The sequence below is a fragment of the Malaya genurostris genome, chromosome 3, assembly GCF_030247185.1.
Source record: "Malaya genurostris strain Urasoe2022 chromosome 3, Malgen_1.1, whole genome shotgun sequence".
Classification (NCBI taxonomy): domain Eukaryota; kingdom Metazoa; phylum Arthropoda; class Insecta; order Diptera; family Culicidae; genus Malaya; species Malaya genurostris.
The window spans coordinates 130,434,853-130,579,031 of NC_080572.1; the positions used below are offsets into that span (position 1 = coordinate 130,434,853).

A 144,179-nucleotide genomic window follows, 5' to 3' on the forward strand; every position below is an offset into this window, starting at 1 on the left:
GTTCACTTCTGTTGTGGTTATTTGATCTCGCAAAAACTCTTGATCATGTTCTAGACATTTTAAATTCACCTCAGCTGAATTTTTGTTTTGTCGAAGTAGTTCATCCGCTTCGTCTAGCGGATACTCCAGCATAACATTAGCACCCAACCATAAGCAAACTGTTTTCGATGGTGGTATACGAGTTTTTACAAAGACGCCTTCGCTTAAAAGAAATTGCGTTTCCTGGTCATCGGTCTGACTTTTTAGAATGGTAACCATTTCGATACTTTTGGCCAGATCTGGAATTTGCTGTCGAAGACGCCGTTTTCGAGAAATAATGTTAAACTCCATAAACTTGTACTTGCTATGCTGCTCGTCGAGGTTCTTCAGAACTTTTTCTACATTTTCATCGCTACCAGATAACTTCATGAAAGATTCCACATCCTCCTGCAAGACAGATATAGTATTCTTCGATGTGATGTTATATTGATAAAACATATTTTACCACAAATATTGCTTCTGGAATGCCAGCATACGACTTTTGGTGACTATCAAGTTTAGGGAGTATAATGTTTTCCATTTCAATATTTCTCACAGAATTCTTAATTTTTAATTGCTTTTTCACATACGCACAGCTTTAGGGATCTTTCAAGAACAGAGATGCCAGGTAAACATTTCAAATTTCGCCAGACAGTGTTGCTAAAGTCTGTATATCCGAAAACAAATCTGCAGTTATATAACATATCCCACTTGTACGCGGCGGGCAGATTCCCCTAGAAGAAGTAGTAGAAGTCTGGCAGCATTGCAACAACCGTTTCCGGCAGAGAATATCGGTTATTATCGGTTCTGTTTCTGTCGGATTCATGCCATACAAGATTGCTGAACCGTTTTGAATCGGTTCTACATTTTTAGCGTCTTGGTTTTATTTTTTCAATAAAAAGTACATATGAAAGACAATCAGTTATTGCGCTTCATATATACTAATTCATTGCCAATAACATTACTTTCTCACTACCAAACATACCCATATTTCAATCTCATTTACCTCGTCTCAAGATTCGTTTTTTGTACGTACATGCGGGATTGACGAATATCAAATGAAGCCGAAAAAAAAAGAAAAAAGAAAGAGGAGGGAAATAAACAAGACACGTACGGCGAGATAATGATGCAATTTCGCCTAGACAATTTTGACAGCAGCCGGAATGCAGCCAGCCTTCTGACGGTTGCCAGAATTCCTCACAAGTGGGATGTAGCGTTTACACTATTGCTGGTTGCCAGGATGCTGGTGCCAGTGTACTGCCCTCTTAGGACAAAAACGTTCAACGTCGGTCCTTCGTTGGTCTAATACTTTGGATCATTGGACCACAGTTTTTTTCAAAAGAGGGTAGTACACTGGCACCAGCATGCTGGCAGCCAGCAGAAGTGTAAACGGGGCATTAGCAAGTATATGTCTCTAAGACTATGTCTTGCTGGCAGCAATTTCCCTATGAAGTATACACATTAAAATAAAAATTCACGTTCGATTTACTTGAAAAATCACGTAAAACTGTTTCAATTGTCAAATTGAATATTTTACGTGACGAATATGAATGTTATACGAACGTTCTCTAAAAGGAATAGAGTAATAACTTAAGATTTAAGTGAATTGACCAAACGTCAAATAATCTACGTGAATTTCCGGTGTAAAAAAATCGATTTTGAAAATGGTGAGCAGTGGCCCTCAAAGTGTAAGTAGTGTAAATTAGAGTGACTATAATCAGAGTGGCGACAGCTGTTCGTTTGGAATGACAGCTACCAGTTCCAAACGAGCAAACGACCTGTCAAATCAATGTAAAGCTAATGGAATGTTTTTAATTGTTGCCAGCATTACGGATGAGATGTCGTCACTCTGGTTATAGGCACTCTAGTGTAAATATTTGCGAGAAATGTTAGTTAATTACAATTTTTGCTATATCGACCGAACCATTCCAGTATGAAAGTTTTGTTCCCAGTGCCTGCGTTAGTCCGGAAGTGTGCCCACTCCTGCCGAATGCTTCAAACAGGCCGTTGGTGCACCGAAAAACGGGTTCAAAATCGGTATGAAGCTAGGCACTGGACCCATGTAATGCGACCTCAACATGCATCGGTTGTGTTGTGGGAGTTCTCGGATCTCGACTATGGCTTCGGTTGGATGACAGTGACAACAAAAACGATTTCTGGCAGCTTGTCGATTCGAACTCCCAGGACATTATCAGTTGTTTTGTATTTTTAACCATTGCCATTCCATGCTAATTTTCTGAAATAAGTGTTTTATTTTTCATAGTATTTTTCATTTCATGGAATAATAGAAAAATCTGAAGTATTTCCCTTTTGACTTCAACCAATATAAAAAATTTAATTCTCTGGTATCTAAATTTGATATGAACTGATAGGTAAATAAGATATGAACAGTACATTATATCTTATCTATTAAACACATAACTCTTACTGGATTATGCATTAAACAGTTTTCAAATGCCAGTTCATTAAAACCTACATGATAAGTAGAGTTGAAAATATTCACATAACTTTAACATGATTATTATTTTGAGTGCTTTATACGCGGCGGGCAGATTTCCCCCCAGACGGCTGGCAAAAGTCTGGCAACAATGCAACAACCCACATTATCGAAATGGCGGAATGCGCAATGCATTCTGCATGAAATGTTCAAAACGACGTATGTGACAATTCAGCTGAACCGAGAAAAGCGATGTTGAAAAATAATCGCACAATTTTAAATCCTATTTAAAAATGAGTAATTGAAAAAACTTCATCTATTCACTAAATCGTAGAATTTGTATGCATGCAAAGTATCATAGTGACTAATTCACAATTTTCAACTACAAAGATAACTTTTAGGCAAAAACGACACTTGCGTCGTTTTGTAATTTGATCATGTACATTGGACAGTATGATAGGTCGTTTTTTCCTGGTTGACTTGACACATAAGCAGGGCTTGCAAAATGAAACAACGAATATGAACAAAAGGGTTTCACCATCTGTGCTATTCACACACATTCGTATGTCAGTATGTGTAAACTGTCAAGAAACAAATTGATCGTTTTGGAAATGGGCTCAAATGCAAAATTTCTGATATAAAATATTTAAAGTATGTTTGAAATGTGATCAAATTTGGTCTTGGAATGCGAACATTATGTTAAAAATGATTTCTGTAAACTTACACTTTAAAAATAAACCGTAAACATTGCCTATATGAGTTTGCTTCGCGTCTTGTAGCACGCCGTGAGGCAAGGTCTTCTTTCTCGTACAATACTAACGAGAGCGAACCCTTCATTTCATTACATTGTCATGGATTGCTTAGCTCATGTTTAACTGAGACTGAGAGCACAGACAATTTACTTGGCAAGGGGAATTGGTCTGCTCAGTAGCATATACTCTCACGCATCCAGTTTCTCTCTAATATAGGTCTCTCATTCAGCTATGTCAAGCAAAGTGTTCACAGCAGATGTTTTTGTTGCTTCGTTCGTTTGAGGATTCGCAATACAAGCCCTGCACATAAGTCGTTTTGCTTCTGTTAGTTACGTCGTTTTGCGAAAGTCACAGTGTTCATTCGTCGTTTTGTTACTCGCACTTGTGTGAAAGCCAGTTTTGTTCGAAAATATTAGTAAGAGCTAGTTTTGCATATCAAGTAAAAAAAATGACAGTCGACTCGTTTTTTGTGTGTTTTGATAATTTTCGCTTTTGTTAGACGAAGGATTCACAACGGTTTCTACGATTGGAAACAAAACAGTTTCTTTCCAAATTAATCAGCGTATTTTTCAACAAGCTTAATAGCAACTCGATCCCATTAAATATCTCCAACTCCACAGCAAGTCTCACTTTCATAATATCACACTAGATCTGCTTTTTCGTGGAACAATATGTTGTCGTAAGTCCGCGCATACACTTTTGTTTATGCTTTGGTACATTGGTCAAAACATTGCCAATTGACGAAAGTACCCAAGTAACCATATGCATTATAATTCAGCATTATTTTGGCTCCAAAAAATCGTGAAAAGAAATTGATTAAATGCTACTGAATTGTAAACATAATTATAATGGTGTTATAAAGCTGAAAAGGGCGATTATTAGACTCTTCTAGGATATGACAGATGAAGCAGGAATTATACATTATTAATGCAGATATAACGTGAATATCTACTTTATCGATGGAAACAATTTCAACTGTAGATATAACAAATACAAATAATAATACCCCTAAGTCCCATACAAACGAACCCCCAATGTTTGGTTCACAGCCTGAACAAGTAAGCCTAGCAAATTACTCCCTTTCATTGCGATAGTTTGAAAATGTGGAAGGAGATCGTTTCTGGTAACGCTTTATGCTAGTTGCTACGGTCAGAGTTGCCAGGTTATTTTTTCAAAAATCTGTCAAAACTCAAAAATTTATCTGGATTTGTCTGGGTTTACTATATTACTATATACAAGGAAATTTTTGCCGGGCTTCATTTTCAGTGAGCAAAAAAAAGGTCTTCCCACCTATCGTATAGAGGCCAAAACCGTAAAGATCTAGTAAGATCTGACTAAGGAAAAAATGAAAAGTCTGGGAAAATTTGGAAAATCTGGCAAAAGATCTGGTTAGTTTGAGTGTCTGGCGAAACGAGTAAAATCTGACATTTGCCAGACAAATCTGGCAACCTGGCAACGCTGGCTACGGTGCAAAACAAACTTGTTTGCTTATCACTAATAGTACTGTTGTTGTACCGTTGAATTCCACTATGTTACTAACAGCTCACTATTCCACTATGTTACTAACAGCTCAAACAGAAATTTAGTGACAATGGTTACCAAGCCAAGTAAGCCTAATAATAACATAGTGGAATTCAACGGTACAACAACAGTACTATTAGTGAGAACATTCTACTAACAGCTCAAACAGAAATTTGTTTGTTTATGTTTATCGTTGCTGTATTAAACTGCAACAATCAGTCTAAATATCACCGGCACTAGCACAAAAGATGAAAAATGAACACAAACACCCACGAATCTACAAATATCAATACAGCTAGTAGTATATTCATGGTGGCTTAACCATTCTAGATTATTGTTTAACTTACATTTCGCTTGTGATCTTGATTATCAGATAAAAACTGTTTGTTTATTTATTTTTCACTATAATAAACAGTAACTATTGAGCAATTTAACGTCTCTGTTACTCACACCGATGCAGAGTGAGCAGATCTATTCATATACGAAATTAGAATGTATGCGAGCCGAAATCAAAGTTTGTTGTGGGTTCAATTTTACACTGAGGTGAAACAATTTTGACTCATAAACATACACTACGAAAAATGCATATAGAATTTCTTAAGCTATGAACTAATGAACCAAGTAGAAGACAGTTCCATTATGTGATATAGAGTTTCATGAACGATTTTATGTCTTTCTCAACTGTTCTCTTGGCATTGCAGTGTTTTTTATTGCATATATGTCTTAATTAATTGGCACGATGCGGCTCGACAAAATTCACTGGGTTATTTCGACATACTCACACTAGCATTAACCCGACGACACGACCAGACACTCCGAAGAAAAATCGGAATAAAAAGTGTTCGTGAGCGATTTACCACCAGTTACCATAAATGTAGCGACCCCTTGAAAATGACAAAAACTAACTATTCGAGCAACACTGTTTAAGTTGCTATGAACTAGTTACCAAGGAGCACCAGAATAAATAAACAGTTTGAAACAGTTGTGTAATAATTCCACATCTCATGGTTATTAAAAATCTTTTACAAAAAACTGCAAAAAATAACAATAATTCATTCGAGGGCTGAATTGTATATAAAGTTTGTCAAACGCCGATGCTTGATGAGTGTAAATGATATTCTAATTCGTATAAATGGATTTCTAATCGCTTTGTGTTTTTAGTTCGATCTAGAAAAAAGTTCTCTGGAACCAAATACTTAGGAAGCGAAGCTAAAAACTTTAAATGAGTTGATTGAAAAGTCCCGATTGAGTACGCAAATGCAGGAAATTCTTGGTACATATTTACTTTTAGAGCGTTATTTCATGGAAGAAAGCGTCCTGAAACTCGTCCTGAAAGCGATAATTTTGTACAGCATTGAAACGGGGCAGCAATGCTCCAGCATGTTGGATGATGTATTTTTCATTATTCGGAAGTGCATTCGACGTTCAAATGGAACGCAATCGCTAGACGGAGTGTGTGCTGTTGTTAATAACGCTGCTAGTTGCTTGGAACCAGACTTCATAAATGCTTTGAAATCACTTCTGAAATCTGGTTACCCTACCGGTTACATAGGTTACAATCGGCACTTCAAAGTTCAATCCAGCAAGGGCGATTACAAACTAGTGACGTTGAACAGGCCCGTGGAAAATTTTTTTAAACCTCGTTTGCATCCGTGGGTTGACCAATTTATCAATCACAATCACAACCTCGCTGAGGAAGAGTTGGCATCGTATGAAGCTAGGGAAACATTTATACAATTCCTGATAGTGCAAGTCGACGCCTTATTAACGGCGTTCAAAACTGCCCTCACACCAAGAAATTATGATGGATTATGATTATTCGGTTAGTATCATTACTAGTGAAGTAACAAGTCGCCTGGAGCGAGTTATCAAAAAATCAACATTCAATCGGCTTGGTGGACTAGTTTTAGTTTTTTTGCTTAGTTAGATGAATATATTCCTCCTGAAAATAGCTCAAGAGAAGTTTTTTATTGCCTTAAACAACCGAAATCAAATTTTTGGTAGTGAATAATTTGCGGTACGCCACTACGAATTACATATTCGTTATGAGACAAGTACTCCAAAAGTGTCGAGAATACAATGCGCCATTGACTTCAAAGCGGCATACGACACAATCGCTATGGCAGATTATGCAGCTATGGCAAATCTCTGAAAGAATAAATTTAATACCTGCCAGCGGGCCAACTACACTCAGTGGTTTCGTTTTAAGTGAGAATCTCTTGTTTTTGTTTACATTCCTTTTGTGGTTACCAAGGCTACTGGTAACTGTTTTTCAAAATCAATCATTTACCAACTTGTGTTGCCTGTTCCAACATTTTTTCAAGCTATTCCATTTTGACATTACCAGTTACTGAGGGGTAGTTAAATTTGCGATACAGTTTTGATAGTTGAGTGGCAGGTCGTGTCGTCGATTAACCTTTCAACTGCTGAGAATAGCCACACCAACACATTCGCACGTGGATTGGACTATGGTGAACTTGTTCTTACCCTTCAGTGTTGCTAGTTTTATAGAAAACTCGTTAAAGTACATTGTCACTCTGACAGTGTATCATGACAGTGTACCGCACGATGCAAAATGTGTCCTTGAAAATTTGTCAAAGTATTCCGTATTATAATTTGTATTTGGATTTAATATGCCATGATGCAATAAGAGTGCCTAAATAATGCTTTGTAAACCAATTCAAATGTTGAAAAAATCTTTTTAATGTTCAACATAAACACATGGATATTAGAAGCTATATGTATAGTTTTATATTTTCATTGTACGTTGTAATAACTCGTCTGAATAAATTTTTTCCATTGACTGGGCTCGAACCAATAAACGACCGTGACTTTCTGGCTTCTTAACTGGCACCTTTCACATGGAACTGTAAATTAACTTGATACTTTGCACTGTTTGTTCAGAAATAAGAATCGAGCTATTTTGGCTCCAGATCATTACATTGTTTTTACATGTTACTTATGTATTACTGTTCTGAAAAAAAATATCAATAAAATAATCTTGGAAAACTGTAGCATGTTAACAGTGTGATTGAATTCCGAGATGCCAGGTCCTCCGACCATTTTGTATATCATAAATTTCCAATGCGTTGTACAGATTTTCAAAATAACAGATTTTTCCAAGAAATTCAAACAGACATAGATTCCTTAAATCCTCTAAGATTGCTTGGTAAAACGTACAAAAAATGTTTTTCCATTCCATTTCATATTAGTAATAAACACAAATTTTTGAGAAATGTCCTGGCATCCCTGATTAAATTGAACTACACTGAGCTAAATTTTCATTTTCACATTATATGATATTCTAATGATTTTTCACTATTAGCAATTCCAATGATAGCTACAAAGTATATTAAACATCATGTCAAAAATATATGATAATCTTATGAAACATAAAACTCTTCGTAACGTTATTTTAACAAGATTTTCATATACCGAATGAAATTTTCAGTCTGAGTAAAATTATTGGCACACCCTATTACCATTACTACACTGAGCAAAATGCCATAGTAACTGTAGCCTGTTTTCCATTGTCATTTCAACTATACGCTTAAATAGTAGCAACAATCATGATATATGACCAAATACAAATTATAATACGGAGTACTCCGACAAATTTTCAAGGACACATTTTGCATCGTGCGGTACATTGTCATGATACACTGTCAGAGTGACAATGTACTTTAACGAATTTTCTATAAAACTAGCAACACTGAAGGGTAAGAACAAATTCACTATAGTTACTGTTTTTATTATGAAAATATGTAAACATATTACTTACATATTTTGATCCTTAGGAAAACTACCGAGCGAAATTACGGACGACCCTGTTCGTGTGTCACATCCCTCTACTAAGCAACTTCTCACCATTTCTAAAGCTTCTCGGTTTATTAGCCGGCGATATTTAGACTGATTGTTGCAGTTTAATACAGCAACGATAAACAAACAAGTTTGTTTTGCACCGTAGCAACTAGCATAAAGCGTTGCCAGAAACGATCTCCTTTCACATTTTCACACTATCGCAACGAAAGGGCGATATTTGCTAGGCTTACTTGTTCATGCTGTGAACCAAACATTGGCGATTCGTTTATATGGGACTTAGGGGTATTATTATTTGTATTTGATATGACTATTCACCATCTGTATTGTATAAATTACTAGACAACAAAGACTACGACTTGACTAAACTATTTGTATTTATGACTTTTCTGGCATGGTCATTCTGACAATGGTAGTCATCTCAAATATAAGAACAAATAGTTAAAATCACAATTTCTAGTAAGGTGAAATTGCTCTCGAGCCTTGGTATATATGAGGAGCTAAATAGTTATCGCTACCATGTAAATATGTCCGCAGTATAATAATGTTACCATAAATAGATACATGGTTTAAAAGAAATTATGAAGTTTGAAAAGTTTGACTATACAAATTGTCAATAAACGGATGTACCTTGTTATTGTCACATAAAGTTACAATACAGCAGACAATTTCGTAACACATCAGTGATTGATTTGAAAAAAATCTATATTGTGACTTATATTGTGCAATTTGGAAGGTCTTGGAGGTGAGTAAATTTTGTAGCCTTACTAGTTTCCGTCGTTGAAATTGCATTTTTCAACAATTTTGCCGGTAACGGCTGTTTTCAAGTGAAATCGACGTCCTGTATAATTTTTATTATTCGTTATCGGTCGCTGTAGAAACAACATCACGCGATTGATGAAAACGACGAACATCATTCGATTCCCGGATTCAAATCGCTCAAATCCGACGGAAAAAATAACAATATATGACAGGTGGGTATTGAGGTTTGCATCTGGACTTGGCAATTAATTTCTTCCATGCTGCCCATTCCTGCTTCAGGAAAAACTTCACCGAACAGAGCCTGGGATCAACAGTTGCAACCAAGCAACGCTGCTCCGTGTCTACGATGATAATCAATATTTCACCAGGCACATCATTATTTGATTTGATGCAAAAATAAAATAGAATTCAATGAAACTATTTTGTTGTTCTTGTTCTTATAGAATTCAAATTGAGATTTCTATGCCCGGTGAAAAATGAACGGCGACCCTACTGAAAACTGGGTGGCCAACACGTTTCCTGATGAAAACAAAACAATATGTAAAAGCGATTCACACGCAGCATAAAGTGACTATCACCTGCATGGAACGATTACGGAACAACAACATTAATTGTAAGCAATTCATATGAAAGGATACTACGTCAAGTTCACGGAACATTTTAACGTCGGATACGTGAGCAATATTCGGCTAAAAAAATTTATAAAAATAATCTGGACGTCGACGGAAGTTGATTGATCGTCTGAACCGCGTTTAATGCATGCGTTTCCTGATGAAAACAAACCAATCTCATTTGCATTTGTGGTTGTAAGTGAGCTGTCAGAGAGCCTAATTCATAAAACTTTTTAACATTAGCTCATGTTTTGCTGAGCTTCAGCATTGTTGAATCAACCACTGCCGGATGGTACTCGGAAGGCAAAGTATCGATACCTAGGGTATCAGGATACCGAAATTTTGAGTATCGATACAAGGTATCAAAAGGCAATAAAGTATCGATACCTGTAAGTATCAATTGATACTTGCGCAGCAATCATTTCGGAATAAAATAAAATTGTCGACTGCGGCGTTATTTTATGATGTACAGAAAGATTTTTCCATAAATTTGTTGTATCACCAGTATACATATCTTTCTTGCCACATAGATCGCACTTCGCCTTTCACGACTTTTGGGTTCACGTCAAAGAATTTCCGCAATCCACTTTGTGTTGGAACCACGATGATTTCACATTTCACCTATTTTCTCAAAATTTTTCTTGTCATAACATTTATGTCGACACACGGATACTACACTAAAAGCCAACTCCTATTGAATATTTAGGGATTTTGTTGGTTTGTGCTAAAGCACATATTTTTTTTCTATTTCTTCTCGTTTCGCCTTCAGATAATCAGTGCTAAGCTAGCGGTTTAAATTGAACTGCTGGACGCGAAATGGCAGTTCAATTTGAACTGCTTTAAGCACTGATGAGTCGAAGGCGAAACACGAAGAAATAGAAACAATTCCTGTTTCTATTACGAAGGAACCGGGGACGGACGGACGGACGGGAGGACCAGGCTCGCGCATGTATTGGTATGACGTAGACTAGCCGTCGTTGATATTCGTTCTCGACAATCTCGCGTCGTCGAAAGTGTTATGAGTGTGAAAAATGATATTATTGAGTCCTCTGAGAGTATGGCCTTTATGTGCGTATTTTGTTGATGGTTTTCTCTCATTGAACTCTCTTTCAGAGCACTCGTGGGGCGAAGCGAAATTGTCGAGAACGAGTTTCAACGACGGCTAGTACACGTCATTGCAATCCATACACGAGCCTGGCGATTCGTCGAAGCCACCAAAAGTTCCATTGGGGACGGGTATAATTTAATCTGTTGCGATACTGTAAGTATCGAAACCAAAAGTATCGATACTAACAGTATCGCTTTGATGTGATATCGATACCAAAAATACCCGATTCTTAATAGAAAGTATCGATACCTCAAAGTATCGACTCGGTATCGGACATCCCTACCACTGCCTTTAGTTTCGAAATAACTAGAAGTGAAATGTCAAAAATACCATGGCTCTGGTTATAGCGAAAACTACAATGTAAATAATGATTCGGTCATGGTTAGCCTAACCATCTCAATCGTATTAGTTATTCATACAATATACTGTTCAATATTACTATTCTAGAGCCGACACCATTTATAGTAAACATGAACTTGACTATTGTTGAAATCATCTGATTTAATAGGCGGCTGAAAACCACTATACTCGCATGGTCAGGTTGGCCCTCTATATAGTAACTGTTACCATAATATTTTTCTGAGTGTAGATATACACAGAAAATAAAACTTACCTATTATTTGACTTCTTTTTACTTAAATTTAAGTTCTTTTGAATTTTTCCTTTCATTCGCTCCTTCAATTGTTGTCAGAATATAAAGAGCAAAACCGACGACACGACCAGGCACTCCGAAGAACAATCAGAATAAAAAGTGATCGTGAGCGATTTACCGTCAGTTACCAGAAATATTGCGGCCCCATGATAATGATAAAAATAATGTTCGCAACACTGCTTAAGTTGCTACGAACTAGTTACCTAGGAGTCCCACAATCAGAGATGCCAGGTCTGCAGATTTGTCTGTAAATCTGCAGATTTGGGGTATAGTGTTGCAGACATTTTTTGTTGTGCAGACTTTTACAGACTTTTGAAATTCTCGCTGACTTTTGCAGACATTTGAAATTCTCGCAGACTTTCGTCTATATTTACAGACTTTTGAAATTTCCGCGACCTTTTTTTTTTTTTTGCTCGCCATGACAGTTTTGCATGACATACTTTATAGAGAAATTGCTGCCAGCATGACATACTTGCTGACTGCATTTTTTTTAGATTTACAGACCCTGCCTGCAGATATTTGAAATTTTTACCTTGCTTCTCTGCCCACAATTAATAAACAAACCATCTGAAGAAGTTCTATTATAAATTTCATTTTGATTTTCATCAGCGCAAAAGTTAATAAAAACTCACTAATTATTCTGAAGAAATACTCAATTTAAGGGCAATAAAGCGACGAAAAATGCTATTGGTGGTAGAGAAAAAATATTTCAACTGAAAAAAAACGAAATAGTATGAAGAAAAGGATTGATAATCAAGATAGATTGATTGTGAAAGTTGTACATTAACAATGACGTTAACAAATACGAAGGAACTTGTTATATTGGTCTTCTACAGATATTGATTTAGAATCTTTTACCACCTACAAGTATACCTATGCCGGTCTGCACGAAACGAAGATGACATTTTATTGTTGAAATGTATCCGACACCCTTGTCATTAGACTACTTCAACAGATTCCAGCCGCCTTACGGAAGACCGTAGTTACTACTTATTTTCTGCTTGGGAAACAAATAATGAAATTATTTGAAGTAGATCAGTTTTTACGGGTGGCTTTTGATGTGTATTTCAAAACTTCAAAACATATAATTTTTATCATATTCCATATCTTAAGAACCTTGATTTCAGCGCTTTTCAAGTGTTTTTCATGTTATACAAATTTTACATGCACTTTACGAAGGCCTCCAAGGCACTGAGAGTACACTCAGAAAAATAAAATGGTAACTGTTACTATATAGAGGGCTGATTTCAACAATGCCCACTTAGAAAAAAACGTTCAACGGTGGTCCTTCATTGGTCCAATACGTTGGATCATTGGTCCAATGAAAGTCCAATCAATCGTTCAACGGGAGGCCAACACGGGACCTTCGTTTGCCGATTTTGAAACAGACCGTTGAACCGAATGCCATTTTTTTCGTTCAACAAATCCGGCAGACAGAGGTCCATTGTTGAGCCATTTTTAACATGAGGAGTTGGAGCCCCGTTGGACTAGTTTTACTGCAGAATTTCTGAAGTTTTATCCACTTATTTGTTCAAACTAACAATACATACCTGCACAATACTTCTACTTCACGTAGAATAACAACAAATTTTCTTTCTATGGAAAGGTAACACTTAATTTTCACACTATTTTGGCAAGAGAAAAAACAACAACAAACCGTTCCAGCAAATTGAACGAATATTTCGTGCAATATATCGTTCAACAAGCGCTCAAAAATCAACAAAGTTGAACGGCCTGCTGAGAGGGTGGTCAAGTTCATGTTTACTATGAATGGTATCGGTTTTAGAATAGTAATATTGAACAGTGTATTGTATGAATAACTAATACGATTGAGATGGTTAGCCTAACCATGACCGAATATTTTTTTTACATTGTAGTTCTTGCTATAACCAGAGTCATGGTATTTTTGACATTTCACTTCTAGTTATTTCGAAACTAAAGGCAGTGGTTGATTCAACAATGCTGAAGATCAGCAAAACATGAGCTAATGTTAAAAAGTTTTATGAATTTAAATTCTAAAATAAGAACAACAAAATAATTTCATTAAACTCTATTTTATTTTCGCATCAAATAGCATTGCTTGATAGCATCAGTTGATTCAAGGTTCTGTCCGGTGGAGTTTTTCCTGAAGCAGGAATTGGCAGCAGGAAAGAAATTATTAGCCAAGTCCAGATGCAAACCTCGATACTCATCTGCGACTTTCCTTGTGATACGAGCGAATTGAATAAGGGAATCAAATGATAATCTTCCTTTTCATCAATCGCTTGATGTTGTTTCTACAGCGACCGATAATGAATAATAAACCGTATGTTGATTTCACTGGAAAACATAACAGTTGCCGGAAAAACTGTTGAAAAATTGAATTTCAACCTCGGAAACTAGTAAGGCTACAAACTTTACCTACCTGCAAGACCTACCAAAGTACACAGTCACAGTATAGAATATTTTGTTCAAATCCATCACTGATGTGTTACCCAGGTACGAAATTTTCTGCTAAATTAGATTAACTTTATGTGACAACAACAGTACACCCGTTCATTGACAATTTGTATAGTCAGCACAAATGTAATACATAGTAGGTTGAAAAACACTATGCGATAATGTGCTTACTACATAAATTCTGTTGATATGGACTACATGAATAGTGTTTTCAAACTTCATAATCGTCTTTTAAACCATGTATCTAATTATGGTAACATTATTAAACTGTGGACATATTTACATGGTAGCGATAACTATTTAGCTCCTCATATATACAAGGCTCGAGAGCAATTTCACCTTACTAGAAATTGTGATTTTAACTATCTGTTCTTATATTTGAGATGACTACCATTGTCAGGATGACCATGCCAGAAAAGTCATAAATACAAATAGTTTAGTCAAGTCGTAGTCTTTGTTGTCTAGTAATTTATACAATACAGATGGTGAATAGTCATATATCATGGTTGTTGCTACTATTTAAGCGTATAGTTGAAATGACAATGGAAAACAGTTTACGGTTACTAAGGTATTTTGCTCAGTGTAGAAGTGGAGGAGAAACCACAGACTAACAGACATGACAATATGGGTAAATTCTTATAAAAATAATTTTTCGTGATGCACTAGTTCCACCTATATTGTACTGCGCGAACTATTTACTATCTGTACACCCCTTGTGTTATGTAAAAGTTTTTTTACTAGTTGGTTTCCCCTCGTTTGTCAACACCGATCAGCTGCTTGCAGGGATGCCTGATTTCATCGAAATATTTGAAAATGAATCGTCACAATAAATTATTGGATTTTTTTTCATAAATACCTACGTTTATTTCATAGGCATGTATATTATACATAATTTTTTCTTCGCCGTGGCATCCACAATACGTAGTACTTTAAACCTAATACATTTCGAATATCATATTAGTATGTTGGTATTCATTAGTTAATCTAAACACTGTTTTTATCAAGCGAATTGCTATTGTAAATTACATTAAAAAAATACATTTATTTTGTACATTATCTTATAACTATTTCAGGTTTGTTTGTATCAGTTCATCACTTTTATTTAATATAATATAGCTGGCTATTGGTTGAACTCATGGATGAGAAAACAGTCTAACATAATTAATTCTAACATTTAAATTGGAACTCCAATGGACTTATTGAAATAATAAGGAAGTTTCATGTAAGGAACGTCACGACAAGTCGCGAAAATTATTGGATTACGTTGATAATATATTTGACTTTTTCGCGATGTTGGAAGGTAACCATTTATTTGACTCAACGTTGTTTATCTAGACTATTTTTTATTGTGTTGGTAGTTTTCACCCGGCGGCAGACCAGAAGCAAGTAAATATTGTAACAAAACGGGTTCGATTTTGTATTGTGTTGGAGGATGAGAAGTAGGCACAATTATGTATATAGTTTTGGCAATATGTATTAAATCTGTATCCTGCATGAAATTCGTATGGACGTATACAAATCAATACATTACAGGTAATTCTGTATAAATGGCAACTCTGTTGGTAAATGAAAAAAATAAACACAGTCTAGATGACAGACAGGATGTTTTTGATAGGGTAACGTGGCGCCATCATGACACATGTGAGTACTGTCCCAAATAAAGGAATATTCGAAATGACCGTTAAAATGATTGAAGAATCTAATTTGAGTGTCCTGTCTGTTAGTCTGTGCGTCTTATAACCATTACTAGATATCCGCACAACATACATTGGAACAATTTATGAAGCGCATATTATATTCGCTTCGATTTTATTTAGATAGGTTCATATATACCATATCACTAGTTTTATAAAATGTATATATATATATATATATATATATATATATATATATATATATATATATATATATATATATATATATATATATATATATATATATATATATATATATATATATATATATATATATGTATATATATATATATATATATATATATATATATATATATATATATATATATATATATATATATATATATAACTTTCAATGAAGTTCATACGAATAAAATTACATTGAGATGCGGAACTTCCTGAAAAAAAATGGTCTGGAGCAGTTGATGAATATCAGAGACACAACTATTTCTTCAGCTTCAAGCAGTACGATTCACGAGTTCCATCGGATTTCCATATAAATTATATGGGATATTTTTATAACTTTCATTGTGATAACGTCCATTTAGATTTGACGTACACATTAAATAAAGATTATAAGTTTCCATATAATTTCTATGAATTATATTCTGCATATGATTCATATGACAAATCTAATGAATATAAATAAGATTTTCATTTCAGTGTAGATGAACTACGTTGAGTCAAATAAATGGTTACCTTACAACATCGCGAAAAAGTTAAATATATTATCAACGTAATCCAAAAATTTATTGTGACGATTCATTTTCAAAATTTTTGATGAAATCAGGCATCCCTGCAAGCAGCTGATCGGTGTTGACAAACGGGGGGAAACCAACTAGTAAAAAAACTTTTACGTAACACAAGGGGTGTACCGATAGTAAATAGTTCACGCAGTACAATATAGGTGGAACTAGTGCATCACGAAAAATTATTTTTATAAGAATTTACTCATACCAAATACAAATAATAATACCCCTAAGTCCCATACAAACGAACCGCCAATGTTTGGTTCACAGCCTGAACAAGTAAGCCTAGCAAATTACTCCCTTTCGTTGCGATAGTTTGAAAATGTGGAAGGAGATCGTTTCTGGCAACGCTTTATGCTAGTTGCTACGGCGCAAAACAAGTTTGTTTGTTTATGTTTTCCGTTGTTGTATTGCAACAAATTCAAAGATACACTCCAGCTAATCGATGAATGAAGAATTGCGATATTTTTTGGCAGTGATGGGACTTTATTTCATAGACGGGCCTTGGTGTGGAACATGGGTACGATTCGTATTCGTATTCGTACCACGAAAACAGCGATTAGCGCTCTACACGATAAAATAAAAGTTAAAAGAGAAACAAATGCAAGCTGTGTATACGTTTTCCCAATAGTCACTCATATATGCGTGACCCAGACAAATTGATTATAGCCCGAACAGTGGCAGACACAACAGTTTTTCTTTCATGATGGATAAACTTATTAATTGAATTATTTTCTATTAGTATTATGACGTAAAGGTTCCCCGCATTTAGCAGATGTTGGAAAAATTCCTACTCCTCTGACGGGAGTGATTTGCAATGTGAAGAACGGATGGCTACCATAACGATTCGGTGAACAGTGCCGAGACATTCTAACATATAATACTGAGCAATTTCCGAAAAGCCAAGGAGCAAATATCTGAAAAGCCAAGGAGGACAAAAAACAAAATCCGATATGGAATAACCATATTTCATACACAACAACATAGCTCAAGTTTATTTTTCACTACAATAAACAGTAACTATGGTGAACTTGTTCTTACCCTTCAGTGTTGCTAGTTTTATAGAAAACTCGTTAAAGTACATTGTCACTCTGACAGTGTATCATGACAGTGTACCGCACGATGCAAAATGTGTCCTTGAAAATTTGTCGAAGTACTCCGTATTATAATTTGTATTTGCTCATACTGTCATGTCTGTTAGTCTGTGATAAGACGCGCCAATCAATTTGACTCAGACCGGAAATTTCATTCGTTATATGGAAATCCTGTAAAAATAACGTTAAGAAGAGTTTTATGTTTCATAAGATTATCTCATATATTTGACATGATGTTGAACACATCTTGTAACTATTATTGGAAATGCTAAGAGCAAATTCAGCAGCTGCAACATTCATATGGGTGGTCTATAATGTAAATGAAACTGAAACAAACGTATCTCCAGCAATCCGTTTTAGTTTTATTTATTCGACCAGTTCTACTGTCAAATTTAAAACTGGTATACATTGCCGTTCTATTTTTTCTATATTTGAAACACAGATAAAACGCTGCTGGGGCTGCCAGTTTATTTCGTTATAATTTCTAGATTTAAATTTTAAAACTGACATAAATTATGCATTTAGAACTAGAACACTCCTGAATATGCCCTAATAGTGCAAAATCATTAGAATATCATATAATGTGAAAAAGAAAATTTAGCTCAGTGTAGACTATTTTTTATTAGGTTTTTTACCGTCACTGCTAACCTCAATCGGATGAACACTTTTTGACAGTCCAGCAGTACTGTTTGTAAACAGAAATTTCTTTTGTTTGTTTATTGACAAATTGGATCAGACCATTTACGGTCCGTATCGCCTAAATAAAGTTTTAAAACATTTGTTCACGATTGAATACGGTTCGTTTTTGATATTTATTAAATAAAAGTGACTAGTTGCAAAGTGTAAAGATGATTGTTTTAGATGTGCTCTTCCATTTTTGTTTAAGCTTGTTTGTAAACAGTACCGCTGAACTGTCAAGGATGAATACTTGTTCATTTGTGTCGTCACGATAAAAAACCTAATTGTGTTGGTAGTTTTCACCCGAAATTAAGTGGCGGCAGACCAGAAGCAAGTAAATATTGTAACAAAACGGGTTCGATTTTGTATTGCGTTGGAGGATGAGAAGTAGGCATAATTCTGTATATAGTTTTGGCAATATGTATTAAATTTGTATCCTGCATGAAATTCGCATGGACGTATACAAATCAATACATTACAGGTAATTCTGCATGAACGGCAACTCTGTTGGTAAATGAAAAAAATAAACACAGTATAGATGACAGACAGGATGTTTTTGATAGGGTAACGTGGCGCCATCATGACACATGTGAGTACTGTCCCAAATAAAGGAATATTCGAAATGACCGTTAAAATGATTGAAGAATCTAATTTGAGTGTCCTGTCTGTTAGTCTGTGCTTCTACTTCACGTACACTGAAATGAAAATCTTATTTATATTCATTAGATTTGTCATATGAATCATATGCCGAATATAATTCATAGAATTTATATAGAAACTTATAATTTTTATTTAATGTGTACGTCAAATCTAAATGGACATTATCATAATGAAAGTTATAAAAATATTCCATATAATTTATATGGAAATCCGATGAAAGTCGTGAATCTTACTGCTTGAAGCTGAAGGAATAGTTGTGTCATCAATATTCGTCAACTTCTCCAGACCATTTTTTTCAGGAAGTTCCGCATCTCAATGTAATTTTAAATCGCTGAAAAAACAGCTTATCCAACTTCGTTCAAGGATATGCGTTAACGGACCATGAAATATATATCCGGTACGTTTCATTACTCTATCTGTCTAGTAAGATTCATTTTTTTTTATTTTCAGTCTCGGGATCTCACTTCTCTTTCGCAAATATCATGAGGTGCTCCCTTACCGAACGGAATACTAGTATAGCTTGAATCCTCAAAGAAAAGTAGTAGTTTGCAATTATCTACTATTCGTATGACCTCCATTGAGTGTTATATATATATATATATATATATATATATATATATATATATATATATATATATATATATATATATATATATATATATATATATATATATATATATATATATATATATATATATATATATATATATATATATATATATATATATATATATTATACTTAACTAGTCATATGGTATATATGAACCTATCTAAATAAATTCGAAGTGAATATAATATGCGCTTCATAAATTGTTCCAATGTATGTTGTGCGGATATCTAGTAATGGTTATAAGACGCGCCAATAAATTTGACTTAGACTAGAAATTTCATTCGTTATATGGAAATCCTGTAAAAATAATGTTAAGAAGAGTTTTATGTTTCATAAGATTATCTCATATATTTGACATGATGTTGAACACATCTTGTAACTATTATTGGAAATGCTAATAGTGCAAAATCATTAGAATATCATATAATGTGAAAAAGAAAATTTAGCTCAGTGTAGAATAACAACAAATTTTCTTTCTATGGAAAGGTAACACTTAATTTTCACACAATTTTTGCAAGAGAAAAAACAACAACAAACCGTTCCAGCAAATTGAACGAATATTTCGTGCAATATATCGTTCAACAAGCGCTCAAAAATCAACAAAGTTGAACGGCCTGCTGAGAGGGTTACTAGTGCCGGATGAGGAGTTCTTTCTCGCTTTTTACTCACGAAATACCAGCAATGATGTATCGCAAAATATGTTTTAATGACTGAATAGGAGTCGTTTAATATTTTTAATACTTCAATGCACGAAAAATCAAATGAGCAAACAGAGAATTAACTAATTTTACTTGAGTTAAAAAGTACCCTGCTTTGTTTACATTCACTTCACACACAGATTAAACTTTCATATGGCGTTTTTCATTGATAAACACTGGTGGCGTGGATTGCTCTGGTTTTGCACTTTTGAGCAGAAATGGCAATGAAACACCGACGACACGACCAGGCACTTCGAAGAAAAATCGCAATAAAAAGTGTTCATGCGCGATCACTATCAGTTACCGAAGTATTGAAAGACCCCTAGGTAATAATGAAAATATATTTTACAAGCATCACTGCTGTGGTTGCTACGAAATAGTCACCATGCACAGCATAATAAACAAACAGGTGATACTTTAAAAGATGTATTATAAGTAAAACAGTTTATTTCAAGTTAGGCTAATTATATTGATTGCAGGAATAAACCAGTTTTCATGGCGCTAACAATATGGCGATGTAATGGTGCTCTAGCAAAATGGAACATATCCGTATATATATTGCCACTGAATTTTTCGTTTGCTATCTACGTATCTATCAAAAATATTTGAATGACAACAGGAATGATAATGTCGTTTCGGGATTTTGGTTTTTTCCTTAACGTGCAGAACCGCGATTTTGCATTTCATTCTAATAATCAAAATACCCTGTCAAGTCGTTCCCACTGATTGTCTCGTCTTCTACTGGCGTTTAAAAAGAGTTTCAGGCCCTAATAACCGTTTTCACTTCCACTTTCACTTCACACTTATATCACTTCACTTGATTTTCCCTGTTACTGAACTGTTACGCACACTGAAGTAGTCACTGTAGTGAAAAAAATCATTTTTCCAAAAAAATTATGTGATGTTGGTAATAACCACAAGCTCATAAAAGTAATTACTTTTTCCTCTGAAGCGACTTTCGTGATAAATACCTACATTCACTTCACTTGATTTTCACCGTGAAGTGATACCTATAATAAGGGTTTTCACCGTGTAGTGATACTGGTAATAAGGGCCTCATTATATGAATTCGATATAAGGGAAGAATTAAAAAGGGACACTCCGTTTCCGCATTTTAGCGTAGGCCACTCGACCTACGGTTGAGTAGTTACGTACATATATCATTAAATGCAATTCATATCAGCGAAGCGCAGATCACAGTTGATTTAAATTGTAATCGCAGCATATTTCACCGGTAACTAAACATTTATTTTGTGTAGGACTTTTATATAATTGAAATATTGGTGAAAAAGTCATATAAAATTTGTGAATGCTGATTAGTACATTTGAAAGTATATAAATAATTGCAATCACGATCGAAATGATTCTAACAAGTAGCAACATCATCAAAATTGCAGCATAATACCAACATTCGCGGTCATACTGTTCATCTGAGTACTACAATGCAATTGGTTGAAGATCATTCTGGTCTCACGGTGAGATTTTCTTCACCCTCTGAGCATCACGCCGTAGATAAACGCAAAATGGTTAGTTTCGGGTCTTTACGCACTTTGAAGAGAGGCTACAAGAATACATATTATTAGTGAACAGAATATATAATTAAATACAAAATTAGCAAGCCATAAAAACTCTCAATTCCTCAATTCAATTCAATTCTTCTGAGATGCTCTAGATTGGGCATATGCAATAATGAAACCGAGAACGATTACCTTGAAAAGATAAACAATGGTAACTAGGGTTACTGTAACTGTTATTTTGAAAACAATTTCTCTGACCGCGTTCCCAATTTTAAACATTTTTCATTAGATATCATTTTGACATTACCAGTTACTGAGGGGTAGCTCGATTTGCGATACAGTTTTAAAAGCGAGTGGCAGGTCGTGTCGTCGGAAACACCGTCATAATGTTGCATTTCTGCTCGAAAGTGCAAAACCAGAGCAATCCACACCACCAGTGTTTCTCAATGAAAAACGGTAATAGACAGCAGCACCGTTCTTTCTAGGTCGCGAATAGAAATTTGTCATTGTAACAGTCAATTTAAAAAATTTGTTTTCTGGGCTTGTGGTCTCTCGGGATGTCGGAAATTTCGAATTACTCGAATATTTAATAATCGAGTATAATTTTGAAACTAATCGATTGTAATTTATTCGATTATCTGGGTTATTAATCGATTACTCGATCATTCATTCAATTATTACTATTAGGCTCTCTGACAGCTCACTTACAACCACAAATGCATATGAGATTGGTTTGTTTTCATCAGGAAACGAATGCATTAAACACAGTTCAGACGATCAATCAACTTCGGTCGACGTCCAGATTGGTTTATTAATTTTATTTGGCCGAATATTGCTCACGTATCCGACATTAAAAAGTTCCGTGAACTTGACGTAGTGTCCTTTTATATGAATTGCTTACAATTAATGTTGTTGTTCCGTAATCGATCAAATCAGGTGATAGCCGCTTGATGCTGCGTGTGAATCGCTTTTACATATTGTTTTGTTTTCATCAGGAAACGTGTTGGCCACCCATTTTTCAGTAGAGCCACCAATCATTTTTCACCGGGCATAGAAACCTCAATAGTCCAATCCACGATGTAAAATACCTGGTGATCACGTTTTTCTATGTGTTAGTGCGTTTGTCATTTTATTTTGGAATAACAGAGAGGCGTGAAGAAAAAACATAAACAAATGACGTTCCGGGAGTTGCTTTTATGGAAATATTTAGAGTTGGTTCTGTTTGCGAAAATATTGACAGTGAAACGCGGTGTTTTGTTCCGGGATGTTTCAATCGTTTTCATCACCTGCATTTGAAATGCCACCCACAGCACAATCACTCCATTATCCATAATAACTGAAATAGATACCACAGTGCGATCCGTCAAATCCTTCCTCCAACTAAATGAACAGAATCGGATGTGTGTACAATTTTCTATATTTCGCGTTACCTTGCAAGCCCTTGAAGAAAAAAATGTCCAGATTTTCAATTAGTGCCAAAGATTCGCCAGGCTGCGCGACAACTGGAGTAACTTAGAAGTGAAATCCAGATCTGAAATGGTCGTTTGTTGATGTTTACATGCTTGAATCCCGGCGCGCCATACTTATTTTCGTGAGAAAAGTACCAACACAACCAAAACTGTCTTACCACGCCACCAGTGTATTTTACGTCGTGAGTCCAATCCACGTGCGAATATGTTGGTGTGGCTATTCTCAGCAGTTGAAAGGTTAATGCTAGTGTGAGTGTGTCGAAACAACCCAGTGAATTTTGTCGAGCCGCATCGTGCCAATTATTGAAGACATATATGCAATAAACAACACTGCAATGCCAAGAGAACAGTTGAGAAAGACATAAAATCGTTCATGAAACTCTATACCACGTAATGGTACTGTCTTCTACGTGGTTCATTAGCCCATAGCTTACGAAATTCTATATGCATTTTTCGCAGTGTATGATTATGAGTCAAAAATGTTTTTCCTCAGTGTAAAATTGAACCCACAACAAACTTTGACTTCGGCTCGCACACATTCCAATTTCGTATATGAATAGATCTGCGCACTCTGCATCGGTGTGAGTAACTGAGACGTCAAATTGCTCAATGGGAATTTTTTAATTATTCGATTAGCTCAATAATCGAATATTAGTTTTAAGCTAATCGATTGAATATTACTCGATTATCTGGGTTATTAATCGATTACTCGATTAATCGATCGATATTACGACATCCCTAGTTGTCTCGAACAGGGTTGTCAGGTTCATAGATTAATCTGTGTTTCACAGATTTTGAATTTTCTGCACAGATTTTAAAAATGACACAGATTTTCACAGATTTCTGAAAATGATCACAGATTCTTGAAAAAATCACAGTTTAGTACCAAAAAAGTACAGAGCGGTTGAGGAAAAAGGTACAGAAGCGTGTTGGTAGTGAGACCTTTTTTTTGCTCACCAAATTGATTTTGAACTGCTATTGGGGTACGGAAAACGGTCACAGATATTCACAGACAGGTTTTGGGTTTGATCACAGATTTTTGAAAAAATGACCTGGCATCCCTGCGAAGGGGTTGAATCATGCGAATGACAGTTTCGTTCGCTATCTTTGCAGCATTTTGTCGCTATTTTATGGCATCGCAATCTTTTCTAACTGTCAGTTAAAATTACAACATAATTGAAAATAAGAAGCATCAATATGTTTAAGGCTATCTCTTCTATATATTGTAATGTCTCAAAAGTAACTAACATTCGACAATATGGAAAACACAACAAGAAGTATTTGTACAAGGATGGTGCCAAAGTTCAAAATATTATGTACTATCCCGGGTAAGATATACATATACATACGTTATATAAGTGCGAGTCCTTTTGATCAAACAATTAGTAATTGAAGCTCGCTACAGCTGCATGTTAGTATTAAAATATGTAACATTGCACAGTTTATGCAAAAGCCAATCGCCCCATAACTATATTGCGTACACATGGCTCTGGAAAGCTAGGCGTTGAATAGTGTTTTTATCACCTTGCTAACGTTTTTCGTTAATTTAGTTCCAATGATTCATTTAATTTCTGTATGCGCATTTGATGTCTGTCCGCAGTTGATTTAAGAAACAGGATCGAGGTGCGATGATAGAGATCAGTGTCAACCATTTTCGACCACTCATTAAAAATAATTGATATTCATTCATACGCTGCGCAAGTATATTCAGTTATCTAAAATTCAATTTAATTTGAAAAAGTCGTAAAATTATGCCCCCGTTATCTAAATATTCATATTCGTTGACATGCATGGTTGACTGAATATTATAACTGAATATCATCATTTTAATAAAATTAATATACTTTTATGTTTAATCTAGGGTAGGAAAAAAAAGTTCTATTATCGATAACGCGTTTATTTGAACCCAATGTTCGAATTAAGATGAAAACGTGAATTAGTTGAAAAAATTAAAGGGTTGTATGACACGACCGATTACATTAGAAATGAATTCATAGGTTCATATAATAACTACGAAATAAAAATGATGGTGGATGCACTAAACTGTGACAAATTACAAATTTACTCTACTTTAAGCGTTTAGATTTGTTGGGAATGATAAAAATGGAAAATGAGATTCTTTCAGAATAATTGATTCTATTCTATTTTGATGCCTTCCACATTTTTTTACATTCTGAAGATTTTAAAAAATATCCCTAAATTGGAAGCCAATTATAATGATTCCGAAAGTTACTTAGTCTTAAAAATACCTTAAAATAACTCAAAAACATTCAGAACTCTTAAACGCCTTAACGTATCAACATACTTCCTTCAGCAAAATAATAGTATCAAGTTAGCCCTACAAGTGTTCCATACATTGTCCATTCGAGAAATGAGACACACAAAAATTACAGCCGAAAATAGATTTTTTGCTGAACAATTTTAATTAATTTATTACCAAAATAACTGATTCAGTTGAGCTTAAGCAACAGAGACACTGTGTAATATGGTTATTCCGAAGTGGAGGCCATGATAAATATATCAACAGAAATTTTCATTATCTTGACAACCAAAGCTCAAACAAGCTGGTGCAAGTTAGTGAAACGCAAATATTTTTATCCAAATCGTACCGAGAAGCCTTTTTTCTCATCCAATTGTGTACCGAATAGCCTGTGACAACCGGAAAACGACGCACAATGAGTTTTGGTTAGAATAAATACAATCTACTAATTTTAACAAACTAATGATTTACTTGGGTTTCAGGAAGTGCTTTGTCTTACAAAAAGCTAACGGATTTAATGATTGCTGGTAGAAGTAATAAGGATATTTTACAGTATATCATTCAAGAATTGCGTATGAAAACCCCCACCTGGTGTGTTAGCAAACTGAACAAGATCGTGAAGGGAAGGGATACAAATATAAAAACTGCGTTTAGAGAACATTTGGGCCTACGTATCGGTGAGCCATTGCCATCGGGAGGTAATTCCAACGACGGAAACACGGCCCGGAAATTTTTCAAGTGGAAAGAAACAGCAGATATAACACTGTTGGAAGGATTTCACGTTGTTCTCAGTGTAATCAATAGCCGATAAAATAAAAGTCGACGAACTCCAAAGTCACACTGAGAAAATACGAGCGTTGTATTTATCGTTGTATGTCTGGTATCCACTATCACCAACTGCTCATAAATTGTTGATATATGGAGCCACGATAATTAGACACGCAATTTTACCTATTGGTATGCTTAGTGAAGAAGCTCAGGAGACTCGAAATAAAAGTATCCGGAACTTCAGAGAGCATTATGCTAAAAAATTCAGCAGAATCGCGAACATTGAAGATGTTTTTAAAAGGCTGCTGTTATCTTCAGACCCTATCTTGGCATTGTCGAACAAACAAAATAAGAGAAGTTCAGAAGACTAACCCGAACAAGCAAAATGTTTAGTTTTAGATAATAATTAGAATAATTCATTGCTTAATTTATTCAATACATACCAAACGGTAATCAACTGTTGTCTTATGTTTTATTTTGAATGTTAGCGATACGATCATTACGATAACGGAATCAAAATCAATTGAATCAGTTATTTTGGTAATAAATTAATTAAAATTATTCAGCAAAAAATCTATTTTCGGCTATAGTTTTTGTGTGTCTCATTTCTCGAATGGACAATGTATGGAACACTTGTAGGGCTAACTTGATACTATTATTTTGCTGAAGGAAGTATGTTAATACGTTAAGGCGTTTAAAAGTTATGCAATGTTTTTGAGTTATTTCAAGGTATTTTTAAGACTAATTTAAATGAGTTAAATAAAAAACACCCTCCCAATTTTCTCTTAAATGTTTATATATATATTATGAACTTTCAGTAGCCGCATAGGATACATTTTTATCGATCTGGCATCTAATGAATTTTGATATTTGAAGGTTGACTAGTTTTTGATGAAAAAACAATCATAACATTTTACTGGTAGCTCATATGAAAAAGCTTTACTCAGCAAAATTAGGCGCAATATTTATTTCAACAACTCTTCTGAAGACAACTTTTCCATAGAACGTTTCACAAAAAAGTTAGAACAAAAAAATCGATTTTTCGGGAGCCACCCTACTCTTACCCGGGACAATTGATGTAACTCGGTCAAATGAAAAGCTAGAGAGGTGCTTTTTTCAGCAAAGTTGCTCAAAATAAAATTCCCTACAACTTTATTGTACAATAAAATCATTTTGAGCTCAATTAAGAAGGTTAGATTTCATATTTAAATCTAAATAAGGACCACCCTAGTAATATTTTATATCAAAAGGAGCGCCATTTGATAACAAACAACTTTTGTGAAGACACCAACTACAAAAAACTAATATTTAATAGTGAAAATATTTTTGTCACGCTAATTTCCCTTTTCAAACCATAGTGCAGTGTCCAGAGAGACAGACTTTGAGTGCGTGCTTGTGTTGAAAGAAGCTGGTGCGAGAGAATAACATTCTCTTCGCACGAATCGCTCTCACGTGCTAAATACACCCAAGTGATCACTGGCGCGTGATGGTGAGCGAACACTTCTGTGAACTTTAATTAATAGAGAGTAGATCTGGCCTTGCTATGAAAAATTTGCAAGGAAAACCGAAAATTTAACGATAAATTGTTTTATTTTGCTGATTTTGCGTGCCCTCGCTTCTTCTACGAAAACCTTACACCAGAGTGCTCACCGGCGTGTACACCTCTGTGAAAGCATCCACCTCAGAGAATTTATTAGCTAATGCTCTAAAACTTTGGTGCGATTCAGTGGAGGAGGTAAAAGGAAATAAACAAACGCACTCATGATGCGTGCACACTTTATACAACAGTGGTGTATATATGTGAAAGAGAAGAGCTCTCGTTGAAGTTGTCAGTGCGAGGGAGAAATTTTGTTTCAGCTTAGGACTAACGATCGACCAATAGAAGAGATAAAAATTAGGTAACGCTACCCCCATTCATCTCAAATCGATTAGTCATGTCATATACGAAAACCATTAGTTAGAGTGAGATCTGTTATCTCTGTTTGATAGATTAATTTCAAGAGTAACATGAAATTTAGAGCATTTTACGTCGCTAAAACAGCAATATTGAACAATTTCCGAACAACTTTTATGCGCTATTGCTTCTTAGAGACGAGGCAAAGATTTTGTATTTGTTTTTATCCCAATTCATTTATTGAAAGTTGAGTAATCGGTAAAATAACATGGTGACTCTACTAATGAGATGACTATTGGCACACTAATTTTAGTTAGAAACTTTTAGAATAGAAAAAGTAACTCAATGTTATGATACTTGCTTGTGGAATACATGTAGGTATGTATGTATGTGTATGCGTGTGTCTGTGAGTATGTATGTATGTGTTTTTGTGTGTATGTATAATATACATTATACCGTGCCCTTGGGTGCGTTGTATCAAATTTGTCGAAATACATTTTGATTGTGAGCCAGTGTATACCAGATGTTCAAAATTGCCTGAACGGATGGTATGCAACACTGTCAAGGATTAATCGAAGATAACGATAGTAATAATTTATTACATATATAGAAATACTAATATAATATATCCGGAATTGTTATCTTGGTAGCCAAATAGATTCGGTACAAACAGCTAGTAATCTGGAAGAAGTTCAGCCTCCAAATTATAAATGGGTTTTCGGACTAGATCACTCTAGAAAACTTCTAACAGGTTTAAGTTTTGAAAATCAACTGAACAACTCGGCTCAGCCCAGTTGCCAGTTCTTATATTTTTAATCGATCATATTTTGTACTCTTATTTCAACATATTCATAATGTAGTTTTTCGATTATACTTTAGAACATAACAGTCCCTCTCACTTAAGAGGAAAATTATATCATTAAAAAATTCAAATAATTTATAAAAATTCAACATTTTTTTACTTAAATTCGAAAGAATAACATTCTTTTAAACTTATGAATTATATAAGATATAATCTTCGAAACGTTTGGTTCTCTTATTTCTCTTTGATCGACGCGGACATTCAATGGTCATTTCGTCGACTTTTCTCTTTCTCCTTGTCCTCGTATCCATGTTAACCTCCGGGAAACCCCGAAATTCTTCTTCCATTTCGCCAGATAAACGCTTATCCGTTGATTTGTTCGATACGGATATACTGTAGGGTTGATTTATTCCTGGATTCTCCTCAGCTGGTGTCAACTTTATATTCTTCATTTTATCCTTCTGATGGCTGACATTTATCAAAATATTTGGCCGAACCATTATGTTCGCATGTTTGATTGTTTTGAGCTGAGTTCGATGCGCCAGAATGGGAACGTTTTCAATTGGTATCTGAAATATATTTACAAAAATACTTTTAAGTAGTTGTTTCTATCTATCTAGAGTACATGAATTTTAATTGTGAGAAAATTACTGAGCCTTCAATTGTTATTAAGTAAGCTGTTTTATCTTTGCCATTTTCTATTTTGTTAGCAATAAAAAAATATTTCAACCTTTCGGCCCAACTTTTGAAGCAAGTACCTGTGTGATACGGCTCAATATTAACGAAAACGTTCACCATGTTGTATAATTTTATAATAATTGTATACATATTAGTAACAGTCCTAGTTATTAAAATTTTCCAAAATTAGAAAAAAAACCGCAGCAAATATTCCTACCGGCTTTTATTAGTTTAGAAAGTAATTTGCTTACTTGCAGAGCACACTAAGCTTGCCTCACCGCGAGAAAGAGAGTTCCACCAGATGTAGAGAGTTCCAACCAGGATTTCTATGAACAACTCACGCCACCGAATTTCCTCGTCGCCAGTTATTATATATCCGGAATCGTTGTCTTGGTAGCCAAATAGATTCGGTACAAACAGCTAGTAATCTGGAAGAAGTTCAGCCTCCAAATTATAAATGGGTTTTCGGACTAGATCGCTCTAGAAAACTTCTAACAGGTTTAAGTCTTGAAAATCAACTGAACAACTCTGCTCAGCCCAGTTGCCAGTTCTTATATTTTTAATCGATCATATTTTGTACTCTTATTTCAACTTATTCATAATGTAGTTTTTCGATTATACTTAAATTTAGTACATAACAACTAACATAATATTGAAAAATATTAACCCAAGTGTTAATTTCCGTTAAATAAAAACGCGTCCTCAGTTCATATCCGTCAAATGAGTCATGATGAGCGGCCTTACAAAGATGTCATTAAAAAACCACTTATCCTGTTTTGGTCCCCTTTTCTTTTTTTGGAAATGGATGACTGAGCACACAAAACATGATAAACAAACAGTATACAAAAAGTATTACAAACAACCAGGAACAAGAATATAGTAACAAGAATTACAATATTAACAAAAACAATACGAAAATATGATGGATTTAATTAAAAAATTAAATCGAAACACTACGACACGGAATGGAATATTGGTAAGAACAAAAACACCACAGCATTCAACTAACTCTTACATTTAAGGAAACAAAATAACATGTCAGCAAAAGTACGGAGTGGAAATAAAGTAGAATGACATCAAAAGTTACTTACGAAACACAGTTGAATAGAACCATTGGAATTAAGGTAAAACAAGATATAAACCATAACCAAAGGTAAGAAAACCAACATAAATAAATAATAAAAACTTGGGTAACAATATAATTTCTTCATATTGAAAGAGGCCTTTATATGGCGCACATGAGCCAATTCGGCCTGATACAAACTAACGGGGAGGGAATACATTTTGGACAGGGCTGTAAAGCTGATTGGAACCTTTTCCTCATCAAAATGTAATATAAGAAAACTATAAAGAATATATATATATATATATATATATATATATATATATATATATATATATATATATATATATATATATATATATATATATATATATATATATATATATATATATATATATATATATATATATATATATATATATATATATATATATATATATATATATATATATATATATATATATATATATATATATATATATATATATTCTATATTTGAAACACAGATAACACTCTGCTGGGGCTGCCAGTTTGTTTTGTTATAATTTCTAAATTTAAATTTTAAAACTGACATAAATTATGCATCTAGAACTAGAACACACCTGAACGTGCCCTTACAGTGTTCGTCTTGGGACTTTCAGTATCATCTTGTTGAAAAACAAAATTTATCTAGACCACTATTATTTTATTTTATTTTCACTTAAAATTTCACATTTGAGCAGTTCGATAGTTATTTTCCAACATTGGAAAAAAATATCGCAAAACAATTTTAAATTTAGATCTTGAATAAAAATTACTTCTGTGTAATATCATTTATACTTACAGTTAAAGAAAATAGTCCAGTAAGAAGTTTCAACACATTGTTAAAAAAGTTTCAAATTTTGGTCTACGAGGTTTATGAACGATTCCATTGTCTACGGGGGGGGAGGTTTTGTTTAAAGTGTACATGGGTGGGGGGGGGGGGGGCGGTAACTGGGGGGATAAAAAAGGTCCAAATTTTGGTCTTCGTGGTTAATGAACGGTCCCTAAACTGTTCAATTTTATTTGAATGAAGGTTTTGCTGTAACGGGGACATGTATTTTAACAGCTCTTAACAAGCCATAGCAATACGCAATGAAAATTCCATGAAAAAATATTCCATGCTGAATATTAATCATTACAGACTTATTTTTCATCCAGCTGGTTGATATACTCTCATGCACCATTTCTATTAAATCCAATTAAAAGTTATTTAGCAGGAATTTGATTTTACAGAAGTAACAGGAGTGCAGGGGTTAGTTTCTCTCGAGCAGCTAGCAGACAAAGCGTTAGTTTGTTCGCAGAATTTTCTTAGATCGCCATCGTTAATTCTGCGCTTTTGCTAGTTTTGTTCATAATATTCAAGTATAACTAAGAATTCTTACTCTGTATTAACTTGACACGAGTTAAATAAGTGATAAGCAACAGTTTATATGGCCTAAAGTCGTCATTAACAGCAGTTAGCATTCGAAACTCGCAGAAACATTTGACCGTTAAAAGCCAATCATCAGTCTGTTGGTGTAATATTTAATCTTCAGCACTATCCAGCTTCGTGACGACAGTTTCTTGGAATGAATTATTTTGTGAGAGGAAGGACGTTCAGACCACGAGAATTATACTCAGGGCATCTTGCTTCATGAAGACTCTAATACCAGCACGCTGTACCATCCCAAGTAACAATTCGAATGCCTTATGGTTCTGATAAGAGTTTTGTAATTGATTTTTCAATCACTACCTGTTTTATGACAACTATAATAAGTGTCTCTTTTGGCAAGTAATATCATAGTTTTTAAAGCTTCTATAAAACTCCTTACCCAAACTAACAACTGGACTAAAAAGAAAACAACTTGTACCATGCATGCACTCTTAATATTACTTTGAAACATTTTCCTTAAAACATTATTGTCACTTCAATTCATTCAGGAACAATTTTATTCAAGTCGGTAAATGAAATTTTCAAATTAAACTTCGTGCAAAGTAAAAAAAGCAGTCCGATCAGTAGTATATGCGAAAAATATGTTGCATTTTTCTTGCAATTTTGTCATGTTTTCGATAGTCTTCATATTTATTACATTGGTAAAATCATGCATATAATATAAAATAAAGCATGTTTGCCCATAGCGTATTTTCCATAAAGTACCTAATAGATGTAAAATTTGATGCGTAAAAACTTGGAACCGCGCATATATTCGAAGGTTCGCCAGAAAAAAACAGCATTTTACTATACTGCTATGCTTTCTAAATGTTTTCTGCAAAACATAAATTTATGATTTGATTACAAATCACCTTTAGATTCGAAAATAAATTTGTTGGCAATCGCTTAAACTTTTTTCAATGTTTTCGAACGATTGATTCGCAACATAAAACTGACGAATCGAAACCACGTCATTTCGTCTATTCGTCCGTAAACATAAAAACGTAAAAATTTGCATAATTGTTGTAAAATGAAGTTCATGTACCGAAATATCGGTGATTTCTAATGATTACCGAAAGTTTTCGTCAAAAAAATTACCGAACAACGGAATCGAATCTTAGTGTGTGAGTTAAAATTATTAAGATTCAAACTAGGTGTTCAGCCACAAGCGGTGACTTTTCAGTCCTATTATAACTACATGATTTGGTTATTACCATGAAGACATCATTTGCTTCCGGAATTCTGTGATTTTTGTGTAGGGAAAATTGTAAACCTACTTGTATTGTGTAATGGGGGAAAGGAACATATATACTAAATTACTAACTAATACAGAGAGCGAATCGATTTTTGTCGGAATTTGCTTTTTGTCGTGAATACGACTTACTTTACTATGAGGTGCCTTTTCAAAATTAGCCATATGGAAGAATGGGCAGAACTTAACCGTGAATATCTTGATTTGTTATAATGACAGCAACATAATTCTTTCCCTTTTTCATCAAAAATATGATCAGAAATTTACGATAATATTTTGAATAGTGTGAGATAACCACAAACAACTAAAAAATAAAGTTTTCTCGAAATTTGAAATCAACGCGGAAAACTCTTTAATTTCGCTTGGGTTTTTCGCACAAGGACGACGATTTTGAGGTAGTCAGGCACATATCTTCAACTGACTACCTATAAAAGGAGAACCGTGGTCGAAAACCATTTATTGTCCTAGCTTCGGCTGGACATATACTAAAATTGGAACGATACAGAGAAGATTAGCATGGCCCCTGCGCAAGGGTGACACGCAAAATCGTGAAGCGTTCCACATTTTTATTTCTGAATACCCTTTAATTAGTTCACTGTTTTAATTTTTGTTGTAGTTTTAGTTTGTAGTTTAGTTTTATAAATTAAACTGTCTGACAGTTAAACCGTTAAAAAGAAATTTAATAAAAAATTATTAACTAGTAAATTACCGTAAATTAAAAGATGAAAAGTAACATTGCTACATCATTTGACATGTAACATCATACAGAAATGTAACCAAAAGAAACAATAAATATTTAATGTAAAAAAATGAAAATCGTTTATTCGTCATCTAACACTCGATGTGGATAGACGAATAACCTACTACGACTAATTTCGATTTTGTTTTATCTTTTATTCGCAGCTTTCTACCTACCATAGATCCGAGAAGGATCCAAAAGATGCTAAGCGTCTGAAGCCAAGTTATGTACAGGTAAACGACCGTTTGCTGAGTAACAATCAATACGCTGATCTGCCAGTTGATGTCGAAGAGGAACTGCAGGAACCGTTTCTCTACCTGAAGGGATTCCCACCAACTCTACGATCGGATTTCAACACACTGATCAGTAAAGGACTACAGGCAACAATCCGTTTATGTACTGAAGGCTACAAAATAACTGTTCCGTTTGTTTGAACCACTACAAAGAAGTGGAATTGTACATAAAGCAGACGAAAGCGGAATACTTCACACACGATATTGCCGCCAATAAACCTATGAAGGTTGTACTTCGAGGAACACCCGACATGATGGGAATCGAATTAAAGCAGGCACTGTGGGAGGTTGGAATAAAGCCTTTGATGGTGTTTAAAATGAAGCGACATCACACGGACAAAAAGTATCGAGATCAACTCTACTTGGTTCATCTGGAGAAGGGCTCCATCACCATGAGTTAACTGAAAACCATAAAATCATTATTTCATATAATCATTGAATGGCAAAAGTATAAACCGGTACATCGGGATGTAACACAGTGCACGAACTGTTTGAACTACGGCCATGGAGCGAGGAATTGCCACATGAAAAGTCGGTGCGGGAAATGTGCCGATTCACACAATACCAACGATTGCCCACTAGATGACATCGCTGTAAAATGTGTGAACTGTGATGGCGACCATCCATCTACTAGCAAATCGTGTCCCAAACGTGCTGAGTTCACAAAAATTCGACAACAGGCGTCTCGTAAACAATCAACGCGCAAGAATGTTCCACAGAAGAATGAAATTAATTTCCCACGGCTCCCACCGATGAGGGATATTCCAAAAATGAGTTGGTTGTAGTAAATTGGAATGCTTGCTCACTCAGGAGCAAAACTGCTGAGTTATCCGACTTTCTCCAAGAGAAGAATGCCGATATTGCTATTTTAACTGAAACTCATCTTAAACCTGAAATTTCTATTTTTATTTCCAATTACAGGATTCACAGGCTCGACAGGACAAGTACCAGAGGAGGGGGAGTTGCCATTGCCATTAAACGATCCATTCAGCACAGGCTTCTGTCAGCCTTAAAATTGCAACTTATAGAAGCCATCGGAATTGAGATTACAACGACGATGGGACCCATCATCATCATTGCAGCGCACTGCCCCAAACAAACCAATCTTCGAGATGGTACGTGTGCGTCATTGAAGCGAGATCTAGCTATGCTCACTCGACGACAGAACAAATTCATCATTGCTGGGGACCTGAACGCACGGCATGAGCTGTGGGGAAACAAAAGGCAGAATCGAAACGGATTCGTACTTGCCGAAGATTACGCAGCTGAATAGTACAACATCCTCGCTCCGGATCAACCAACGCGACTTTCCAGATCAGGAGTTCATTCCATTTTGGATATATTTATCAGCAACATCGCCATAGACAGCTCTCCGGTTGTCTTCAACGAGCTATCTTCCGACCACTTTCCAGTAATATTGACGTTGGGTCCAACTTCAACAAATCGCCGACCAACTTATTATTTGCCAATAGATTCCCCGATGGAAATCAATGCGGCCCTATCTTCCTTCCAGCATTCAATCACAGTCGCTCGTGATAGGACGGTTCAAGTACAACAAATTCGCAAATTCCTCATATGATGTCATCCCAGGACGCAGCTGAAGGAATACCTTTAATCACACCAGTAGAGAAGGCAAATGCGCTAGGCCAGCAATTTGTGTGTTCTCACAATTTAGGACTCAACATTGTTAGTCCACATGAAAGAGCCGTTGCTGATAGCGTAGCTGAGGTTGACCAATCAGACAGCTTGGTTCCGGAGGAAAGTAGAGTCACTGCGAATGAGCTGATGGCTATTGTGAAAAAATCCAAAAATATGAAGGCCCCCGGTTTCGACAACACATTCAACATTGAGCTGAAACATTTGAGTATTCGCTCATTTGTCTTCTTAGCTAAACTTTTTAACAGGTGCTGGGAGCTTGCTTACTCCCCGTCAATGTGGAAGTTAGCTAAAGTTATCCCAGTTTTGAAACCGGGGAAAGATCCTTCCTTTTCCAAGAGCTATCGGCCCATCAGCTTACTCTCTGCCCTATCCAAGCTGTTTGAAAAGTCAATACAAAGGCGAATTCTTGCTTTCGCAGATGAACAGGATATATTACTGGAAGAACAGTTTGGGTTCCGGAAAGGAAGATCCACCATCCACCAACTCACAAGGGTTAACAACGTCATCCAGCAAAACAAATCAGTGTCCAAAACGACTGCCATGGCGATATTGGATATTGAAAAGGCATTCGATAATGTGTGGCACGATGGCCTGGTGTTTAAACTGCATCGGTATAATTTTCCCATGTATCTCATTAAAATTATCAAAAATTATCTTGCAGATAGAGCATTCCAGATTTCTCTGAATAATGCACTTTCAGAAAGATTTACTATTCCTGCTGGTGTACCTCAGGGAAGTATCCTAGGTGCCATTCTATACAACATTTTTACATCAGACATCCCATCTCTTCCGGGTGGTGGTGTTCTGTCACAATTTGCTGATGATACTGCCATTCTTTACAAAGGTCGTGTCATTAATGCTCTGAAGAATAAACTACAGACAGGTCTGGACGCTCTAACTGAATATTTTACAAGCTGGAAAATTGTGATCAATGCAGCAAAAACTCAGGTTATCTTGTTTCCACATTCAAGATCTCCAGAACTTGTTCCATCAGACGAATGCCGAATACGATTCGGTGATGAGGTCATTCAATGGTCCGATGAAGTTATCTATCTAGGACTCACCTTTGACAGACATCTGATATTCAGGTCACATGTTGACAAAATCGTTCAAAAATGCAGCATACTCATCAGGTCCTTGTATCCGCTGATTTGTAGAACATCTAAACTGTGCCTGAAGAATCAGATGGCTGTCTATAAACAAATCATCTACCCCGCAATTGAATACGCAGGGAGGCTGTGCCCCGCCAAACAGGGAGGCTGTGCACGAACACACAAACTTAGGCTTCAGCGCATTCAAAGTAAGATCTTAAAGATGATTCTAAATCTACCCCCTTGGCCAAGGACTAGTGAAGTACATGAGATAGCCTCCCTGGATGTACTAGAACAAAAATTCGAACAATACTGCACGAAATTTGAAGAGAGTTGCTCAATCTCTGAAACACAAATAATTCAAAATTTGTACGTATTAGGTTAGGGATAGTTATAAGTAGGTAGATATTTTATAAATAATTAAAATAAATATTATGATTAAACATTAGTATGTAAAACAAGAGTAACTAATAACGAATCGTATGAACAACAAAGATGAAAGGCCAAAGGGTCAAAACACTTGTACTGAAAAATGTTGATGTAATACACAAAAATAAGATTAATAAACAGATATTTATGCAAAAAAATGCGAAAATCGTTTATTTCTTTTTGTGCGTTGGATGGAAGCGGACGTCGTGGGAAGGATTTAATCAACCAGTAGCTTCGGAGAGTGCACCTTCTGCGTGGTTAAAAACCTTAAACGCTCAGGTCGCAACTCTGATTCTGTGTTTTGTTTTCAACGAGTACACAGTTAAACCTTCGATACATACGAGTGAATTGGAGAAGATGCCGCCTAAAGCGACCGATTGTGAGAGAGACAGTTCGGGACGGTCCGTGAAGTGGAAGAAAACTACAAATTCCAGAGAATCATCTGTCAGCCTTGTTTCAGTGGCTACAATGAACACCTATGCTTCACTGAATATTGATACCAATCCGGATGCCGATCCGGATACAATGAATAATGCCGCACCAACATTCAAGTTATGCAGCTTTGGGACCAAGCTGCTTTGCAACTCACAGCACGAGTATGATCTGGTAATGAAACATCTCCAGGAAACGAAAGCTGAATTTTTCACTTATGACAAGCCGAATGAAAAACCATGCAAAGTTGTACTCAGAGGACTTCCTTTAGTCAGCGAAGAGTCACTAGTGGACACCTTATCAAAACTTAAAAAACCGGCTCTGGCAATTCCTCGAATGAAACGTCGAGAAGAGGATAAACGCACGTACAGAGACGTATTGTACCTAATTCACTTCAAGAGAGGTACGACCATGTTGAAGCAGCTTAAGGGACGTGAAATGGGAACCCTAACACAACAAACGCAGAGATCTAACTCACTGCATGGAATGTCTACACATCAGGTATGGTGCTCGAAATTTCCATATGATTAGCCGTTGCAACCGCTGCGGATCGAATCATGCTACCAACGTGTGAGCCATGGATGGAGAATCTACCCCCGCTGTGCAAACTGTGCTGGGCTCCACGAAACAACCGAACGAGCTTGCCCGAAACGTGCTGAGTTCCTGAAAATAAGGAAACAAACTACACCTCAGCGACAACCATCGAAGAATAAGGTTCCACCTGTACCGCCATTGGACCCAGTGAATTTTCCCAGGGTGAATAATCTACCGGATCCAATTCTCCCGCCACCTGGTTTCAAAACTACTGATGATGATCCAACTGTAAACTGCACTCCGCTATTTACTTCTGCGGAGTTGATGAAAATTTTCGTCGATTTTGTGCTCTGCGCTCCGTGGTTGCAAGACGAAAATGGAGCAATACGATGTGTGAAACATTAAAAGTGATGAATTGGAATGCCTGCTCAGTGCGTCCAAAGCAAGTATCGGACTTCGTAAGATGTGTGTGTTATCACGGAAACACATTTGTCACCGAAGATGTCCTTCTCAATACCGAACTACGTCATCATTCGCCTGGATCGAACCCACTCTAGGGGCGGTGGTGTTGCGATTGCAGTCAGAAGCGGTGTGAAATTTGCTGTACTTCCGAGCTTTGGTACGAAATTCATCGACAGAACCAAGAAACTCAATCACAACTAAAAAATGATCTGCAGAAGCTGACAAGAGGATGAACTAAATTCATCATCGCCGGTGATGTCAATGCCAGACATCAAGCCTGGGGAAATTCCAGAAATAATCGGAATGGAGCAGTGCTGAACGACGACCTTCAAAACAACTACTACAATATCCTGAGTCCGGATAGTTCAACGTATGTTACCAGATCAGGGACCTACTCTATCATCGACCTGTTTGTCACCAATCTTGCTGAGAACATCTCTCATCCTGTCATCATTGAAGATCTCAGTTCCGACCACTATTCTGTTTTGGTGGAAGTTGGGTCCGGTTTTGAAACCCAGCAACGTACTCGACGTGATTATCATCATGCCGACTGGTCAGCATTCAGCAGTAACTTGATCGCCATCCAGAATCAGCAGAGAACATCGACAGACAACTAAATGAAGTTGAACGTGCCATCGCCAGAGCTCGTGAACTAAACAAGAGAAATACAAATATTCCATAAATCTATGTCTATGTCAAAAAATCAAATCAAATCTCAGCTTTGTCGTAGAAATAATGCGTAGTATGTAAGTGAACATTGTAAACAATTTATATGTAGTCTACATTTGCTTGAGGAAATAAATAAATAAAATATATCTTCACTGTCCAAAATGTTCGAAAAAACAATCCTGTCCCGTTTGTTAGATTTTGCAGACACCAATAAAACTTTTCCGGAAGAACAATTTGGGTTTAGAAGCGGTCGTTCTATTATTCACCAGTTGGTCAGAGTCAATAACACTCTCTCAAGAAATAAAGCTGTTTCGAAAACATCTGGCATGATTTTGTTAGACGTTGAAAAAGCGTTTGACAATGTCTGGCACGATGGCCTAATTCATAAAATGCTTCATCTCAACTTCCCAACCTATCTAGTCCAAATAGTAAAAAACTATCTGTCAAACAGAAGTTTTAAAGTCTTTGTTAACAACTTATCATCGGATAAATTTCATGTTCCCGCTGGTGTTCCTCAAGGTAGTATCCTTGGCCCAATATTATTCCATATTTTCACGTCCGATATTTCGGCACTTCCGGGTGATGGCGTACTCTCGCTGTTTGCCGATGACACCTCCGTCATCTACAAGGACCGCGTAATTCGTTCATAAAAATAAGCTCCAAGTCGTTCAAAATATTTTTTTAAGATTCTGAATCTACCTCCATGGACTAGAACTTCTTATGTACATACAATTGCTGAATAAGAAACAATCGAGCAGAAATTTGAAAACACACAATAAATTCAAAACTAAATGTTCAATTTCTGAACGAGCCATTATTAGAGCGCTTTACAGCTAGAGTTAGGTTAGGTTAGTTTAGGTTAAGTAGACAAAAAAATATACAATTTCAAGGATATATATCCAAACATGAAATAAAAGTCACTAACAATTTAGGACTGAAACAATAAGAAATAAAAAATTAAAATATAGACTAAGCAGATAATACCATACATGTAGAGTTATAAACTGTATCATAAAATATTGTAGCCACTGTATATAAATGTTGACAAACAAAAGGATAATAAATAAAATATTTGATGTAAAACAAACATGGTCGCAACTATCATTTGGACTTCAGTCGTCCGGTGGAGCAGTTGGCAATGAAAGCAGACCTTTTGCGTGGTATAAAGCCTCAAACGCTTAGGTCGTGCTTTCATTTGGACTTCAATCGTCAGGTGCAGCAGTCGTCAATAATAAGAGTAGGAAACTCCAACAGAACACATATCAGTTTCACATTCACGGACAACAGGTCATCCTGGAAATAGAAGACGGAAGTCAGCGGTATCCATCGGAAGTCAATTATATCTATCGGAATTTGAACTCAACTCGTCACTCTCCATCACGAACGCCTTCATAAAAGGTTCTTTTCAGAACCACCATTATTTTATCACAGGGAACTATACTGGTTAATTCGTAATATTTGTGTCAGAATGTTTAATGTAACTAATCTGTACTGTAGTTTAGGTGTATCGTTTCAAATTCTAGTAGTGTAAAAGGGCAAAACTTGCACAATTCACACTATCGATCAATTAATTTATATTCGGAAGTATAAAGTAAAAGTGTCAGTTTTATTAGTATTCACGACATCCAGTTATGTCTCTGACATTACACACCTGTACTTTTTTTGCATACATATCTATTTATTATTCTTATTTTTGTGTACTACATCAACGTTTTACAATACAAGTGTTTTGACCCTTTGGCCTTTCACCTTTGTTGTTCATACCATTCGTTATTAATAATAGGTGTTTTAGTTACTCTTGTTTTACATACTAATGTTTACTCGTAATATTTATTGTAATTATTAATAAAATATCTACCTATTTATAACTATCCCTAACCTAATACGTACAAGTTTTGAATTATTTGTATGACAGAGATTTAGCACCTCTCTTCAAATTTCGTGCAGTATTGTTCGAATTTTTGCTCTGGAATGCCAATATTGCCATGGCAGTCGTTGCTGGCCTAGCGCATTTGCCTTCTCTACTATTATGAATAAAGGTATTCCTTCAGCTGCGTCCTGGGATGACATCAGAGGAGGAATATGCTTAGGGTTTTTCTTAAGCACCTTCGTTACGGACCAGTTCCAGTTTTGCTGGATGGTCTTGTTGCAAAGATCCGATATCCTTTCCTGGATTATCCTAGTTAAGTTGTTATAAGAGGTCTTCTTATCTAGGATGCCAGTTCGTTGACACTGCCTTCGTAAGATATTTCGTAGTCGGATGAGTTTCTTGATGACACTGTCAATTTGAAGAGAGGAACTCGGTATATGTTGTACTGGAACCGTCCTATCACGAGCGACTGTGATTGAATGCTGGAAGGAAGTTAGGGTCGCATCGATTTCCATCGGGGAATCAAGTGGTGAATCGACATTAATTAGTTGGTCGGCGATTTGTTGAAATTGAACCCAATCGGTGCGATAATAGTTCCTCCGAGGTTGAATAGGTACTGTTTCTGGTGAAGATCCTAACGTCAATATTACTGGAAAGTGGTCGGAAGAGGGCTCGTTGAAGACAACCGGAGAGCTGTCTATGGCGATGTTGCTGATGAATATATCCAAAATGGAATGAACCCCCGATCTGGAAAATCGCGTTGATTGATCCGGAGCGAGGATGTTGTACTGTTCAGTTTCGTAATCTTCGGAAAGTACCAATCCATTTCGATCCTGTCTTTTGTTTCCCCACAGCTCATGCCGTGCGTTCAGGTCCCCAGAAATGATGAATTTGTTCTGTCGTCTAGTGAGCATAGCCAAATCTCGCTTCAATGATGCACACGTACCATCTCGAAAATTTGTTTGTTTGGGACAGTATGCTGCAATGATGATGATGGGTCCCATCGTCATTGTAATCTGAATTCCGATGGCTTCTATAAGTTGCCATTCAAACGCAGGCAGAAGCCTGTGCTGAATGGATCGTTTAATGGCAATGGCAACTCCCCCTCCTCTGGTAGTTGTCCTGTCGAGCCTGTGAATTCTGTAATTGAAAATAAAAATAGAAATTTCAGGTTTAAGATGAGTTTCAGTTAAAATAGCAATATCGGCATTCTTCTCTTGAAAAAATTCGGACAATTCAGCAGTTTTGGTCCTAAGTGAGCAAGCATTCCAATTTACTACAACCAACTTATTATTGTTACGTTCTCAACTCACCTTTAGGGAAATCCAGCAAAGTGGAAGGCACAAAGTAAAAAGCACCAGAAGAACTAAAACTTAATAACTTATTGTCGAGTGAAAGCACTGTGATAAAATAACTAGCATCTAGATTGTAAGTCAGTAACGAACTAATTCGATCTCCGTTCGAGCGGTTTTATTTTGAGTATGCTAAATCAACATACAGTGTTGCCAGAACTTCTGCACAATTATTATAATTTTTTCGTTGAGTTATATAACAGTATATAACAGCTCTTCCTCTTTTACATAGAACTCATTCATTTTTTGCCTTTCTCATATAGAAAGGTTATGCAATCACTGTGAAAACCGAATTTTGAACCGAGGCCCGGAGGGCCGAGTGTCATATACCATTCGACTCAGTTCGTCGAGTACGCAAAATGTCTGTGTGTGTATGTGTGTGTGTGTGTGTATGTATGTGTGTGTGTATGTGCGTATGTGTGTATGTAACGTTTTTTTGCACTAACTTTTCTCGGAGATGGCTGAACCGATTTTCACAAACTTAGATTCAAATGAAAGGTCTTGTGGTCCCATACAAAATTCCTGAATATTATTTGGATCCGACTTCCGGTTCCGGAATTATGGGGTAAAATGTGCAAAAACTTGTGAAAATAAGTGCACTAACTTTTCTCAGAGATGGCTCAATCAATTTTCACAAACTTAAATTCAAATGAAAGGTCTTGTGGTCCCATACAAAATTCCTGAATATTATTTGGATCCGACTTCCGGTTCGAGAGTTATGGGGTAAAATGTGCAAAAAAAGAAAATATGTGTTTTAATTCTTCTCATTGATGGCGCGACCGATTTTCACAAGCTTAGGTTCAAATGAAAGGTCCTGTGGTCCGATGCGTTATTCCTGAATTTCATGCGGATCCGACTTCCGGATCCGAAAATATAGGGTAAAGTGTGTTAAAAATTTTATACCATCACTGAAAAGAGCGAAAAACCGTAAAAAGTTTTCTAAATCGACCTCAAATCTTTTCCAATTGATAGTTTTTATCAGTAGACGGTCAAACAAATCTATTTCGATTATTCTTTTAAGAATCGAAGAAAAATAATTTTGAAGAATACCACAGTATTATATAGGTATGATAGTATGATTGATATGAGAAAGGCATCATTACACCACTAGGTGGATTAAAACAGGTTTTTGTTTTATTTTTAAATTAAATTTAATGTGAATATGTAAACATATGTACTTTTTATTAAGTATTCGAATTCAATAGATTTGAAAATTTTAACAATTCAGAAAAATATATAATTACTTTCGGCCTTTACCGTTTTCTTCCTCTTCGAGCGGCAGGAAAATCACACATTTGACCAATTGAGGTCTCTTCTAATTTGCGCTTTCTTGATGGTTGTGCTGTTCTAGACTGTGCTTCGCCGATTTCGGGAAATCCATAAAATTCTTCGTCTTCTTCCATGTTTCTCGATTGCTTCTCAGAAGAAGCCGTAACGAGAAGATTCGGTCTGCATAACTTCGATTGGTCCTTGAACACCCTTGTTTGGTCCCGATGGGCCTCTGCCGGACGTTTCCAATGGTAATCTGAAATATGTGTTTTGATACTCGTTTTAAAAAGGTTGTCTTTTAACATCTTACTTTATTATTTGGGTTATGGTTTTTATACCATATTTTGTCTCCTTCATTCAGTTTATTCAATGGATCATCTGGTTCCTTACGAAACGTAATCCTGTCTTTTTCAATGTTTCCATCATTTTTTGTTTGCGGAAATAGCAAGTGTCTTTTATAACCCAATTTAGGGTTAAGTAAATCTATTAAAGTCTTTGGCTTATATGAGAATATTTTCTCTGATGGAAAATGTCCATCACTTGTCAAACAATTATTTCGATAATTGAACAGAAACAAATTTATCTGATCCTGCAAATTTAACTCAGACACTTCCGATTCTAAAAAAAATTACTACGTCTTTAGTTGTTCTTACTAAACGCTCTGCTTGACCGTTGCTCGAAGTATTATAGGGCGGGCTTTTGAGAACTTTATTACAAAAACATGAGAGTTAAATGGTGGACCGCCGTCAGAAACTAAGACATCCGGTAGTCCAAATCGAGCGAAATAGCTTACCAAACACTTTAAAACATAATTACAATCTGTTCCTTTCTTCATCCAATTAATCTCTAACCATTTTGAATAACTATCTACCAACAACAGAAAAGTCAAATATATTATATATCAATATGCATCACTCTTGCGATTCACGAGGGACATCACAGTAAAGTGCGGTGGTAAAAAAGGTTACTAATACACTACAAATTTTTTAATGCACATATGACAGCCATGGATTCAGTACACTGAATCAAACAAACCCAAATATATGGAATATTTCTCGATATACACTGCACGAAAAAATAAGCTGTAAATACGGTTTAGAATTGCAATCTGATACTAACTCGGAAGAGAACACATTGTTATATAAAAATTCCCTATTTATATAAATGAGTGTGAAATGTAAACGCAGAACTAAACGAATTAATCTTAATGCTAATTCCAAAATTTTACCAACATTTCCGAATTAAGTATTGCAATTTCTTGATTTGAAAATTTAATCCATTTGTATTCAGGTTTACTGTGATAATGATTCCCGATTCCAGTCCAGTTTGTTCAGAGCATATCATTGAACAGCAGATATGTAATACTACGGTATATTATTGTTTGTAATGCTGTTGGCACTACTGGTATTGCTCTATGTCTTTAATTTACTGTTTATCCGTGAGACAAACAGGTCGAAATCATAGTAAGTTTACAGTTAACAAATCTTTTTTGCTTACACATTAATTCACTAGAAAGAAGAACGGCTGATTTTAATTACACAGTGCTGCCACTATGAACATTTATTACAAATGAAATTGAAGAAAGTGAAACATCCTCCGAAAATTTTCATTTTCATTGGTGATTAAGACGATAGGTCTTAAAGAACGTAATTCTACATTATTTATAGGCAATATTTACTTTCGTCAGAAAAACACATGAAAATGTTCACACCTCTATTTGGGCATCATGCTCAATTAGTTGTGACATTTCACTTCTGGGTGCACGATAAACGCAGACTATTAAATTTGACTGAACTAATAGCCTTGAGCGTCACGAGATGGTGTTACTGTGATGTCCTTTTCGATTTGTATTGAATTCGTTAAAGTGATCCATATTGATATATAATATATTTGGAAAAGTGTAGTGTGAGAAATGGAAAAAAATCAACGCGAAGACGACTAAAAGGTTTCGTCGTTGGAATCCATTTAGACTCTGTGTTAGGTTTATGAGCCACTGCCATACTATTGCAACTGAAGTATTTCCCAACAAAATTTTCAATATCTTTATTTATACCGAACCAGTAAACAGTTCGTCTAGCCAGTTGCTTCATCTTAACAATGCCTAAATGATTGCCATGTAGGAACTATGTTTCGCAGTTTCAGTGGAATCACCACCCTATCTTGGTACAGTAGGCACCCTTCAATCGACTCAAGATCGTGTTGATTAGCCAAAACATTTGAAAAACTTTTATCTAATTTCTTTGGCCATCCATCGCGCATAAATTTTAAAATATCTTGTATAAATTTGCCTTTCTCTGTTTCTTTTGCAATTAATTCATAATTTCATGGTGAACGAGCCGTGAATGCTGTATTTGCCGGCCTCGAAGGAATTTCTTCCCGTTCTTCTAGAACGGCACCAAAAACCACTGGGGAGGCTTTTCTCGCTACCTTTGTCACTATGCTTTCCAACTTCTTCACCGAAGGTCAGGATAAGTTCTAAATTGCACTAACGAGTGTCCAATTTCATCAATCCTTCGCATTTGCTCTAAGATAGACCACATGTATTAAAAACGACTAGATTTTTTCTTACAACGGTATGTGCGAACGCTTCAACGGTATATTTGCTACTGGTTCTATTGTGACACAATACAATCTCGGTACTATCGCTTTAAATCAATTCTCTTTTTTACTACCTTCCCTATCAGTAATTAATTCGGTAGGGTGAGTTTAGTGGTTCGATTTTAGTATTATATGATATGTTGGATATATGGCTTAAGCCTTAGATTTAATATCAGTTGTTTAGATTAGCAGTAGTTTAAGGAATATTAATATAGAAGTAATTAAGTAATATTTGAAACATGAGACTAGTATTACGTATTCACAATAAAACTCTGTACATAGTTTCAAATAAGATCAGACTACTGATCATTCCGGCCACCTTGAAACAACTACACTAAGGATATCTCATTAGTGTCGTAAACTTCCAACGCATACTGATCGACCTTGTATGCAGGTGAAAACAGCTTGTTGTCTTGGATTTATCGATGACCGTAGATACTGCGTCTATTTTCTGTGAACAACAAAGATCCGGTAGAACGATGTACGATGATGTACATTGAGTTAGTTACGGACAACTCTACCGTTCTTTGAACTGTCTACTGGTCTCGGTGATTCTGCATTTGCTTGTTCCTCATTCGCGGAAATTGGCAACAGGGTAATCTTTGCGACTGGTCTCACAACATTTTCCGATACTGCAGACTTCACTGTAACGACCCGTACTATCCCATCTTTCCCAGGATGTGTCTGAGTGATCTTTCCGAGGAGCCACTTTAGTGGGGGTAGACTGTCGTCCTTGATGACTACAATTCGTCCTACTTCAATTTGAACTGCAGGTTTGCAACCTTTCGTTGCTCGAGAGTGTAACTGAGTGAGATACTCAGGATACCAGCGAGCCCATATACGTTGGAACAACTTTTGTGTACGCTGCCAATGATCCAGGCGATTATCTGGAGTGTTGGCTATATTTATGTCAGGTATCGATTGTAGATTTGAGCCAATTAAAAATGCCCCGGAGTTTGGGCTTCGAGATCCACAGGAGTGGACGGAACCGGAGTCAAAGGTCTTGAGTTGAGACATATTTCAATCTGTGCCAGCAACGTGAGCATATCTTCCTGGTTGATGCTGATGTGACCTATATCTCGCAAGAGATGTTGCTTGGCGGACTTTACAGCGGCCTTTCATAGCTCACCAAAGTGTGGAGCTCGTGGAGGTATAAATTTCCACTGGATCGAGTTGTTCGCGCACCAGTCGAAGATTTGATTTCGGTTGCTATCCGTTGATTTCAACATCTCATATACATGGTGCAGCTTATTGGCGGCTCCTTTAAATGTGGTACCATTGTCAGAATGAATTTCGGTAACTAGGCCTCGAAGAGCCACGAATCGACGAAGAGCTGCAATGAACGCCGGTGTCGACAGATTCGATACCAACTCAATATGGATGGCCTTCGTCACAAAGCATACGAAGATGGCAATATATGATTTGGTTGGTGAACGATTGCGTATTGGAGATTTTAGGAATACTGGACCGCAACAGTCAATGCCGGAGAGAGTTGGTGCTGCTCTCAAAAAAGTATAATTTCAATGTGTTGTTTGCTACGTATAGTTAAAAATTTGGTTGAAATGATAGTGAAGGTGTGACAAGTATGTGTTTAGTAGTGAGAGTGCTATTTATTGAATAATATTGATCCGCGGAACTACCCGCTTGTGAGGAATTCTGGCAACCGTCAGAAGGCTGGCTGCATTCCGGCTGCTGTCAAAATTGTCCAGGCGAAATTGCGTCATTGTCTCACCGTACGTGTCTTGTTTATTTTCCTCCTCTTTCTTTTTTCTTTTTTGTCGTGAATACGACTTACTTTACTATGGGGTGCCTTTTCAAAATTAGCCATATGGAAGAATGGACAGAACTTAATCGTGAATATCTCGACTTGTATTAAAGGCAGCAACATAATTCTTTCACCATTTCATCAAAAATATGATCAGGAATTTAGGATAATATTTAGAACAGTGTGAGATAACCACAAACAACTCAAATATTAAGTTTTCTCAAACTTTGAAAACAACTTCTTCACTTTTGCTTGGCTTTTTCGCGCAAGGACGACGATTTTGAGATAGTCAGGCACATATCTTCAACTGACTGCGTATAAAAGGGGAACCGTGGTCGAAATTCGATCATTTCTTCTTGTGCGTTGGATGGAAGCAGACGTCGTGGGACCAGCAGCTTCGGAGAGTGCACCGTCTGCGTGGTCAAAAACCTCAAACGCCCAGGTCGCAACTCTCATTTAGACTTCAGTCGTCATGTGGAGCAGTCAATGAAAGCAGACCTTTTGCGTGGTTAAAAACCTCAAACGCTCAGGTCGTAGTTCTCATTTGCTTCCGGTCGTCAAGGCGAGAAAACGCATTAAACCCGTTTCGCATCATTTGGCACTGCGAGCGGATGTGTCGGTTTGTACGCAAAAGCTAGTTTCAATTCAAGCAAGAACTATTTCATCAGCAGCTGATGCTTTGCATTGGAGAGAAAGAAAATTAGACACGAAAAGTGGACAACATTATACAAAATCAGCCATTCTAATGGCTCTAAATGTTATCTAAAGAACTATTAAGATTACTTCTTTGCAAATCGAAGGTAGAAATCATCAGTTTAGTGAAAATCCAAAATAATTTGATTTACTTCGTACACACTTCGATCAAGTATCAATTCGAATTCGAAAGTGTAAAGAAATCGTGTCAGTTTTATTCGTATTCACGACATCCAGTTATGTCTCTGACATTACACACCCGTACTTTTTTTTTATTCGACTTCATTTGATATTCGTCAATCCCGCATGTAAGTACAAAAAACTAATCTTGAGACGAGGTAAATGAGATTGAAAATGGGTGTGTTTGGTAGTGAGAAAGCAATGTTATTGGCAATAACATTTTCAATGATTAGTATATATGAAGGGCAATAACTTATTGCCTTTCATATGTATCTTTTATTGAAGAAATAAAACTAAAACGCTTAAAATGTAGAACCGATTCAAAACGGTTCTGCCAATCTTGTATGGCAAGAATCCGACAGAAAACAACCGTTAATAACCGCTAGGCGAAATTCTCTGCCGGAAACGGTTGTTGCATTGTTGCCAGACATAGCCAGCCGTCTGGGGGGAAATCTGCCCGCCGCGTACAAGTGGGTAAAGATGCTCAAGAGGCCGATACTGTGAATTTATCGCCCCAAAATTTGACGATGTTAACCGATCGCAGCGCCGTCTGCATGTCATTGTCGGTGTTGTCGGGTTTCTATGGAATGTGTGAAAGTTTACAAGTCGATCGTGTCATTCAGACTGAAGGTCTAGGGTTGGTCTGCAGCCGACCCATTCGCGAGTGTTTTTATTTTATTCTTTCAGTGGTCGTGTTTCATCTCACGTTGCTGACAGCAGAGCGAGCAGGAGAAAAGGGATACATATTGAGATAGTTCTCTGGAGATATTTTATACTTTTCTTACTTATTATATTTCTCCTGAGTATCGAAAATCAGGTTTTGTTGAGATCATATTGTTTACCAAAACATATCCGGATCTCTTTCCCTTCCTACTAACAAAACTTCTATCCCGTGATGCTTGTGGAGATACAGTGGTACCCGCGGTTTCTAGAAACAACGAATATCGGACTAACATTTCTTTCTTTTCCTCAGTAGCACAGCCTTTGGTCGTAGCCAGCGTCGTTATTGATCACACGCACGAATATACATACCGTCAGGAAAAACAAGGTGTATTACCAAATCCTTCCTGTAACTATTCACGCACAAGGCAAACAGTCAGATACATTCGCTTTCCTGGAACATGGATCTTCGAACAGTCTCATTCTGGATAAGGTTGCTAATGAGTTAGGCCTAGAAGGACCAATATCCCCCTTGAGTGTTAAGTGACTCAATACATGAGGACAACCAAAGTCGAAGTGTTTGTTTCAAAACATCCGGTACCAACAAAAATCGGTATCAAATGGAGAGTGTACGTACAGTAAGCAAATTATCACTACCACGCCAAACACTCGAGTAAAATGAAATCAAAAAAAGTACGGGTGTGTAATGTCAGAGACATAACTGGATGTCGTGAATACGAATAAAACTGACACGATTTCTTTACACTTTCTAATTCGAATTGATAGTTGATCGATTGTGAGAATTGCAAAACTTTCCCCCCTTTTCATTACTAAAATTTTCAACGATTTTTGACGTCGATTATCTTATTTCGGATTTGCATATTTCATTGAAAGAAACTATCAAGATGTTGTACATGATTCATTTCTGCCTTTCAGAAGGACCAAATTGTGGAATTCTCTACGATATTTAGCACAGTTCGGAACATTTTTCTCGAACGATTTTCGCACAGCGAAAAGTGCACGAAACAAATCAAATTATTTTGGATTTTCACTAAACTGAAGATTTCTACCTTCGATTTGCAAAGAAGTAATCTTAATAGTTCTTTAGACAACATTTAGAGCCATTAGAACGGCTGATTTTTTATTATGTGCATGACTAGTGACTACCTCAAAATCGTCGTCCTTGTGCGAAAAACCCAAGCAAAAGTAAAGAGTTTTCCGCGTTGTTTTAAAATTTTCAGAAAACCTACTTTTAGAGTTGTTTGTGGTTATCTCAAACTGTTCAAAATATTCGCCTAAATTCCTGATCATATTTTTGATGAAATAGTGAAAGAATTATGTTGCTGCCATTAATACAAGTCGAGATATTCACGATTAAGTTCTGCCCATTCTTCCATATGGCTAATTTTGAAAAGGCGCCCCATAGTAAAGTAAGTCGTATTCACGACAAAAAAACTAAAAATGAATCGTTTAATAACTCCAAAGATCCCAAGAAAACCATTGAAAAGAAGGACGTTGAGGAAACAAGTGCAGCATCCACCCCACCAGATACTTCCAATAAACAAGATAATGAAATAGCGACGAGAGCACAACCTCTCAGAAAAATGACACCAAAACAAAAATCAGCTGTTATTGCCGTAACACTAGTACTTACTGCACACCGCGAGGAAGAATCAAATTACATCAACTGCACTCGGCGTTGAGTCCGGTCGGTCACATCGTAAAACAGACAAATTATGCTAAGTCAACATTCTCGATGCCGATGCCATTGTCGCACCGCGATATATTGATATATATTCAATAACATAAGCGGCGCAACGTAGGAACATAAGGAATCATTCAAATATTCAATGTACTTATATATATATATATATATATATATATATATATATATATATATATATATATATATATATATATATATATATATATATATATATATATATATATATATTTGTAAATAATTGGCTTTAAGAAATTTAGATATAAAAACCCAAAAATTATCAATAAAGACACAGTCAAAATCCAAACCTCACTCAGCCAACATTCGTTTCCGAAACACCGGAGCTCTTCGTTGCTTTCCATCTTGCACCCCTTGGACGAAGGGCCCCATTCCAAATTCTATAGCGTGTAGTATTTGTTACGCAGGTGCTACAAACTATAGAATTCAATCTAGACTTAGAGGTGGCTTGTACTGCAGGACATCTCTAACTAGAACCTTGGTGGAACGTCGTAAGATCGCCCAACCGGTGGGCGATATATGGTGGCTCCAGAGAGGATTTATCCTCAAAGTTTCGCGACGTTAAAAGGAACGAAATAAAAGTTCAAGCGTGTCCGTAGCTCACAGCGGACAAATAAACGTGTTGTAACGAAAAAGAGTGTATTCATAGCTAATACACAAGTGAGTGAGTGTTTGACGTCTGTCAGTACAATATCACAACCAGGTGATATGTCACGCAATTCGTACCAGAAGGAAGCATCGTAAATATGGCCTCCACATCGTACGTGAACAATCCCAACGGGAACTGCCGCCTGTGCCAGGACAAGGACAGTGCGGACGAATGGATGGTGGAATGCACGAAATGTTGGAATTGGTTCCACATGGCATGCGCCAAACTAGAAAAAAAGCCTACGGTAAAGGAATCTTGGCACTGTCCAAGGTGTAAGGAAGAAATAAAGGAAAACCAGCTTCTGAAGAAGGAGCTGGAAGAATATAAACGGACAACCACGAGAAGTAAGTCCAAAGAACGCAGCCCAGTTGACACGGTTGAACTGCTACGGCGTCAATTTGAGGCGCAGCTGGAAAGCCAAAAGATACGTGACGAGGCTTTCCAAAAGGCCATGCTTGAAATGGCAAACAAAATTCATCAAATTAAGAATGATCCCGAAATTGTTAGCACTTCCACGGCTTCCACAATAAAACTACCAGATGAAATTACAAATCTACTAAGAAGACAAACAGCAACGCAACTTCCACAATTCAACGGTAATTATAAGGATTGGCTAAATTTTAAACGACTCTATGAACAAAGTAAACGAGAAGGACAATTCAGTAATATGGATAACATCAATAGACTTATGGCGAGTCTCGATAAATCTGTTAAAGTACACATTAATGCATTGTTAATGGACCCGGGAAACGAGAAACAAGTTATCGAAACATTGGACAGTATATATGGACAGCCACTAGCGATATTCAACGAACTGTGGAAGGATCTGACAAAATTACGGAACCCACGTATGGAAAACCCTCAAACAATGGTAGACTTTGTAGTCACACTCGGCAATTTAGTTTCAAATATGTCGATAATACAGTGTGAAGATTATCTTGCAAGTCCATTACAAATAGCAGAAATCATATGTCGTCTGCCGCTCAACTTAAGAGAGCAATTGGCGGACAAGGAAATCGAAGCCATGACTCCTGCGAACGGGCAGCCAAGACGAAAACTAACGCTGAAGGATGTATACGAATTCCTTAAACCACAACAAAAGAGAGCGACACTCCTTGTCGCACAAAGAGTTTGTCTATCAGAAAAAGATTATCCAAAAAACGAAAAATCAAGGATAAATCTACATACTGGAGGTAAAAGCAAACCTTCAGTAAAATGCCTCTGTTGTAATCAACAACATTGGCTAACATCATGTCAGGAATTCAGAAACATGAATACAGAAAAGAGACGCGCATTAGCTCTTGAGAAACGCATATGTTTCAATTGTCTACGACTAGGACACTCATCCAAAAATTGTGAGACTAAGCCAAACTGTAGAACACAAGGATGCATGGCACGCCATCATACGTTCCTCCATTTACGTACAAGAAATAGGTCGGGACAAAATCCAGCAGATGAAGCAACACGAGATAACTATATCGCAAGAGAGTCTATATGGTACACGGGGCCGGCCAATCTGCCAAGCTGTCGAACGACTCCTGGACTTAAACCATTTACACACACAGGAGTAGACTTTTTTGGACCTATGGAGGTCGTGATTGGAAGAAGATGCGAGAAGCGCTGGGGCGCACTCTTCACCTGCATGGCAACCCGAGCGGTACACCTGTAGTTAGCAGATGACTTAAGTACAGATTCACTTATAATCTGCATCAAAAATCTCCAAAGCAGACGCGGCAAGGTATCGGTAATGTATAGCGATAATGGAACTAATATGGTTGGAGCTAGTAAACTTATGAAGGAATTAGAGTGCCGAACAGCCATTGAAGGAATAAAATGGAATTTTATACCACCCTCTGCTCCACATTTTGGGGGAGCTTGGGAACGCATGATACAAGAAGTCAAGAAACTTCTTAATGAAAAATTATGGCCGGTATCAAAACCAAAAGAAAGTGTGCTAAGAAATGCTTTAATTGAAATAGAGCATCTTTTAAACAGTCGACCGCTTACACACATACCCATGGATGCCAACGATGATGAACCCTTAACTCCAAATCATTTTTTGATTGGATGCTCAGGAGGAACATATCCATCTCTTAACAATACGACCAAAACCGAAGCATCAAGAGAAAACTGGAAGAAAGCTCAACTTGCTACTAGTAAATTCTGGGATAGATGGAGTACTGAATACCTTCCCAAATTAAATAAAAGAGAAAAATGGAGACAAACCGCTGACCCTTTACAACCCGGCGATGTCGTAGTTTTCCCAGAAGAAGGCAAGAAGGGAAAATTCCATAAAGGGATTATAACGGAAGTACGAAGATCAAAAGGCGGACAAACAAGGTCCGCTATAGTACAAACAGAGAACACAAAACTTATACGACCTACAGTGAAATTGGCAAAATTAGACGTTAAGGGAGAAACGACCAATTTCGTTGGGTGCATAAAGGAACTCTCGACGAAGCGTAAAGAATGCGAACAGAGCTCAGCTTCAAGAGCAAACATGACAGACTGGGGCAAGCGTCAAAAGATCGACATAGATCTTGTAAAGCAGCTAGCAGAAAAACATAAAACTGCTCATCCATCAAGACCGAGAAAGCGAGTAATAAAAGCTAAACCAAATATGTGGGCCAAAATGCTCGTGACGACAGCAGCACTAATATCGTTAGATCAATCTTCCGGATTGAAACTAAAGCCTATATCAGATACAGGATTCATTTTCGATCACGAAGGATCTTGTCTTCTGAAGTCAGGTGTCTGGACTACTGAAATTGCCACTAATGTATCACCGACCGAAGACGCAAATTTTATTAATAGTATTTGTATGAACATTAAAACCGCTGTTGAAGCAGTAAAGAAGAAGATGAACCGCCCGACAATCATCGATTTGACCGCCTCCATAGAACAACAATGTATTGCAGCTAAACAGGAGATTTTAGAGCCAGCCAGAACAAAAAGAGGAAAAGGAATCTTCGGATTTCTCAAGGATTTGTTATTCGGAGGTAATGAGCTAGAAGACCAAATTACGGCAATGCACATGAACGAAGAACAAAAGATTCATGACGTCACATATAGCTTAAATCAACTAAGTGAAAAAACAAATCAACAAACGAACCTCTTTGAAAAAGGATTCGTCATGCCTTCAACGGTATAGAAAAATTAAATAACGATAGCCTATGCCAGAATTTTATCCGATCATTTATTGGACACCATGATGTTAGCTAAACAACTGATAGAAAGCATCATCTTCCGACATAGAAAACTGAAAAATCATCCTATCACTTTAGAAGAAAAATATGAATTTATCCAACAAATAAATAAACATCTTCCTAATGATAGTTTTGTTCCATTGGATAAATTTGCAACCCAATACGAAATCAACCTGAAAAACAGTACATATCAAATAACAATGAAATCCATGATTATTTCTAAGGAATCATATGAAATATTCAAGGTAATAAGTATACCAGACATCAAAAATAGGACAAGAATTTTCATCGATCCGCCAAAAATAGCGATTCATCAACACTATAAGTACTTCTATCCATCAGCAAATATAAAGCAATTGAACAAATCACATTTTTTGCACGATCGCACAACTATTCAAACGGCAATGACGTGTATTCTTGCCGCTATATTTCACCAACATCCCATTGGAAAATGCCCTACAACTAATCTACCGACCTATTACACAGAGGTAGTTTCACTATCTAGATCAAATACAATACTATATATAGCCGAAGACCCGAGCGCTATCACCATACGCTGCGGAACCGAATTAAAAGGCGTCACACACCCAATGGCGATTGTTGTACTAGATCCTGACTGCGAGCTTAGAATTAAATACAGCATGACACACGCTAGTATTGGTGGAACATCATTAGAGAGAAAAATATTTTTCAAAAGTCAAAAAGAAATGCCGTCTTCAACAATCAACCTGCTTGAACCAATGGAAACTTCAGAAGAACCTTTGACTACACACGAATCACCCAATCAACAGCAGAAAACATCTAAGAACGACCATAGCTCAATATACAACCTCACGGCTATCCTGGCAATTATATCAACAGTGCTCATCGCAGCTATAGTTATCAGTATGATCTACTATAAGAAAAGCAGCAGACGACGACCAATTACAAAATGACCAACGTTCAAAATGACGAATAAACCCACCCCTTTTCCGCGTAGACGACCACCAAGAAAGATAACAGCCATAAGCGATGAAACAGTTTAAGCTTGTATAACAAAATTTAGATTCTGTTGTTGCAAAATTAAAGTAGATAATCAGAAACACACTATAGAAGATTTAACTTAAAACAAGCGTTTAAAGCAAAATTAAGTTATAAGGTACTCGTACGCAAAGAGAACATTGACTATCAATGAACTATGAAGCGTCGGCAGCTTGTTCTTGTAAGATCTACTGGATAGACTTACGGGGCCCGGTATGTTTTGTCTCTTTAATTTGTCTTTATTTTAATACGATTCTCATTACGATTTTAAGACAATTGCAGGAATCGGCAAAATGACCCTTTCGGCGAAATGACTTTCGACGAAACGGCTTTCGGCGAAATGGCTTTCGGCGAAATGGCTTTCGGCGACATGACCCTGATCCAATCGAAGCATATCTGGACTTGTGTCCCAAACGAGCCCGAGTGTTGACACCGACTGATCATCTTGCAGGTCCTGCAGTGTTTTAATAGTTAGATCCTCTTGAGCAATACCAACAAGAGCTTCTGAAACATTTGATGCCCATTTCTTGATTCGAAGACCGGCTGATTCGAGCATGGCGGATATTTGTTGACGCTTTTGTATAGCAGCTTGCAGATCATCCGAGCCCGAGAGTAAATCATCGACATAAAAGTCTTCGGTGACGGCTACAGCTCGAGTACGAAAACGTATCACGATCGAGAGCAAATCCTGCTGTACGACTGGACCAACGAGAAGTGTATCGTTCAACGAGAACCCGGACGTGGTCTTGCATGAGGCGTCGAAAACCACGCGAACCTTGGTGGTACTGCTTGTCTCCTTTAATACCGGATCATGAGGTAGGTAACAATGCGGTTTGTCGTCATCAATATGCTCAATATTTCTTATGTGATTTAGATCGGAATATTCTTCCAAGAATTTGTGATAAGCGTTTTTTATGCTTGCATTTTTCTCGAGTTGTCTTTCAAGGCTATAAAATCTTCGAGTAGCGATCGCGCGCAAATTACCGAGGGTGACTTGCGGATCTTCGGACCGAGGAAGGCGTACGACGAACCTTCTAGTGTGAGTTCGAGTGGTGGTGCTAGCATATACTTCTTCACATCTTCTTTTTTCAGCGGAGTACGTTGAGCCATGATCTATAGTTTCGAATTCCCAAAATCGTTGCAAAGCAGTTTCGAGAGTACGATCGACGGTAGATATATAACATAACGGTAGAGCGTTAGCGGAAGTCGTTCATACCTTGCCTGATACTGTCCATCCGAAAAGTGTATCAACTAAGAGTGGAGAACCATCCCCGATGGATATGCGATTTCCAGTATGAATTTCGTGGTAGCACTCCCCACCGATGATTATATCAATCATACCTGGTATATTGAAATGTGGATCAGCAAAACATACATCCGGCATTTTCCACGCACTAGTGTTTATAGGTATCGTAGGCAGATTGGCGGTTGGGTTTTTCATCACAAGGAATTGTAGTGTCGTAGAATATGCAGTAGATTTTTATTTGATTGTGGCTGTTATTTGCCGCTTGATTTGCTTGACGGACTCTCCTATTTCAGCTACTGAGATATCTACTGAACTTGGACGGATAGCAAGAGTGTTTGCCAGTTTCTTAGTGATAAAATTGGACATGGAGGAAGAATCCAGTAGCTCTCACTGGAGTTTCTCTACCGTAGTTATCAACGACATGCAATGCAACCGTATCCAGTAGGACCGTGCTATGATTCGATTGGATGAATAGACTAACTTCTGATGGATGCGCTGATCCAGATGCCTTTGCACTCACTGACGAGGACGGAAGTGCACGCAGGACATTGTGGAACAGATTGCAAATCGATTTAAGTCACCCCAGACCCTGTCAGCTTGGAGCGATCTCAATCTTCAGTTCAGCAACGCCATCGCACGGCATCACATTCAACATATCATGACAATTGTATGGGTGCGCAGTGCTGCTGTTTTGGCGCGCACGAATTTGACATTTCTCTCCCCTACTTCTATGTACGAGATTCGATGCGAACTCGCCCGAGGGCACCATGCTCGCAAAAAAGGATGTTGCCAATGATTTGTTCGGGAAATGTGAGAGCTGGATATCTTGTTAATATGATGTCTTTGGTCATCCCCTCACAGTGTGCAAATATTTTCGTGCGATGCTGTATGTGCACGTGACAAGTGTAACTATTAATTTATATATATATATATATATATATATATATATATATATATATATATATATATATATATATATATATATATATATATATATATATATATATATATATATATATATTCATTTGACTTGCACACTGCCTATCGTGTGATCTGAGCGTTTCTTATCATGCAATTTTGGCATTATACCGTCAATTGTTGCCTCTTCAAATATAAGCACAAATTCTGGCGTCGGATGATTATACAATAGCCCTTTGTGTAAAAAAATTGAATAGCGTACCTTACTGTGATCAACAATCTTTGACCAGTTCGCTTTCACATCTCATCCAAGTCAGTCGATATAACAAAACCGCTTACGTTCGGGACGTAAGAAACCAAGTACAGTATTGTGTAGTGAACAATAGAACGACCTCGAAATGAGTGAACCAAACGAACAAAAGCTACCGCCGACACGAAAGAATACAATTGTTGTTGACTTCAGGCAGTGCACAATTCGACCTTCTATACAAGAACTTGAAGGTTTGCTTAAGAAGCAAATGCATCTTGACATTAAATGTGTGCATTTACTTCAATGCAATAAAACAAATGATGTTGTTTATATACAGTTTTATAAAGAATTGGATGCAATTCAATTCGCAAAAGACAATAACAATGTGCACTATGTGGAGCACGAGAACATTAAGTACAACATTCCAGTATATATGGAAGATAGAGCTATAGAAGTGCGTGTGCATGATCTTCCCTTAAGCGTCACCAATTCTTATATTCGCAAAACTATGGCCCATTACGGAGAGATTCTCTCTTTCGAAAAAGAAAAGTGGATAACCCGCGGACAAAGTGACCCTCGATCCTCGTTGGATGGAAATAAATTATAAAGACAATAAAGTTTTTTTGATAAATGTGGTATGATTCTATGATAATAATTGATCAACACTAGGAAAGATTTAAGTTCTGTAGTATTTTTAGGCACTTTAGCATTTTTGATTGGGAATAAACCATTTTCATTTATTGTGAGGCCCAAATATTATCACTTTTCCCAATTTACTTTAATATTGGCTTCCAGCAATCTGTGCAAAACTTCATTAAATTTTACTGCACAATCATCTAAATCTTTTCCAGCAACAAGTACATCATCTAAATAACACGAAACCTTTTCGATTCCCTCTAAAACTTGGTCCATGACCTGCTGGAATACAGACACGCTGGACGATGCATCTTGTGGAAGCCTATTATAAGTATATAAACCTTTGATTGTATTAATAACCATGAATTGTTTAGACCCTTCAGATAATTTTAATTGCGTATATGTGCCCTCTAAGTTTAGCAAGCAATAAACCTTGCTGCCAGATAAATTTGCAAATAAATCTTGTGTTATGGGTAAAGGATATGAATAGGCAATTATGTGTTTATTGATTGAAACCTTACAATCAATTACCATTCTGATCGCATTGTTTTTCTTCATAACTATAATCATCGGTGAAGCCCATTCACTAGTTTGAATTGGTGGAATGACTTTCTCTTTCTCCAATTTTTCTAAATATTTCAATACCTTATCTTTTAGACGGAAAGGTACATCACAAGCGTTTTTTTAAAATCGGTATATTGTTTTTCAACACTAAATTTGCTTCAAATTCTTTAATAGGTGAAGAAAAATACTTTAAAAAAACATTTGAAAATTTTTGTTTAATTTCTTCTACAAGATTGGCCGTATATTGATCATTTACCCTATTAATCATTTCATTTCCTAGAAATAATTCTCTCCATGTTGGGAAAAATACGTCCAACCATGGTCTACCCATTAAGGGAACAAAAACGTTATTGCAATCAATAACAAATAATGTCAAAACCATTTGCAATCAATAACAAATAATGTCAAAACCATTTAGTTCAATGAAAACATTAGTTTCTCATACAATTTTCAGCTTTGATCCATTAACCACCATTAACTGTTTACTACATTTACTTAAGGTGTTCATAAAATTTGACTCATAGTGTAATTTACTCATTACTGACACCGATACATTCGGTCGGGTGACGGCCAGGATGTAGACCATGTTCGATGTACGTTCTACTATGTCTGTCTGGCGTTTTAGAGTGACTAAAACAAGATTAAGAGTGGCGAAATGGTAGCGCGTATGCACGGAATGCATAAGAACGCAGGTTCGAGTCCTGTCTTTGAGCGTATCTTTTTCCAAAAATTCATATTTTCTGTTCGTTTTTTTTTTCATTTGGCTTCTCCAATATATGTTTCCGCTCAGTCATTGCAAAAACTGAACTTAGTTATGGCGGCTTTACGTCAAACTAAAATTAATAAATTGTGAATTCTTGTTGCATTTGCAAATCTATGCAATACATTTATGGCAGGACTGCTAGTGGGATTATTCACTATAGTCGTTCTGTTGAGCATATTACCATTAGCAGCGTCAAGAACTCTAGCGTTCGAACCCGCAATTACCCACGTCACTAATCTTTTCAGCGGATTCGAGTGTGAGGTTATCCTCATTGAGGAGTCTTTGCTGGAGAGCTTTATCTCTTAAACCAGCAACTACTCGATCTCGAATGGCTGTACGCTTATGGTCTCCGAATGTACAAAACTATGCTTGAAGCTTTACCGATAAATAAAATCTACCGTTTCATCTAACTGTTGTACACGCTGATGGAATTTAAAACGTTGAATCAAATCCGACTCAACTTTGTCAAATCTCAATTTCAGTTTTGCCACAATTTCATCATATGGTGCTTCCATCAATTTACCGTTCGGAAACAAAAATTTCAGTTCCGAAAATGAGCCTTTTTAGAATCCTTCTTAACCTTTTTCATTATAAAATAATACCCGAGCCCCTCCTCCCAATCGGAGAAGGATGTTCCCTAGTCGTAACAATATTAGCCATCTTTAAATTTGTTAAATAGAAAAAGGAAATGGCACTGTATTAACTTCTTTGTAATAATATGGTTAAACGATTTTTAATTAAAAAAGAGGAATAGAAACAACTCACCGATTGCCTTTAATCTCAACCGCAAATTTTTTTCCAGAAAATTAAAATTGCCGGAAACCACCTCGTTGTCGGATTGTACTTGTTGCTGCTTTGCTTCAACCTCCGCCGGAATTCCTGCGTTTTATTTCCTCGACCTCAGCCGGAACGTCTCGACCTCCGCCAGGTGTATTTTAATTTCTATCGCTACGCCGACACTTCCTTAAGAATAAAAGAGAAGAATTATTAGAATTTGGCTAAAACACGCGCTCAATTGTTTCAATAAAACAAAGATGTACAAAATATTTTATTGTTTCATGCACTACACCACGCATGTACCTTTACCCCCTTTACGCCGCTTTTCGCAGAAAACTTGCCTATTAAGACAAAAAAGTATTCAACAGCACAGAAGCACGCCGCGAAAATGCCACTTTTTATAGTTTTCCTCGTCGCCACTGTTACGTTCTCAATTCACCTAAACTAAAACTCAATAACTTACTATCGAGTAAAGGCACTGTGATAAAATAACAAGCATCTAGATTCAAAGTCAGTAACGAACTAACTCGATCTCCGATCGAGCGACTTTATTTTGAGTATGCTAAATCAACAACCATGTTGCCAGAACTGTACAATTATTATTATTTTTTCGTTGGTATTGTGGGATTCGGCACATTTCCCGCACCGACTTTTCATGTGGCAATTCCTCGCTCCATGGCCGTAGTTCAAACAGTTCGTGAACTATGTGACATCCAGATGTACCGGTTTATACTTTTGCCATTCGATGATTATATGAAATAACGATTTTATCGTTTTCAGTTAACTCATGGTGATGGAGCCCTTCTCCAGATGAACCAAGAACAGTAGATCTCGATACTTTCGATTGTCCGTGTTGTGTCGCCTCCGACAGTGCCTGTTTTAGTTCGGCTTCCATCATGTCGGGTAGTCCTCGAAGTACAACCGTCATAGGGTTGTTGGCTACAATATCGTGTGTGTGTGTGTGTGTGTGTGTGTGTGTGTGTGTGTGTGTGTGTGTGTGTGTGTGTGTGTGTGTGTGAAGTATTCCGCTTCTGTCTACTTCAGGTAACATTCCACTGCTTTGTAGTGGTTCAAAGCCGGAACAGTTATTTTGTAGTCTTCACTACATAAACGGATTGTTGCCCGTAGTCCTTTGCTGATCAGCGTGTTGAAATCCGAGCGTAGAGTCGGTGGGAAGCCCTTCAGGTAGAAAGGTGGCATTTTTTCCTTCTTCTGCAGTTCCTCTTCGACATCAACTGGCAGATCAGCGTATTGGTTGTTACTCAGCAAACGGTCGTTTACCTGTACATCACTTGGCTTCAGACGCTCAGCGTCCTTTGAATTCTTTTCGGATCTATTGCGCGTTTTACCCATAGCTCGGGTAGGTAGGCAGCTGCGAATAAAAGATAAAACAAAATCGAAATTAGTCGTTGTAGGTTATTCGTCTATCCTCATCGAGTGATAGATGACGGATTTTTTGTCGGAATTTGCTAATAATATTATGTGACATTACATCTAATGGTTCAATTAGTGAGTCTGTGTAACTCATTTGTACTACACCAAGCAGGACGCTTCAAAATCATTTTCAGAATTTTATTCTGAATCCTTTGAAGCGTTTTCTTCCTGATGGAACAACAACTTGACCAAATTGGTACTGCATAAAGCATGGCTGGTCTGAAAATTTGTTTATAAATTAATAATTTGTTTTTCAGACAGAGCTTAGAATTTCTGTTTATAAGAGGATATAAACATTTAATATATTTTTTACACTTTGCCTGGATTCCTTCAATGTGATCCTTGAAAGTGAGTTTTTTTGTCATACGTTAAACCTAAGTATTTTGCTTGATCAGACCATGTCAATTCCAAGCCATTCAATTTGATAATGTGATTATTGTTTGGTTTAAGAAAAGAAGCTCTTGGCTTATGAGGAAAGATAATTAATTGAGTTTTGCTGCATTTTTTTTTAAATTTTCCATTTTGACAGATAATCACTGAAAATATTTAAAATTTTTTGTAGGCGGCTGCAGATCACTCTTAGATTTCTACCTGTGGCTAACAGACTTGTGTCGTCACAGAATAGCGATTTCTGACAACCAAAGGGGGGATTTGGAAGATCAGGAGTGAAAATGTTATACAAGATTGGAGCTACGCTCGAACCCTGCGAAACACCTGCTCGTACGGGTAGCAGTTCAGAATACATTTCTGATAGCTATCCTGAAGAGTACGATCAGTTAAATATTTTTGAATCAATTTGATCAAATAAATAGGAAACTGGAAATCAGACATTTATGCTATTAAACCTTTGTGCCAAACACTGTCGAATGCTTTTTCTGTTTCTGATTCACTGGATAATCCAGTGAAGTGGATAATCCAGAAGATTTATTTGCTTTTATCATGTTCGTTATTCTGACAAGTTGATAAGTAGTTGAATGTTCATGACGAAATCCAAACTGCTCTGGTAAAACAAAATAATTCTCTTTTATATGAGATATCATTCTCAACAAGATAACTTTTTCAAAAAGTTTACTGATAGAGGAAAGTAAACTAAGTGGTCGATAATTTGATGCTTCTGCTGGCCTTTATCAGATTTGAGGATAGGAATTGCTTGAGCGTTTTTCCATCTTTTTGGGAAGTAAGCTAAAGAAATACACTTTTTGAAAATTTTAACCAAGAGTCTCAAGCAACATCGGGAAGATTTTTAAAAAAAAGGTGGGTGGGTAATGTCAGAGACATAACTGGATGTCGTGAATAGGAAAAAACTGATACGCTCCCATCACTTTTCCGAATATCAGTTAGTTGATTGATTGTATGAATTGTGCAAGCTTTCCTCTTTTTCACTAATAGAGTTTGAAGCGATGCACCTACATTAAAATACAGATTAGTTACATTAAACAGCTACTATTCTACAACTATATATTCCAAACTTGAAACAATTCTTTTATAATTTGCTAATATAGCAGGCTAGGTACGACAAATTTGTAGTTTATTTTTATTGATGCTACAAAGTTCGAAGATATCTGATTCTTCTCGAAATTTCAGTACGAGACAATTGCAATGGGCTGGTCTGAAATGTATCGACGATCTTCGGTATGCAAGAGTTATTCTAATAATAATAATGATAGTAATAATAATAATAATAATAATAATAAAAATGATAATAATAATCATAATAATAATAATAATAATAAAAGAGATTAACCTGTTTATATGGCAACCCTGCTTCGCATGGCATATTTTTACACGGTCCCATACTAGTATAAAAATGTGTTCAACATTCGCTTTCGCATTGCCGTTCGTAATTGAATGTGTTAGTGACGGTACAAATCTGCTTTTCTACCTGTTTACGGTGCCATCGTTCTGACGGTACGTACAGAGTAGCTGCTTTAACTCAAATGACGCTATTTCTCACATCACATTTCAATTTATACTGGTAGCGGTGTACGGACCTCCCCTTCACAGAACGGGAAACAGTGAGACGATATAAAAGAGAGAGTTAGTAGAGCGGCAGTCAGTAATATTGAACTGGCTGTCTAACGGTTAACAGCTTCTTGTGAAATTTTCACGCGGAAACACGCACACAGGAGGAACAATTAAGGGCAAGGCAAAGTCCCGCTCGAACCGTGCTGGTCTGCAGTTCCCAGTTGGCAAAATCTCCATCGTCTGCTCCGGAAGGGAAACTACGCAGAGCGTGTCGGTGCCGGTGCACCGGTCTATCTGGCGACAGTGATGGAGTACTTGGCTGCCGAAGTGTTGGAATTGGCTGGTAATGCTGCCCGCGACAACAAGAAAACGAAAATCATCCCTCGCCATCTGCAGCTGTCCATCCGTAACGACGAGGAGTTGAAAACCCCGTCCTTTTCAGGACGACCACATAACTGTGATAAAGAAATATTTAGGATTGCTTTAAATTTAGCCAGTTCTGAAACGCCTAGAAAGTATAATGCGCAAATCAAGTGAAAACATTTGTTCTAATAATTTGTATAAAGTATACTAGTATAAAGATGTTTCTAAATCAAAATTTTCTGTTTCGTATTGCGAGACAGCGTTACTGTCCTGTCGTAATTGAATGTGTTAGATATCATGATCAAAAAGCGCCCCATACTAAAGAATTCACGACAAAAAAAATACATATTGATCTGTACGTGGCAACTCTTTCGCACGGCATATTTGTGTACTAGTATAAAGATGTATTCAACATCATCACTTCCTCTTTCGCATTGCCGTTCGTAATTGAATGTGTTGGTGACGGTGCAATTTAATTTAACTTCTCGTGTGTGCCTTGTTTCGGCAACAGTTGCTCGGAAAATGGTAGGAAAGCGATAAAATTCAACTAATTCTTTATGATTATTTTTAGCACTTAAAAGTGCTATTTGAATTTGCTGGAATTTTCGGCTGCCTTTCAGAATTCCTTTCCTGTACGCAGAACGGGAAACAGTGAGACGACAGGTCCACGATGTTGCTCTCGTGTGTCTTGTTTCGGGAACAGATGCTCAGCAAATGGTAGGAAAAATGAAGCACTCAACTTTTATATGGATGCTCTTGTATAGATGCAGACATCTCGCGTTCTGATTGGCTGGTGCTGTCATGGGTTAAATCAAACAGGTTTTTCAATAGTATACTATTGAAAAACTTCAATGTTGTTGCAATACACGTTCAAGTTGAAAATTTTCGATTCTATTGGTAGTTAAATTATATAAATCCTTCTACAGATCACTGAGCTATGAGCTTCCAAAATACGAGAAAGGCAAACGCGCCATATGAATTATCCTCTTTGACACTCGTTTGTACCAAACATTTAAGAAAAGTTTAATTTTGAACTATTTAAGATTATGTCACACAACTGAAAATTTTATCATAAAATTGTGATCATATTTCCGATGGCATGTTGCAAGAATTATGTTGATTCATTAGATACAACAGAAGATATTCACGATCAAAAACTTATCACTCTCTCAGAGGGTAAATTTTGAAAAGGCGCCCCATAGTAAAGTAAGTCGTATTCACGACAAAAGAATATTAAAAATTCGATCATTACCATGATGTTTCATGTTTTTAAGTTTCCTAATGATTGTCTTAATTTCATCAAAATTCTTCTCAATAATGTCATTTGGTAATAACACTTGAGTTGAAATATGATCATATTTCAGTGAGACTTCATTTTCAATAGGACTCACAACGTTCGAATTAAAATTATGGACACTCTCAAACTGCTGAGCAAGTTTTTGAGCTTTTTCGCTTTTTGGTTTCTGAGGTTTCTTAAGAACCTTAGAAAGTTTCCAGAAAGGTTTAGAATAAGGTTTAATTTGTTCAACATCTTTAGCGAAATTTTCATTTCGCAAAAGAGTAAATCTATGTTTAATTTCTTTTTGTAAATCATCAACTATGTTGTTCATAGTAGGATCACGAGAACGTTGATATTGTCGTCGACGAACATTCTTCAACCGAATGAGCAGTTGAAGATTGTCATCGATGATAGTTCTCCTTAATTTAGTTTGAGCTTTGGGAAATAGCAATTGCTGTGTCGAGTCGGCAGAATTTTCAAAAATAATTTCATGATCCACATGATTTTCAATGTGAGATCAATGTGAGATCAGTATTCAACCCATTTGGCTCTATGATAGTCGAATATAGAACTAACTGGATTAATTAGAGCTCCGTTGGAAAGTCTGAGTGTTACAGGAAGATGATCTGAGTCAAAGTCAGCATGTGTAATCGGTTCACTACAAATATGGCTTTGATCTGTTAGAACCAGATCAATTGTAGAACGAATTTTCACGGAGAAATGAGATTTGATTATGAAGTATTTTACCATTACTATTATTTTTCCTACAATTCCACTGAACATGCTTTGCATTTAAATCCCCTATTACGAAAAATTTCGGTCGATATCTTGTGATTTTTTGTAAATCGCCTTTAAAGAAATTCAATTGTTCGTCGGTGCATTGGAATGGCAAATATGCTCCAGCGATGAAATAAATTCCATGAATGGTTTCAACTGCGATTCCCAAGCTTTCAATAACTTTAGTATTGAAAGAATGTAAAATTCGATGTTTAATTTGCCGTCGGACAAAAATGGCAACTCCACCACCCATTCCAGTAAACCTGTCAAATCGATGAACCACATAATGTGGATTGCTTTTCAATTTGACATTTGGTTTAAAAACTACAAGGATCAGCCTCATGGAGTTGTTCGAGCCATTGATGTGGAACAAGGCAACCAAAATTTCTAATGTTCTACAATCAAACAGTTCAATCAATCGTCACACTTCAATCCGCAATTTCAATTGCAGAGTCTGTCTAGATTGATCTTGATTAGAAACTAACACCGAACATTGTTTTATGGCCGACGAAATTACACCAATATCCCAAATGTATGCAATTATATCTTTGTACATACTTGCGTTACGATTTTGATATTAAAGCTCCTCTTCGTCAGTCTTGTGTTCAAGTTTTGTATGCAAACAGTTATTTTTATAGCGTTAAGTTTCTCTACCATTCTGCGATTTCGGTTGAAGCGATAAACGTTTTTCTCATTATTAATCGAGTTCATCTTATATAAATTTGAAATTAATCTTAAGCACTCAAAATTTACCCAATTTCTCAGGCGAAACGACATTACATGGAATTTCATCCGAGCTTGCATGACAAAGGTTAAGAGCATACCAATTAAAATTTCAATTCGTTTTATGGCCAGGGTTGCGAACGGAACTGGAGAATGACATGAAACAGCGGACAGTCAAACCGCACAAATGGTAGCTGTCGCCGAATGAACTTTGCCGTGACTGCAGCGGATAAAAATGTCATAGATCTCATGACATTTTATCTCGTGGATGTACTCGTGTGCTCTCATCGGTAGTTGTTTCTACTCTCTTCAATCAGAGAATGGCTTACCACAAAGAACAGTTTCTCCTTTCAAATTCTACAGCTTTCGAGAGACATCCAACAAAAAGGCTCAACGTTGAAATTCGTTTTATGTCTGTTCTCACGCGGTGCATGGAGACATACACATGGAAGTTTTGGTCCGCTATGCTGACGGTTTTTCTGTATTCTTTTTTGGTTCTCCGCACTCTCGTTGGAAGAAAGCGGTTCAGTGAGCAAAGCTGAAAAGCTGTGTAAACTAATGCTTTGGCACGAATTTGTAGAGGTTTGATGCATAATGTAGTATATGTAGTATGTAGTATGTAGTATATATATATATATATATATATATATATATATATATATATATATATATATATATATATATATATATATATATATATATATATATATATATATATATATATATATATATATATATATATATATATATATATATATATATATATATATATATATATATATATATATATATATATATATATATATATATATATATATATATATATATATATATATATATATATATATATATATATATATATATATATATATATATATATATATATATATATATATATATATATATATATATATATATATATATATATATATATATATATATATATATATATATATATATATATATATATATTCGGATATTAAAACGAAAGTAATGTTTTAGGGGAAAATAGTATGAATCATCCCATCTTAGTAAAAGCACCCTTTTTCAAATAAACTTCCTTATTCAAACATTCAAACATACTTCTTGCAGTAACATTATCTTTCCGCAGGACCTTTCGGCTTTGCAATTTCGCAAATCTATCAAGACCATGAATCAATATGTTTCTCAACATAAATTAAACTGTATACTACCTTTGTTTCATAAGGATTCTTAGTGTCAGTAGGATCATAGTACTAGCCACGCAATGATTCAGTACACCAAGAATCGGCTGCGAAGTCTGTTGTAACAGAAAGGAAAAATTCCACAAATGGAATGTAATGCCAAGACTTTGCTTTGCTGCATAAGGCAATATACATAAGTTTTTCTTCGCCGTAGCAATACATTTCGAATATCATTAGTATATCGGAATTCATTAGTTAAAATAAATACTGTTTTTATCAAGCGATTTACTATTATAAATTACATTGAATGAAAAACATTCATTTTGTACATGATCTTATAACTATTCCAGGTTGCCCGTCAAGCAATATTGACAGCGTCGCTCCCACTTTAGTGCAGTTCAGAGCAGTCACAGCCGATATGACTATCCAGTTATATCGACAAAATGAACTGTTCTCCATGTTGCTGTCGTGAGTCGTGGCTCTCACGACTGCACCTAGCTATCGTGTCATTGCGTGTTGGCCACTGTTAAACGTAGCAGCTGAGCGTATCGTTTTGCCTGTCTTGCTGTCTCGCAACAACCTACCTCTAGCATACTACGCGTAGGACTGAAACGTTAGCTTTTTTTTTTTTTTTTTTTGCATAAATATCTGTTTATTAGTCTTATTTTTGTGTATTACATCAACATTTTACAGTACAAGTGTTTTGACCCTTTGGCCTTTCATCTTTGTTGTTCATACGATTCGTTATTAATATTAGGTGTTTTAGTTACTCTTGTTTTACATACTAATGTTTAATCATAATATTTATTTTAATTATTTATAAAATGTCTACCTACTTATAACTATCCCTAACCTAATACGTACAAATTTTGAATTATTTGTATTTCAGAGATTGAGCACCTCTCTTCAAATTTCGTGCAGTATTGTTCGAATTTTTGTTCTAGTATATCCAGTGAGGCAATCTCATGTACTTCACTAGTCCTTGTCCAAGGAGGTAGATTTAGAATCATCTTTAAGATCTTACTTTGAATGCGTTGAAGCCTAAGTTTGTGTGTTCGTGCACAACCCCGCCAAACAGGGACTGCGTATTCAATTGCGGGGTAGATGCTTTGTTCATAGACAGCCATCTGATTCTTCAGGCATAGTTTAGATGTTCTACAAATCAGCGGATACAGAGACCTAATGAGTATGCTGCATTTTTGAACGATTTTGTCAACATGTGACCTGAATATCAGATGTCTGTCAAAGGTGAGTCCTAGATAGATAACTTCATCGGACCATTGAATGACCTCATCACCGAATCGTATTCTGCATTCGTCTGATGGAACAAGTTTTGGAGATCTTGAATGTGGAAACAAGATGACCTGAGTTTTTGCTGCATTGATCACAATTTTCCAGCTTGTAAAATATTCCGTTAAAGCGTCCAGACCTGTCTGTAGTTTATTTTTCAGAGCATTAATGACACGACCTTTGTAAAGAATGGCAGTATCATCAGCAAATTGTGACAGAACACCACCACCTGGAAGAGGTGGGATGTCTGATGTGAAAATGTTGTATAGAATGGGACCTAGGATACTTCCCTGGGGTACACCAGCAGGAATAGTAAATCTTTCTGAAAGTGCATTATTCAGAGAAACCTGGAATGCTCTATCTGCAAGATAATTTTTGATAATTTTAATAAGATACATGGGAAAATTATACCGATGCAGTTTAAACACCAGTCCATCGTGCCACACATTATCGAATGCCTTTTCAATATCCAATATTGCCATGGCAGTCGTTTTGGACACTGATTTGTTTTGCTGGATGACGTTGTTAACCCTTGTGAGCTGGTGGATGGTGGATCTTCCTTTCCGGAACCCAAACTGTTCTTCCAGAAATATATCCTGTTCATCTGCAAAAGCAAGAATTCGCCTTTATTGACTTTTCAAACAGCTTGGATAGGGCAGAGAGTAAGCTGATGGGCCGATAGCTCTTGGAAAAGGAAGGATCTTTCCCCGGTTTCAAAACTGGGATAACTTTAGCTAACTTCCACATTGAAGGGAAGTAACCAAGGTCCCAGCACCTGTTAAAAAGTTTAGCTAAGAAGACAAATGAGCGAATACTCAAATGTTTCAGCTCAATGTTGAATGTGTTGTCGAAACCGGGGGCCTTCATATTTTTGGATTTTTTCACAAAAGCCATCAGCTCATTCGCAGTGACTCTACTTTCCTCAGGAACCAATCTGTCTGATTGGTCAACCTCAGCTACGCTATCAGCAACGGCTCTTTCATATGGACTAACAATGTTGAGTCCTAAATTGTGAGAACACACAAACTGCTGGCCTAGCGCATTTGCCTTCTCTACTGGTGTGATTAAAGGTATTCCTTCAGCTGCGTCCTGGGGTGACATCAGAGGAGGAATAGGCTTCGGTTTTTTCTTAAGCACCTTCGTTAAGGACCAGAAGGGCTTTGAATGTGGGAGAATTTCTCGAAGCTTTTGCTGGAAGTTCCTGTTGCGAAGCTCAGATATCCTTTCCTGGATTATCCTAGTTAAGTTGTTATAAGTAGTCTTCCTATCTAGGATGCCAGTTCGTTGATACTGCCTCCGGTAGATATTCCGAAGTCGGATGAGTTTCTTGGTGACACTGTCGATTTGAAGAGAGGAACTCGGCATATGTTGTACTGGAACCGTCCTATCACGAGCGACTGTGATTGAATGCTGGAAGGAAGATAGGGCCGCATCGATTTCCATCGGGGAATCTAGTGGAACATTGATATTAATAAGTTGGTCGGCGATTTGTTGAAATTGGACCCAATCGGTGCGATAATAGTTCCTCCGTGGTTGAATAGGCACTGTTTCTGGTGAAGATCCCAACGTCAATATTACTGGAAAGTGGTCAGAAGAGAGCTCGTAGAAGACAACCGGAGAGCTGTCTATGGCGATGTTGCTGATGAATATATCCAAAATGGAATGAACTCCCGATCTGGAAAGTCGCGTTGGTTGATCCGGAGCGAAGATGTTGTATTGTCCAGCTTCGTAATCTTCGGCAAGTACGAATCCGTTTCGATTCTGTCTTCTGTTTCCCCACAGCTCATGCCGTGCGTTCAGGTCCCCAGCAATGATGAATTTGTTCTGTCGTCGAGTGAGCATAGCCAGATCTCGCTTCAATGATGCACACGTACCATCTCGAAGATTGGTTTGTTTGGGGCAGTACGCTGCAATGATGATGATGGGTCCCATCGCCGTTGTAATCTCAATTCCGATGGCTTCTATGAGTTGCAATTTAAAGGCTGACAGAAGCCTGTGCTGAATGGATCGTTTAATGGCAATGGCAACTCCCCCTCCTCTGGTAGTTGCCCTGTCGAGCCTGTGAATCCTGTAATTGGAAATAAAAATAGAAATTTCAGGTTTAAGATGAGTTTCAGTTAAAATAGCAATATCGGCATTCTTCTCTTGAAGAAAGTCGGACAATTAAGCAGTTTTGCTCCTGAGTGAGCAAGCATTCCAATTTACTATAACCAACTCATTATATTGCATATTCGATGATGAATTTGCCTAAGGCGTTGATTTGATCTAACCGCGTTCTGCAGTTTCGTAGTTTTGTTGTCATTGTTTCAAAAATGACGATCAGTTGTTCAGCAGAAAATAAATCACCAGAGTCATCCTTTGCTTGTGGTTGATTATTGCCCCATCCAGGAGGGATTTTTGAGGAAGATTCTTTTCGTGATCCAGCGGCTGAATCTTTTGGATTGCTGCGAGGAAGTGGCGGCAAATTCGGAATATCCCTCTTCGGTGGGAGCCGTGGGAAATTAACTTCATCCTTCTGTGGAACATTCTTGCGCGTTGATTGTTTGCGGGACGCCTGTTGTCGAATTTTTGTGAACTCAGTAACTCAGTGGGCCGATCTTCATATGTTTTTTTTTGTTCGAAAGGTGACGTTTATGCGGAGGTCCTTCGGGAAAGTAGAGAAAAACTAGAAAATTGGTTCGTTTAGAATTGGAAATTTTCCATTCAATGCATGCTAGATTTCCAATGATTGTTTGGCGCGTATCGAGTTATGCAATACTGCTGCCCGCTGGAGAGCAAAATATGAATACTAGATTATTAATAAAACCGTTTGGCGCCAAACGAGCTGATTTGTGCAAAAATTTCACTGAGCCTACTTGATTCACGTGTTTCTTTATTTCGAATCACATGTTCAGTTAAGTAAGGGCACCAAACGAACATCATACAGGTTTCCATTTTCCGATATATAAACGTTGGTTCAATACCGTGAAGTCAAATTATAAAACGACTATAAGAAAAGAAAGTGATTAACGTTTTTATGATTCGTTGTTTTCCTAAAATTACAAAAATGTGAATTGTATCTTCTTGATAGATATAATTATTGCTTTCACAATGCACTGAGACAACAGGATCAGCACACATCAGCTGCCACTTCAAATTAAGACCGTTAACTCAAACACCAAAACTGTTCGGCTTTCTTCTTTTTGGAACGATTCCATTCGAATTAGAAGGATGGTTTCTGTTTTTTTTGCTTAAATTTTTCATAAGCATTTCCCGTGCTATACCTTTGAAGGATTTTTTGGACGGGATTTCGTGTAAATTTTACTCGAAAATTTCGTCAATTGCTTCAAACTGCAAGTTCGATTATTTATTTGAGTCCAAACGTCTTCAATTGGCCCAAACGCGATTCGAATTATATCAACCCAGAGTATTCCGAAATTTCAAATTATTTGCATTTGAGTAACTCCCGTTTGTTTTCTGTTTTTAAATTACATCGATTGAACCGAGATTTGGGAATTCATCGACATGTTTTAGCTATTCGAATGATTCACTCTCTTGCTCATAAACCGTCAACTGTATTTTGCTTGAATCATTTGGGACTTTTAAGAGCAGGTAAAAACTGCTGTGTACGTGTGTACCTGAATTGGGGAAAAATGTTGAGATCGAATCAAAAACAATTGTCAGATGATTCATTTTTACAGAACACTTTACCATTCTACTCCACTAATCTCGAGCAACCATGAGGGTCGTTCGATTATTCTAATTTAAGAGTAATCGAAATATTTTCCATCCAAAGATAATTTTTGAGCTGTGAGAAATTCACAGGGATTATTATCTAATATTATTGCGCTACGAAGTGTGCAGGGGTCCGCTAGTATTCAAATAATTATTTAACATCACTGTTTAATTTTAAATTCTTAGAAACCTGATACACTGATGAAGAATGTAAGTAGCATTCGAAATACGTAGCTGTGATGTGACGTCTTTCATACATGTTTTTAAAAGTGTTGTTGTGATACAAACTGAATGTGTATAGTGACGTGATATACTTATAGTAGAATTCAATGGTTAAAAATTTTTTTTTCTGTCATAAATGTACTAAACACTCAGACCCTGTTAATTAGTTCATTATATTATTTGCAAATTGCCATTCAATTGAAAAGCTTCAAAAAGTGATGAAGTCGAATTCATTCGGATGATCATTTGAAAAAGTTGATCTTGTAAGTAGATCATTTTATTTTCCTTTATATAGCCTAAATCGACTTTGTTTAAAGAAGCGAATGGCATTGAAAAAATATTGGTAGGTAGATGTCTACCTGTTACACTAGTGTAACTCCCATTAGAAGATGATGACTTGGCCGCTACCTATTGATAAATTGTTTTCGTTAGAAGAAGAATTGGAAGGCGTTCCTGTTACCAAAGCGTAACTGTCATTAGAAGAAGATGATGACGAGTTCGATCTATCAATAAATTGTTTTCTTTAGAAGACGAATTGAAAGGCGTACCGTTTTTTTTGTTAAAAATTCGAAGAAATAAGTGCCGTAGAAGAATTAGGCGTGGCATTTGTAACGTTTTTTTTTTATTTTCAGGTATGTTCTGTAAATTTAAGGTCGTTGATTTAACTTGTTGTCTAAGCGAACGAGCGGTTAAAGTTTTTTTTTCCCTAACAGGACATTTCAAATAATTGGATTTATGATTTCCATCGCAATTTGAACATGAAAATTTATCAGTGGTTTCATTCATTGGACAAACGTCTTTCGAATGCGATTTACCACAATTCAAACACCGTATATCCATTTGACAATTTTTGGTTCCATGGCCGAAGCCTTGGCAACGACGACATTGCGTTAAGTTTGCAATACGATTATGCCGTTTATAATGTTCCCAATGAATTTTAATGTGGGAAATGAAACGTACTTTTTCTAAAGTTTTCAAATTATTTACATCACTTCGATTGAAGTGTATTAGGTAAAGTTCATGGGAAATTCCAGAGCGTGGTTTAGAAGTACCATTCGCTCTTTTTTTCATAAGTATTACTTGGGAAGGGGCAAAACCAAGCAATTCTTTTAGTTCATTTTTAATTTCATCAATACTTTGATCATTTGATAATCCTTTCAAGACAGCCTTGAAGGGTCTGTCTGATTTTATATCATATGAATAAAATTTATGAAGTTTTTCGGACAAATATCGAATAAGACGTTCGTAATCTTCCAATCCATCCACCAAGACTCGACATTCTCCTCTTCGTCCGATTTGAAATGAGACTTTTACTTCCGGGAGAAAAGTAGAAAGCTCAGTACGGAATGCTTTGAAGTCGGAAATCATCACCGTCACTGGTGGCATAGATTGATGTTTCTTCCCAGAACGACAAGCGTCCATTTTGGGAATTTTTGAAGAATTTTCTTCTATGTCGCTACAATCGGATTCAGGAAGAATCTCGTAAATATTGTTAGACGGCATAGGATCAGCGGAAGGGAAATCCGTCCGTTGTCTTTTATTTTTACATTCAGATTCTATAAGATCGTGAATGTTTTTTGAAATGTTTTTTTGTTGAATAACGGATTGTGATTTATTACGTATTGAATTATTTTTTGCCTTAGACTTGTTGCCTTTTCGGTTGAACGCAGGCATTTTTTAAATGAATGAAATTTGAAATTAAATTAACTAGGCTAAATTAGTCTTACAGTTTGAAAAAGTCTTGATAAAGACTGATTTTGTGGTAGACTGATTAGTTTGAAGAATAATTCTTTAAATGACTAGCCTTAAAAAGGGCTGATTAATGTCTTAGTCTTGAAAAAGACTGATTATATTAGAATTTCACTCTTTATATAGCCTTGAGAAAGGCTGACTAATTGTGAGTCTTTAAAAACACTGTTAGTGATTCAGGTAGCCTTGAATCAATGAAACTCTAGGAAGCCAGAAAAAAATTACCAGGAGCCAAGAGCTATACGCGTGCGGTACGAACGACTGTTCAACACCGACTGGGGGAAACGTCTTAATTTTCTTGTTTAAAAGACAGCGAATAAACTTCGACGATTATCGCTGCATGAATCCGTGCCGTGAAATTTCATTCAACTGAAATCGACTATACACAATCGATCAGTTGACTGTACTATACTTCATACTCATTACATACACCACTCACTGACAAATTGAATGGACAACAATCAGTTCTTCTTCCGTTGCACCGTCGATTGAAACTCAGTGAAACCGACGTCAGTTTCTCCCTTAAAATAACAAGCATATCTTTCAATTGAGAGCGCCTATCAAATGAGCTCCTGATGAATATTCAGATAATAAATGAACGGTAAACACGGTCAATCACAGAATTTTCTTAAATTTAATGTTTTCTCTTCCAATTTTTATTTCCAATATATTGGAATACATCTCACACTGGCTGGCGATAACTGTGAACTCAAATGAAAACCGTGACCTTTTGTTTATTGTACCGGTCGGAATGATTTTCTGTCATCGAGCTGATGTTCATGTTTATTTATTCGAACTTGTTCTCTGTTGGCGGCTGAGGCGCTCTTGAAACGGAGCAAGCGAAACTTCAAATGAATAGGTATGGTTATTCAATTAACGATGAATCTCATTTGATTATGACCACAAAAGTCAATTGAATGATTTGAAATACACTGACAATTTCATTTTCATCAAAATAATTTCATTCGAAAATAAAAAACTTTATCGCATAGGCATAAATATTCGTTGCTCATTCACCTCAAGTTATTCGGGGTTTGTTTTTTGCGAATAACAATTGCAAGTATTCCTCAAGATCTTCATGAGAGCAACGAAGCAGCGTCGGTTTCGTTCGCATCCGAGTGTACGGACAAGTCCGTATATCAGAGCGATTATCAAACAAAGGGGGGAAGCGAACGATGATCATTGGCGTTCGTTGCATTTTTTATGTTCATGCAACATTGAATTTTACTGTTCAGTTTTTTTCTATATGAGATAGGTAAAAAGTAGTTTCTTTTAATTACATGTTAACACAAATGGCAGAGAAATTGTAATTTTTTTCGCATCGAAATTTTTACTTACTATTTGCAGCGAAAACTGCCCCTTGAACCTGCACAAAACAACTGAAAAATATAAACTGTTCGAAGTACGAAGAATTAAGTCCTTGAAAGGTTGTCCATATTGGGAGAAACGGATTCTGAGAGATCTGGATTTATATGATGTTGGTAAAATAAATTTCACAGTGAACATATAATAAGTATCGTTGTCTTTTTCAGTCAAATGCAATAGCTGTTGTGAAGAATATTCCTGAAAATAACGCCAGATTATGGAAAGTGAAACATCTGATTAAAGTGTCTCCTATCAGATTTCCCTTTGGAGAACCTACAGAGTCAGATATCAATTACACATTTATAAACGAGAATGGTGATTGTGTAGTTGTTAAGGAGATAAGAACTCGCACTACACGTGATAATCGTATGGAAGCAGCAATTGATTTTACTAAAAATCAAGAAAGAATGGATGGAGAGACACTTCAGAAGGATTCACGTTTAAAGTGGCAAAATACGTGGTAATTTTGTCATTTAGAGGTTGATAAACAATAAAATGAGTTTGACACAGAAATAGTTTTCTTAAATCGTCAACCCATCAAAATATGAGAGATTGTAGTATTGGCCCTGGATATAATTAAGGTGAAATTCAGTGCAAAACATGGTGCACAAAATTCCAAACACATGAATCAAAGGATTGATCGCACAAAGCGTATCGTGCAAAATCGACTCATTGAAATACGGAATATTTTTAGTTATAGGGTGCTGTGGACTTACCACACGCTTTTTTTTTCACTCGTAAAACAGACACTTACGATAGATGATTATAAACAATAAGTATTTTCAAATGACTAATATGAGAGAGACCTATTTGAGCATGTTGTTTAAGGCGGCCAATTTAGTCATTCAACTTACCTTGAGCAAAAAAGAACCGGAATTTTCATTTTAAAATTCCCGCGCTTGTCCAATCGGTAAACTTTTATTCTCTCAACGTTGGCAACACTTATATACATATTCCGTCAAATTTTGACGCATATCGTACGATTAGTTTTTGTTTGGCGTCTATACAAAGAAGTTGAAAAAAATATATATGTGTAGCGTGAAGCGCAAGAGAGTCGAAATAAATTATATATATATATATATATATATATATATATATATATATATATATATATATATATATATATATATATATATATAGATATATATATATATATATATATATATATATATATATATATATATATATATATATATATATATATATATATATATATATATATATATATATATATATATATATATATATATATATATATATATATATATATATATATATATATATATATATTATAATAAGGTCTTGCTGTCTTCTAACTTGTTAAAACTAATTCAGAAAATGGAGTACACTCACGTTGGTTGTTACTCTATTCGATAATGCTATTTCAGGATCAAACGTTAAAATAAATCGTTTGAATACATCCTCCAGATTCACTAAACGATTGAATTTCTGCGGATATATATATATATATATATATATATATATGAAACATATGAAAGAAACAGATTTTTTTCAGTTCCTCCAATGTTAGATATAGCAGTTTAAAAATTAATACATGTTTTAGAACTAGTTTTGCTCATAACTTCGGTTCAGAATGCGCTAGTCATCAAAAAATTGGTTTCAATAAACTCTAAAAGATATTCAAAAACACCAAAAACGAGTAGTGAAAAATAAGAAAGCTAGAGCGAAAAATCTGATTTTTTTAGAAACACCCTAAGTTGCTCTATTAAAATAGCTGTAACACTAAAACCGTTAGAGATACTACAATAGTATTTTCGGCAAAGTTGCTTGATATAAGTTTTCCTACAATTTTGCCGAAGGATGCAGTCCTCTATCTCACCACATACGGAAAATAATTTTTCATCACCCTAATAATAAGAACCACCACAATACTATATGCATTAAAATATGGCTTATGAGCAATTTCAGGAATGAGTAGACGAAAAAGTGACAAAATCAGAATCGACCTTCTCCGATTTGGATGAAACTTTGCACATGGCTTCAGTATGGCAAACCATAAGTTTTGAACTGATTGAGAGGTCAATCCGACTCACGACAGATTTTTAAAAAGGGCGTATGTATTTTTGCATTTCACAAAAATTGTCTTTTTCAAGTCGTTGTAACTCGGAAACCGTTAATTGTACAAAAATGGCGTTCAGGAAGAAGTTGTAGGGAATCGATTGGGCACTCTAAAAAAATGTACACTGAAAATAATAAAGTAAAATTTAAAAAAAGCATAGTTTTAATTTTTTTTGATAATTTTTATTCTAAAGCTGTTATCAAAACCTACAGATTGATGGCTATCCAATTCGTGCCTTTTGAAAAATGAAGAAGTTACAGCTGAAACAGTTTACGGGACTCGTTGTAATTCGGAAACCGTTCATCGTACAAAAATGGCGTCCAGGAAGAAGTTGTAGGGAATCAATAGGGCGCTCTAAAAAAATAAACACTGGAAAAAAGATTTAGAAGTTACAGCTAAAACAATTTACAGATATATTCGAAATTTCAAGTTCTCGTTGAAAGATAATTATTTATACAGTAGAATATTATTCTACAGGTTAAAGGCAATAAAATTGTTCATGATATCCTTTCTTCTAAAAGTAGCTGTTCTTGAGATACTTGGATATTTAATTATAACACCATTTTTTATATTTCAATGAATTGTTTATTTGCTTGCTATATCTACAATTATTACATGTACATGAAGAATTCCTAGTTATATTTAAGGTTTTAAGTTTTGAAAATTGTATGAGTACTACATGCATCGTCATTCGAATACAGTCTTGTGACGATTGTGGTTTCTGAAATCGGAGAAAAAAGAATGGTATTTCTGTGTGCATGGAATCATTTTGGTATCCTTATAAACACTACTCCACTCGGTCACACCCCGTTTATATTCTCCTTGTGACACTTAACAAAAAGACATGGCTGTGAATGCATCTCGACGTCTCTACTCGGCCCATTCATATAAATGTTTTGCAGTTGTGATTGGGTGTTCATGTAGTTTAGCCAAGCTTTCACGTCGTGCCATTCGCTTTAAATTACCCCCGAGTGCATCACATGGTCCTTTACCATGAGAAGTTGCAAAAAAAATGCCACTCAGCATCAATGTTATACATTGATTTAAATTTACAGAGACTTGCAAAAAATTTTCTGTTTTGTAATGCGAGGCGGCTCCGTCAGACATAAATAATACCTTAAATATAATTAAGAATTATTCATGTACATGTAATAATTGTAGATATAGCAAGCAAATAAACAATTCATGGAAATATAAAAAATGGTGTTATAATTAAATACTCAAGTATCTCAAGAACAGCTACTTTTAGAAGAAAGGATAGTATGAACAAATCTATTGCCTTTAACCTGTAGCTGTAACTATCTCCTCTGTAACTTCTTCATTTTTTAAAAGGCACGGATTGGATAGCCATCAAACTGTAGGTTTTAATAAGAGCTTTAAAATATAAATTATCAAAAAAACAATCGAAACCCTAATTTTTTTGGATCATTTTGAAATAATTGAGAAAAAAATCAAAAGTTATTTCAGTGTTTTTTTTAGAGTGCCCTATTGATTCGCTACAACTTCTTCCTGAACGCCATTTTTGTACGATGAACGGTTTCCGAATTACAACGAGACCCGTAAACTGTTTTAGCTGTAACTTCTTCATTTTTCAAAAGGCACGGATGGGATAGCCATCAATCTGTAGGTTTTAATTACAGCTTTAAAATAAAAATTAACAAAAAAATAAAATCATGCGTTTTTTTTATTTAACTTTTTTGGATTATTTTGTAATTATTGAGAAAAAAAATCAAAAACTACAAAGATCAGCCCCTGGGGTTGTTCGAGCCATTGATGTGGAACAAGGCAACCAAAATTTCTAATGATCGATATTTTCAATTAATCGTCACTTTTGAATCCTCAAATGCACGAGAGTCTGCTTAGATTGATCTTTATTAGGAACCAACACCGAACACGCGAACCCAGAATATAAACTCTAAGGCTATTCGCAACGCGGTAATGGATATCTGTTCTAAAATGAAAAAATGTATAACTTAAAACTGTCAAAAATAAAACTCGAGCTTGACGATCTCAACGGAAATATTTAAAATCTGTTCTATATATTTCTGTAAATGTTTTGGTGTTGTGTCTATTCACTTCACTGTTTCAAATTAGAAACAAACAAACTAAATTAATTATTTCGAAAACGATATGCGTATTTTTACAGATCATAGTGAGCTGGAGTGCTTCTAAATGAAACTGTATTATTCAGTGCAAAACATTTAACGCTTATATTGATAATTTCTGAAATGTCATTTGACGCATTGACATCTCGTCTCTCAGATTTCGTAACAGACGCTCACGCAAAAAAAAGTACGGGTGTGTAATGTCAGAGACATAACTGAATGTCGTGAATACGAATAAAACTGACACGATTTCTTTACACTTTCGAATTCGAATTGATAGTTGATCGATTGTGTGAATTGCGAAACTTTCCCCCTTTTCGCTACTAAAATTTTCAACGATTTTTGACGTCGATTATCTCATTTCGGATTTGCATATTTCATTGAAAGAAACTATCAAGGTGCTGTACAGGAATCATTTCTGCCTTTAGAAGGACCAAATTCTGGAATTCTCTACGATATTTAGCAAAGTTCGGAACATTTATCTCGAACGATTTTTACACAGCGAATAGCGCACGAAGCAAATCAAATTATTATGAATTTTCACTAAACTGATGATTTCTACCTTCGATTTGCAAAGAAGTAATCTTAGTAGTTCTTCAGATAACATTTAGAGCCATTAGAACGGCTGATTTTATATAATGTTGTCCACTTTTCCTTTCTTATTTTCTTTCTCTTCAATGCAAACCTGATGCTGCTGATGCAATCGTTCTTGTTTGAATTGATACTAGCTTGCGAACAAACCGACACATCCGCCCGCAGTGCCAAATGATGCGAAACTGGTTTAATGTGTCTTCTCGCCTTAACGACCCGAAGGCAAATGAGAACTACGGTGCGCTCTGCGATGCCGCTGTTTGAATGCGTCTTCTCGCCCCGACGTCTGCTTTCATCCAACGCACAAGAAGAAATGATCGATTTTCGCATTTTTTTTGCATAAATATCTGTTTATTAATCTTAGTTTTGTGTATTACATCAACATTTTACAGTACAAGTGTTTTGACCCTTTGGCCTTTCATCTTTGTTGTTCATACGATTCGTTTTTAATATTAGGTGTTTTAGTTACTCTTGTTTTACATGCTAATGTTTAATCATAATATTTATTTTAATTATTTATAAAATGTCTACCTACTTATAACTATCCTTAACCTAATACGTACAAATTTTGAATTATTTGTATTTCAGAGATTGAGCACCTCTCTTCAAATTTCGTGCAGTATTGTTCGAATTTTTGTTCTAGTATATCCAGTGAGGCCATCTCATGTACTTCACTAGTTCTTGTCCAAGGGGGTAGATTTAGAATCATCTTTAAGATCTTACTTTGAATGCGCTGAAGCCTAAGTTTGTGTGTTCGTGCACAGCCCCGCCAAACAGGGACTGCGTATTCAATTGCGGGGTAGATGATTTGTTTATAGACAGCCATCTGATTCTTCAGGCATAGTTTAGATGTTCTACAAATCAGCGGATACAGAGACCTAATGAGTATGCTGCATTTTTGAACGGTTTTGTCAACATGTGACCTGAATATCAGATGTCTGTCAAAGTTGAGTCCTAGATAGATAACTTCATCGGACCATTGAATGACCTCATCACCGAATCGTATTCTGCATTCGTCTGATGGAACAAGTTTTGGAGATCTTGAATGTGGAAACAAGATGACCTGAGTTTTTGCTGCATTGATCACAATTTTCCAGCTTGTAAAATATTCCGTTAAAGCGTCCAGACCTGTCTGTAGTTTATTCTTCAGATCATTAATGACACGACCTTTGTAAAGAATGGCAGTATCATCAGCAAATTGTGACAGAACACCACCACCTGGAAGAGGTGGGATGTCTGATGTGAAAATGTTGTATAGAATGGAACCTAGGATACTTCCCTGGGGTACACCAACAGGAATAGTAAATCTTTCTGAAAGTGCATTATTCAGAGAAACCTGGAATGCTCTATCTGCAAGATAATTTTAATAAGATACATGGGAAAATTATACCGATGCAGTTTGAACACCAGTCCATCGTGCCACACATTATCGAATGCCTTTTCAATATCCAATATTGCCATGACAGTCGTTTTGGACATTGATTTGTTTTGCTGGATGACGTTGTTAACCCTGGTGAGTTGGTGGATGGTGGATCTTCCTTTCCGGAACCCAAACTGTTCTTCCAGAAATATATCCTGTTCATCTGCGAAAGCAAGAATTCGCCTTTGTATTGACTTTTCAAACAGCTTGGATAGGGCAGAGAGTAAGCTGATGGGCCGATAGCTCTTGGAAAAGGCAGGATCTTTCCCCGGTTTCAAAACTGGGATAACTTTAGCTAACTTCCACATTGAAGGGAAGTAACCAAGCTCCCAGCACCTGTTAAAAATTTTAGCTAAGAAGACAAATGAGCGAATACTCAAATGTTTCAGCTCAATGTTGAATGTGTTGTCGAAACCGGGGGCCTTCATATTTTTGGATTTTTTCACAAAAGCCATCAGCTCATTCGCAGTGACTCTACTTTCCTCAGGAACCAAGCTGTCTGATTGGTCAACCTCAGCTACGCTATCAGCAACGGCTCTTTCATATGGACTAACAATGTTGAGTCCTAAATTGTGAGAACACACAAACTGCTGGCCTAGCGCATTTGCCTTCTCTACTGGTGTGATTAAAGGTATTCCTTCAGCTGCGTCCTGGGGTGACATCAGAGGAGGAATAGGCTTCGGTTTTTTCTTAAGCACCTTCGTTAAGGACCAGAAGGGCTTTGAATGTGGGAGAATTTCTCGAAGCTTTTGCTGGAAGTTCCTGTTGCGAAGCTCAGATATCCTTTCCTGGATTATCCTAGTTAAGTTGTTATAAGTAGTCTTCCTATCTAGAATGCCAGTTCGTTGATACTGCCTCCGGTAGATATTCCGAAGTCGGATGAGTTTCTTGGTGACACTGTCGATTTGAAGAGAGGAACTCGGCATATGTTGTACTGGAACCGTCCTATCACGAGCGACTGTGATTGAATGCTGGAAGGAAGATAGGGCCGCATCGATTTCCATCGGGGAATCAAGTGGCAGATCGATATTAATAAGTTGGTCGGCGATTTGTTGAAATTGGACCCAATCGGTGCGATAATAGTTCCTCCTAGGTTGAATAGGCACTGTTTCTGGTGAAGATCCCAACGTCAATATTACTGGAAAGTGGTCGGAAGAGAGCTCGTTGAAAACAACCGGAGAGCTGTCTATGGCGATGTTGCTGATGAATATATCCAAAATGGAATGAACTCCCGATCTGGAAAGTCGCGTTGGTTGATCCGGAGCGAAGATGTTGTATTGTCCAGCTTCGTAATCTTCGGCAAGTACGAATCCGTTTCGATTCTGTCTTCTGTTTCCCCACAGATCATGCCGTGCGTTCAGGTCCCCAGCAATGATGAATTTGTTCTGTCGTCGAGTGAGCATAGCCAGGTCTCGCTTCAATGATGCACACGTACCATCTCGAAGATTGGTTTGTTTGGGGCAGTATGCTGCAATGATGATGATGGGTCCCGTCGTCGTTGTAATCTCAATTCCGATGACTTCTATGAGTTGCAATTTAAAGGCTGACAGAAGCCTGTGCTGAATGGATCGTTTAATGGCAATGGCAACTCCCCCTCCTCTGGTAGTTGCCCTGTCGAGCCTGTGAATTCTGTAATTGGAAATGAAAATAGAAATTTCAGGTTTAAGATGAGTTTCAGTTAAAATAGCAATATCGGCATTCTTCTCTTGAAGAAAGTCGGACAGTTCAGCAGTTTTGCTCCTGAGTGAGCAAGCATTCCAATTTACTATAACCAACTCATTATATTGCATATTCGATGATGAATTTGCCTAAGGCGTTGATTTGATCTAACCGCGTTCTGCAGTTTCGTAGTTTTGTTGTCATTGTTTCAAAAATGACGATCAGTTGTTCAGCAGAGAATAAATCACCAGAGTCATCCTTTGCTTGTGGTTGGTTATTGCCCCATCCAGGAGGGATTCTTGAGGAAGATTCTTTTTGAGATCCAGCGGCTGAAGTCTTTGGATTGCTGCGAGGAAGTGGCGGCAAATTCGGAATATCCCTCTTCGGTGGGAGCCGTGGGAAATTAACTTCATCCTTCTGTGGAACATTCTTGCGCGTTGATTGTTTACGGGACGCCTGTTGTCGAATTTTTGTGAACTCAGCACGTTTGGGACACGATTTGCTAGTAGATGGATGGTCGCCATCACAGTTCACACATTTTACAGCGATGTCATCTAGTAGGCAATCGTTGGTATTGTGTGGTTCGGCACATTTCCCGCACCGACTTTTTATGTGGCAATTCCTCGCTCCATGGCCGTAGTTCAAACAGTTCGTGCACTGTGTGACATCCCGATGTACCGATTTATACTTTTGCCATTCGATGATTATGTGAAATAACGATTTAATCGTTTTCAGTTGACTCATGGTGATGGATCCCTTCTCCAGATGAATCAGGTACAGTTGATCTCTAAACTTTTTATCCGTATTATGTCGCTTCATTTTAAATACCATCATAGGCTTTAGTCCAGCCTCCGACAGTGCCTGCTTTAGTTCGGCTTCCATCATATCGGGTAGTCCTCGAAGTACAACCTTCATAGGTTTGTTGGCGGCAATATCGTGTGTGAAGTATTCCGCTTTTGTCTGCTTCAGATAGCATTCCACTCCTTTGTAGTGGTTCAAAGCCGGAACAGTTATTTTGTAGCCTTCAGTACATAAACGGATTGTTGCCTGTAGTCCTTTGCTGATCAGTGTGTTGAAATCCGAGCGTAGAGTTGGTGGGAAGCCCTTCAGGTAGAAAGGCGGCATTTTTTCCTTCTTCTGCAGTTCCTCTTCGACATCTACTGGTAGATCAGCATATTGGTTTTTACTCAGCAAACGGTCGTTTACCTGTACATCACTTGGCTTCAGACGCTTAGCATCCTTTGGATCCTTCTCGGATCTATTGCGGTTTTTACCCATAGCTTGGGTAGGTAGACAACTGCGAATAAAAAATAAAACAAAATCGAAATTAGTCGTAGTAGGTTATTCGTCTATCCACATCGAGTGTTAGATGACGAATAGAGCTACAACCTGAACGTTTGAGGTTTTTAACCACGCAGAAGGTGCGCTCTCAGCAGCAGAGATGGCATTTCACCACAGTGATAAACGCTAGAGGCAGATTTCTGGCCCACCGAGGATGAAAAAAACGAAGCACCGCACCAAGAGGAAAGCGCACTTCTTCTCAGTGTCGAATAGACAGCATTTGAGTGTGTGCTTGTGGTTAAAGCAGCTGGCGCGAGTGAAACACATTCTCTTCGCATGAATCGCTCACACGCGCTCTCGTCTAAATACACCCAAGTGAACACTGGCGCGTGATTGTGAGCGAACACTTCTGTGAACTTCAATTAATAGAGAGTAGATCTGGCCTTGCTATGAAAAATTTGCAAGGAAAACCGAAAATTTTACGATAAATTGTTATATTTTGCTGATTTTGCGTGTCCACGCTTCATCTACGAAAACCATACAGCAGAGTGCTCACCGGCGTGTGCACCTCTGTGAAAGTATCTGCATCCACCTCAGAGAATTTATTAGCTAATGCTCTAGCACTTTGGTGCGATTCAGTGGAAGAGGTAAAAGGAAATAAACAAACGCACTCTTGATGCGTGCACACTTACACAACAGTGGTGTATAAATGTGAAAGAAAAGAGCTCTCGTTGAAGTTGTCAGTGCGAGGGGAGAAATTTTGCTTGCTCTTCGTCACACAGAGAAGATAGACATCTCTGCTCAGCAGCTCTGCTGCTGTTTGAATGCGGCTACTCGCCCCGACGTCTGCTTTCATCTAACGCATAAAAAGAAATGATCGATTTTTGACCACGGTTCCCCTTTTTAAACATTCAGTTGAAAATATTTGCCTGACTACCTCAAAATCGTCGTCCTTGCGCGAAAAACCCAAGCAAAAGTAAAGAGTTTTCCGCGTTGTTTCCAAATTTTGAGAAAACTTAATTTTTGAGTTGTGTGTGGTTATCTCACACTATTCAAAATATTATCCTAAATTCTTGATCATATTTTTACTAAAATAGTGAAAGAATTATGTTACTGCCATTAATACAAGTCGAGATATTCACGATTAAGTTCTGCCCATTCTTCCTTATGGCTAATTTTGAAAAGGCGCCCCATAGTAAAGTAAGTCGTATTCACGACAAAAAACTCAGATTTAATCAGTAGAATGAAAAATGATCAAAATTTGACAAGAAAGTTTTCATTATATCATGGATCTACTGCATACTCTTGGAATGGATCAAATCTGAGTTTTTTTTTCTTTTTACAAGCGTCTTTTTCCAGGATTGCTATGGAGATGGAAACCAACAAATTTCTGTAACTATATTGCAATGCAGAACTTGATCATCTGCATACTTTGCTGCAGATTTTTAGTGTACAAGTCAATCATGTTCTTACTATCAATCAATTTTATTGTAAAAAAAAATATTATTTTAAATAATCGTGGAAATTTATTTTAAAATCATTACTTTTACAGACAATAAATAACAAAAATAAATCGAAGCTCTGGACGTTTTTACTTTATCCAAATTTAACTTTTCTGGCTGCTTAAATGAATTTATAGTGAAATCGTTTGGAAAAGTTATAACGGTTTTCAACAGTAATAAAATTTGCATTTGAATGTAAACGGAAAAGCCGTGTATCTCACAGCAAACGATATTTTATATGAAATTGATACTTTCAACTTTAAAGTTTTCTTACATTTTCTTTTATTAATAAACCATTGTATTTTTTATTTGACCAACCAATTCCACAGCGGAAATAAGTGATTCTCAATCGGAACTATTCGGTTAAATACAATTTATTGTATTTTGATGACAAAATATATTTTTCACTGTGCAATATGTTTTTCTTATGTTGGTTTCTGCTGCTAAATGGTGAATATATTCAAGCTGTCCACTTGATTCTTTTCCGAAAAATTGTTGAGGGGAAATATTAAGCTTTTAATTGTTACGATACTTAACAACCTACACACTTCATTGTAAAAGGTTTGTGTACAATCCATTAAATACCCTGACGAAAATTAGTACAATAACTCGCCGACTCCAGCATAGTTAACATAGAATATTGAAATGTTTACCTATGTTCAATGGAAAAGTTTCAATGAATATGTAACAATAAACCTTATGGTTTCTCTGCAACTTGTCTCAGGTGTCTAAGTGGTATATGTGAAAACCTTGCCCTCGGCATCTTAAAACTAAAGCAGAGTACCTCAATAAATATATTATTTTTACTACCATGGGGTGGGAAGGTAAGTTTCTTGAGATATTATGAACTATTCAACCAATTGTCTTTCAGTTATTTTAGTCAAGGGCAAGAAGCCATAATAAACTATATTTGATCCGCATACATACGATAAATGTTGCGACATGTTTTACAGTTCGGAATTAATTTAAAAAAAAAATAGCACGCTCGGTAATTTCTGGTGTAATCAGTGTAAGTGGATTTACATAAATTCGGCAATAAATCATTCGATTATTATGAACCGTTTTATCAACAACAAAAATACGACCAACTTCAAAAAGCAGATCAAAACTTGAAAAAACTGTCGTCGTAATGGTTAGAAGCAAAGCCTTCGAGATGAATCGGGTGATAGTGCTGATCGGTTTAAAATATATTAATTATAATTATAATTACTATTTCAATAAAATAAATTGAAATTGCCCAAACTTAATTATTCGTACAATATTTCATAGTTTTATTAGGCATCCTGCGGCTCAGCCCAAAATACTATTGCGAATAATCTTATCAATTTTTGTAAACTATAGTATACGCCAAAATCCGTTCCAACATCTTGGTTGACGGGAGTGTGTGAGACATTTTTCGTCATATTTTTCTTATCAAATCTGATCATTTCCACCTTTGTTAGGAGCACTTACATATCAGTTCATCGATTTTGATATCCATATACTGTGATACCTTTTTGACACTTTGACCAGTTCTTATTCATACACATTGAACTCCAATGCAATTGCAATGCAAATTCAACTGTCATAGAAATGTTTTAAAATGGAAGTTGAGCATAACTAAAACTTTTTTTAATTGTAAGTCATTTGCATTTTAATTTATTTTCATTTCCAGCTGTATAATTTCAATATTAATTCATCTTAATATCATCCGCATTATAAGGACTCCGTAATACATTAAACTACATGAATATCTGCTTAATATCATCCGACGATTGGTGTAGATTAAATTCATTCGATTTCTGGTATGCGATTATATGTACGAACATCATACGCACTACAAAATGAATAGTATTTCCTATATGGCTGCTGTGATGATTAATTTTGAAACGAAAATCATTTACATTTTGGATTCATTCAATTTATAAGTGTATGTGCTTCAAACAAGTTTTCAATGATATTCATACAAATCAATTTGTTTTTGACAGAGGGGAAATTGAATGATTGACTTATTAAAACCATCTGTAAATCGTTATGGGGATCGGATGAAGCAGAAACCATTCAGCTTGCGGCCGGTAAATTCTTTCAGTAGGTGTTGTATGTGCCGGGTTACTGAACTAAAAGGTGTTGCTTCAGCATTAAGGAGCCGGGTGAATTTGTTTTGGGTGCGTATATGTTGGCTTAGGGTTGAAGGTTATTCCTGTGTATTGGTGCTTGCTTAACTGCTTGTTTCTATTCGTAGAAGTATTTATTAAGTGGAGTACCGGCAGGTATTGATTCGCTTTTTCAGGTTTTCCGTGCTTGGTTGATTTTCAATCGGGCCCTTTGTTGTTTAGTTCGTAAGGTGGCAGGAAGTGGGTTGTGGTGTTTATCATAGATCTTCTTGGAGACCGGCATTTCATGCGTTTGTATGGATTTTACAGACATTGGAGTGGGTTGGTGTCTCGGACTAGATAAAGAAGTGCATGTTCGTTATACGGGTTGTTATTCAGCACCTCGCGGGTAGAGTTGGACAATTCATGGTGCCTGCGAAGTTCATGCAGTTCAAGGCAGTTGATGAGAAGGTGTTCAATGGAGAGTTCGATCTTGCATATGGTGCAGGATGATGGTTGGCAAGTTGAAATTATATGTGCATGGGTAATTCTGGTGTGTCCGCTCGCAGTCTAAATAGGACTTGTTGCTCAATCCGGTTCCTTCTATCTATCGATTTGTCGGGTTCACCTTTGACTTTTTGGATGTGACCAGTGGATGCTCTCTAGGTTTGTGGCTTTTGTGTTGAAAATTCTGATAAGGTCCGTAGCTAGGACCGTTCTGGTGAAGTAGTGGTTGCCGGACCTGCTAAGCGTTGCAAGTGTGTCAGCTTTTTCGTTGCCTGAGATGCTCGAGTGTCCGGGTATTCGCAACAGATTACTGTCTGGTCGTTGTAGTGTTTCTCTATTGCTTGGATTGAAGGGTAAAGAAAGTTGCTTGCTGTCAGGGCGATGAGGACTGACAGGAAATCAGATACACGGAGAGAAATTGAGCTTAATAACAGTCAGTAAATTTTTAAATATGATTTCTGTTAATTTAAAGCTAGAATATGATTTTTGAATCAATTTCTCCCTTTTACATAAAAAATTATATCTGTTTGATTTGAAGCGAAATTCTTATCCTGACTAACAGAAAATTGGTTAGTTTTTTCAGATTTTTCTGTTTATTTTTTAAAGATAGTTTTATTCAGGCCTAAAAGCGTACAAGCTTTACGTGGCCGACTGAGCCGATTTTTTTTGTATTGGATCTCATCACCCTTTTTCTAGGGGGAGAGGAGCTTCCATTTCCCTCCTGCGAGGATTTAGAGGCACTTTGTTCGTGGCTCGTCTCGTCATCCATAGCCGCATCGATGGTATTGTTGTCCATTTCCGTCTTCTTTTCGTTGCTAGTTGCTGTAGATGCACCTTGTTGTACATCGGTTGCAATTGCTGGTTGGTTGGAGGGTAAGTTGTTAACTGCAGCCGGTGTACTTTGTTCTATAGGGGATACTGTTGGTTCCATTGAAGGGGATGCTTCATTGTTATTGGTGGCTGTCACAGGTGTACTGGAGTTGCTTGGGGTTGGTGTGAAGGAAGCACCGTTGTCCTTTGGTGTAGTTGTCTCCTTGTTCAGTTTATCGCATGGCTTTCCGTAGTGAACAGCTTTTTGGCAATATTGACATGTGGCCATCTGATTGTCATAGGTAACAAGTGATTTGCACGGTATTCTTGTATCCTGACTGAAAGTCACATAAGAAGGTATAGGCCTCTTCAAGCGCATGCGTAACAAACACGCTACTTAGAATACCGGGGAAAAAGTTCTTCCACCTTTCTTTTTCGATAGAGAGAATCTCTCCGTATTGGGACATAGTTTTGCAAATATAAGGATCGATGACGCTTGAGGGAAGATCATGCACACGCACTTGTACAGCTTTATCTTCCATATATACTGGGATGTTGTACCACAGACTAACAGACATGACAGTATGAGTAAATTCTTATAAAAATAATTTTTCGTGATGCACTAGTTCCACCTATATTGTACTGCGCGAACTATTTACTATCTGTTCACCCCTTGTGTTATGTAAAAGTTTTTTTACTAGTTGGTTTCCCCTCGTTTGTCAACACCGATCAGCTGCTTGCAGGAATGCCTGATTTCATCAAAATATTTGAAAATGAATCGTCACAATAAATTATGTGATTACGTAGATAATATATTTAACTTTTTCGCGATGTTGGAAGGTAACCATTTATTTGACTCAACGTTGTTCATCTAGACTATTTTTATTAAGTGGCGGCAGACCAGAAGCAAGTAAATATTGTAACAAAACGGGTTCGATTTTGTATTGCGTTGGAGGATGAGACGTAAGCACAATTATGTATATAGTTTTGGCAATATGTATTAAATCTGTATCCTGCATGAAATTCGCATGGACGTATACAAATCAATACATTACAGGTAATTCTGTATGAATGGCAACTCTGTTGGTAAATGAAAAAATAAACACAGTCTAGATGACAGACAGGATGTTTTTGATAGGGTAACGTGGCGCCATCATGACACATGTGAGTACTGTCCCAAATAAAGGAATATTCGAAATGACCGTTAAAATGATTGAAGAATCTAATTTGAGTGTCCTGTCTGTTAGTCTGTGGTTGTACTTAATGTTCTCGTGCTCCACATAGTGCACATTGTTATTGTTTTTACGAATTGAATTGCATCGAAATCTTTATAAAACAACATTTGTTTTATTGCATTGAAGTAAATGCACACGTTTAATGTCAAGATGCATTTGCTCCTTAAGCAAACCTTCAAATTCTCGTATCGAAGATCAAATTTTGCACTGCCTGAAATCAACAACAATTGTATTCTTTCGTGTCGGCGGTAGCTTTTGTTCGTTTGGTTCACTCATTTCGAGGTCGTTCTATTGTTCACTACACAGTCGTTCTATAGTTCACTACACTATACTGTGTAGTGAACAATAGAACGACCTCGAACGACCTAGATGCTCCTCTAGGCGGACATGTTTGAAGCAAACGAATGTTGAAAAGAATGAGTCCAATATTCCATCCACAAGCAAACTTGGTGGAACGATCGAATAGGGAATTGAAAACCTATTTAAAACAATACGTAGGTAACGAACCGAAAACATGGGATCAATTACTCCCATTCTTCAGTTTCGAATATATTACCACTGTAAATTTCTCAACGGGTTACACACAGTTTGAATTATTATACGGAAGACGGGCGAACATTCCAAACTCCGTTTATAAATACGATAATGATGGTCTCTACTATGAGGACTACGTCAATGAAATGCGATCTACATTTAAGCGACTTCATCATCAAGCCCAGGAGAATCTAATTGCGTCTAAACAAAAGCGCAAAGAATTATATGATAAAAACTCCAATGAATGGCAACCAATGTTGGGAGACTTAGTGCTAGTAAAAGCCAATCCCACAGGCGCAGGACAAAAATTACAATCACTTTGGAGAGGACCGTATGAAGTAGTCGCTCTTCCTAGTGAGCAAACAACAACTATAAAAAATGGGAATAGACTAGAAAAGGTTCACAATAACCGATTGAAAAAGCTAACGGATTAAGGAACCGAACGTTAGCACCGAACACCAAGATAATTAAAAAAAATAAGTATCAAAGAGACATTAGAAAAGTAATAAAAAGATTCAAAATGTATACAAAGTGATACACGAAAATAAACATATTGTATTAAGAGTTTCATCGGAAAACTAAATAAAAAGGAAATAATATTAAAAATATAAGGGAAACTGAAATCCTGAGAGTAATTGAAATAAAGAAAAATAGGATACAGTTATAACAAGAATTAACAGCAAACATCATACAATGATACGTTGACATAAGAATTCAACGAAAAGCCTAAAACCACAGTGTAAGGAAAACAATGGATAAGATAAAAACATGGAAAATATACCAAGAAGGGAAAAATATCAGCGAAATATGTAAGATAAAAGTCGAAATGAATCAATTCGAACACGAGAAAAAAATGAATGCGAGCAGAAGGATATTAAAACTGTTAAGCGGTTAGTATACATATGTTGTACGATGTTATTGGATAAAAAAGTACGAGAGTCAATAAGAAATAAAATTATACTTCTGCGATGAAACGAACATAATGAAAACAAGTGGGCATCAAACGTGAAGAGAAAAATAAGGCGAAATTGATGGTTATTAGCAGACAAGATCGGGAAGATGACAAAGATACATCAGAGGGAAAATAAAGCAATAGGTTACATTGTCAAAGAAGATATATAATGGGGGAAAACATATGAAGAAGAAAAAAAATATGGGAAAAATGGGATTCTAATGATCCTAGATGAATTAAACAATCAAGGAAATTGAAATATATTATAAACATGGGAATCATGTCATACACAGCAATTCCGAGGTGGTCAGAAGGATAAAAATGTTAAATTGAAGAGGAAGATTATAGATGTGAGAAAAATGTGTCCTTGGGAGGAAGCTATAATATAATGCTACAAATTAAAATGAACTTGGGAAAAGTTACAATGCGTTTAAAAAAAGAAGAGTACATTACACAAGGGAGGTAAACATAATGGCATGTAATACGGAAATAATGTTATAAATAAGGAGAATTTCTATGATGAAATAAGATGGTTTACCATTAAATAACATAAAACTGATATGATGGATACGACAAGAAAAGATAAGACACAAGCGAACAGACTATCAAAACGACGCTGGCCAGCACATAATTTCTATCTATTGTATGCATTTATGCAATTATCTTGGTATGAGTGATTAAATGTGTGTGGACAAGGGGATCGCGACCCCGGAATGAAAAAAATATATATGCATACTATATGAATGAATTGATGATTTCTAAAGTGCAAATTACGCACTCAAATTAAGATGTCGAAAAAATACCGATACGACAATATGGACATGTAAAAGTTACGAAAACACAATGAAAGAAAGATACAACAAAAAATTAAAATATATACCAAAGAATTCATCGAGGATTGAAGAAATAAATATATATGAAAACTCTGTCACTAACAAACTAATAATATTGGAATCCTCAAGAAACAGAGAGATAGGAATTGGCAGCATAAAGGGGAATAGTTCGGAAACTAAACATAAAAAAACAAAAAATATATATTTTCGATTGAAGACAACACATTCAGAACGGAATTAGATTCTAAATTACTTTATAGGTTCCGGTTATTATTGGAAAAATATTAAAGTTCAGATTTGAGTTTATTTTTAGAAAGGAAAACCAGGAACACGCACCGAAAGAACCAGCTCAAGTAGTGGAAGAAGGAAGCTGCGGCATGGACACTACACAACCGACCAGTTAAGAAGCGAAATTTACGAAAAAAAGCTTAATATGGAAGACGTGATAACAAATCGAAGTGATGGCAATGCTACAAATTGCTACATCAACAAGTACAACTAATAACAAAACAAGAAGGAAGTAAACGCAGTCAACACAGTTAAAGATGACTTGCGTGGATATGCCACAACGTTTCATATTGCTACCCCACATGTAAGTCAGTGAGCATCGCCAAGCTCAACTGATTACCATAAACAAACATATGAAAATCGGTGTTTATTAATGCGTACAAAACCAAAAACACTATGAAGAAAACAACCACGAAAACCAATGAACTACATAAAAAGCTGCTAGGAGCCTCAACACATTGTACCCAACGAGAAGCCATGATGAGAAGCAACAATACAGAATACCAATACATGACTAATCAACGAAGAAGCTTCATCACATTTCTTACGGAACTATCATTACTACTGGCAGTAATGCCAATGATGCCCAAAACGCAAAGGAGTCAATGATCAATTTTCAACTATGCCCAATGAAGCGAGTACCTGAACAACGAGAAGCCCTAATACGAATCACCAACACAGAAGAACGAGCCATTAGGAACGAGAACGATACGGAACCCAGAGTCCGAGACTAGCAACCGTTCGATCACCCCCACAGATAAAGTAACAATAGAAGCATACCATGGAACAGGATGGCGTCAGAGGAGAACACTCATTCCTTTCGTGACCGTCGTATCGATCGGATGGTAGTTTGCATTAGAGCAGCTGTGCGTTAATCCATTCTAATCCGTTTCAAGGTCATTTAATATCAGATCTTTTGTTCGTGAGCTTGTGCAGTAGATCAATACAGTATAAACAATAAATACCGTTAGACAGTGCCGGGTGCTATTGTGTTAAAACAATAAGATCAGTGAACCGACGTTCAGTGTGGTGCCGTGAACCGCTGCTGTGTACATATTAATTCTCGGAGGTCGTTGTAACTAACGCTTGGCCTCAGCGGCCGAGTTGCTACGGATCATTAGCTAAGTATAATATTTTTTCCCTTCGTGTCCCTTTATCGTCTTATATTTTGACTCCCCCTATAATTTGCGCGGAACCTCAACCGCGCTATGGCAAGTCCATTAAATTCTACCCTGCCCCCCGAAGATAAAATGGAAACAGATTCTAAATCTGCTCCAAATAGTAAGACTCACCGGGTTAAATAGTATCCCGAAGAGCCTTCACCCTCGGCCGGCCTTTATGTGGTTTATTTTCGGACCAAAGAGAAGAATAAACCGCTTAATATTTTGAAAATATCTAAAGACTTGGAGTCGAAATATGCAACATTGAAATCTATTTCAAAAATTCGTCCCGATAAGCTCAGGGTCTCGTTGACCAGTCTGAAACATGCTAATGAGATCGCTCGAAACGACCACTTTACGCGGGACTACCGCGTTTACATACCAGCTCGCGAAGTCGAGATAGACGGAGTGATCACGGATCCAAGTCTGACATGCGAGGACATTCTCAAACATGGGGTCGGATGTTTTAAAGATCCCTTGCTTAAGAATGTCAAGATACTGGACTGCAAACGTTTGCATTCAGTATCGATCGCCGCGGATGGGACAAAGTCTTATCCCCACTCGGACTCGTATCGGGTGACCTTCTCCGGCTCGGCTTTGCCGAAATTCGTTCTCCTGGCCAGGGTTCGTCTACCTGTACGACTTTTCGTACCACGGGTAATGAATTGCACTAGTTGTCAACAACTAGGACACACAGCTTCCCATTGTGGAAATCGGCCCCGCTGCTCGAAGTGTGGAGAGAGTCATGCGGATGGCGTTTGCGACAGAGACATTGAAAAGTGTCTTTACTGTGGGGCGGCCCCGCATGACCTCACAGCATGTTCTGCGTATAAATTGCGTGGAGATCATTTGAAACGATCTCTCAAGCAACGATCAAACCGCTCGTTCGCAGAAATGCTGAAAATCGCCACACCACCTGAACAGAACCCCTACACCTGTTTGTCTACGGACGATTGCGACTCTGACGATCCTCAAGAAGGTACATCTTCAACTGTCCCTCGTAGTTTTAGGAAGAGGAAAAATATATCATCTCCTAAACTCCCTAGAAAGGGTTCGAAGATATCTCTTGAAGGCCCTCCAAAAGTAACAGCAGAAGGAAGTGTTGGTAAAAAAAACGAAAAGAAGAAGCCAAAAGCTCCTAGTTCCAGAGACTTGAAATCGGAGAAAGAATATCCAACACTTCCGGGGACACCCAAAACCCCGAAAGTCCCCAAGGAACCAGAAAACACATCAAGTGCTGGACTTGTAAAATTCAGTGACATTGTGGACTTTATATTTTCCGTCTTCAACATTTCTGACCCCCTAAAAGGTATTTTGATGACTTTCCTGCCAAAAGTTAAAATGTTTTTGATGCAGCTGACTGCAAAATGGCCCCTCCTCTCAGCAATCGTTTCCTTCGATGGCTAATTTTTCGAACGAGGTCAAGGATTCGATCACTGTTTTACAGTGGAACTGTAGAAGTATCATCCCGAAAATAGATCCTTTTAAATACTTAGTAAATAATCTGAAATGTGACGCATTTGCATTGTGCGAAACTTGGTTAACTTCTGATGTATCACTAAACTTCCACGATTTTAACATTATTCGCCTGGATCGAGATAATCCCTACGGAGGAGTACTTTTGGGGATCAAAAAGTGCTATTCCTTCTTTCGAATTAACCTCCCCTCGATATCAGGTATTGAAGTTGTCGCATGTCATGTCACAATTAAAGGCAAGGACCTTTGTATTGCTTCCATCTATATTCCCCCTAGAGCCTCAGTTGGGTACCACTGGCTCAGCAGTATCATGCAACTTCTTCCCACACCGACGTTAGTTTTAGGAGACTTTAACTCTCACGGTACGGGATGGGGTTGTCTTCATGATGATAACAGATCAGCTATGATCCATGATATTTGCGACAACTTAAATATGACAATCTTGAATACGGGAGAAATGACACGAATTCCCGCACCACCAGCAAGACCAAGTGCGCTGGACTTATCCCTCTGCTCGACATCGCTACGGTTGGATTGCACGTGGAAGGTAATCCCTGATCCCCACGGTAGCGATCATCTGCCTATCGTAATTTCAATCGCCAGCGGATTAAGACCATCGGAAACAATCAATGTTTTGTATGACCTCACACGAAATATTGATTGGAAATGCTACGCAATATCGATATCTGAGAAACTAGAAACAACACAAGAACTTCCTCCGGAGGAAGAGTATACGTTTATGGCTGGCTTGATTCTCGACACTGCGATTCAAGCTCAGACGAAACGTATACCCGGCGCGAATACTAACATTCGTCCTCCCAACCCGTGGTGGGACAAAGAGTGCTCATCACTGAACGCGAAAAGATCTTTAGCATTCAAAAAGTTCAGAAAATATGGAACACCTGATAATTATAGAAATTACGCAGCGCTAGATAAGCAAATGAAGAACTTAGTTAAAGCAAAGAAACTAGGTTACTGGCGACGGTTTGTTGACGGATTAACAAAAGAAACATCGATGAGCACTCTTTGGAACACAGCCCGACGAATGCGCAACCAAAACACAACGAACGAAAGCGAGGAATATTCTAACCGCTGGATATTCGATTTCGCTAAAAAAGTATGTCCTGATTCTGTTCCGGAACAGAAGATATCCCGCGCCGCGACTTCGAATACAAACGAAACACCGTTTTCGATGGTAGAGTTCTCACTTGCGCTCTTGTCGTGTAACAATAAGGCCCCGGGGTTAGACAGAATTAAATTCAACTTGTTGAAAAATCTTCCTGACTCTGCCAAAAGGCGCTTGCTGAATTTGTTTAACAAGTTCCTCGAGGGTAATATTGTTCCACACGACTGGAGACAAGTGAGAGTTATCGCCATTCAAAAACCTGGGAAACCAGCCTCCGATCACAATTCGTATCGGCCGATTGCTATGCTTTCCTGTATCCGGAAGTTGTTCGAAAAAATGATTCTCTTCCGTCTAGACAATTGGGTCGAGACTAATGGTTTACTTTCAGATACACAATTCGGCTTCCGCAGGGGTAAAGGAACGAACGATTGTCTTGCGTTGCTCTCAACCGATATTCAAATGGCATTTGCTCGTAAAGAACAAATGGCATCAGTATTTCTAGATATCAAGGGGGCTTTTGATTCAGTTTCTATAAATATCCTATCTAAGAAGCTGCACCAGCATGGTCTCTCGCCGGTTTTGAACACCTTTTTACATAATCTATTGTCCGAGAAACACATGTATTTTGCACATGGTGATTTGTCGACAATACGATTCAGTTACATGGGTCTTCCTCAGGGCTCATGCTTAAGCCCCCTTTTATACAACTTTTACGTAAACAACATTGATGAATGTATCAACACATCTTGCACGCTAAGACAACTTGCCGACGACAGCGTTGTGTCCATTATAGGACCCAAAGCTGCCGATCTCCAAGGACCATTACAAGATACCCTCGACAACTTGTCGACATGGGCTCTTCAAATGGGTATCGAGTTCTCTACGGAGAAAACTGAGCTGGTCGTATTTTCAAGAAAGCGAGAACCAGCACAATTACAGCTTCAACTAGGGGGTGAAACCATAGCTCAGGCCTTCACATTCAAATATCTCGGGGTCTGGTTCGACTCCAAAGGCACCTGGGGATGTCACATTAGATATCTGAAACAAAAATGCCAGCAGAGAATCAATTTTCTTCGCACAATAACCGGAACTTGGTGGGGTGCAAACCCAGGAGACCTGATCAGGCTGTACCAAACAACGATATTGTCCGTAATGGAATATGGATGCTTCTGCTTCCGATCCGCCGCGAACACCCATTTCATTAAACTGGAAAGAATTCAGTATCGTTGTTTGCGTATTGCCTTAGGTTGCATGCAGTCGACTCATACGATGAGTCTCGAAGTGCTCGCGGGCGTCTTACCGTTGAAAAACCGATTCTGGGATCTCTCATATCGATTGCTAATCCGATGCGATATCTTGAATCCGATGGTGATTGAAAACTTCGAAAGGCTTGTCGAACTCAATTCTCAGACCCGTTTTATGTCCTTGTATTTTGATTACATGGCTCAGAATATTAATCCTTCTTCGTTTGTTTCCAACCGTGCTCATTTCTTGGATACTACTAATTCTACTGTGTTTTTCGACACATCCATGAGAGAAAAAATTCGTGGAATTCCGGATCACGTGCGCCCTCAAGTGGCCCCAAATATTTTTTATAATAAATTTAGAACAGTCAACTGTGAAAAGATGTTTTACACTGACGGATCAAACATCAACAGGTCCACAGGCTTCGGAATCTTCAATCAGAACATCACCGCTTCGTACAAACTCAGTGATCCGGCTTCAGTCTACGTCGCAGAATTAGCTGCTATTCAGTACACCCTCGAGATCATTGAAACCTTGCCCAAAGACCATTACTTCATTGTCACGGACAGTCTAAGTTCAATAGAAGCTCTCCGCGCAGTGAAGCCAGGAAAGTATCCCCCATATTTCCTGGGGAAAATACGGGAACACTTGCGAACTTTATCTGAACGGTCTTATTTAATATCGTTAGTCTGGGTCCCTTCGCATTGTTCCATTCCGGGCAATGAAAAGGCAGACTCATTGGCTAAGGTGGGCGCATTAGAAGGTGATATTTATGAAAGACCAATCTGCTTCAATGAATTTTTCAGTATCTCTCGTCAGAAAACTCTCGAAAGTTGGCAAACTTCATGGAGCAATGGCGAACTGGGACGATGGCTGCATTCCATTATCCCTAGGGTATCGACGAAACCTTGGTTCAGGGGGATGAACGTGAGTCGTGACTTCATTCGTATGATGTCTCGGCTCATGTCAAACCATTACACCTTCAACGCGCATCTCCGGCGTATTGGAGTCGTGGAGAGCGGTCTCTGCGCTTGTGGTGACGGTTATCAGGACATCGAGCATGTCGTATGGACGTGTACGGAGTATCGTGACGCCAGGTCTTTATTAAAGGACTCCCTAAGGGCCCGAGGTAGACCACCTGAAGTTCCGGTCCGAGATGTGTTGGCTAGTCGGGATATCTCTTATATGCTTCTTATATACCAGTACCTCAAACACATTAATATCCAAGTGTAATCTGTTATACCTCGCTCAGAAAGTATAATCTCCACCTACAGATTCGACACTAACATCCGCTCGATTCTCTCGATCACCGTCCCTGTCCACCATCTTCATTGTAACTAACAAGATCTTTTTTTGTCACTAACTTTTCGTTCCCCCCTTCCATGTCTCTTCACCATCTCGATGGCAACTAATTAGATCTCTGTAGTTTTCAGACATTTTGTTTCCATACCCCCTATTTACCTCGGTTTTCACAATATTTACTTTTTTTATTTTCTCATCTCTTCGTAACATCACCATCACCGCCTACGGTCCTACGCTCCAGACGATGACCAGCATGCGGGCCACCCGCCGGGCCTTCGTAGCCTGGGGGTGTTTCCCGCGGACCCACACGGACCGAAGGATGCGGCCAACATGGACATTTGCAAACGCCATATGGGAGACCCTCATGCAATATCCAATTCTCCGGCATTACATAATGATACTATTCTAGTTTTAATATAGTCGTAATTAAGATTAGTAAATACCCTTGGCATCTTAGAGCTTAAGCAGTGTGCCTTAAAATTGTATTATAATATTGAATAAAAAAGAGGAGAACACACACACGAGGACTATCGTAAGGTTAGGAAATTTAATTTGCGTACAGCCAAAACGAAAAAAACCATATGTAAAGAAGTCCGGCAATAGTAAGTATAAATACGGAAATTTGTGATCCAGCTACAAACCTCAATGTTATAAACCAACGCATTCGACTTGATGTTCACCCTTCAGGTTACATCAAGCTCAGTAAGTAAGGGGCCATGCAGCGCCCTTAGCAAATTTTCCTTCGAATTTGTTAATATTGTAGAAAAAGTATGGAGCCGTGGAGGAAAAACAACATTGCAAGAACAGCAACCCAGTCGTGAAGGAAAAACTCGTCACCTTTCAGACAAACCTTCACGTCAGCGTAAACGCGACGAGCAACAACAAAAATATCTTTTCGGGGGCACCGGTCACTGTCATTGACATTGTGTCAGTGATTTCGGTTCGCGGCTCTCGGAAATTTCGGTAGAACTTCGGGAGAAAGTCGGATGAACTTTCTACTTAGAATCACAAGTTCGGCTTGTACTAAAATCTTCGGGCTTCACCCGAAAGTAGATGTTAGGAGCTTTAAAACCCATAGTTGAGAAGAATTACGAGTTAGTCTCAGAGTGTCCGTAAGTCTCGGGCGTCGGCCCGTAGACAAGTTAGTCGGTTCGAGTGGTCGAAACTTAACTAAAACAGGAAAAAGTTGATTTAATCGCGCGCTAGTGTTCTGAATTTCAGACTTGCAGTTTTGTTTTGTTATCTGTGTTCTCATTTCACCAGGTAAAAGCCAACCAATTAACCTCTGCTGTAAATAGGTTAATGTAAAAGCAGAACCGAAAAGTGCATTTCAATAGAAACGAAAAGTGCATCTCACCAGAAACAAAAAGTGTATCTCACCAGAAACGAAAAGTGTATCTCACCAGAAACAAAACGTGTATCTCACCAGAAACGAAAAAGTGTATCTCACCAGAAACAAAAAGTGTATTTCACCAGAAAAGAAAAAAGTGCATCTCACCAGAAAACGAAAAGTCTCATTTCACCAGAAAAAAACAAGTCTATCAATTAACTTCTGCTATAAATAGATTAAGATAAAAGCTGCACGAAAAGTGTAAAAGTTCCGATAATGAATTGATCTAAAGAATCATTCAAGTGTGTAGTCACATAGAAGTGAAGAAATACAAAAAAAAAAACTTATTGACTAAGAAAGTTACGATTTTCCGTATAGAACAGAAAGAAACATCCCCTTTCGTTATTTTCCTCCCGCCGCCGCTCGGAATTGCATCGCACACCACTAGGTTTTTGTGTAATTATTCAACTAAATGTATTGTTTGAATCAACCGTATCAGTTTAACAGTCGGTGTTGAACAGTCGTTCGCACCGCACGTGGCTACCTAGAGTTTCATTGATTCAAGGCTTCAGTCTTTTTCAAGGCTACCTGAATCACTAACTAAGTGACTAAGTGATACAAAGAGTGATATTAGAGTGACTAAGTGATACAAAGAGTGATATTAGAGTGACTAAGAAATTAATCAGCCTTTTTTAAGGCTAGCTAGGAGTCTAATCGAAGACTAATTTAGCCTAGTTAATTTAATTTAAAATTTCATTAATTTCAAAAATGCCTGCGTCCAACCGGAAAGGCAACAAGCCTAAGGCTAAAAATAATTCAATACGGAATAAATCACAATCCGTTATTCAACATTTTTCTAATAACATTCACGATCTTATAGAATCTGAATGTAAAAATAAAAGACAACGGACGGATTTCCCTTCCGCTGATCCTATGCCGTCTAACAATATTTACGAGATTCTTCCTGAATCCGATTGTAGCGACATAGAAGAAAATTCTTCAAAAATTCCCAAAATGGACGCTTGTCGTTCTGGGAAGAAACATCAATCTATGCCACCAGTGACGGTGATGATTTCCGACTTCAAAGCATTCCGTACTGAGCTTTCTACTTTTCTCCCGGAAGTAAAAGTCTCATTTCAAATCGGACGAAGAGGAGAATGTCGAGTCTTGGTGGATGGATTGGAAGATTACGAACGTCTTATTCGATATTTGTCCGAGAAACTTCATAAATTTTATTCATATGATATAAAATCAGACAGACCCTTCAAGGCTGTCTTGAAAGGATTATCAAATGATCAAAGTATTGATGAAATTAAAAATGAACTAAAAGAATTGCTTGGTTTTGCCCCTTCCCAAGTAATACTTATGAAAAAAAGAGCGAATGGTACTTCTAAACCACGCTCTGGAATTTCCCATGAACTTTACCTAATACACTTCAATCGAAGTGATGTAAATAATTTGAAAACTTTAGAAAAAGTACGTTTCATTTCCCACATTAAAATTCATTGGGAACATTATAAACGGCATAATCGTATTGCAAACTTAACGCAATGTCGTCGTTGCCAAGGCTTCGGTCATGGAACCAAAAATTGTCATATGGATATACGGTGTTTGAATTGTGGTAAATCGCATTCGAAAGACGTTTGTCCAATGAATGAAACCACTGATAAATTTTCATGTTCAAATTGCATTGGAAATCATAAATCCAATTATTTGAAATGTCCTGTCAGGGAAAAAATTTTAAACGCTCGTTCGCTTAGACAACAAGTCAAATCAACGACCTTAAATTTACAGAACATACCTGAAAATTCTTCTAAGGCACCTGCCAATTCGTCTTCTAACGAAAACAATTTATTGACAGGTAGATCGACCTCGTCATCATCTTCTTCTAATGTCAGTTATGCTGGTATATTAGGTAGAAATCTATCTCCTATTTCTTCTAATGTAAATAATCAAAACACAGGACCGCCTTGCAGTTCTTCTTCTAACGAAAACAATTTATTAATAGGTAGACCGGCCAAATCATCTTCTTCTAAAGGCAGTCTACCTACAAATATTCCTTCAATGCCATTCGCTTCTTTAAATGAAGTCGATTTAGGCGATATAACTGAAAATAAAATGATCTACCTACAAGATCAACTTTTTCAAATGATCATCCAAATGAATTCGACTTCATCACTTTTTGAAGCATTTCAAATCGGATGGAAATTTGCAAATAATATTATAATGAATTTAAAATTTAACAGTGATGTTAAATAATTATTTGAATATTTTAAATTGGAATGCTCGATCTTTGAAATCGAGTGAAGATGAATTTCATAATTTTCTCAAAGTTCACAAAATTCATATTGCCATTGTGACAGAAACTTTTCTTAAACCAAATGTAAAATTGAAAAGTAATCCACATTATGTGGTTCATCGATTTGACAGGTTTACTGGAATTGGTGGTGGAGTTGCCATTTTTGTCCAACGGCAAATTAAACATCGAATTTTACCTTCTTTCAATACTAAAGTTATTGAAAGCTTGGGAATCGAAGTTGAAACCATTCATGGAATTTATTTCATCGCTGGAGCATATTTGCCATTCCAATGCACCGGCGAACAATTAAATTTCTTTAAAGGCGATTTGCAAAAACTTACAAGATATCGATCGAAATTTTTCGTAATAGGGGACTTAAATGCTAAGCATGTCCAGTGGAATTGTAGGCAAAATAACAGTAATGGTAAAATACTTCATAATCAACTCTCAGCTGGTTACTTTACAGTTCTTCATCCCAGTAATCCTACTTGTTTCTCTTCCGTGAAAAACCCGTCTACAATTGATCTGGTTCTAACGGATCAAAGTTACATTTGTAGTGAACCGATTACTCATGCTGATTTTGACTCAGATCATCTTCCTGTAACATTCAGACTTTCCAACGAAGCTTTAATTAATCCAATTAATTCTATTTTCAACTATCATAGAGCTAATTGGTTGGATTACAGATCTCACATTGAAAATCATGTGGATCATGAAACTATTTTAGAAAATTCTGCGGACATCGACACAGCAATTGATAATTTGAATCATTATATTATCGAAGCTAGAAATCTTTCAGTTCCCAAAGCTCAAACTAAATTAAATTCTCCTATCATCGATGACAATCTTCAACTGCTCATTCGGTTGAAGAATGTTCGTCGACGACAATATCAACGTTCTCGTGATCCTGCTATGAAAAACATAGTTAAGGATTTACAAAAAGAAATTAAACATAGATTTACTCTTTTGCGAAATGAAAATTTCGCTAAAGAAGTTGAACAAATTAAACCATATTCTAAACCTTTCTGGAAACTTTCTAAGGTTCTTAAGAAACCTCAGAAACCTATTCCTGCTCTCAAGGAAGGAAATCAAATACTTCTTACAAATGGCGAAAAAGCTCAAAAACTTGCTCAGCAGTTCGAGAGTGTCCACAATTTTAATTTGAACGTTGTGAGTCCTATTGAAAATGAAGTCTCACTGAAATATGATCATATTTCAACCCAAGTGTTATCACACGATGACATTATTGAGACGAATTTTGATGAAATTAAATCAATTATTAGAAAACTTAAAAACATGAAGGCTCCTGGTAATGATGGAATTTTTAATATTCTTATTAAAAATCTTCCCGATGTTGCCTTGAGACTCCTGGTTAAAATTTTCAACAAGTGTTTTTCATTAGCTTACTTCCCAAAAAGATGGAAAAACGCTAAAGTAATTCCTATCCTAAAACCTGATAAAAACCCAGCAGAAACATCAAGTTATCGCCCAATTAGCTTACTTTCTTCTATCAGTAAACTTTTTGAAAAAATTATCTTGTTAAGAATGATGACTCATATAAATGAGAATTCAATTTTTTTACCAGAGCAGTTTGGATTTCGTCATGAACATTCAACTACTCATCAACTTGTCAGAGTAACGAACATGATAAAATCAAATAAATCTTCTGGGTTATCCACTGGAGTTGCTCTTCTAGACATAGAAAAAGCATTCGACAGTGTTTGGCACAAAGGTTTAATAGCAAAAATGTCTGATTTCCAGTTTCCTATTTATTTGATCAAAATGATTCAAAATTATTTAACTGATCGTACTCTTCAGGTTAGCTATCAGAATTGTAAATCTGAATTGCTACCCGTACGAGCCGGTGTTCCGCAGGGTTCGAGTGTAGCTCCAATCTTGTATAATATTTTCACTTCTGATCTTCCAAATCTACCCGTTGGTTGTCAGAAATCGCTATTCTGTGACGACACAAGTCTGTTAGCCACAGGTAGAAATCTAAAAGTGATCTGCAGTCGCCTACAAAGAAGTTTAAATATTTTCAGTGATTATCTGTCAAAATGGAAAATTAAACCAAATGCAGCAAAAACGCAATTAATTATCTTTCCTCACAAGCCAAGAGCTTCTTTTCTTAAACCAAACAATAATCACATTCTCAAATTGAATGGCTTGGAATTGACATGGTCTGATCAAGCTAAATACTTAGGTTTAACGTATGACAAAAAACTCACTTTCAAGGATCACATTGAAGGAATCCAGGCAAAGTGTAATAAATATATTAAATGTTTATATCCTCTTATAAACAGAAATTCTAAGCTCTGTCTAAAAAACAAATTGTTAATTTATAAACAAATTTTCAGACCAGCCATGCTTTATGCGGTACCAATTTGGTCAAGCTGTTGTTCCACCAGGAAGAAAACGCTTCAAAGGATTCAGAATAAAATTCTGAAAATGATTCTGAAGCGTCCTCCCTGGTTTAGTACAAATGAGTTACACAGACTCACAAATATAGAACCATTAGATGTAATGTCACATAATATTATAAGCAAATTCCGACAAAAATCGATGCAATCTTCAATTGAATCGATTCGCTCTCTGTATTAGTTAGTAAGTTAGTATATAAGTTCCTTTTCCCCATTACACAATACAAGTAGGTTTAGAATTTTCCCTACACAAAAATCTCAGAATTGCGGAAGCAAATGATGTCTTCATGGTAATAACCAAATCATATATATATATATATATATATATATATATATATATATATATATATATATATATATATATATATATATATATATATATATATATATATATATATATATATATATATATATATATATATATATATATATATATATATATATATATATATATATATATATATATATAACAGGGCTTAAAAGTCACCACTTGTGGCTGAACACCCAATTTAAATCTTAATAATTTAATTTTAACTCATATTCCAATAAATAGTTATTTAAAAAAAAAAAAAAAAAAAAAAAAAAAACCGTATCAGTTTTATTTCTTATAAACCAGAGAATTTTTCTCTTCCGTGGATGAAATAAAAAAGGTTGCACGTGTTTTAGAAGGAAACTTCATGTGCTTTCTTCGTTTCCTTTGGAACTTTTAACAGTTCAATTGTAGTATGGATAAATCAAAATATCACTTGCATTACATTACATAACACGTTTTTTACAGAGAATATCTGATACAGGAGTTCTATCTTGACTGCTGCTAAAAGCACCGTTTAGAAATAGATTTAGAACGATAATAAAGTTAGTTAAAAAATGACCTTGAAATTTAGTTTGAAAAAAATCTGTTTTTAAGTATAATGACAAACAAAAATGTATGATTTTAACAAACAAAAGCGTATGTTGAAATACTAATTATTTTATGCTTGAATCTTATCATTCATTTCAACTGCTAAGTAAGTGAATTCATAACACTAATAACATTACCTTTATCTAAAAATAGTTCATTTTAAACTTATTTTGAAAGTTCAATTTACCATGAATTTGTTTGTCAAGAAATTGACAGGAACGCGCAAGTAAAATATTTGCTATTTTCAACTAAATATTTATTGAAACAAACTAATCCACTGAGCAGAATCGAAAATATTGTTTTATAGCTTCAAGCAAAAATATTTTCAATTTGAAATCAGATTTGATTTTGTCACTATTTCAATAAAATAAATCGTTGCGTCAAACCAACATTCAGTTACTTTTATAATATTTGTCTCTGCATGTAGGATTATCGTTCGAGTGTCAGAAGGTCTTGATTTGATGGCGTGGAGGATTGCTGCGGCTTCGGCTGAGAAAACTGAGCAGGTTGAATTTAGCCGAAAGTTGTAGTTCAATGTTAGAACAAATTTGGAACTATTCACGACGCGCACCTGAGGTGGAATCACAGACTAACAGACATGACAGTATGAGTAAATTCTTATCAAAATAATTTTTCGTGATGCACTAGTTCCACCTATATTGTACTGCGCGAACTATTTACTATCTGTACACCCCTTGAGTTATGTAAAAGTTTTTTTACTAGTTGGTTTCCCCTCGTTTGTCAACACCGATCAGCTGCTTGCATTGATGCCTGATTTCATCAAAATATTTGAAAATGAATCGTCACAATAAATTATTGGATTACGTTGATAATATATTAACTTTTTCGCGATGTTGGAATGTAACCATTTATTTTACTCAACATTGTTCATCTAGACTATTTTTTATTGTGTTGGTAGTTTTCACCAGAAATTAAGTGGCGACAGACCAGAAGCAAGTAAATATTGTAACAAAACGGGTTCGATTTTGTATTGCGTTGGAGGATGAGAAGTAGGCACAATTATGTATATAGTTTTGGTAATATGTATTAAATCTGTATCCTGCATGAAATTCGCATGGACGTATACAAATCAATACATTACAGGTAATTTTGTATGAATGGCAACTCTGTTGGTAAATGGAAAAAATAAACACAGTCTAGATGACAGACAGGATGTTTTTGATAGGGTAACGTGGCGCCATCATGACACATGTGAGTACTGTCTCAAATAACGGAATATTCGAAATGATCGTTAAAATGATTGAAGAATCTAATTTGAGTGTCCTGTCTGTTAGTCTGTGGTGGAATCTTGTAAGGTGATAAGTGACTATCACCTAGTGGTGGTTGTGATCACCAAAAGTTTAGCAATCATGTAAGGTGATCACCTTCCTATCACTAGCAGAGATGCCATTTATACAGATTTATCTGTATTATACAGATTTTTACATGCGCATACAGATTTAATACAGAGTACAAATTTCTTACAGATTTCTTAAATTTAATACAGATTTCACCAAAAGTATTAAGGAAAAAATTAAACTATCTATTAGTATTTGAGCTATCTATTAGTATTTGATTGCAATGACGAGATAAACGTTTAGGAATCAACGTAAAAATCACTTTTTAAAATATATATTTTTGTGCAGATATTTAATGAAGAACACTGAAATCCATTTATATTAAAATTTGTAACTAAATTGAACTTAAAAGTTAGACAAGTCTTGGCATCATGAAACATTATTGCCAGACTGACAGTTGTATTACCTGACTCGACGTTGCATATTGGGTTTTGGAAATCCATCTCAACTTATGAAGCGAACATTTTCAAATTAGACAAGTATATGGCACCATAATTCAATTGTTGTTGATAGGAAAAAACTATGAAATTTCGTCGATGAATATAATACAAGATATGAAATTTAATCTACCACTCTATAACCATAATCTATTGGAATAACACCTTTTAACATAGTTGTATTGTAGAAATTTCGTGTTATTAGCGAATACAGATAAATACAGATATTTTATACGAATCAATACAGATTTTCTTTGAAAATATCTGGCATCTCTGATCACTAGTCTGGTGATTGGGCTAACTTCACTACACTGAAAGAAAACGCCAGCCGAATTTTGAATGAAATTTCATTCAATGCGATAAATAACTGAGAATTCCGACTATTGAATGATAGAACAATCTGCATGATCATATGATCAATATTCAGTGAGTTTTACTTCTTATATGTCTGATTACCATTCATATATTATATGACTGTCAGTTACGTTTGAAATCTTAGTGAACTGTGTGTTAATCATCATGAATCAGACTGAATGTATGTTACCCATTGTCATTTAATCCCTGAGAAGAGTTTATTCCTAATAATGAATTATAGAATAGTTCGAATAATTTTATGATGAGCGAAAAGTGAGTTTCATACTCATTTCTTCTGATTTTCTTTTATCATTTATATGGTTGGCATAAATATATGGAATTGTATTACAATTGTATGTAAAATTGATAAAATCGAAATGAATTTGTTATATGATATTCCCGTAACAAAAATCTTTCCATGCATGTATTATTTTCATTTTGCAGTGTTTTACAATCGAACACAGAAGAATTTCTTCTTTCGAAATTTGAATGGAACTTTGATGAATGTTGAAGGAAAAATAACATATCATGATTTTATTATGAATTATCAGTGCGTTTCCTCCAATTGTTAAAATATTTTTGAATAACTTGTCAGAAAAGTCAATGACAGAATGTAAACAAAACGCGTTTTTTTCTACCGAAGTTATACGATTAAGGTTTTTATTTAATACGTATTGTGGTGGTAATACGAAATCAGTGATTAAGAATGGTGCTCGATGGAAATATTGGAAAACCTGGTGTCAGAGTACTTTGGTGAGTATTCAGTGAAGTAAGAATCTGTAGTAGACTTAGAATTCTCGTAATGTAAGGGTAATTTCTGCTTTAGACAAACAATTATTGTGGCCAATTCTATTTTTCTAGGATTGTATATTGCCCCCTTAATTTAATAAATTCAAAACCTTTTTGAATCCGTATATCGGATCAATTATATTTAATTGTATCTACTATCAGTTTGATAAGAGGAGACTTGCTCCGACCTTCGACCCTTATTTTTAATAGAAAATAATAGAACTGAATTGAAATGAATGACGACGCTTTTTTAAAAAAAAACTCAGACTTAATCAGTACAATGAAAAATGATCAAAATTTGACAAGAACGCTTTCATTCTACCATGGATCTACTGCATACTCTTGGAATGGACCAAATCTGAGTTTTTTTCTTTTTACAAGCGTCTTTTTCCAGGATTGCTATGGAGATGGAAACCAACAAATCTCTGTAACTATATTGCAATGCAGAACTTGATCACCTGCATACTTTGCTGCAGATTTTTAGTGTACAAGTCAATCATGTTCTTACTATCAATCAATTTTATTGTAAATAAAAATATTATTCTAAATAATCGTGGAAATTTATTTTAAAATCATTACTTTTACAGACAGTAAATAACAAAAATAAATTGAAGCGCTGGACGTGTTTACTTTATCCAAATTTAACTTTCTGGCTGCTTAAATGAATTTATTGTGAAATCATTTGCAAATGTTATAACGGTTTTCAACATTAATATAATTTGCATTTGAATGGAAACGGAAAAGTCGTGTATCTCACAGCAAACGATATTTTATATGAAATTGATACTTTCAACTTTAAAGTTTTCTTACATTTTCTTATATTAATAAACCATTATATTTTTCATTTGACCAACCAATTCCACAGCGGAAATGAGTGATTCTCGATCAGAACTATTAGGTTAAATACAATTTATTGTATTTTGATGACAAAATATATTTTGCACTGTGCAATATGTTTTTCTTATGTTGGTTTCTGCTGCTAAATGTTGAATATATTCAAACTGTAAACTTGATTCTTTTCCGAAAAATTGTTGAGGGGAAAAACGATACTTAACAACCTACACACTTCATTGTAGAAAGTTTGTGTACAATCCATTGAATACCCTGACGAAAATTAGTACGATAACTCAACCGACTCCAGCATAGTTTATACAGAATATTGAAATGTCTACTTATGTTAAATGGAAAAGTTTCAATGAATATGTAACAATAAATCTTATGGTTTCTCTGCAACATTGTCTCAGGTGTCTAAGTGGTATATGTGAAAACCTTGCTCTCGGCATCTAAAAACTAAAGCGAGTGTCTCATTAAATATATTATTTTTACTACCATGGAGTGGGAAGGTAAGTTTCTTGAGACATTATCAACTATTCAACCAATTGTCTTTCAGTTATTATAGTCATGGGCAAGAAGCCAGAAGAAACTATCTTTGATCCGCATACATACGATACATGCGACATGTTTTGCAGTTCGGAATTTATTTCAAAGAAAAATAGCACGCTCGGTAATTTCTGGTGTAATCAGTGTAAATGGATTTACATAAAATCGGCAATAAATCATTTGATTATTATGAACCGTTTTATCAACAACAAAAATACGACCAACTTCAAAAAGCAGATCAAATCTTGAAAAAACTGTCGTCGTACTGGTTAGAAGCAAAGTCTTCCAGATGAATCTGTTTAAAACATATTAATTATAATTATAATAACACGTATGCGAAAATAAACCAAATTTAAATTTGAACAAATATTTTTTTATTTTTGTTAAATAAATGATTTTTATCTTCAGTGTTTTTTGTATCTTCTGCTTTCAATGTTATTGTTTTTGTTAATTCAGTGAAAATGTTTAAAAAAAAATCTAAATCCATTAAAGGAAAACAAATTGCAGCTTCAACCAATTCTATTCATTAAATTAACTTTTTTATGACTTTGTTACTATTTCAATAAAATAAATTGAAATTGCCCAAACTTAATTATACGTACAATATTTCATAGTTTATTTGGCATCCTGCGGTTCCAGCTCAAAACACTCTTGCGAATAATCGTATCAATTTTTGTAAGCAATAGTATACTCCAAAATCCGTTCCAACATCTTGGTTGACGAAAGTGTGTGGGACATTCTTCCTCATATTTTTGTTATCAAATCTGATCATTTCCACATTTGTTAGGAGCACTTACATATCAGTTCTTCGATTTTGAAAAATATCCATATACTGTGATACCTTTTTGACACTTTGACCAGTTCTTATTCATACTCATTGAACTCCAATGCAATTGTAAAAAACTCAACTGTCATAGAAATGTTTGAAAATGGAAGTGGAGAATAAATTAAACTTTTTTTAATTGTAGGTCATTTGCATTTTAATTTATTTTCATTTTATAATTTCAATATTAATTCATCTTAATATCATCCGCATCCGCATCCGGACTCCGTAATACATAAAACTACATGAAAATCTCCTTAATATCATCCGATGATTGGTGTAGATTAAATTCATTCGGTTTATGGTATGCGATTATATGTACTAATATCATACGCACTACAAAATGAATAGTATTTCCTATATGGCTGCTGTGATGATTGATTTTGAAACGAAAATCATCTATATTTTGGATTCATTCAATTTATAAGTGTATGTGCATCAAACAAATTTTCAATGATATTCATACAAATCAATTTATTTTTGACAGAGGGGAAATTGAATGGCCGACTTATTAAAACCATCTGAAAATCGTTATGGGGATCGGATGAAGCAAAAACCTAAGACAAGACCAGACATCTGGGGGGGCTGCTTTTGTTCCAAAATGGACCAGTTTCTGATTGGCTGATTTTGATGTTACCACCTGCACATTGCGAAAAGAAAAAACTTTTTCAGGGTACGCGAGCAATGATGCCAAGTATAAAGAAAAGCTCACCAATGAAAATGAAAATTTTCGGAGAATGTTTCACATTTTTTTTTTCAATCTCATTGGTAATAAATGTTTATAGTGGCAGGACTGTGTAATTAAAATAGGCATCAAGCCGTTTTTCTTTTTAGTGAATTAAAGGTAACCAAAAAATATTTGTTAAATTACTGTAAACTCGAAAGTGTGTTTAGTTTCACGAGAAGAATGAACTGTTGTGTTCCACACTGTGATCGCATTAAGCATTTCTATCCAAACCTGACTTCTTCCGGTTTCCAAAAGATCCGGTAATACGGCAACAAAGGATTCGATTTTGCGTTCAACAAGAGATATTTCGTGTTTTGTCATCAAAGCTCAATTAATTGTTTTTAAGCATTAATATATAATAAAGAAATGCTTTCACCAAAACATGTTTTATGTTTATTTCAAATCAAAAACCTAAATTCTAAAAATTTATATGTAATATTATGTGTAATACGAAATCAGTGATTAAGAATGGTGCTCGATGGAAATATTGGAAAACCTGGTGTCAGAGTACTTTGGTGAGTATTCAGTGAAGTAAGAATCTGTAGTAGACTTAGAATTCTCGTAATGTAAGGGTAATTTCTGCTTTAGACAAACAAGTATTGTGGCCAATTCTATTTTTCTAGGATTGTATATTGCCCCCTTAATTTAATAAATTCAAAACCTTTTTGAATCCGTATATCGGATCAATTATATTTAATTGTATCTACTATCTTAAACAATCAGTTTGATAAGAGGAGACTTGCTCCAACCTTCGACCCTTATTTTTAATAGAAAATAATAGAACTGAATTGAAATGAATGACGACGCTTTTTTAAAAAAAAACTCAGACTTAATCAGTACAATGAAAAATGATCAAAATTTGACAAGAACGTTTTCATTCTACCATGGATCTACTGCATACTCTTGGAATGGACCAAATCTGAGTTTTTTTCTTTTTACAAGCGTCTTTTTCCAGGATTGCTATGGAGATGGAAACCAACAAATCTCTGTAACTATATTGCAATGCAGAACTTGATCACCTGCATACTTTGCTGCAGATTTTTAGTGTACAAGTCAATCATGTTCTTACTATCAATCAATTTTATTGTAAATAAAAATATTATTTTAAATAATCGTGGAAATTTATTTTAAAATCATTACTTTTACAGACAGTAAATAACAAAAATAAATTGAAGCGCTGGACGTGTTTACTTTATCCAAATTTAACTTTCTGGCTGCTTAAATGAATTTATTGTGAAATCATTTGCAAATGTTATAACGGTTTTCAACATTAATATAATTTGCATTTGAATGGAAACGGAAAAGTCGTGTATCTCACAGCAAACGATATTTTATATGAAATTGATACTTTCAACTTTAAAGTTTTCTTACATTTTCTTATATTAATAAACCATTATATTTTTCATTTGACCAACCAATTCCACAGCGGAAATAAGTGATTCTCGATCAGAACTATTAGGTTAAATACAATTTATTGTATTTTGATGACAAAATATATTTTGCACTGTGCAATATGTTTTTCTTATGTTGGTTTCTGCTGCTAAATGTTGAATATATTCAAACTGTAAACTTGATTCTTTTCCGAAAAATTGTTGAGGGGAAAAACGATACTTAACAACCTACACACTTCATTGTAGAAAGTTTGTGTACAATCCATTGAATACCCTGACGAAAATTAGTACGATAACTCAACCGACTCCAGCATAGTTTATACAGAATATTGAAATGTCTACTTATGTTAAATGGAAAAGTTTCAATGAATATGTAACAATAAATCTTATGGTTTCTCTGCAACATTGTCTCAGGTGTCTAAGTGGTATATGTGAAAACCTTGCTCTCGGCATCTTAAAACTAAAGCGAGTGTCTCATTAAATATATTATTTTTACTACCATGGAGTGGGAAGGTAAGTTTCTTGAGACATTATCAACTATTCAACCAATTGTCTTTCAGTTATTATAGTCAAGGGCAAGAAGCCAGAAGAAACTATCTTTGATCCGCATACATACGATACATGCGACATGTTTTGCAGTTCGGAATTTATTTCAAAGAAAAATAGCACGCTCGGTAATTTCTGGTGTAATCAGTGTAAATGGATTTACATAAAATCGGCAATAAATCATTTGATTATTATGAACCGTTTTATCAACAACAAAAATACGACCAACTTCAAAAAGCAGATCAAATCTTGAAAAAACTGTCGTCGTACTGGTTAGAAGCAAAGTCTTCCAGATGAATCTGTTTAAAACATATTAATTATAATTATAATAACACGTATGCGAAAATAAACCAAATTTAAATTTGAACAAATATTTTTTTATTTTTGTTAAATAAATGATTTTTATCTTCAGTGTTTTTTGTATCTTCTGCTTTCAATGTTATTGTTTTTGATAATTCAGTGAAAATGTTTTAAAAAAAATCTAAATCCATTAAAGGAAAACAAATTGCAGCTTCAACCAATTCTATTCATTAAATTAACTTTTTTATGACTTTGTTACTATTTCAATAAAATAAATTGAAATTGCCCAAACTTAATTATACGTACAATATTTCATAGTTTATTTGGCATCCTGCGGTTCCAGCTCAAAACACTCTTGCGAATAATCGTATCAATTTTTGTAAGCAATAGTATACTCCAAAATCCGTTCCAACATCTTGGTTGACGAAAGTGTGTGGGACATTCTTCCTCATATTTTTGTTATCAAATCTGATCATTTCCACATTTGTTAGGAGCACTTACATATCAGTTCTTCGATTTTGAAAAATATCCATATACTGTGATACCTTTTTGACACTTTGACCAGTTCTTATTCATACTCATTGAACTCCAATGCAATTGTAAAAAACTCAACTGTCATAGAAATGTTTGAAAATGGAAGTGGAGAATAAATTAAACTTTTTTTAATTGTAGGTCATTTGCATTTTAATTTATTTTCATTTTATAATTTCAATATTAATTCATCTTAATATCATCCGCATCCGCATCGGGACTCCGTAATACATAAAACTACATGAAAATCTCCTTAATATCATCCGATGATTGGTGTAGATTAAATTCATTCGGTTTATGGTATGCGATTATATGTACTAATATCATACGCACTACAAAATGAATAGTATTTCCTATATGGCTGCTGTGATGATTGATTTTGAAACGAAAATCATCTATATTTTGGATTCATTCAATTTATAAGTGTATGTGCATCAAACAAATTTTCAATGATATTCATACAAATCAATTTATTTTTGACAGAGGGGAAATTGAATGGCCGACTTATTAAAACCATCTGAAAATCGTTATGGGGATCGGATGAAGCAAAAACCTAAGACAAGACCAGACATCTGGGGGGGCTGCTTTTGTTCCAAAATGGACCAGTTTCTGATTGGCTGATTTTGATGTTACCACCTGCACATTGCGAAAAGAAAAAACTTTTGCAGGGTACGCGAGCAATGATGCCAAGTATAAAGAAAAGCTCACCAATGAAAATGAAAATTTTCGGAGAATGTTTCACATTTTTTTTTCAATCTCATTGGTAATAAATGTTTATAGTGGCAGGACTGTGTAATTAAAATAGGCATCAAGCCGTTTTTCTTTTTAGTGAATTAAAGGTAACCAAAAAATATTTGTTAAATTACTGTAAACTCGAAAGTGTGTTTAGTTTCACGAGAAGAATGAACTGTTGTGTTCCACACTGTGATCGCATTAAGCATTTCTATCCAAACCTGACTTCTTCCGGTTTCCAAAAGATCCGGTAATACGGCAACAAAGGATTCGATTTTGCGTTCAACAAGAGATATTTCGTGTTTTGTCATCAAAGCTCAATTAATTGTTTTTAAGCATTAATATATAATAAAGAAATGCTTTCACCAAAACATGTTTTATGTTTATTTCAAATCAAAAACCTAAATTCTAAAAATTTATATGTAATATTTTTTTCCTAGCATAGTTTTTAAAAAATCTGTAAATATGGCTACACTGTAGCCGATACGTTGGTATTTATTCCACAGGGTGAAAATGACGAGAAGGATGATTCGGAAGGAAGAATAAGAAGCCAGTTGTCAGGTCTTGTCTTAGGCAAAAACCATTCAGCTTGTGGCCGGTAAATTCTTTCAGTGTACATCTGTTGAAATGTCAAAAACGCTGCAGTGTTGTCAAATTAAAATTCCTATTTTTGTATCAAAAATTTCTTTACGATCTTTAAAAAAAGGAAGTAGACAAAAACATGAGAAATTCTTCTTGAATTGTAAGGCAATTAAGTGGATTTTGCAAATTTAATAAAATTGTCAAAATCTACTATTTGTTACGAAGAATCATGAAGGTAAAATTTATTGGAAAATTTATTAGTCTGGTTACCCTGGCGCGATGTATTTTATTCCAAATAAAAATAAGAAGACAATATAAATAAAAGTTTGATCGCTTCTCTAACAGCAAGTTTTATAATATGCAGTCCAAGGTGCAGATTCTGAGCATGGACATTCCGATTCAGGTCTGTTCCTCACCGACATCGACGCAGTTAGTGGTACATATCTCTTCAGGAGTATCCGATATGTGGTCAATTTACGTGGCGGCTGGAGCCTTTCTGGCTGGCTACATTCCGGCTGCTGTCAAAATTGTCTAGGCGAAATTGCATCATTATCTCGCCGTACGTGTCTTGTTTATTTCCCTCCTCTTTCTTTTTTCTTTTTTTTTTCGACTTCATTTGATATTCGTCAATCCCGCATATATGTACAAAAAACGAATCTTGAGACGAGGTAAATGAGATTGAAATATGTGTATGTTTGGTAGTGGAAAAGTAATGTTATTGGCAATAACATTTTCCATGATTAGTATATATGAAGGGCAATAACCGCTAGGCGAAATTCTCTGCCGGAAACGGTTGTTGCAATGTTGCCAGACTTTGGCCGGAATTCTGGCAGAACTCCGGCAAAAAGGGCTGGCAGACATAGCCAGCCGTCTGGGGGGGAATCTGCCCGCTGCGTACAAATGGGTTTTTGTGTATAATTCTTTCATAAATCATTTTAAGGCTGGAAACGAGCCACTACATTCGGAGAAATTCTATTTTTACAAAGCTCGCTTTTTGGGACATATCCGTACTTGCATCGCACTGTTATGATGATCCAGAGGAACTTGCAAAAGTCTGGAACGAAGTTCGAGCAGCTGGCTATGCTTAGAGCTTAATCGTGACTGTTGTATAACGTTGTCAACCGTAGCATATTACATAGTCAATCAACGAAAAGCTTAATCTATTGCATGAATCCCTAATATGTATTATTATATCAAGCTACTAGTTCAGATGTCTAATATACAAGCTCAATAACGCATACATTCACTAGATTGTCATTAAATTATTTAATTAGATTTTTCATTCGATACCGAGTCTAATATTATCATCGTTGATCTAGGGCTTCCATGTAAATCAAAAAAATACTTTTTAGGTGCAATCTACTGGAAATGAAGTCGAGCAGAGAGATATATCGAATGCGTTTGGTGGTGTAGGAGGTCTAGGGATTCGTGTTATGCTATTCACATTTAAATACGTCATGTTGCAATTGACACAAATATCGTTATTGTATGTGAATGCGTAAAAATGAAATATCCCTGAATCAACAGTCGTGCCACAAGAATATCGTATGCAAATCATAAGACCGTCTTATGAAGTCAAGAAAATTGGAATACATACACTCAGGCAAAATGAGTATTGAAAATCATAAGGCAAATCTTATGATGCATCAAAAATCACCATTTCACCAGATATAAATAATATTACTCTGTTATAATGTTTGTCAATCTGCAATATAAATCTCATCTATCACTATTATAGTTTTCATACGAACAACTCATGAATCCCACAGTATATGAGAGAAGTTATGTTTGTCAAAGAAATTTCAGACAATGAAAATTATTTAATCCAGGCCGTTCTTAACAACCGTTTTTAAGATATTCCGTGCAACAAATAATTTTAGGATATTTTGTAAAACAAGTAAAGTTTTTTTTGCCTTTCTCCATAGAAAAGTAATAGAATTCCTGAAGAAATTACTTTTGATCGAAGCTACAGAGACCCACAGAGTTATATACAATCAACTTGACAAGATAGGAAAAAGTTTTTGTTTATGCGCATGTGCACCTTTAGAAGATTTTTCTTTCTGCACAATTTTCTCAGCGATGGCTGAAATGATTTTCAAAAAAAAAATGCAACAGGGATCTCTATTAGGAATTCATTTACTATGCTGTACTAGTACCAGAACCAGTGTACATTTTCGTCGATAACTTTTGATCGAGCCGATAAATTTCGATGAAAATGGCAACAGAGATCTCTATTAGAATTCGATTGAACGTATTGCCAAAAGTGCCTTTTGTCATGACTCATATGAAATTTTTGAAAATGTGCTATGCCGTACTAGTACCAAAACCAGTGTACATTTTCGTCGATAACTTTTGTTCGACTCGATAACTTTCGATGAAACTTGCATTAGTATAAGGAATCGATTGAACGTATTGCCAAAAGTGGTCCCGGGTTGATAGTTCAATGCATAGGACGCTGGTCTTACAAGCCAGTTGTCGTATGTTCGAGCCCCGACCTGGAAAGATTCTTAGCGTCAGTAGGATCCATAGTACTAGCCATGCAATGATTCTGTACGCTATATGAATCGGCTGCGAGCTGACATGGTCTGATTCATGTCATGTTTACCCGCTATCAATTATCATTTTCCCGTAATATTCTGTTACGCACAACAACTGTATACGATTCGTGGTTAAACACTTTTTCTTTGGAAACTGAAGAAATCTTGCAGAACTAATTCTACCGATGAACTACGAAAAATCATTCGTAGGGATTTTTGTTCATTTCGACGAGTAAATGAGAAAGGACTTTAATTGTATTTATTATAATGATAATGAATACTAGTAAGTGTACTACAGTTCATGTATAGGCACCAAAATATTTTAGTGCATGAATTTTGGTTTAATATTCAAACCAAATGTGACACGCAGACAGCGCAGCAATCGTTTAATTCCAGGTACCAAAAAAAATTTGGTGCCTGACTTGATACAGACCCTGTCAGCTTGGAGCGATCTCAATCTTCAGTTCAGCAACGCCATCGTACGGCGTCTCATTCAACATGCCATGTCAATTGTATGGGTGCGTAGCCCTGCTATTTTGGCGCGTACGAATTTGACATTTCTCTCCCCTACTTCTATGTATGAGATTCAATGCGGACTCACCTGAGGGCGACATGCTCGCAAAAAAGGTTGTTGCCAATTATTTGTTCGCGAAATGTGAGAGCTGGATATCTTGTTAATATGATGTCTTTGCTTGATACAAAACATTTCACCTAAGCAGAGATGCCAGATTTGCTGATTTGTCTGTAAATCTGCAGATTTCGTATATAGTGCTGCAGACATTTTTTGTTGTGCAGACTTTTGCAGACTTTACACACTTTTGAAATTGTCGACCTTTTTTTTCTTGCTCGTCAAGTCAGTTTAGAGCAAATTCAGCAGCTAGAAGTTCTATATGGAAGATCTATAATAGAACAGAAACTGGAACAAACGTATCCCCAGCAAGCCGTTCTAATTTCATTTATTCGACCAGTTCTGTCAAATTTAAAACTGGTTCACGATGCCGTTCTATGTTTTGTATATTTGAAACACGAGTAAAACACTGCTGGGGCTGCTAGTTTTTCTTATTATAAAATCCCGATTTAAATTTTGTAACTGACATAAATTATGCATCTAGAACTAAAACACTCCTGAACATGCCCTTAGCGTGCCATATTTTATACAGAAATTGCTGCCAGCAAGGCATACTTGCTAACTGCAGATTTTTTATCGGACGGATATACAATCTTTTGCAACCCTGTCTGAAGCGGCCCTTACACGAGACAATATTATTGTCAATACAAGGAGTATTGACAATACTTTTGATCGTGTAATGGAAACCTCATTGGATTGACGAAAATATTGTCAAAAAAATCAAAATGAGTTTTTTTAAATCTTTAAAATCTGTGAATTTTGATAAAATCTTTGTTCTGTGACACAGAATCGGTGTGACAAAATAAGCAAAAAAGAGTTTCGTTCAATAAGCTAAAATTAAGTAAACCGTATTAACTTGAAATAAAGTCAATATGACTCAACTATAGAGTAAATATAACTCATCTTTGAGTATTTTTTTGCACGTGTCTTACGAAAACTACCTAAAGCCACTTTACCTAAAATTAGCTTATTGAACGAAACCCCCAAATTGGGTGGAATGTACTTAAAATTAGGTTGATTTGCGGTTCCGTGTGTGGTTTTATAGAAAAATCTGTGAATATGGTAACTCTGCTCAGTTGTCAGGCAGAGTTACCACATACACAGATTTTCCTGTAAATCCACAGATTATTTTTGCCTATTTTGCCACACAGATTCTGAACACAGAACACAGATTTTATCAAAATTCACAGATTTCTAAAGATTTTTATGAATATTTCACGAAAATGGCAGATTTTCAAAATGTTTTTCTCAAATTTTTACAGATTATGATCGAAAATATTGAACACAGATGGTATACACAGATATTTGAAGTTAAAACACAGATTTGAAAATGGCAACTCTGTTATCAGGTGTAATCTTATACTGAGCTAAATTTTCATTTTCACATTATATGATATTCTAATGATTTTTCATTATTAGCATTTCCATTGATAGCTACAAAGTTTATTAAACATCATGTCAAAAATATAAGATATTCTTATGAAACATAAAACTCTTCGTAACGTTATTTTTACAAGATTTTCATATAATGAATGAAATTTCCAGTCTGAGTCAAATTTATTGGCACGCCTTATAACGATTAATAGTTATCCACACAACATATATTAAAACAATTTATGAAGCGCACATTATATTCATTTCGAATTAATATAGATAGGTTTATCTATACCATATGACTAGTTTTATAAAATTTATATATAACTTTTAATGGAGGTCATCCCAGTTCTATATAGCAGTTATATATAGATCAAATGATTGCTATTTGATTGAATAAGTAATACACATAAGATTCAAATTAAAAAAATACTGGGATAATGGTGCTTAAGGGAATCAAACACAACAATAAAAATAATTGCCTTATCAAAAACTTATTGTTATATTTTTCGTATATAAAGAGTTTCATAATAAAATATTGTTTTAATATTTCAACTTACAACACTTATTTCTTTTAGAGTGCCTATAACCAGAGTGACGACATCTCATCCATAGTGCTGGCAACAACTCAAAATGCTTAATCCGAAATGTTGACAGTTTCGTTCGCTTTGTATATTGTATTTGACAGGTCGTTTGCTCGTTTGGAACAAAGCTGTCATTCCAAACGAACAGCTGTCGTCACTCTGGTTAAGGGCACTCTAATTTCTTTGGGACTGGCTGATTTTAGCGGATATTTACTGTCACCAGACGAATCAGATGCACTCCGAAAAGCTGATAATCGGAAACTACTCCTATTTTCGAGGATTCAAGATGTACTAGTCATCAGTTCCGTAATGGAGCACCTCCTGATATTTGCGGAGGAGACTTGGGATCCAGAAACTATAAATGAAAAATTTAAATCCTCATACTAGACAGACAGAGTAATGAAACGTACCGGATATTTATTTCAGGGGCATATCCTTGAACGAAGTTGAATGAGCTGCCTTGTCAGCGATTTCAAATAACAGAACTTCCTAAAAAATTGTCCGGAGCAGTCGATGAATATCGTGGACACAACTCTTTCTTTAGCTTCAAGCAGCGATTCACAACTATTCTTTTGTAAAAACAAACTCTATCTGTTGTTATTTTTTTCAGCTGTCTCGTTTTCTTCCTTGTTGCAGATTTGATGTACGCTGATGTTATAAGTTTTCATATGACTTTTATTAAACATAATCAGCATGCGATTAATAGAAAAATGTAATGAATATTAAAATTATATTGACTTAAGTTCTATCGACTTTTCACATAACTTGTATATGGAATTTTTCTCAATATTATAAAGATTATAAAGATATAAAATTTATTGAACATCATATAGATTTTATGTAGAGTTCCATTAAAGGTCATAAGTTGTCATATGCCTTTAGTGAAATACTATCGGCGTACGATTCATAAGACACATCCAATGAATATAAATTATGTAACGAGTTAGGTTTCATCGGATTTCAATATACATTATATGGAATATTCTTATAACTTTCATTATGGTAACGTCTATTTAGATTCAACGTACACTTTAAATAAAGATTATAAGTTTTCATATAACCTCTATGATTTATATTCTGCATACGATTCATATGACAAATCTGATGAATATGAGTAAGATTTTCATTTATAGGTTTTGCTTTTGATCAGAGATGCCAGGTCTGCAGATTTGTCTGTAAATCTGCAGATTTGGGGTATAGTGCTTCAGACATATTTTGTTGTGCTGACTTTTGTAGACTTTTGAAATTCTCGCAGACTTTTACAGACTTTTGAAATTCTCGCAGACTTTCGTCTATATTTACAGACTTTTGAAATTTCCGCGACTTTTTTTTTTTGCTCGCCAAATTAATTTTGCGTGTCATATTGCACAGTTCCCACCAAATCGAACTGCACAGTATGAAAGTGTGCTGGATCAGAAGTGTGATTATAACTGCAACTCTGTATAAAATGTTCAAAACGACCTATGTAATAATAAGAGATTCTCTTTGATTACTTTCTCTTTTGATTATTACGGCACTCTTAGCAATCCTTCTCTCCAATTATTTACCGATAATAATAACTAAAGCTATCATCTTTTAATCTGCTCTGGAGAAATTACCGAAAAAAGGAGGAATGTTTCGCAATAATCGAAAGAGAAAGTAAACAAAGAGAAACTCTCAATGTTACATAGGTCGTTTTGAACATTTCATACAGAACTGCTCTGTACTGACAGAACTCTGACGTCTATAACGACAACACAATCATATGGTTGTGTTTTTTCTTTTTTGCTCGTTGTCAAATTTGTAAGCAGGGTTGCCAGTTTTGAAGATATTGAAGAAAGCTGCATAGAAAAATTATTCTTTTCGTTGATTTTCTCAACTTTTTTTCGGCAACCATGATTGAGCAGAAAAGATTGTGGTTAATGAACTGTGTCAAAAGTTCAGCTTTGAAAGCAATCAGCAATACTTTATAGAGAAATTGCTGCCAGCAAGACATACTTGCTGACAGACCCTGTCTGCAGATATTTGAAATTTTTACCTGGCATCTCTGCTTTTGATAGGTGTAAACAAAATTTTTCATATAAAGTGAATTATGTTTATCAAAAACATTTTGAAGTACATACTAGCAATCGCATTGCTAGGTTGTTCACATGCTTTGATTGATCCACTTTCAGCAACAATTGTTACTGTAGTTGGAATTGGCTGGTTTAAATTTGATTTCCTGAAGGAGAATACATATTGCAAATTTAGTGAGTGTTGCTTGGCGCCTTATATTAAAAATGATATTGAAGGTTTGTTCATTAATTCATGGATCACTTTGATCGACTCTAATATAAGCACACAATTTTAGATCTACGTTGGCAAATGGAACATCGTCTATTTGGTCAGCATATCGTTCAGACAACTTTGGTGAATGCCCTTGGAGGCCATTATAGAAACATTAAAAATTCCCGAAAACCGTTAGTAATGAGGTGTGTTTTTTAAACGTAAGGTAACAATGGTCAGTCTGTTATAATCAGAGTTACGCTGTCAAAAGAGCTGTTGACGACGTAAATCAAGAATTAGCAATGTGACCGTAATTCGGTTTACTTGATTTTAAAAGTTTTGATCTCGTTAGTTTATGTTGTTTTCGCTTGATGCCAAACCTAACCCAGTTTTCACCCTAACTGCTGTCAAACCGTTTGTTTGATGCCAATTTTGAAGCTAGTTTCAACGTCGTTGAAATGAAAATCGAGTCAGTTTCGAACCTGATTCTTATGTCGGGTATGCTCACTTTCCTCTTGCTGAATGCGAACAAAACACAGCTCTGTAAAAAGTGTTTCATGAATCTATTCTGGGTTAGATTGTTTGAATTTGAGTTTCTTCGTATTTTGGACATATCTTTAAATTCAAAGCGACGACATATGCATTTTTATATACTAATACATTGCATTCGATATTAGCTATAAATTTTAGAAGAAATCAATTTCAACATTACTGGAAATGTCTCAATAAATTCGATATTTTCACAAAAATTTTAGAATATTTGAAGTATTCGAAGAATGCTGAATACCGATAAGCGTTTTTGTACACCAATTGATTGAATTTGATACCAGCTGTAATGTACAGGAAAAAATAGTTTAAATTTACTAAAGGAAATCCAAAAATTAGATATTTCACAGAAATTTTAGAATTAAAGTAAAATTAAACTTGTTTGACATTTGGCATGAAATTCATATCGAACATTTAGGCATTGTTGATCACACCAATCGATTGAATATTGCTTCAATTGAAATTTTTATCATGAAATTCTATTATATATACTAAAAATTTCAAGAAATTGTTCGTGTACCAACCGACTAAATCTACTTTCAGCTAAAATTTCAAAAATTTTCTATTTTATTATTTTTTTATTATTATCAAAAAATCGATATTTTCAAAGTTTTTAAAATTGAACAAGTTTTAGGCACTTACGTGGATTTGACGTATGTGCACGTCTAGAAATTTTGCTTACCAACTCAATGAACTTAGCATCGTGTAAAATTTTAGGAATTAAATCTTATATTTACATCAAAATCTCAAAAATCTGTATTTTCGTGGAAGTTTTCGAATTTAATATATTGGAAAATGTCAAACAAACATCTATGATCATTTATGTAGATTGAATTTGGTATTAGCTGAAAAAAATAATTATATCTAGAACTGAAAATCTAATACAATACAAAACTTCAGTGAAAATATCAATTTTTCTTCAGATTTTTGGTGAATATAATATATTTTCATTTTGAAATTTTGGCTGAAAGTAAATTTAGTCGGTTGGTGCACGAAAATTCTTGAATGTGCGCCAACCTCGTCTCGCCTAAAATTTTTTTCGAATTTATGTTTTCGGCCATCAGAATTGTAAAACGACTAAGTGGTTAACGTTTCTCTTCAGAATTTTTATGATTACTTAACCTACAATCAACGGAATTTGACACACATTTGCTTTAGTACGAAAAAAATATCACAAATAATTAATGTGAAAATGTGAAATACTTATGTTAGGCAAAAATCGAGCAAATGTACAGATTCTCATCTCTAATTAAACAGTTTCTCTTCTAGAGTTGTTCATTCGGTAGAGTAGGATATATTTACAGTTAGTATTTAGACCACGTAACCAAAAGTTCGAAAAAAAATTGGCTGAAGCAACATACAAAGCATTCATAAGAGTCCGTTTTTAAGGAATTGCTCATACTTGAATGTTCACCCGACGCAACAGAAAAAAAAACTTTGAACCAGTTCCTAATACAGTTTTTGAACAGCGAGAAAGTATCATCAGAACTTTTTCTGTACGTTCAATTTGCCAAAAAGTGATACTCAAACATTGATTTTTATTGCCACTTATTATGTGCGCTTAGTGTAATCTAATTCATTCAAAAGCAAAATGAAAGATTAATCTCTTACTTTGACTTTAGAGCTTCTACAGCTAAATCTTTTCATTGATTTATTAAAAAAATTTCTGATTTGTTAAACTCACGTTCACAATGGCCAATATTATTCATCTGACTTCATCACACTCCATCCTTTAACTGGTGAACGATATCAGAACTTTTTCTTTCGCCTACACTGCCCATACTCGCATATCAGTCCCATATCGATTTTCGCCAATTTTGAGTTAGCTTTAGGAATGCAATCTATCCTCAATACACTCTCAGAAATTGCAATAAAAGTTGAGGGTTTGTTCAGTAAAATGTAAAAAAGTATCAACTCATATCAGTCCCATTCAGTGCAAATTTCAATACACTGAAGTCTTTTTTTATGAGAATTTACGTACCGCATAAAACATACCGCATAAAAACAGACCGCATAACTCTGAAAATTCGCATAAAAAAAACTCCATAACTCTGAAACTTCGCATAAAAAAACCGCATAACTCTGAAACTTTGCATAAAAAAGACCGCAGAAGGGAAACCGCATAACTCTGAATTAAATTAATTTAACTTCCATCTTGATGAATCTTTTGGTAGGAAATATTGAGATCTGAGATGGTTCTCGTGTGTGTCTTGTTTCGGCAATGGGCCTGGCTGGACTTTTTGGCTATCTTTCTACCGATTTTCGGTGTCGTTGTGCTGACGGTGTCTCGTGCATTCATATCGGGAAACAGACGACAGGTCCTCGATGTTGCTCTCGTGTGTCTTGTTTCGGGAAGAGTTGCTCAGCAAATGGTAGGAAAATGAACCATTTAACTTTTATATGGATGCTCTTGTATAGATGCAGACATCTCGCGTTCTGATTGGCTGGTGCTGTCATGGGTTTAATCAAACAGGTTTTTCAATAGTGTACTATTGAAAAACTTCAATATTGTTGTAATACACGTTCAAGTTGAAAATTTTCGATTCTATTGGTAGTTAGATTATATAAATCCTTCTACAGATCACTGAGCTATGAGCTTTCAAAATACGAGAAAGGCAAACGCGCCTTATGAATTATCTTCTTTGTTACTCGTTTATACCAAACATTTCAGAAAAGTTTAATTTTGAACTATTTGAGAATATGTCACACAACTGAAAGTTTTATCATAAAATTGTGATCATATTTCCGGTGGCATGTAGCAAAAATTATGTTGATTCATTAGATACAACAGGAGATATTCACGATCAAAAACATATCACTCTCTCAGAGGGTAAATTTTGAAAAGGCGCCCCATAGTAAAGTAAGTCGTATTCACGACAAAAGGTTACGCGGTTAGTTTTGCATTTTTAAATTGACACCCAGCATCGTATACTGAAGAGTAAGCAAAAGCGACAATCCAGCGAGCGGACGCATATACAATCCAGTCATCACCTCACCAGACGAGCTACTTGTTTCAACTAGGCAAAGAAATATTTTGCAGCATATATTTATCGATTTCTCTTCATACTACGCAGAACGATGCTGTGTGTTTATGCATGACGCAAAGCCTCCTATGTCGAACAAGAAATTGACGTCATTTTGTACAACTGGGATTGGTGGATGAAAACATAGGTCGATTCTAACCATTTTTTCAATAGTATGCTATTGAAATACTACAACGACGTTGCCATACATGTTTAAGCTAAAAGTTTCCGAATCGATTGATTGTTAAATTATATCAATCCATCAACAAATGACTCAGTTATTAACGTTCAAAATTATGACAGAAAACGGGTTACGCGGTCCCGTATAGCGAAGAGTAAGGCATTTTTAATGCCAAAGAGTTTTGAAAAAATAGTTCAGATATAGTCAGTCAAAATTAGCGTTCCCACTTTTTTACCCCCTTGGTTGGTATTCAAAGTGTTAAACACTCTTATGTCGTTTTCGTTTTTAAATTGCACTACGCCGGTGTAGCGAAAGCTGCCCTGAAACCGTTCGTTTTTACCAATTGCACTACACCAGTGCTACACTTTTTCTGCACCGATATCACTGGTGTAGCACTCATCAAAAGTTCGGTGTAGCTCTGTGCAATGGAATCGTTTATTGTAGTGAAGGGTTATTGTTTATGTTTTGATAATTTTTGTTCGTTTAGTCATGTCATGGTGTAGCACCGGTGTAGTGCAGTTGTAAAACGAAAACGACATTAGGGTATGTTCAGGAGAGTTCTAGTTCTAGATGCATAATTTATGTCAGTTTTAAAATTTAAATCCGGAAATTATAACAGAGGAAACTGGTAGCCCCAGCAGCGTTACTCGTGTTTCAAATAAAGAAAAAATAGAACGGCAACGGATACTAGTTTAAATTTGACAGTAGAACTGTTGGAATAAAAACTAGAACGGCTGGCTGAGGATACGTTTATTTCAGTTTTAGTTCTATTAGAGAAAATTCAGCAGCTGGAAGATTTATATGGGAGATCTATAATAGAACTGAAACTGGAACAAACGCATTTCCAGCAAGCCGTTAGGGCATGTTCAGGAGTGTTCTAGTTCTAGATGCATAATTTATGTCAGTTTTAAAATTTAAATCTCGAATTTATAACAAAATAAACTAGCAGCCCCAACAGCGTTTTATTTGTGTTTCAAATATAGAAAAACCTGTTTCAATCCACCTAGTGGTGTAATGATGCCTTTCTCATATTTATCATAACATCAAAAATATTACTGTGGAATTCTCAAAAACAACTGTTCATTGAATAGAAATAGGAAAGTTTGTTCAGACTTAATCTAACAAACTCTACAAATCCTGTTTACCCTGTAGTTTCGGAACCGGAAGTAGTATCCACAACAAATTTAGGAATTCCGTATGAAACTGTAAGACTTTTCCTTCAACCTTTTACCAATATTACACACTAGTAGCAGACATCCTTAACCGTTACGATTTCTTCATAGCGTGTACGAAATTGAACAAAGCACGCATCGTTTTTATTTTTTTTATAATTATTTATTGTAATATAAGATAAAATTAAATTATTATGATTTAAAGGATTTAAAGATGTCACAAGTGGTGACTTTTCAGCCCTAATATATACATGATTTGATTATTACCATGAGGACATCATTTGCTTCCGCAATTCTGAGATTTTTGTGTAGGGAAAATTCTAAACCTGATTGTATTGTGTAATGGGGAAAAGGAACTTATATACTAACTTACTAACTAATACAGAGAGCGTATAGATTCAATTGAAGATTGCATCGATTTTTGTCGGAATTTGCTTATAATATTATGTGACATTACATCTAATGGTTCTGTATTTGTGAGTCTGTGTAACTCATTTGTACTAAACCAGGGAGGACGCTTCAACATCATTTTTAGAATTTTATTCTGAATCCTTCGAAGCGTTTTCTTCCTGGTGGAGCAACAACTTGACCAAATTGGTACTGCATAAAGCATGGCTGGTCTGAAAATTTGTTTATAAATTAATAATTTGTTTTTTAGACAGAGCTTAGAATTTCTGTTTATAAGAGGATATAAACATTTAATATATTTATTACACTTTGCCTGGATTCCTTCAATGTGATCCTTGAAAGTGAGTTTTTTGTCATACGTTAAACCTAAGTATTTAGCTCGATCAGACCATGTCAATTCCAAGCCATTCAATTTGAGAATGTGATTATTGTTTCGTTTAAGAAAAGAAGCTCTTGGCTTATAAGGAAAGATAATTAATTGCGTTTTTGCTGAATTTGGTTCAATTTTCCATTTTGATAGATAATCACTGAAAATATTTAAGCTTCTTTGTAGGCGACTGCAGATCACTCTTAGATTTCTACCTGTGGCTAACAGACTTGTGTCGTCACAGAATAGCGATTTCTGACAACCAACGGGTAGATTTGAATGATCAGAAGTTTATTATTGTATATTATAGTAAAATCAACAGACATTGTAGTCCTAATGATAATTTCTAATACTAACTAAAAAATTTGCTTGAATTGTTTTCCGTGAAAGGTTGAAGTCAAATCCAGATGATACACGATTGAACGATTTTTGCAAGCCTATAACGGCACCGTTTGTTACGGAGAGCACGGGGACGAACATTGATATTAACCTCACGGAGCAAAGCGGGGCAGTCAATCCTATCATTCAAAATATCAGCTATCATCAAAGCACGCGACAGCTCTCGTCGTACTTGTAGTGTGTCAAGACCAATAAGCAATCCGCGACTTTCATAGCTAGGCAGTTGATGTGGATTATTCCAAGGTAATCGTCGAAGAACAAAACGTACGAATCTACGTTGTATAGATTCTATTCTATGAGATCCATTAAGGTAAAGAGGCTTCCAGACTACTGAGCAATATTCCAAAGTAGAACGAACGAGTGTACAGTATAGACTCTTCAGGCAATAAATATCATTGAAGTGCTTAGCCATTCTAAATATGAATCCCAAACAGCGTGAAACTTTCGCAACAATGTAGTTAATGTGCTGTTTGAATGATAACTGCTCATCGAGAAAGGCACCAAGATCTTTGACGCATGTCGATCTACTAATCATGAATCCTTCAAGATAATATTCGAATTTGAACGGTAACTTTTTCCTTGTGAACGTAATGATTGAGCACTTTTCGGGATTCAGTATCATATGATTGGTTTTGCACCAATTCGCAAAGATTTCCAGTTGCCGTTGAAGGAATGCCGCATCTTCTGAGCTGCGGATGGTATTATAGATCTTGAGATCATCAGCGAAAGAAACTCGTGGTCCATCTAGACAAAGATTTACATCATTGAAGTACAGTAAGGAAATCAAAGGGCCAAGATGACTCCCCTGTGGAATTCCAGACGTTGCAACAAATTTTTCGGAAACACAATCATCAATTTTGATAGTAAGACGTCGATTGCTGAGATATGATTGTATCCATTGAATGACGTTAGCACCAAAGCCGAGTCTATTTGTTATTGTGATGTCATGATTGATTTTATCGAAAGCAGAAGAGTGATCTGCAAGGAAGGGAATAATCGTATCTATTTTCACTCGGCTAGCACTCATAGACACGTTTCTACCTGATGCGAGTCACTCGATTTTATTCGTTCATAAGTGTGCTTCTGCCGAACACCCAATTGCCTCAAGTAACACCCGATCGGCAAAGCGCAATAGTTAATTCTCTCGCATTTATTCTCTCTTTCATTCGTTATGGAGCGCTGCCATTTGAATTCTGCTTAGTACATGTTCGGTTTTAATCCGAACCAATGATGAGTTAACTCGCTCGGCAATCCGAATATTTGCAAGTATTTTGAATCGTGATTCAAGACGATCCATTCTTTTAACGCTCTGGAGTATAATGAAGGCAGGCGCAAAATAATCGTATCCGTGGGGTGATTTCACGAGCCGACGGGAAGTTTAAGTGCATTTTTGATTCATGCTGCAAATATGTGAAAAAAGTTGTTATTTTCTAAATTAAAGCGACATTATTTGCAGTTTTCACGATGTTGTTTCTAGTGGCCCGCTCACCTAGAAAATTTATGATACCGTATTTTCAGGTGATTGTAGTATCTCGATTTGCTATATTTCAGTAGAGGCTTGACAGTTGCCGAAAGGAACTAACATTTTCAACTGAAAACCTATTTTATATGCACATTATATTTTCAACTTTTGTAACAGCATATTACAAGAGAGCAAAAGAAATGAATGAACAATGTTTGCTTCAATCGATAAATAATTATAAATCATGAATGCAAAATTGGAAAATTAGTCTTACAATTCTTTCGGAGATATTCCCTTTGCGCGTTTTCTCGAAACCGTAAGGGAACACACGATAACAATAAAACTACTGGACCAAACTGGATATTTTGCTTTTCCCTATAGAGAGGTAAAAGAATTGCTGCAAAATCCGACTTTCAAACGGATCCTCCGAGTCCCATTTTTCAGAAATGGTTGAACCGATTTCCGCAAGCATCCCGTTTGAAAGCTACTAACAGATATTGAGTGGGGGGTAATATAAATATAACACATATCGGAAAAAAATAGAAATAATTCTTTATAATAACGCATGCGCTATCCAAAATAATAAACATTTCAACTGTTGTTGTTTACAAATCAGCGGAAACATTCTGTTAACAATATTATTCCTTGTATCTAAAACCCTGAATCGTGATTTTTTAATAGTCTAAAATTATTAATATAACCGCTTGGTGTATGTTAGTCCCATCAGCACCCAATAAATTAAAATTCGATGAACATATCCCAATTTTCGTCTAATATGTCAATTATGGTGTTGTTTAAGTGAAACTAAATTTGTCCTCTGGGGTATCAGAGGAGGAATCACGTACGGTGATCAAGCGGTGATCACCAGAAATTTAGAAATCACAGAAGGTGATCGTGTATCACCAGTCTGGTGATTGGGTAATGGGGCAATAATTTTTTTTATAATATGACTAAGGAAATAAAGTTTTCCAACCAAAGTTTTTCCTATTCAAACTAATTTATTTCAGTGTCTTTTTATCGAAAACTTCGAAAACTAAACTGAATAGAATGTCGTAATCATTCAAGAATTCAATGAAACTCAAAAAAGCATCAGTACTTGACAAGAAGTGATGATCCATAAACTCGAACGTGATAATAAAATCATAATCATTCAAAAACATTCTCACTATTATCAGTCATGCAGAGATTCTCACTGAAAATGCTGAAATTCAATATGGTGGGTGATGTATTGAAAATCAATTCAAATCTGATCTTAATATGCCACTCTGTGATTAAAAACAATTATAATGACAATTATAACTTCAATCACGAAGCATGTTTCATGCAGAGTAAATTGCAGGTACATTTTTTATGCAGGTTTAAAAAAATATGTCACTATTGCTTGCATTTCATACACCGAAGTAACAGGAGCGGAGAGCGAACACAAACAAGCGCTCAAACCAGCCCGGTGGAAGAGTGCTGTAGCAAGTGTTATCGTAGCCAACAGGCTTCTCAGTAGAGGGCTGGTTCAAGTGCTGCGCACAAATATTTGCACTCTTGTTACTTCTATACACAAAATTCATGCTAAATAGCGTTTGGTAATAAAGTTACTTAGGCCATGAGATTTAATCAACCCTAGAATTAAAACAAAGTCCTTTGTCTCTATAATCAATATTCAGATTGTATTGTTTTTTCGCTGTATCCTATTGCGCATATTGCTATTGCGTACTGGACTTCCGACATCTGAATATCATCATCTGCTAGTGCAAATCGCTGCATGGCTGATAATAGTGAGAATGATCATTCATAATCATGTGTGTATTTAAATAATATTACTGTAGTGATATTGAAAGGAAAAAAATTTTCCCCATACTTAGCGGAGGTGGACTAGGTGATAATTGTGCAGCACTGATCAGCACCCAATATCAATCTCAGGAAATCAAAAACATTTCGTTAACATTATAATGCAAACACTGGTGGTATGAAGATTTTTCGAAGGAAGGTTTTCCCAGTGTTACTTGTTTGATCTTCCTGAAATGAGTCAGAATATGCATTGATTGATATGATTAACAGAAATGCATAAACTGTTGCTTGAGAAGATTGAGCAAGCAACAAAGGGAACAACTGCTTTGGAATATTATGCCTATTGAGAGGTTTTACATGAAGATACAGTTATGATTATGTCCAGATTTCCAAAACAAACTTATATGAAATGCACCATCACACCACTAGGTGGACCGAATCAGCATGCCTTGCAATAACACGGATTATGTGAAACCTTATGCATAAGCGCACTGGCCGTTTCAACAGATTGCTGGAATCATTCGAACTGTTCAATTACAATGATGAAGCTCTACTTTACTTGAAAATCATTCCGAAGTGAAGTCGATGATCGGCGGACAAATTTGTTAGAGTTGGAACTAATTGATTTCCTCATTCGTCAACTAACAATCTCATCTTATTTGTCTTAAAAGACCTAATTAACTCTGACTAGAATAGCACATCAAACTTGTAACATGTTAACATAACTGGCAATGTAACGATCATCATAATGCACATTGCCCTTCAAGCAAAAACTTATATTCAGCCGACCGAACTCATCATGCAATCTTGCCATAGCCAGTTTTTTTTCCACCCTACCCTACAACAGATCGTTTCGATCTAACTCCTGCTGAATATATCCAGTCACACTTGTCAATCGTTCGGATTTTCGATTGCACACGAACAGTTGGTTCATTTTTACGAACGAACATAATCGCTTCCGATGATGTTCGCTGGCACTCTTTAACTCATGCATTGGCAATTGGGTTCGTGTTTCAAAATTTTGCGATTTCAATTCTCTTATTCTCCGCCATCGCACGCAGTATGATACCGAACGAGTTTGAGTGACTCTTATGTATTATTGAGTACGCAATGGAACGATGATGCATAGTGAAAGATGATCGTGTGTATTCAGGGTGATGATTGATTTTTTCCGTCCTTGGTGATCTGTATAGATAACGTCCGTCTGCAACCCGTCTGACATAGCGTTTGTTATGTAAGATGTTAAAGATACGAGGTTAGTAGCTGTTGAACGCTTCAACATAAACCCGTGTTAAGTATCATCAATGTACTGCTTGCAATGGTTAAAAATTTGAGTCAGAATGACTTTTTCGAACAATTTAGGAATTTCGCTAAGAGAAGTGATACCGCGGTAGTTTTTCATATCGCTTTTGCCGCCTTTCTTGTAAACCGGATACATAAACTTTCCATAAATCCGGAAACACTGCTCTAGGTAATGAGGTTTTGAATAAACGATAAAGTGGTGATATTATTCCAGCCGAACATTTCTTCAAAATAACTGCCGGTATGCCATCTGGTCCTAAAGAATTCGAAGACTTCAATCCAGCGATAGCCATCTGTGCCGAATTCAAGTCTATGTAAATGGAGTGCAAAAAGCAATTAGATACCGGAACGTTGATTGCCGCTCGTTCGATTTGTTGTGTGGGTAATGCTTCAGTAGAGAAAACACGAGCGAATTGTTCCGAAAAGTGCTGGCAAATTTCTTGAGTACTCGAACCGGTACGCTCACCGAATCGCATTAACGATGGCAATCCAAACTCCTTCTTTTGCTCATTCACGTGCTTCCAGAAAGGTTTTGGGTTAGACTTCATCCTATGCTGTACCTGCTTTAATTAATTGGCATGGTAGCGCTTCACGATTTTCTTGTATAACTTATTTATCTGAATATAATTATTGCGCAAAACGTAACCTCCATACTTGGAGTATCGTGTCAGAGCAGCTCTTCTGGATGTTTTCAGATGTTTCAATTCAGCGGTTAGCCACGGCGGATGTTTGGAATGTCGGACGGATCGTTTCGGAACAAAGTAATCAATCGCGTAGATTAGTACATTGGAGAAGGTCTGTACAGCTGCGTTAACATCAAGTGAATATATTATACAAGATACCCTGCGGAACACCTGCTCGTACGGGTAGCAATTCAGATTTACAATTCTGATAGCTACCCTGAAGAGTACGATCAGTTAAATAATTTTGAATCATTTTGACTAAATAAAGAGGAAACTGGAAATCAGACATTTTTGCTATTAAACCTTTGTGCCAAACACTATCGAATGCTTTTTCTATGTCTAGAAGAGCAACTCCAGTGGATAACGCAGAAGATTTATTTGCTTTTATCATGTTCGTTACTCTGACAAGTTGATGAGTAGTTGAATGTTTATGACGAAATCCAAACTGCTCTAGTAAAAAAATTGAATTCTCATTTATTTGAGACATCATTCTCAACAAGATAATTTTTTCAAAAAGTTTACTGATAGAGGAAAGTAAGCTTATTGGTCGATAACTTGATGTTTCTGCTGGGTTTTTATCAGGTTTGAGGACAGGAATTACTTTAGCGTTTTTCGATCTTTTTGGGAAATAAGCTAATAAAAAACACTTGCTGAAAATTTTAACCAGGAGTGTCAAGGCAACATCGGGAAGATTTTTAATAAGAATATTAAAAATTCAACTTCTTTAGCGAAATTTTCATTTCGCAAAAGAGTAAATCTATGTGTAATTTCTTTTTGTAAATCCTTAACTATGTTTTTCAGGATCGCGAGAACGTTGATATTGTCGTCGACGAACATTCTTCAACCGAATGAGCAGTTGAAGATTGTCATCGATGATAGGAGAATTTAATTTAGTTTAAGCTTTGGAAACTGAAAGATTTCTTGCTTCGATAATGTAATGATTCAAATTATCAATGTCGATGTCCGCAGAATTTTCTAAAATAGTTTCACGATTCACATTATTTTCGATGTGAGATCTGTAATCCAACCAATTAGCTCTATGATAGTTGAATATAGAACTAATTGGATTAATTATAGCTTCGTTGGAAGGTCTGAATGTTACAGGAAGATGATCTGAGTCAAAGTCAGCATGTGTAATCGGTTCACTACAAATGTGACTTTGATATGTTAGAACTAGATCAATTGTAGACGGGTTTTTCATGGAAGAGAAACAAGTCGGATTACTGCGATGAAAAACTGTGAAGTAAAGAGCTGAGAGTTGATTATGAAGTATTTTACCATTACTGTTATTTTGCCTACAATTCCACTGGACATGCTTAGCATTTAAGTTCCCTATTACAAAACATTTCGGTCGATATCTTGTGAGTTTTTGCAAATCGCCTTTAAAGAAATTTAATTGTTCGCCGGTGCATTGGAATGGCAAATATGCTCCAGCGATGAAATAAATCCCATGAATGGTTTCAACTGCGATTCCCAAGCTTTCAATAACTTTAGTATTGAAAGAATGTAAAATTCGATGTTTAATTTGCCGTTGGACAAAAATGGCAACTCCACCACCCATTCCAGTAAACCTGTCAAATCGATGAACCACGAAATGTGGATTGCTTTTCAATTTGACATTTGGTTTAAGAAAAGTTTCTGTCACAATAGCAATATTAATTTTGTGAACTTTGAGAAAATTATAAAATTCATCTTCACTCGATTTTAAAGATCGAGCATTCCAATTTAAAATATTCAAATAATTACTTAACATTACTGTTAAATTTTAAATTCATTATAATATTATTTGCAAATTGCCATCCGATTTGAAATGCTTCAAAATGTGATGAAGTCGAATTCATTCGGATGATCATTTGAAAAAGTTGATCTTGTATGTAGATCATTTTATTTTCAGTTATATCGTCTAAATCGACTTCATTTAAAGAAGCAAAGAAGATGATTTGGCCGATTTACCTATTAATAAATTGTTCTGTTAGAAGATGAACTGCAAGGCGTTCCTGTGTTTTGATTATTTACATTATAAGAATTAAGTGGTAGTTTTCTACCTATTACCAAAGCGTAACTGTCTTTAGAAGAAGATGATGACGAGGTCGATCTACCTGTCAATAAATTGTTTTCGTTAGAAGACGATTTGGAAGACGAACCTGTTTTTTGTTTTAAATTCGAAAAAAAAATGGCGGGTAGGTAATGTCAGAGGCATAACTGGATGTCGTGAATACGAAAACAACTGACATGTTCCTTAACACTTCCGAATATCAATTAGTTGATCAATTGTATGAATTATGCAAGCACATTTTTCCACATATTTCGCAAAAACAAAGAAGGCTTCCCTTGATCTAGATTACTGTGAATTACACACAGCGAAAAGTGCAAAACTCAAATCAAACAGTTCTAGATTTGCACTAAACTGAGGATATTTCCCTTCCAATTGCGAATAACAAATCCTAATAGTTCTTTAGAAAACTTTTAGAGCCATTAGAACGGCTGATTTTGTGTAATGCTCTCCACCGTTGCTTTTTCACCAATGCAAACAACTGGCAGCTGTGAGGTAATCGCTCTTGTCTAGCGAAACTAGCTTTGCAAACGACACAAAATACATCGGCTCGCAGTGGCGATAGAATCCAAACTGATCCAATTTTTGTTGAGTGGTTTGTTTTTACCTGATGTCGTTTGTAGCTTTTTCACTAATGGGCGGTTATAACGGATATAAAAAAAGCAGCATATAGAATTTTAATTTCGATTATTTTTAATTTCGAATTTGCATTTCATTGAAAGAAGCTATTCGGATGCTGTACGGGATTCATTCCTGAATTTCAGAAGGACCAAATTTTGGAACTCACTACGATATTAAACACTGTTCAGAACGCGTTCTGATTGGCTGGTGTTTACATGGGACAAATGAGACAGGTTTTTCAATAGTGTACTATTGAAATACTTCAATGCTTTTTGTATACACGCTTAAGTTGAAAAATTTCGATTCTATTGGAAGTTAGATTATATAAATCCTTTCACAGATCACTGAGCTATGAGCTTTAAAAATACGAGAAAAGCAAACGCGCCTTACGAATTATCCTCTTTGATACTCGTTTATACCAAACATTTCAGAAAAGTTTAATTTTGAATTATTTGAGATTATGTCACACAACTGAATATTTTATCATAAAATTGTGATCATATTTCCGATGGTATGTAGCAAAAATTATGTTGATTCGTTAGATACAACAAGAGATATTCACGATCAAAAACTTATCACTCTCTCTGAGGGTAAATTTTGAAAAGGCACCCCATAGTAAAGTAAGTCGTATTCACGACAAAAGTGCCTCAGAAGAATTAGGCGTGGCATTTGTAACGGTTTTTTTGATTTTACTGTATGTTTTGTAAATTTAAGGTCGTTTTTTAATTTAATAACATATTTTAAGGCACATTGCGTTAAGCTATAAGATGCCGAGGGCATATGTTTAAACTACTTAAACTAGATTTTTTTTTATTTTCACACCATATCATTTTGATGGAGGAGATCAGCTTTGGGAGATCTAGTCTTCAACGGGTGGTCGGCGGTGGCTGGCTGGATCTTGTACGCTGGAGTAAACTGGCACGACGTTGGTACGCATCACTGTTGGTCGCATCTTTTCGTTCGTGTGGGTCCGCGGAAAACACCCCCGACTACGGGGAGCCGGCTGATGGCCCGCATAATCATCGACTTGAGCGGCTCTCCGTGGTGGTGAATTTTGTGGAAGAGAAGGAAAGAAACAGAGAGAAGTTTATGTTGTTGAAAAAGGTGGTAAGGGAGCGAAACTACTTAGGTCAGCGATAAGATCTAATTAGTTGACATCGAGATGGTGAAGAGACGGGGACGGGGGAGCAAAAATTAGTGACAGCAGAAAGATCTTGTTAGTTTTTCGATGAAGATGGTGGACAGATGACAGTTGGGGAGGTTCGAGCGGATGTTAGGGTCGAGGTTGAAGGAGGATGTTGTGGAACCCTTCAGCAGATCAGACTTGTAAGTTAATGTTCTTTATGAACTGATATAAGAGCAGCATATAGGGAAGGTCTCGATGGGCCAACACGTTTCGTACTGGGACCATGGGTGATATACCTCGGGCCCGAATTAGCTGTGATCTGGCGCCACAATACTCGGTACATACCCAGACAACATGTTCAATGTCGTGATAACCCTTATCGCATGTGTAGAGACCACTCTCCACAAGCCCGATACGCCGGAGGTGCGTATCCAAGGTGTTATGATTAGACATGAGCCGGGACATCACACGAATAAAATCCCGACCCACATTCATCCCTCTGAACCAAGGTTTCGTCGATACCTTTGGGATAATGGAGTGTAACCATCGTCCCAGTTCCCCATTACTCCATGAAGTTTGCCAACTTTCGAGCGTCCTTTGACGAGATACACTGAAAAATTCGTTGAAGCAAATTGGTCTTTCATAAATTTCACCTTCTAATGCGCCCACCTTAGCCAACGCATCTGCCTCTTCATTGCCTGGAATGGAACAATGTGATGGGACCCAGACTAAGGATATTAAATAAGACCGACCAGATAAAGTTCTCAAATGTTCCCGTATTTTCCCCAGGAAATATGGGGGATACTTTCCTGGCTTCATTGCCCGGAGAGCTTCTATTGAGCTTAGACTGTCCTTGACAATGAAGTAATGGTCTTTGGGCAAGGTTTCAATGATCTCAAGGGTGTACTGAATAGCAGCTAATTCTGCGACGTAAACTGAAGCCGGATCACTGAGTTTGTAAGAAGCGGTGATCTTTTGATTGAAGATGCCGAAGCCTGTGGACCTGCTGATGTTTGATCCGTCAGTGCAAAACACCTTTTCACAGTTGACTGTTCTAAATTTATTATAAAAAATATTTGGGGCCACTTGAGGGCGCACGTGATCCGGGATTCCACGAATTTCTTCACTCATGGATGTGTCGAAAAACACAGTAGAATTAGAAGTATCCAAGGAATGAGCACGGTTGGGAACAAACGAAGAAGGGTTAATATTCTGAGCCATGTAATCAAAATACAAGGATATAAAACGGGTCTGAGAATTAAGCTCGATAAGCCTTTCGAAGTTTTCAATCGCCATCGGATTCAAGATATCGCATCGGATTAGCAATCGATATGAGAGATCCCAGAATCGATTTTTCAACGGTAAGACGCCCGCGAGCACTTCGAGACTCATCGTGTGAGTCGACTGCATGCAACCTAAGGCTATACGCAAACAACGATACTGTATTCTTTCCAGCTTAATGAAATGCGTATTCGCGGCGGAGCGAAAGCAGAAACACCCATATTCCATTACGGACAATATCGTTGTTTGGTACAGCCTAATCAGGTCTCCTGGGTGGGCACCCCACCAACCTCCGGTTATTGTACGAAGAAAGTTGATTCTCTGCTGGCATTTCTGTTTCAGATATCTAACATGACATCCCCAGGTGCCTTTGGAGTCGAACGAGACCCCGAGATATTTAAATGTGAAGACTGAGCTATGTTTTCACCCCCTAGTTGAAGCTGTAGTTGTGCTGGTTCTCGCTTCCTTGAAAATACAACCAGCTTAGTTTTCTCCGTAGAGAACTCGATACTCATTTGAAGAGCCCATGTTGACAAGTTATCGAGGGTATCTTGTAATGGTCCTTGGAGGTCGGCAGCTTTGGGTCCTATAATAGACACAACGCTGTCGTCGGCAAGTTGTTTTAGCGTGCAAGATGTATTGATACATTCATCAATGTTGTTTACGTAAAAATTGTATAAATGGGGGCTTAAGCATGAGCCCTGAGGAAGACCCATGTAACTGAATCGTATTGTCGACAAATCACCATGCGCGAAATACATGTATTTCTCGGACAATAGATTATACAAAAAGTTATTCAAAATTGGTGAAAGACCATGCTGATGCAACTACTCAGATAGGATGTTTATGGAAACTGAGTCAAAAGCCCCCTTGATGTCTAAGAAAACTGATGCCATTTGTTCTTTACGAGCAAATGTCATTTGAATTTCTGTTGGGAGCAACGCAAGACAATCGTTCGTTCCTTTGCCCCTGCGGAAACCAAATTGTGTATCTGAAAGTAAGCCATTAGTCTCGACCCAATTGTCTAGACGAAACAGAATCATTTTTTCGAACAATTTCCGGATACAAGAAAGCATAGCAATCGGCCGATACGAATTGTGATCGGAGGCTGGTTTTCCTGGTTTTTGAATGGCGATAACTCTTACTTGTCTTCAGTCATGTGGGACAATATTATCCTCAAGAAGCCTGTTGAATGAATTCAATAAGCGGCTTCTAGCAGTTAGGCAAATTTTTCAACAAGTTGAATTTGATTTTGTCTAACCCCGGAGCTTTATTGTTACACGACAAGAGCGCAAGTGAGAACTCTACCATCGAAAAAGGTGTTTTGTTTCTGTTTAATGAGGCGACGCGCATGATCGTATGTTCCGGAACAGAGTCAGGAC

General features: G+C 36.1%; 4 protein-coding genes and 1 non-coding gene across 7 annotated transcripts in view; 4 read left to right on the forward strand and 1 right to left on the reverse strand.

The window, feature by feature from the left end:
- Positions 1–657, reverse strand: part of LOC131437358 (prefoldin subunit 3) — an 836-nt gene extending 179 nt beyond the window's left edge. The window contains exons 1-2 of the mRNA XM_058606637.1: positions 485–657; positions 1–426 (exon numbers count right to left, since the gene is read on the reverse strand). The exon at positions 1–426 is cut by the window's left edge and continues 179 nt beyond it. Coding sequence (XP_058462620.1) covers positions 1–426; positions 485–559 — 501 coding nt within the window. The 5' untranslated portion in view covers positions 560–657. The remainder of the gene's footprint in view (positions 427–484) is intronic.
- Positions 658–24,369: 23,712 nt separating this feature from the next.
- On the forward strand, positions 24,370–78,459 carry LOC131435166 (uncharacterized). The gene is made up of 3 exons (XM_058602776.1): positions 24,370–24,616; positions 77,929–78,058; positions 78,114–78,459. The coding sequence occupies exons 1-3, from the start codon at positions 24,486–24,488 to the stop codon at positions 78,408–78,410; spliced, it is 558 nt and encodes a 185-aa protein (XP_058458759.1). The 5' UTR covers positions 24,370–24,485; the 3' UTR covers positions 78,411–78,459.
- On the forward strand, positions 33,899–34,005 carry LOC131439724 (U6 spliceosomal RNA). Its single transcript, XR_009231184.1, has one exon. It is a non-coding gene; the product is annotated as a U6 spliceosomal RNA (small nuclear RNA).
- On the forward strand, positions 55,048–57,694 carry LOC131435165 (uncharacterized). Its single transcript, XM_058602775.1, has 2 exons — positions 55,048–57,564; positions 57,623–57,694. Exon 1 carries the CDS (start codon positions 55,731–55,733, stop codon positions 56,661–56,663), a length of 933 nt encoding a protein of 310 aa, XP_058458758.1. The 5' UTR covers positions 55,048–55,730; the 3' UTR covers positions 56,664–57,564; positions 57,623–57,694.
- A 47,735-nt stretch (positions 78,460–126,194) lies between the features above and the next one.
- Positions 126,195–144,179, forward strand: part of LOC131438889 (torsin-like protein) — a 406,897-nt gene continuing 388,912 nt past the window's right edge. For 2 of the 3 annotated variants that reach the window (XM_058609266.1, XM_058609267.1), the window contains exons 1-2: positions 126,195–126,417; positions 126,477–126,597. In XM_058609266.1, coding sequence (XP_058465249.1) covers positions 126,219–126,417; positions 126,477–126,597 — 320 coding nt within the window. In that variant the 5' untranslated portion in view covers positions 126,195–126,218. Of the gene's footprint in view, positions 126,418–126,476; positions 126,598–144,179 lie in introns of those variants that run through there. The other variant, XM_058609264.1, reaches the window with a different exon arrangement.

Bases quoted from the DNA above. Each gene is read 5' to 3' on its own strand.
- LOC131435165 (XM_058602775.1), top strand. From the start codon at position 55,731: ATGATGTTAGCTAAACAACTGATAGAAAGCATCATCTTCCGACATAGA.
- LOC131435166 (XM_058602776.1), top strand. From the start codon at position 24,486: ATGTTTAAGGCTATCTCTTCTATATATTGTAATGTCTCAAAAGTAACT. The intron at 24,617-77,928 runs GTAAGATATACA...TACTATTTGCAG, and splicing joins AATATTATGTACTATCCCGG to CGAAAACTGCCCCTTGAACC. The intron at 78,059-78,113 runs GTTGGTAAAATA...TGTCTTTTTCAG, and splicing joins GAGATCTGGATTTATATGAT to TCAAATGCAATAGCTGTTGT.